We start from the raw sequence: 144,179 nt of genomic DNA, 5'->3' as shown, positions 1-144,179 counted from the left end.
CAGCCGTCCGAGTCTAGCGGAAGAACCCTGAGGAGAACAGGGCCCATCAAGAAACCGGTTCTTAAGGCTCTGAAAGTTGAAGACAAGGAGAACGAGAAACCGAAAGCGGAGCCGGAAGAGAAGCCAGTTCCGTATAGACTTGAAAAGGAGGTCCTTACTAATGTGTATGACTTGAAAAAGGACAACCAGCCTTTAGCCAATAGGCATCCAGCTTCCACTCCAGTTCTGTTAACGGCTTCGTTTGAGGAGAAGCAACCAGCTCCACCTAAAGTTGAGAAGGTAAGCATCCCGAGTGAGGATCCCATTAAGGAAAACAGCTGGGAGAGCAGTAAATCCCAGCCTAAAGAAAGCTTGGAAAACCGAGACCCCCCGACTCCTCCGCGGCGAAACAACTGGATCTTCATCGACGAGGAGCAGGCGTTCGCCGGCGCCAGAGGAGCAGGGCGGGGCCGAGGCCGAAGCTTCAGAGAGTTCAACTCGCGCGGTGGTGCTCGCGGAGGTCGTACCGACACCTCCAGAGGAACCTACAGCTCTGGGAACAACAACCGCGCAGCTAGGGGCCGGGGAACACGGGAATTCGTCAAAGCCGAGGATTTGCAGCGAGGCAAACCACGCAGGCGCAACGTGAGCGAGACATTGAGCGAAACATCCGAATACGAGGAGCTGCCGAAGCGCCGCCGCCAGAAGGGCTCTGAAAACGGTGAGGCGGCTTATACCGTAAGTGGAGACCCCAAAAGGGCGGACAAGGACTCCTGGAGGTCTAATAAGGTTTATAACAACGATCAGAACAGCGGTGAAGCAAGGGACAAGTCCAAAATGAGAGGTTTCGGCCGGTCTCTTCCACCACGCCTAAACACCGGCTACAATCGAGGGTTCGGATCGAGGGAGATTTCAACGTGGAGGGGTAGAGGAAGCCAGTTCGGAGGCGGTTCCTCACAGGAGAATGGATACAACTTCGGGAACGACTCGTACTCGAGAAAACCAGCAGAAGGGGAGTCCCTGAAGTACCCACAGAAGTTTTCCACATCGTTTGTGGAGAACGGTGTAGAAGATCGAGAAGGAGACTATTACATAGATAACGATAATCCCGATAACCGCCCTCTAAGGAGGAGGCGTCCACCACGGCAGGATAAACCCCCACGGTTCAGAAGACTGCGCCAAGAACGAGAGCCCGGAGGTCAGTGGAACAGCGAAGAATATGTCAACGGAGATTTCACCAATCCTTGGCCCGGCCGTTCGAAGGGTGGAGAAGACCACTGGCCGGGTCAGTATTCCGGAAGCCGGCAGCAGGATTTCGGCCATCAGGGCGAAGACTGGGAAACAGGTTCGGAGAACAGCGATTTTAATGACTGGAGAGAAAAGCGCGGAGGCCCCCAGCATGGCGATGCAGCCGTGGATTCGGGCCATGGCGAACCAGGCTCTGAAAAGCGAGAGCTCTCGAAGAGGAGTTTCTCCAGCCAGCGGCCCCTGGTGGAGCGGCAGAACCGTAAGAGCGACATGACTGTTTTAGAAGGCAACAAAATGAACCGCTCCACGGACACTCCCTCCAGCGGCAGCTCGTCAAACCGAAACGATGGTTGGCAGAATGGAATGTCGCCCAACTGCAGAAGGTAAAAACAAACACGGCGGCTTAATTTAATGACCGTAGAGATCATTTCCAGTCAGGGGCGTGAGCTAGCTGAGGATGTGAGGCTTGTAAAAATGATAAACCACTAGGGTTGAATGCATCTATGGATAAATTCTGTATATGCACTAGAAGGACAAAAGTATTGGGACACCTGTTTAGTCATTGTTTCTTTTGAAATCAAGGGCATTAAAGAGCTGATCTTGCTTTTCTTGGAGTAATTATCTCTACTGTCCAGACAAGAAGGCTTTCTACTAGATTTTGAAGGAGCATTGCTGTGCGGATTTGATTGATTACATTTAGCAACAAGTGCATTAGTGAGGTCAAAATGTTGGGTAGAAGATCACTACCCCACCTTATCATCCCCAACTCCTCCCAGAAGTACTGAATGGAGCTTCACCATCCATCATTCCAGAGAACACAGTTCTTCCACTGCTCCACAGCTCAATGCTGGGGGGCTTTATATACCTCTCTACTAGCCCACGTCTGGCATTAGGCTCCAGAGTCCTATTCTATTGGAAGTACTTCTCTACAGGAGCTAGACAAGCTGTGGTGTCCACAAACATTTGGACATGGTATTTATAGATGTAGGTGTGAAAGATGATTGTACAGGTAGTTTTATGAAGAACTACAGCCTTGCAGAACTGTCTTTGTACTAAAACCTGTGTGTTTGTTCAGGAGTCCGGAGGACGCAGCTCCAGGTTTGAACACGGGGTCTGTCTACAGTGTGGAGCAGCCTGAGGAAAACCTCCCCACCAGCACTTCTGAATCTTCAGGGAAGAAAATGGAGAAGGAGCTCAAACCCAGAGCCATGAAGCCGGACATGGCAGAGTCTCTTTCTCAGTATGAGCTGAACAGTTACCCAAGTAAGAGCACATGCACACACCTGTAACACACAGTTAAGTGATCACAGGTGTATAAAATCCAGCCTCTAGTCCTGCAGTCGCCTTTCTTCCACACATCAGTGAAAGAACGGGAGGTTCTGAGGAGCTCACTGAACTCCAGCGTGGTTCTGTATGTAATAGGAGACACCGCTGCACCAACAACAAGAAGTCAGCTGGTGAAATTTCCACCCTCCTAGATCTTCCTCCATCAGCTGTGAGTGGTGTTCTTATTGAACAGTGGAAGAGTTTAGGAGGAACAGCTCACAGAGAGCAGCTCAGCCACCGAGTGTCTGTCAGACCACGTAAAGCTACAGAGCGGGGTCAGGGCCGAGTGCTGAGCAGAGAGCAGAAAAGTCTCTGATAACTGCAGAGCTGCTGTAAGAGCTTAGAGCAAAGGAGGACCAGCTACATATTAATGCCTATAGGTTTAGAATGGGACGTCCTATAAAAGCTCCTGTAGGTGGAACGTGCAGTGCGGTCGTGTAAATAAAGCCTGCTTTATGTATTTTGCTTGATTTTCTCTTTCTGACGCAGTTGAAAGTGATTCAGGAGCTTCTATTCAGAGTCCGGAAGGATTCCAAGACGCCCTTTCGAAAAAACAAAGGCGTCCACAGGAGGAGGACCGAAGGAGGAAGGAGCAAAGCGCACCGGTAAGTTATGGTTCATCCTTACGAAGAATATCCACATCATTTAATACAAATAAATAAAGCAGTCTAATGTTCACATGTACAGTTAATTCAATGCATATGCCTCTAGGTGGCAGTAAAGAACAGGCAAATCACTTCAAAAATGCCTCCCCGCTTTGCTAAGAAGCAAGGCAGCATGTCCATCGAGCAGCCGGAGGAGCCGCTTTCAGCCAGCAACCTGGGCACAGAGATATGGGAGACCAACAGCTCGGGTAAGACTGCTCCCAGCTCTGGGGAGAACTTTAACAGGATAAATAAGAGCCCTTTATTCACTTTAATCCAGTGCTGTGGAAAAAGATATACTTTTATTTTTGCCTGTTTGTCACATTTAAAATGTTTCAGATGATCCACTTAACCCATAAGACCATGTTTTGCATATTGAGGGGCAGGGCTGCTCAATCCTGGTCCTGGAGATCTACCGCCCTGCAGAGTTTAGCTCCACCCTGAATCTACCACACCTGATCCAGATAATGAAGTTTAATGAACATTAGTGTCAGCTGTGTTTGATCTGAACTCTTCTGGGTGGTAGATCTTCAGGACCAGGATTGAGCAGCCCTGGGTTAAATTAATTGAGCAGCTCATTAGTGCTTTTCTTTTATTGTGATCTAAATCACATGACTTGTTACATCTGGATGTTTTCTAACAATTTTATAACTTGTATTTCTTAATTTTTGCAGGAAATGGGCTCAGAACTGGTAATATAATGTGATGTATTTATGAAGGCATTTGAATGGTTAAATGTGTTGGAACAGAACTTCAGAGCTTCCAAAAAAAAGCAGGATGTTCTTATTTATTTGTGTATATATATATATATACATATAAATAAATAAAATGTGTATATGTATGAAGGATAGCGTGCCATAAGGAACTTGGCATGTCTTTTAAAGGCTGTGAAAAATGCATGTCACCATTTGGCTCTAAGGAGGTCGATTTAATAATCTTCATGCTGGTGTCGTCTTTATCGTTTAGGATTTGCTCAAAACGGATCACCCAGATCGCCACAAAATAACCCAAAATTCATATTTCTCATTTTTATATGAATGTTTTTTTTCAGCCTCTCTGTCTGTGAGAATCAGGCAGTCCTAAAGGCTCAGTAACACAGTAAGCTGCATCATATGTGAATCACATCGCAGCTCAGTTCTCATTCAAAAAGTAATCAAAATTGGTCACTTCTCAGAAATGTAATGGGTGGAGCCAAACTGCGGCAAGTCAAGTCGAGTGGGTTTTATTGTCATTTCAACTACATACAGAGGACACAGTGAAACGAAACAACCTTCCTCCAGGACCATGGTGCAACATAGACAGTGCATACAGAACACAAGTGCAACACAATACAAGTGCGGACAGAGAATAATAAATAATGACGGTAGTGTGCAAATTGTGCAATGTGTAATAAATAGAGTCCAGTGAGGTAGTAAAGTTATTAGTGCAAAATGCTTCCCTTATTGTCTGGGGTAAATGGTTGGAGAGAGAGGGAGAGAGTGTGCATGTAACAGAAAAGACAGATAGGTCAGATAGGCTGAAAATGTTTTGAAATGAAGCTGCAGGTCTTGCAGGTTAGTTTCTGTATGTACTGTTCTGAGACTTCTAGTGTTTACATACTTCATAAAACTCTAATAAAGAAACTCAGTTTTGTCATATGGACCCTAGAACAGCGTGGACAGTTAAATTATTTATCTTATGTCTGTTGAGTGTTTTTTCTAATTTCAGTTTTTCTACCCTAAAGCTCTTACAGTTCAGTCCTCCGGTGGAGACTCCTGGACGAAGCAAGTGTCGTACACTGGGAGTGAACCAAATTCAGAGGTAGAGGGTTTTTTATGTATTTTACACTAAAATCCTAATATAAGGAGCTACTTATAAAATGCATGTTGTCCCATTCTCCAAAATATCAACTTTAGTTTTATTTATCGCACTTTTATTTTGGAGCATTTCTGTTGGTCCAGTCATCATGAAATTCTGACCAATAATAAAGAACCTCTTCCGGATTCACATTCACGTCAAAATGTTTCTGGGTTTCTGTGTGACGACAATATGGATATTTCTTCTCCTCCTCCAGGACTCGGACGCCGGTCCAGAGCAGAGCAAAGAGCACAAACCCGGCCCTATCGGCAACGAGCGTTCGCTGAAGAACCGAAAGGGTTCCGAAGGAGTGGAGCGCCTGGAGGGACCGATCACCCCAGTGAATGGCGTGGACATCCACGTGGACAACGTCATCCCCGTTCCTCCTATCGAGTTTGGGGTCAGCGCGAAGGACTCCGACTTCAGCCTTCCCCCTGGCTCTGCGCCAGTAGCCGTCTCCAACCCGGTCACCAAGCTGCAGGACGCTCTTGTCGGCAACGTAGGTGTTGGGGTGTGTGTGTGTGTGTGTAAGATACAGTACAGTTTCTGTTTGAACGTGAATGTGATTGATCACTGGCCCCTGATACAGTCGATCGGTCCCGCCGTTTTTGCACAGGTGTGCTGCTTTAGTTTATAGTAGGGGGGTGCTAGGCTAATGTTGCTAACAACCCGTGAAGGTGTCATTTCTGTGTGTGAGAGAGAGAGAGAATCGGGCAGTCCTAAAGGCACAGTAACACAAGCTGCATCGTATCAGAGTTACCTCGGAGCTCAGTTCTCATTCAAAAAGCAATCCACCCTCAGTCACTGCTCAGAAATTCAATGTGTGGGTGGAGCCAAACTGCAGCAGGTTGGATAGGCTGAAAAAAAAATGAAATGAAGCTGCAGGTTAGTTTCAGTATGTACTGTTTTTGACATTTCTAGTGTTTACGGTCTTAATCAAACTCTAAAATTTAACTTGAGTCAGGAGAACTCAGTTTTTTTCGTCATATGAACCCTAGAACAACGTAGACCAGTTAAATTATGTATCTCGTCTCTGTGAGCTCTGTAGCCCCCCCACCCCCAAAAAAAAAAGGTCTCGGCACACCCAGAACTCATCCAGGTATTCATTTGTTTTATACAGACAAATCTGGCTGGTTTAGGTTTCCTTACTTTTGGCCTTTCCACCATTAAAGTGTGTGTGATCACTGCACACTCTTCAGATATTGTTGAAGTGAAGCTCTACTGAATTAACTGCAGTGATTATTGATTATTGGTTTATTGGTATGTTTGTCTGTTTTAGGCTGGCCTTGCTCAGGGCATTCCAATGCTACGCAGAGATCACCTGCAGCCTGGCATCAACCTCAACCCTATATCCTTCCCCACCACAGACCTCACTCTCAAGGTAACATCCACCCCAACTTTTTTTTTTTTTTAAACCTTGCAGGATAACAGAAAGAACACGTACCGCTAGTTTAGATGGTGACAGACGGTTTTTGTAGGATTTTAAGGTATCAGATTTCATTGCCCATATCGTCTGAAGAGTTCAACTAATACCATAAACTCCAACTTTTATACATAGCAATAAACTCCGCTCCTGAATTGCCACAGAATTGGCACACACGCATCCACGTTTTGACCCTACAGTGGTTTAGCTCTCGATGCAGGGCTGATGATGGGGTGAGATGGAGGTGTATGTCAAAAACAATGAATTCCCTAAAAGGGAAGCAGCTTCACCTCCTTTTTGAGCTCCAAAAGTGCTCTTTCCAATCCTCTTTCTGCGGGAGACCCCTCTCCAGAGCTGCGTGACCAGAGTCCTATTAGTGCAGTAGCTTGTCAGCAAATGCGCATGTACAGCTGTCCATGAGGGGGCGCTCCAAGCATGATTTGCATTTGTGGATTGCACTGCATCTGTAGAGGGAGCCCTGGAACGATAAACACCTCACAAAGCTGGTTTAACCATCAAGTGAAACACAGGCGGTTGCCTTTCACAATGCCCAGATCAACCAAACCACTGTACAAACCACAGATGAACCGTACTGAGAGCCACTTCCAGAGGTGTAGAAACACCCTGGTTATGTGATCAGTGCTGTTGTAATGCTTTGTTGTTTGGTCGTGATTAAACCCACCCTTGCTTACGTCTCTTTCTTACCTCTGCAGATGGAATCTGCGCGTAAAGCCTGGGAAAACTCCCAGTCCCTCCCTGAGCAGGGCTCTCCCGGGGCAGCAGGTTCAGGCTCTCAGCCCCCCTGCAGCGTCGGCTCCTCCAGCGGGGTCAGCTACAGCTCCTTTGGTGGGGTCTCCATGCCTCCCATGCCTGTGGCCTCTGTTGCTCCCTCAGTTTCCATGCAAGGTGATGGAAGATGTCCTTACTGTTGTTGCTTACTGTGCTTCCACATGTTTTTTTTTTTTTTTTTTAACGGGATGGTGGTTTGTGTGGCGCACTACCTGCCAGTGAGCCACCGCAGCCCAGGGTTCAATTCCTGGTCTGGGTGACTAACGCTAATGCGCTACACCGATAAGAGTCCTTGGGCAGGACTCCTAACACTACACTTGCCCATATCTGTAATACGAGTTACCTTGTATGTTGCTCCGCATAACGGCGTCAGCTTAATGCAGTAAATGTTATTAAATGTAAATTATTAATTTGAGCAACCAATACGCCCAAATTCATGCAGCACACTAATTTTTTCTATTTTTCTATGGATGTCATAATTGGTGTGTGTGTGTGGTGTCTGTTTTCAAACTACATCGTAAGTGGCAATCATCGGGGTCCAATCACAGTGCGTCATTATAGAGCTAGTAGAGCAAATGATTGGCAATTGGTCTTTTTAGACTGTCCTCATTTCTTGATATTTTAATAGGCATGTGGACTGTTTTTGGGCATGACATGGATTTGCATTGTTAAATTCAGTAAACGAAGTAATTCCACTGTAATTACCTCAGTATTTTATACCTGGGTGTATCAGGACTAGTTTTGTAATACAGGGGTAATTAAGTGCTGAATAAGGTGTGTGTGTGTGTGTGTGTGTGTGTGTGTGTGTGTGTGTGTGTGTGTGTGTGTGTGTGTGTGTACACTCATTCTGAAACCTTCTCTTTCTCCTTAGGTAATCATATACCCCCTCTTTACCTTGATGGGCACGTTTTTCCAAGTCAGCCTCGGTTGGTGCCGCCAACAATGACTCAGCAGCAAAGCTACCAACAGGTACGGGTCCACCAGCCCTTAATGCTGCAGCAAGTGTGTTTACCTGCTGCTCCAGCAAAGCCTACAATAACTATCTAATACAGTGGTGTTCATTACAAGTAACATTGAGTATTTTTCAATTTCATGAAGTTTCCAGTCACTACTCTGTGGTTAATGGAGTCGTTAGTATTTTGTACTTTGTCTGAGCAAAGAGAATTCACCCCATCCACTTGTTGGATCAGACCTGAATCAGGTACAGGCAGGAAACTGTGCCTGGGTGTAACGCCTAAATGACCCAGTGTTTCTCTTTTTGTTGTTGTGTATGTCCGTGTGTGATCAGGCTGCAGCAGCTCAGCAGATCCCCATCTCCCTGCACACATCTTTGCAGGCCCAGGCTCAGCTGGGGCTCAGGGGAGGCCTGCCTGTCTCCCAGTCACAGGAGATGTTCAACTCCATTCCCCCGTTCAGGTACGAGAGGATGCTAGGTTTCCTCATCGTCGCACCTTGTTCACAATATCCAGATATTCCTTGAGACTCAAGTGCACATTATCACAGTAACCCAACATGCAGCTGTGCAGAGTAACAGATTTTGTCAATCTCTGCTAATTCATACTGGAGTCACTCCACATCCGTTACGGTCAGAGCTGTAAGAGCTACACACACTGCAGTATACCTGTAACTGGACCGGGTTTACAACTGCACACTGCAGATTCATACTGGATTAAAATCGTGCCACAGTTACTATCGAACTGTAAAAGCTACACACTGCAGATTCATACTGGATTAAAATCGTGCCACAGTTACTATCGAACTGTAAAAGCTACACACTGCAGATTCATACTGGATTAAAATCGTGCCACAGTTACTATCGGACTGTAAAAGCTATGCTCTGCAGATTCATACTGGATTAACATTACTCTACAATTACTGTCTGACTGTAAATCACACTGCAGATTCATACTGGATTAACATGACTCTACAATTACTGTCTGGCTGTAAATCACACTGCAGATTCATACTGGATTAAAATCGTGCCACACTTACTATCTGACTGTAAAAGCTACATGCTGCAGATTTGTACTGGATTAAAATTACACCTACAGTTATTGTCTAACTGTAAATCACACTGTGGATTCATACTGGATTAAAATTCTGTCACAGTTACTGTCGGACTGTAAAAGCGACTTGCTTTAGATTCATACTGGATTATCATGGTCTAATTACTAATGTCAGTGGTTTGTTTTTTAAACTAAACACTCTGCAGATTCATACTGGATTAAAATCACTTCACAATTATTACTATTATTATAACAACTCTTAACCACATTGTAAATTCAGACCGAATTAAAAGTACCCCAGTTATTACTCAGACTGTAAAAGCTCCACACTGCAGATTCATACTGGATTAGAATTAATCCAGTTATTGCCATCAGACTGTAGAAACTACACTATGTAGAGTCAAATAGAATTAAAATTACTCCAGTTATTACGGTCAGACTGTAATAGCTATGTGCTGTAGATTCATACTGGATTAAAATGACTCAGTTTTTCTGTCAGGCTGTAGAAACTACACAGTAATTGTGGCATGATGTTTTTTTTAATGCAGTTAAAGAACTTCCACAGGCAAAAAGAAGTCCCTTCCAGTAGGATTCTAGGAACGTTGAAACTCTTAATGGCTGTTAATCTCCAGAGTAATGAAGTGTTTGCTTCTGCTTTCAGGTCCCAGGTGTACATGCACCCCAACCTGTCCCAGCCAAGTCCGATGGTGCTGTCAGGTGGAGCTCCCCTAAAAGGACCTTACTCTGCCTTCCCAGGCATGCAGCCTTCAGAGATGGTGAAGCCCCAGTCAGGCTCCCACTACCAGCCCATCAACGGCAACCAGCCACTGGTCTATGATAGTCCCATGAACCAGGGTCCAGGCATGAGCACCTCACAGCTCATGGACTCCCAGCTCATCCAGGTGATCATACTACACCGGTCTGTAGTTTAGTTAAGGCTGCCAGGCTAATGTAGCTCAAAGAAACACACAAGTCACTTCCATTGACTGCTATATGGACAAAAGTATTGGGACATCTGCTCATTCATTAGTACTTCTGAAGTCAAGGGTATTAAAGAGTTTCGACTGTCCCGGGAAGAAGACCTTTTAGATTTTGAACAAGCTTTGCTGTGTTGATTTGATTGCATTTAGCAACGAGAGTCAGTGAGGTCAGGACACAGTTCCTCCAGCCCACGCCTGGCATTAGGCAACATGGTGCCAGTAGGTTCACGTTAAGCAGATGCTGTAAGAATGTCTCCGTCAGGAGATCAGTGTTGATTTGATATCTCCTGAATAATAAAATATAAATTTGTGTTTCTGCAGGTGACCATGCCCCTGCCTGGTTCCCAGCTGCGCTACGGTTCAGCCCAGCAGCATCTGATCCTGCCCCAGTCCATCCAGCTCCAGCAGGGCCAGAACCTGTCCGTAAACGCTCCGCGCCGCATGATGCCTCCTGGCTCACAGCCGCCAGTCATGCCTACCAGCAGGGAGGTGAGCTGGGTAAATTCTGAGCTTTAAGATACTTTTTATGGTGGTGAACAGAAGTTTTCCAGAGCTTAACCTAATGAACTCTGTAGAGCTGGTTTCCAGCACAGGGATTAAGCCCAACTTCCTTTAAAGGACACATTGTCCCATTCTGGACTAGTTGTAGGTCTGTCTGTCTATAGATAAAGTATATGTGTGTATATATACACTTTTTTAAATGTATTTATATATATATATATGTATGTATATGTATGTATGTATTTATATATATATATATGTATGTATATGTATGTATGTATGTATGTATATATATATATATATATATATATATATATATATATATATATGTATGTGTGTGCGTGCGTGCGTGTGTATGTATGTGTGTGTATATATATATATATATATATATATATATATATATATATATATATATATATATATATATATATATATACGTGTGTGTGTATATGTGTGTGTGTGTGTATGTGTGTGTGTATATATATATATATATATATATATATATATATATATATATATATATATATATATATATTGTGTGTGTGTGTGTGTGTGTGTGTTTATGTATTAATTACTTTAACCTAAACTGATTTTTTTTTTTTTTTTTTCCCCCCCAACAGCCGTCTCAGATGGAGATGAAAGGCTTCCAGTTTTCTGACAAAGCCAACCACTCACCTGGAATACCTGCTGGCTCCTACAGGTGAGCATAAATGAGTCATAGGTGAAGCCGATAAACAAAATTAGACGTGGTACTTGAACTGGGCAATATGACACTTTTATTATATTTTATTTTACTTTTATTTTATACTTTTTATTACACTTTTTATTACACTTTTATTTATATTATTGTGGTGCACTGTGCTTTTGAGTGTGTTGTGGATATCGCCAGTGATTATCTGCATGTTTCATTACAAAGAGTGCAGCCTATTATGAGTAAAAAATCATAATGGGAGAGGCGGCATTATTTGGACAGCAGTTTTTAAAACGTTTATACTGTTGGTGCATTTTGTCTACATGACAAATTCCAATAAATATGCAGCATGTCTTTAAATATCAAAAGTTTTTTGTTTATTTATGTCTCTCAAACAAAAGAACCCCACAACACTTTCCACTAATAAATAAACATAGATCTATTTTAATTACTCCTGTATTGGACAAGTTCCTGCTCGGGTAGTGACGTTTTATCCTACATTTAAACCTTTCTCTGATTTATTTGTATGTCACAAGCGCATGCTTCTTAACAATAACACACAACCCTGCCGCCAGCTATTAATTGTTATGTTGGCCTGATTTAATGTGAAGTGACTCAATTCAAATGATATTTTGCCGTCTCTAAGCGTAGTTTGGGTTCGGGCTGTTTTGTATTTGATGGGTTGTCTATTGTGTTTTTGCTTCTAGGCCTGGATCTGCTAGCCCCAGTGGAAAACCCTCTGGTCCTGGCGGCCCCCAGGCTGTAGGCCCCCTGCCTGGACATTACACCCAGCAGGTATTTACACCACAGCGTTGGTGCCGTGTACTGAGGACGTTTTGGATATTTTTCAGTTTAGGAACTGTGGAGGAACTTTCAAGGAAAGGGTTTCTTGATGTATCCTCAAATCACTTTAAGAGGTTCCTCCACAGTTTCAAAATGAAGAACCTCCAAAAGTCCCATAACAGTAGTTTATGGCCTAGTGAGATACCTTCTTTTGTTTGTTAGGTTTTTTTATTGTATTTGTATATCTCAAACACACCTTCCACACATATATAATTTTTTTTTTTTTTTTTTTCAGTGAAAACAAATTGTATAAAATATTTCACTTTTTCAGTTAGTATGTGAGATTTGTTCTGTAGGAGCTGTTAAACTGTAGGTCTACATTGTGGCTGTTTGGACACTTCTATATTAAATCCTGTTTGAGGTTTTCAGTGACTCATATTTGTTCTGGTAGCTACATTTTGTCCTACAATTAAAAAAAAAAATCTAAATTTCTCTGAATTATGCCAAAAGAAATATAACTGATATTTTACCAATGAAAGTAAACAAACATTTAATATTCTAAAGTTTATGCAACACTGTTATTCTACAATTTAGAAAAGCTACAGTTCTCTTTTGCCCATAAAAGAACTGAATGTGGTGTTTTACCAGTGAAAGATTTGAATTCTTAAATTTGAGCCTTAAAAAAAAAGAACAAACTTATTTGTCTCAGATTTTTTTATTAACATATAAAAAGAAACATTGGCTCTGTTTATTTTTTCCTCTCTTCAGGTGCCCCCTCCACAGGGCAGCATGATGATGCACATGCGGCCCCCCACCGCCGGCCCCTTCCCCAACCCCATCCAGCGGCCTGTAATGCAGGTAAACAAGACTGTCATCATCCGCTCCCCTCCCTACCCCAGCCCAGGCCGTGAGCCGCCCCACTCCACTCCCCCTTCCAACCCAGAGACCGCATCCAAAGGGGCTGAGGAGGGCACGAAGGTGAGCCACCCACTGTAAATATAGGTAATTTTCATTTAATCCACTTCTTTCTTCTTCTTCTGCTCTTCTAATGTGTAATTTGGGTTTTCTGTGAAAGTACAGGCAGGTCGGTTTAGGTAGACGTGTTGAATGTCTAGGAATGTTCTCTGTATTTTAGTTGGTGAGTTTTTATTCAGAGAAAATCACCCGTATTTGTAATGTCAATTTTTCACTTGCTGTATTGAGTCTTGTTCAAAGTCAAAATTCATAGAGGATAAGACTTTTGTGTAGTGTTGAATTTTTAGATTTAATATAGATATTTTAGTATGGGGGGTTCGTGTATAAGTTTTTTTTGTTTGTTTTTTTTTTCTTTGTATCTGTGAATGATGTCATTTATTGGTGGTAATTTAAACATTTTGCTGTTTTATTTCAAAGATGTTTAGCGAGATTTAAATTAGGATTTTATTTAATTTGTTAATTTTTATATATATTTTTTTTCTAAAGTAATTTTTCACTTTTCTGTGTGAAAAAGGCTTTAGTCAGAGTAGAATTCAAAATTTTTTGTAACAGTCTAGTATTTTCGTCAAGAGTGCGTACTTTTAAGAATACATTTTATATTTATATATTTATTATATTATTTATATATTATATTTTTTTACTGCTGCTTTTTTATTGGTACTTTACAAAATTGCAACAAATTTAAAAACAATTTATTCATTGTAATATTTTTCAAATTGACGTAATTTATTAGACTTGCTGTCCCACTGTGGGACTAATAAAGGATTCTTATTTTGTGTAATAGGTTGAATTATTTTAGGTATAATTATTTAGCTTTTGTTTAACATTTGATTACATTTTGTTTATCATTTAAAACCTGTGTGTGTGTGTGTGTGTGTGTGTGTGTGTGTGTGTGTGTGTGTGTGTGTGTGTGTGTGTGTGTGTGTGTGTGTGTGCACTTTCTACAGGTCAGTAATTTACTGCTTCTCTTGTGTATCTGATCCTCTGTGCAGGCGAAGGCCCTCCGCGAGGCCCGGCCAGGCATGGGTGACCTGAAGGCTTCACCAGCGGTGATTTCCAACAAGCTGCAGGAGCCGCTGCCCCCAGGCCAGATGAAACCGGCCCGAACCGGAGCCATCAAGCCTCAGTCTGTTAAAGTGGAGGAGAGCAAGGCTTAACGCTGGACCTCGCGTCTCGACTCCATCCTGCTGCCCTCTCATCCACTCTGCTCAGACCTCGGCGTCTCCAGGCAACTTTAAGGACCTCTCTCCATTTTCCTGTTTTTGTTTCTTTGTTTCTTTTTGTTTTATTTTCTTTTATTTGTTTGTTGTTTTTTTCCTCCCCTTCAACCTTCATCCCTCACTTCCCTCCCGGACAAACTGAAACCACAGGAGCACGGAAATCGGACACTTACCGTTTAAAACGCAGCATATAGAGATATATAAATATATATCTATATATAAATGTATACTATATTAAATCTATACATAGACACGATAGCTTGGGACTCTTCTAAGCAGACTCTCTTCAAGATCATCTTTATTTATTAACATTTATTTTCCGTTTCGAGAGAAGAATAATGTTGAAAAAGGCAAATCTTGCGTTTTCTGGTTCACGCCATCAAAGTGCGAAGAGAAAATCTTGACACGTAAGGACTCATCATCATTACCACCATCCTCCTCCTCCTCCTTTGCTTATGCATTGCCCCGCCCATTGCCAAACTGTACCCACCTGGTTGGACTGTAGTTTTGATTGACATGACTGAGAATCGATGAACATGTCAGAAGCTTAAACTGTAAGCCTCTTTAAAAAAAACTGCAGTGTGGCATCCCTTGTCATTTTTACTGGGTACCATGGAATTTTTAACTTTACTTTCTTTCTTTTTTTTAAATAAATATATAAATCATAATCCACGCCTATTTGCTCTATTATTAAAGAGCCTTTTACTCAATAAAACAAAAACTTCCAACCCTAATTTGAGGACATTGCCCTGGTTTTTCCACCAAACAGCTTGAATGAGAGCGTGAGGGACTGCTTACCGAAAAGCTCTTCATTTTAAAAGCTGTTTCATTTCCCGTCTTTATGGAAATTCATGTTTTCTTTTTATTTTGCCAGAAATTTTGCCTCACTTTTATCGGTGCAGTTTCACAACTCTGCAGAGTTAGCGTATGAGTGGGTGGGGTTTTGGGGCAGGGTGTTCAGTTCTGTAGATCATGTGTGTTTTGGAGAACCGCGCTCTGAATCCGAACTCTTGCTGTATAAAACGTAAACGCAGTCTGGGTTTGGATGTATGGATTAAATGCTTTTGTTCGAGTTGGGTTTTTGATTTTTGATCAGGAGGTTTACCTAAGCTTTAACCCCCCCACCCCCAATCTTTGTGTAGGGCACTACTGCAGCTCTCCACACCTTCACTTTAAACCCCCTAATATACAATACACACACTACAAACCACACACCTGCTTTAAGCTCGTCCCAGAGTCTTTCTTCTACAGTGTGTTCCTCTGGGTGTCGGATCTTCTCGCCCACTTTTCCCATCCAGATCATTTCTTCTTTTTATTTGCCCCAATGCAGGATCTCCTCACTCCAGCTCTCTGCTTTTTGTCCCAGATGTTTTCTTTTAAAGCATGTATCCTAATTGATGGCATGTATCCTGGCATGGGACATCCTCATTATCACCCCAGCTCAAAAACACCCATCCACACTTTGTCCAAGGCCTTCTGTTAAAGCATTTCTCTTAGCATGGGCTGTGTGCTGTTAGTCCTCAAATTCTTCATTTTACTGAATGTCATTAATTTTATTTAATTGTTAATTTGCTCAAATGCAAGATCTCACACTTCATCATTGCTTCTCCTTTTTAAAACATTTATCTGGGTGTGGGATGTCACTAACACCTCCCGGTCACAAACCCAACCTGCTGTTACCCAAACTTTTGAGATTTCACTCGTCCCTTTTTTTTTTTTTGGGGGGGGGGGGGGTGTCCCTTATCTTTTCCCCCTTTATTTTCCTGGCCTGCTGTTAAAGTAGTTCTGCTAACATGGGAAATGCGCCACAGGGGGCGCAGTTTTACGGCCTTTATTTAAAATTTCACAGAATTTCCTCTATTATTTTTTTTTTTTTTTTTTTTTTTTTTTTTTTTTTTGGCCAAATTGCTTTTCTCCTTTCCCTGAACTTGACCCCCCCCCCCCCCCCTTTTTTTTTTTTTTTTTTTTTCCCCTCCCCTCTTCAAGTACTTCCTTTTATAGCACTCCTACAGATCTCCTCAGTCTGCTGTGGTTGTGTTGCGGTTGTTTTTGTGGCTCGCAGATCGTTACAGGGTGGTAGAAGGATTACAGCACATACAGCCTTTCTGAGGTGAGGGTTCTAGTTGGGGTTTAACTGGTCACTGTTGAGAAGGTCAGAAGGTTCTGGTGTTTTACTTTCTTGTTCTGTTACACTGTGTGTGTGTACACACACTTTCTCACGCACTGACACACTCTCACACACACACACACGGAGGACAGGCGCGTTCATTCATGTTGCGTCTGGAAATGTGAGCAGGACTTCAAGCTGCACATCTCCTCCACGGCCCAGCCGGATTAAAAAAATAAGAAAAAAGAGGCCTGGTCACCCCCGACGCTGGTGCTGATCTGATCGTCCCCGGTGAACCAAAACCGAACTCTGTGCCGGTTCCGCTCCGTTACGCTGCAGTTGTACAGAACTATAGCCATCCATGTGTGTTCTTGTCTTCGCAACAAACAAAAAAAAGAATAGAGAGCAGGTCTGGGATTCTGTTATTGACGTGTTCCTGAAGAAGCCGTCTGAAAGGACACCTTACAGTCCCACCTTACGGACTTGCGGTCCCTGGGCTTGGTTTTGCAGGACGTTTCTTTTATTTTGGACCTTATTTTGGTAGGTGTACATCTGGCACTGCTTTACACACTTGAACTTGAAATGCTAGTGATGTCCTCTGATCACACAGTAATAACTGTACAGGCACACACTGCTGCCCTTCTTCTGCTTCTCTTTGTAGACCTGTGTTTAAGGGCGGGATGGGGTGGTGTGGGCGGGGGGTTTGGGGGCGTGACAACGGTGGATATTTTACTGTTGCAAGTTCTTTTACGTATTTAATTTTGTGGAAGGGTCTGCGGCTCTCGACCTCTGACCCTTCGGTCTATTTATCCCCTCAATGTTGTTTATCCTTTCAGAGATGTGGTCATTATTTGCTCTTTTTTTCTTGTTAAATGATCTCATTGAGAGAAAAATCAATAAAGCAGACTGCTTTTTCAACCTGCCTCTTCCTTCAGAGTCCCTTACTCTACTGATTCTTCTTCAGTCACCGGTGTTAAGAGTTGTAACGGTCTCTACTCTCCAGAGAAGACGACTTTCTACTAGACTTTAGCGTGAGCTCCATCCATCATTCCAGAGAACACAGCTCCTCCACTGCTCCACAGCTCCTCAATGCTGGGGGGCTTTATATACCCCTCTAGCCCACGCCTGGCATTATTAGGCAGCATGGAGCCAATAGGGTCATGATGTTGATCTGCTCCAGAGGGTCCTATTCTATTGGCAGTAAAGAAAGAAGTTTTCTTTAAAAAATGTTTTTTAATGTGTTAACGTTACGATGGTCTCAGGGTCAAAGGGTCTGTAATGAAGGTAATACATGTAAAGAAGGTAATGGGGGGAATGCAGGTAATAAAGGTAATACATGTAATAAAGGTAATGAAGGTAATACATGTAATGAAACTAATTAAGGTAATTGAGGTAATAAAGGTAATGAAAGAAATTAAGGTAATGAAAGTAATTGAGGACATGAAGGTAATGGAGGTAATGAAGGTAATACATGTAATGCAGGTAATGGGGAATGGAGGAAATACTATGTAATGAAGTTAATAAAGGTAATGAAGGAAATGAAGGTAACGAAAGTTATGGAGGTAACGAAAGTTATGGAGGTAATGAAGGTTATGGAGATAATGAAAGTTATGAAGGTAATGGAGGGAATGCAGGTAATAAAGGTAAAGAAGGTATTATATGTAAAGAAGGTAATGGAGGGAATGCAGGTAATAAAGGTAATACATGTAATGAAACTAATAATGGTAATTGAGGTAATAGAGGTAATGAAAGAAATTAAGGTAATGAAAGTAATGGAGGAAATTAAGGTAATGCAGGTAATAAAGGTAATACATGTAATAAAGGTAATGAAGGTTATACATGTAATGAAACTAATAAAGGTAATTAAGGTAATTGAGGTAATAAAGGTAATGAAAGAAATTAAGGTAATGAAAGTAATTGAGGAAATGAAGGTAATGGAGGTTATGAAGGTAATGGAGGTAATGAAGGTTATGAAGGTAATGGAGGTAATGAAGGTTATGAAGGTAATGGAGGTAATGAAGGTAATGGAGGTTATGAAGCTTATGGAGGTAATAGAGGTAATGAAGGTTAGGAAGGTAATGGAGGTAATGAAGGTTATGGAGGTAATTGAGGTAATGGAGGTTATGAAGGTAATGAAGGTAATGGAAGTTATGGAGGTTATGAAGGTAATGGAGGTTATAAAGGTAATGAAGGTTATGAAGGTTATGAAGGTAATGAAGGTAATGGAGGTTATGGAGGTTATGAAGGTTATTGAGGTTATGAAAGTAATGAAAGTTATGAAGGTAATGATGGTAATGGAGGTTATGGAGGTTATAAAGGTTATGAAGGTAATGGAGGTTATGAAGGTAATGGAGATTATGGAGGTTATGAAGGTAATGAAGGTAATGGAGGTTATGGAGGTTATGAAGGTAATGAAGGTAATGGAGGTTATGGAGGTTATGAAGGTAATGGAGATTATGGAGGTTATGAAGGTAATGGAGGTAATGAAGGTTATGAAGGTAATGGAGATTATGGAGGTTATGAAGGTAATGAAGGTAATGGAGGTTATGAAGGTAATGGAGGTAATGGAGGTTATGAAGGTAATGGAGGTTATGGAGGTTATGAAGGTAATGGAGATTATGGAGGTTATGAAGGTAATGGAGGTTATGGAGGTTATGAAGGTAATGAAGGTAATGGAGGTTATGGAGGTTATGAAGGTAATGGAGATTATGGAGGTTATGAAGGTAATGGAGATTATGGAGGTTATGAAGGTAATGAAGGTAATGAAGGTTATGAAGGTAATGAAGGTAATGGAGGTTATGAAGGTTATGAAGGTAATGGAGATTATGGAGGTTATGAAGGTAATGGAGGTTATGAAGGTTATGAAGGTAATGGAGGTTATGAAGGTTATGAAGGTAATGGAGATTATGGAGGTTATGAAGGTAATGGAGGTTATGAAGGTTATGAAGGTAATGGAGATTATGGAGGTTATGAAGGTAATGAAGGTAATGAAGGTAATGGAGGTTATGAAGGTAATGGAGGTAATGGAGGAAATTCAGCTGAAGTTGGAGCTTATGAAAGGGAGCTCCCTCAAGCCCCTCCGTCGTGACGTCAGCATTCCTAGCATTTCTGCGAGTTTTCGCCCCGGGGTAACAGAGCGCGAGCAGAGGGCATTTCTCCGGTTTTACCCGCTTACAGTAAGTGATCTGTGTGTTCTTCACGCGTCTGTCCTCCTACACACACACACACACACACACACACACACACCCCGCTGCTGCTGCGTTGGAGGAAAGTTGGAGGTTAGTCGCGGTTTCCGGTTTGTTCTCTTTCACTTATCGCCACGTCTGAGAGCTGAGCTCCGAGCCCGCGAGACATTCAAAACATATTTAAGGGTCTTAAACCCCAAACTGCACCAAAACCTCTGAATCTACACTCCTGCTCGCCTCAGGTGCGGTCATGCTCTTCTTCTCCACTTGTAGGTCAGCTACTACCGTTTATCCTATGTATACACACGGTGTCCATATATTTATGGACACCCCTTCAAATGAATAGTCCCTAAATAGTCCCAAATTGTCTAGACCCTGTGGAGAAGAAGTACCGCCGATAGATTAGGACCCTCTGGAGCAGATCCGGACCATCGTGAACCCCAGCATTGAGCTGTGGAGCGGTGGAGGGACCGTGCTCTCTGGAGTGATGGTGGTGGAGCTCCATCCGGTACTTCTGGGACACTGAGTTAGGGATGATGGGTGGGGTGGTGATCAGTGGACTTTTGCGCTGGACAGTGGAGCAGTGACTCCAGCAGAAGGTTCTGAGGATGTGTGAGGATGTAGCTCTTCAGTGATGTGTGTGTTGTGTGTTTTCGGCGCTGGGGTCAGGACTGCTCTGCAGGATGGTGGGCAGACGGGGTGCGAGGGTGGATGAAGGGCTGATGATGATGCAGGAGCTGGAGGATCGGCTGAAGGAGCAGACGGATAGACTGGAGCACGTCCGCATGGCTGCTGCAGACCTCCGAGAGAGCCTGTCCGGGGTGAGCCGCCCGCAATGTCCCGCAGTGTCAATTCAGAAGAACAGTCTAGAACAGTGTAAACAAAAGAGAACATAAAGGAGAACATTCTAGAACAGTGTAAACAAAAGAGAACATATAAAGGAGAACATTCTAGAACAGTGTAAACAAAAGAGAACATAAAGGAGAACATTCTAGAACAGTGTAAACAAAAGAGAACGTATTGTGGAGAACATTCTAGAACACTGTGAACAGAGGGAACGTGTTCTAGAACAGGGGAGAAAACATTCTAGAACAGTGTCAATTCAGAAGAACATTCTAGAACAGTGTAAACAAAAGAGAACGTATTGGGGAGAACATTTTAGAACTCATTCTAGAACATTCTAGAACAGTGTCAATTCAGAAGAACATTCTAGAACAGTGTAAACAAAATAATGTATTGAGGAGAACATTCTAGAACAGTGTAAACAAAAGAGAACATATAAAGGAGAACATTCTAGAACAGTGTAAACAAAAGAGAACATATAAAGGAGAACATTCTAGAACAGTGTCAATTCAGAATTCAGAAGAACAACAGTGTGAACAAAAGAGAATGTATAGGGGAGAACATTCTAGTTGAGAAAAGCATTCTAGAACAGGGTAAACAGAGGGAAAGTGTTCTAGAACAGTGTAAACAAAAGAGAACATATTGGGGAGAACATTCTAGAACAGTGTGAACAGAGGGAAAGTGTTCTAGAACAGGGGAGAAAACATTCTAGAACAGTGTCAATTCAGAAGAACATTCTAGAACAGTGTAAACAAAAGAGAACATATTGGGGAGAACATTCTAGAACAGTGTGAACAGAGGGAAAGTGTTCTAGAACAGGGGAGAAAACATTCTAGAACAGTGTCAATTCAGAAGAACATTCTAGAACAGTGTAAACAAAATAATGTATTGAGGAGAACATTCTAGAACAGTGTAAACAAAAGAGAACATATAAAGGAGAACATTCTAGAACAGTGTAAACAAAAGAGAACATATAAAGGAGAACATTCTAGAACAGTGTAAACAAAAGAGAACATATAAAGGAGAATGTTCTAGACAGGGAAACAGCTTAAGCAGAGAGCAACGTTCTGCAGTAGGGTAAACACAGGACAAAACAGTGGGGATTCGAGAAGGAGAACATCGTAGAACTGAAATGGCATCAGAACCAGGATGGACTGAGAACCGGCTGTTCTGTGGGTCAGGGTGTGTGGAGGGGCTGAATGAAGTGAGGATCAGACAGTGGAAGAACCGCTGTGTTCTAATTAAGGTGGTGTTCTGGTGTGGACCCTTCATCTCTGCAGAACAGTGGAGACCTGAGGCAGGCCATTGCTGAGCACATGGACTGGCTGGGTCAGCTGACGGAGCGCGTGGAGACGCTGCAGATGAACACGTCCGTCTTCGTCCAGGTACGCTTTACCTTTGAAGTTGAAGATCAAAGGACAGTAAGGCACTTAATGCACAGGATGTTCACTAAATAGTCAAAAGTATGTGGACAGCCCTCCTAATGATGCATTCAGGTGTTTCAGCCTCATCCATTACTCACAGGTGTGGAACATCGAGCACATAGCCTCGCCGTCTCTATAGACAGGCACTGGCATTTGCTAAATCTCGGTTTTCTGCCCTGCTAGAGCTGCCCCTGCCGACTGTAAGTCAACTGTAGAGAAAGTCCACCTAATGCTGAAGCTTGTAAAAATCACTGCACAGTGATGGTTTCCTTAGCTGAGCATCTGCTCGGACATCTAAGGTCATTCTAAACAATGCCAAGCCCTCCAAAAATTTGTGGACACCCCTTATAATGGAGGATGGTGGATGATTCAATACAAATGGGATGAGTTGGGGAGTTGGGGTTGAGGTGGGGTGGTGATCATCCAACATCCTGACCTTACTATTGCTCTTGTTGCTGAATGCAATCAAATCCCCACAGCAATGCTCCCAAAGCTCCGCTAAAATCTAGTAGAAAGTTCTCTGGAGTGATGAATCACGTTTCACTATGATGATGATGACTTAACGAGCTTACACAGGTGTGATGATCAGGTGTCCACATACTTTTGACAATGTAGTGTATAGTGGAGCATGTTCTGATGCTAATATATCATAGTGTTGTTCCTGCAGATGAACTCCAAGCCTCGCACGTGGAAAGGGAAACAGCAAGGCTTCCGTAGCTCCGCCCGCTGGGGGCGGGGTCATGTGGCAAACGATGCCCAGTCAGAGTTCGGATGGAGTCCGGTCCGTACAAGGCGTAACAGTGATGCTGCTTCTGAGATGTCATGTGCCTGGTAACCAGCCAAGAACCGAACCCACGGTCGACCAAAGCATGTTCACATCGAGATCAGTGACTCACTGGCCACTTTATTAGAAACACCTACCTTATCTTTCTGCTCACTGGCCACTTTATTAGAAACACCTACCTTATCTTTCTGCTCACTGGCCACTTTATTAGAAACACCTACCTTATCTTTCTGCTCACTGGCCACTTTATTAGAAACACCTACCTTATCTTTCTGCTCACTGGCCACTTTATTAGAAACACCTACCTTTTTATTCTGCTCATTGGCCACTTTATTAGAAACACCTACCTTATCTTTCTGCTCACTGGCCACTTTATTAGAAACACCTACCTTATCTTTCTGCTCACTGGCCACTTTATTAGAAACACCTACCTTATCTTTCTGCTCACTGGCCACTTTATTAGAAACACCTACCTTTTTATTCTGCTCATTGGCCACTTTATTAGAAACACCTACCTTGTCTTTCCACTCCCTGGCCACTTTATTAGAAACACCTTGTGATTCCAGTCACTGGCCACTTTATTAGAAACAGCTGGCTTCTACACTATATGTCCAAAAGTTTGTGGACACCCATTCTGATAGATGATGGTGCTCCATCCAATACTTTTGGGGTGAGGTGGGATGGCGATCATCATCCAGCATCCTGACCTCACTAATACTCTTGTTGCTGAATACAATCAAATCCTCACAGCAATGCTCCTCCTCCAAAATCTAGTAGAAAGTCTTCTTCTCTGGACAGTAGAGACAGTTACTCCAACAGAAGCAGGATCCAATTTTTTTGGAATCCCCTTGATTTCAGAAGAAATAATGAACAAGCAGGTGTCCCAATACTTTTGTCCATATAGTGTACATCCCGTCACTGGCCACTTTATTGGAAACACAGTGCATTGTGTTGCAGTGTTGCTTCTTGTCAGGCTGAGAGGGGGTCCACCAGCAAGGAGGTGGAGGTGGGTTTCTAATAAAGTGTCCGGGAGTGGTCAGACTTGCTTTGTGCTCTGTATCGCCGTGAGAACTGCTGGTCTTTGTACTGTTAGACTGTGTGAGTACTTCCACTGGTTACACACGCTGGACAATAAATAAACATAATAAATAAAATAAATCTGGTGTTTTATTTCCCGTTTATTTTAAATGAAGCTCAATTTAATTAAAGATAATTAATTAATGAATCTTTATAGTAGATTCTGTTTGATTACTGAGTGAAAGGTCAGGCTGTAAATGTGTGTAAGTTATTATTATTAGTCATAACTCGAGTTCAGTTCTATCAGCTGTTCTTCAGCAGGGGGCGCCACTGCAGCACCTGACTGTATTGCGGCCTGACCGCTACTGTATGAAGAAGATGCTGCTGGATTTGAAGGCAGGACTGTTCGAATCCATACTGAGTCGACTCCGATTCTGATTCCTAGTGATGGGAGTTTGATTCTAAGAGTCGATTCCGATTCCTAGTGATGGGAGTTGATTCTAAGAGTCGACTCCGATTCCTAGTGATGGGAGTTGATTCTAAGAGTCGACTCCGATTCCTAGTGATGGGAGTTGATTCTAAGAGTCGACTCCGATTCTGATTCCTAGTGATGGGAGTTGATTCTAAGAGTCGACTCCGATTCTGATTCCTAGTGATGGGAGTTTGACTCTAAGAGTCGATTTCGATTCCTAGTGATGGGAGTTGATTCTAAGAGTCGATTCTGTTCAATTTCTTAACATTAAAAGCATTATGTTGTGTGTGTTTGGAGCCTGGGGAGTTGTAGGGCCGTGGCGGTGTGTTAGTTGGTGTGTGTGTGTGTGTGTGTGTGTGTGTGTGTGTGTGTGAGTTTAATGCCTTTAAAAGCAGAAGCAGCTACCATGTTTCAAACCCTGGAGAAAACTGCAAATGGAGATACATGGTTTTCATTGGACAGCAAGCGATATTAATATTTTACTTTTTTAATATAATATATATATTTTTTGTTTATTTAAATTTGTGTTCAGGCATTGTTGGGCTGTGGTCAGCCTCCTGTCTCTTTCTCTGAGAAGCAGTTTGACCAGTGTCTGTTCTTCAGACAAGAACCGAACCTACAGTCGACCAAAGCATGTTCACATCAAGATCAGTGACTCACTGGCCACTTTATTAGAAACACCTACCTTGCACTTCCACTCACTGGCCACTTTATTAGAAACACCTACCTTGCACTTCCACTCACTGGCCACTTTATTAGAAACCAGTACCCTGTGCTTCCACTCACTGGACACTTTATTAGAAACACCTACTACCTTGTGCTTCCACTCACTGGCCACTTTATTAGAAACCAGTACCCTGTGCTTCCACTCACTGGACACTTTATTAGAAACACCTACTACCTTGTGCTTCCACTCACTGGCCACTTTATTAGAAACACCTACTACCTTGTGCTTCCACTCACTGGCCACTTTATTAGAAACACCTACTACCTTGTGCTTCCACTCACTGGCCACTTTATTAGAAACACCTACTACCTTGTGCTTCCACTCACTGGCCACTTTATTAGAAACACCTACCTTGTCTTTCTACCTTGCCTTCCTCTGTTCTTCAGTGGTCAGGTCTCCACAGGACCACCACGCTTTACGCCCTCTCTCCTGCACCTTTTAAGATGATCCTTATTTTTGACCTGGGCCCTGAACTTTCACGTGAACCTCATGGGGGAACGGTGTTAGGGGAGTTTCCCACTGGTTTCAGGCTCAGTTAGTAGACTGGCTCATCCAGGTTTGCTAGCTTTCCCTTTTACTTGAACTTAGCATGTCGCTAAACTCACCTCTCTGTGAGCTCCCCCACCGTTCAGAGCCTGGAGTCCATCAGTTCCTCTTCTCTTGAGCTTCCAGCAGGCTGCAGGAGCAGAGCTCTGAACTCCTGCTGAGTCTGTGACAACAGTGACTCCCGTAAACTGTGAAGTCATGTGCATACCCTCTATTGACCTGGCTCTCTCAGGGGTGGGCTGACGGCACTTCCTACCCACATCAGAGCCGGGGAGCCATGCTTTCCTCTGAGCGATCAGTCTACCTAGCGATGCTGTTGGGTGGCTTTGCGCGTGTCGGCATTGCTAGAGATGGGGGGAGTTCACATGAACGGGGGTTGGGTTATCAGCCCTCTAAATTGGGTGGAAAAAACGGGGTAAAATTAATAATTTATAAATAGTTCTGATCAGAGGAGGATGAGTCGGGTCCCCCTTGTGAGTCTTGGTATCTTCCTTGCCCCTGTGGTCTTTGGCTGCTCACTGGGGGTCTTAGGTCTTCATGTCCTCTTGCTGACAATTACCAGAGCATGAAGCCCAAACTCTGACAGTGTGACTGCACTGGAATAAACGCTGCGAGTGAACGTAGTGTTTCGTGTTACGGCCCTCGTGTGAGCCCTCAGTGTTGTTTAGAAGCTGAAAGTTGGTGGTTCGGAGTGAACATAGTTAAATACAAGGCTGCTTTCAATCAAACATCCCCAGAGTGGAGTTGGAGCTTTGTAAATCTGCCCGGTGGTCAGCTTGCATTCTCTAGTGTGATTTTATGTTAGTAGATTAATATAAATAAATAAATAAATGGGCCCTGAGTGGTCCAGCAGACTAAGGCTCAGAGGGTCACCGGTTTGAATCCCGGTCATGCTGCTAGCCATCGGCAGCCGAGGCCCAGAGAGAGCACAACTGGCCCTGCTCTCTCTCCCACACATCGTTTCGCTGCGGTCCTGCTCGTCACTGGCGTTTGCCGGCTGGTGCATTGGAGCCGGGTATGCACCGCTTCCCTCCATGCGCGTTGGTTGGTTGGTTGCCCGCCCGGCGATGTTGCATCGATGGCAGTTTGAAAATTGAGCAGCTTGAGGAGGGGGAGTGTGCTAGTTTGCCCTTACTGGAGGGGGTAGGGGGTTGGTCCAAATCGTGGAGAAAAATGGATAAAAAACAGATAAAAAAAATTCACTTTTATACAATTAAAATGATTTTTTTGTTTAAATGCACTATTTTCCATCACAAGCATTGACAATTTACCACTTAATAGCATTTTAGGTTATTAACGGGACCTGAGGTGCTTAAACATCAATAATAAAATAAAATTTTATATATAAACATCTGTAGTCTATTTTGAGCCAACAGGTTGATCAGACTGCTGGATTTACTAGAAACAGGTTGTTAAAGTACAGATAAGCAGTGAGAACAGTGTAGGTTATTGCTATAAACGGAGTTTTGGAGTATATTAACTGCCAATTTATCTCCTTTTTTCGTAACAGTGTCTTCTTATCCCGTTGCTGTTGCGACACTGTACATTTCCCCCCACTGTGGGACTAATAAAGGATTATCTTATCTGATCACAGTAACCACCCTAATCCACAGATAAACATGATAAATGACTTCGGGGGGGGGTAAACGAACCGGTGCAGAAGAAAATAACAGAGTCTGTTTAATCAAACAGGCTTTTGTTTATTTTATAAGAAGCTACAGTGACTGTACACTTCTAGTCTGCACACACCTGACCACATAAAACACCTGGAACAACACCATGAGCTCTCGCTCTCTCGTCCCCCCTTTTCCTTCTCTCTCCCTCTAGCGGACCCATTCCTCTCTCTCCTGGGATGATTTGGAAACAAAGCAGGTCATCAATGAAGACGGAAACACGGAGGCTGGAATGTTTTTTTTTTTTTGTCTTTAAAAATAAAAAAAATAAAAAGAGGAAAAAAAAAAATGTGAATCAGGGACTGCAGTGAAGTTCATCCTCTTGGCACCAGGCTGGACATCTGTCAAACGTTCATCAATCCACGATCTCTGACTCATTCATTCATTCAACCGGCGTCGGTTCTTCTGTCTGCTCCTCCTCCACCTCCTCTCCACGCTTCCTCTGCAGATCAGAGCAGAGGTTGGATCGTTAAAGGCTACCAATCAGCTTCCACAACTCAGGGTTTCTCTGACCCCCTCAATCCAAACCCAGAACCGGAACACTGAGTACTGGCTGACACTTATCTGAGACGACCTCTAGATTTTTGTAAATAATACGGCCACATCGTTTAGGCAAGATATCATCAATTACAAAAACCTTGCATCTCCAAAACTGCAGCTTACAGGAGGAGGAACAAACCTCCTAAAATTTCAAGTCATTTCAGAGCATTTCTATTGGTCCACACATCACTGTGGAGCATTTTCTATTGGTCCATTCATCGTTAATAATCAATGTGGAGCATTTCTATTGGTCCATTCATCGTTAATAATCAATGTGGAACATTTCTATTGGTCCATAAATCATAATTTTGGAGAATTTCTATTGGTCTATCATGATATTGTAACACAATGTAAAAACAACTGCCAGGTTCACATTCTGTTAAAAAGTAAAAAAGACTGGAGTGAAAAACTGCAAAAATGGATAAAAGGTTTTGTATGACTAACAGTGTGACAAGAAATTTTATTAAGCCCTGTTCACCTACTAATTTTAAAACCACTGATTCCACAAGAAACAATGAACGAATAGGTGTCTCAATACTTTTGTCCAGATGGTGTATAACACTGTAAATACTGCATGCTGTAAGGTTTCTGCCCCTACACTGCTAGAGGTTTTGCTCTTGACCCAGGGGTCCAGTGTGAAAGGTGTCACTGACTAATATAGAAGTGTACTGCTCTCTATTCCTCCTCCAGGACCCACCTTCAGCATTTTGTAGTGTTCCAGACTCCTGCAGTGTTCCGATTTGGCCCTTTTCTCATCTGTGTAGAACATGTTGCACAGCTTGCAGAAGAAACCGCTCCTGGCAACGACGTAGTCAACACCTGCAGGAGCAAGAAGAACCAACAATCATTAGAACATCTCCAAAGTGTTATTTAGAGTTCTCCTCAGATCAACACCTGGTTTGGTGGTAAATCAGGGCTTAATGATGGTGAATCAGGTGAGCTGCTGCTGCTGCTGCTGATGGAGTTGAACACATCCTCCACGCTGTGCTGGCTGGACTGGGGGGTGTCCAGGAGAACCCTGGAGGAACCGAGCTCTGTTCTTCAGACTAGCTCACCGACAAGATCTCACTACTTTCTTTCTTCAGAATGAGAAGCTCTTGTTTCTCCTTTTTACTGGATTTATCTTCACCTGCTTTATCTGTTCTGATGAGATCTGGAGCTTCTGCAGTAGAAACTCTCTCACTGCTGAGAGATGTGGTTTAGAGGAAAGGAGTCTAAAACCTCTGCATGATACTGTACACTATGAGGCCTCTCTGGAGACACCTTATCACCCAGTGCTCCATCAGTGTTAAAAGGTACCTACCCACAGGGTTATCGGGTTGGTATGGGCCGAGCGGACTCTGGGATTTCTCCTCCTCATCGGAGTCTCCACCCTCTCGCACTGGATCCCCACCTACACCCTCGTAGTTCGACACAGGGCTGTGGCGGTCCTACACACACACACACACACACACACACACACACACACACACACACACACACACACACACACACACATACGACAGTCATTCACTGCTGCAGTTCCACCTCACCATCCAGAGGGACTCTACTTAAGGCAGTACTAGGTGGTTTAGAAGGTTGTGGTGGAAATACTGAAAACAAATGGCATAGGAATATTTCTCTAACTCCAGTTGAGCTAAAGGTGCGTTACTCCAGGATTTTTCCAACTAAGACGGTATAATTCTAGCCAGAAATGCTGGAAGACCAAGTCGCATCCCATTAACGTGAATGTGAGCCATTTGAAAATAAATAAATAAATAAGTAAGTAAGTAAGTAAGTAAGTAAGTGGCAATACTAAAAAAGTGTGACAGAACTAATTGAAAGGCTCATCTAAAACAGCCATCCCATCCAGTTTACCAAGCTGGGCAGCCTTCCTGAAAGCTGGTTATTACGGATGCTTTTGCTCGACAGTGTAAATATGAACACGACAGCACAAAGTGGCACGTGCTCACAGAACTGCGCAAAACTCACTATACAGCCTAAGAGATGCAGCCATCAACCCTCTGGGGTCTAAAGGTAATTTCTCAATTTCACCTTGAGCTGCACAATATTGTAAAAAAGGACATTGCAATATTTTTTTTTCTGTGATTTAAATTTTGCTATAAAAAAATAATAAATAAAAAAGAAATCACCACAAGTCAATGATCCAACATGTCATGGTATTAATAACGCACATGGTGAATCCAAGATTGGTGCAGTGGTCTAAATGCTACCACTATGACCCAGAGGTTGAGAGTTCGCATCCCGAGGCATGCCGCTTTGCCATCAGTAGCTGGAGTCAGAGTGAGCACAATTGGCCATAAAGCGCTGTTGGCTGGCCTTGGCGTCCAGTTAGGTGGTGCGGTGGAGCTGGGGATCAGAGTGTGTCAGCTGCCATACTTGAGGCAGTTTGAAAAGAGGCGGTGGCTGACATTACGTGTATCAGAGGAGCTATCCTAGTGTCGGGAAAATTGCTAGTGCTCGGTGGGGCTAGAAAGGGGTGGGTTAATTGGCAGAACCAAACGAGGGGGGGGGGGGGGGGGGGAGATACGACAAACATATCATTTTTAAAAAATGAAATAAAATTGGACAGATATAATGGAAAAATGTGCTGATTTTCCCTTTCAGATAAACAGTAAAAGTGATGTGTTTGATATGATTTGACATTGCATCTGGATAAAAAACATATTTTATGTTTCAAAATGTTCAGAACAGTCTCAGCTCTCTCTATAATGAGACCCCATTAGACCTAGAGCACTGAATGAAGAGATAATCGGACCATGAACCTGGAAATGATATAAAAACAGAGTCAGATGAAGGACCACTGAGAAGATTAGTTTACCTCTCCGGCGTAGTTTCTGGACGACTGTCCGTTCTGTCCCCTCTCCTCTCCGTCTCTGGGCGATCTTATTCCCATCGTGTCGCACCCCCGCTCAAATTTATCTACAGGTGTCCTGAGCAGAAAAACAGTGGAGTCTACTAACGAACACATCGCAGTAAAGACCAAGTCCAAACACATACCAACACTCAATTATTAAATCTGAGTTAACTGTAAAATGGTAGTTTAGCCCCACCCATCCATTCGGCCTACAGCAGTTTAAGCCCATCCATTCGGCCTACAGCAAGTTTGACCCACCCAGCCATCAGCATACAGCAGTTTAGCCCACCCACCCATTCGGCCTATGGCAAGTTTGACCTACCCAGCCATTCGGCCTACAGCAGTTTAACCCCACCCACCCACTCAGTCTACAGCCATTTAGCCCCACCCACCCTTTCAGCCGCAGCAGTTTAGCCCCACCCATTCAGCCCCATGCTGCCAAGACCTCTCTCCAGGTCTTACATAATGCTGCTTTATTAATGTACAGAAATGGGGAACACACCATGGTATCAGCGAATCTCCTTTCCTGCACATGGTGATCTTTAGCACAGAGCCATAAAATGTGGGAGGCCTGCGGGAGTACTTGTGGTACATTTTCTCAGTTGCTTCCTTTGTCTCCATTTGGACATAGCACTGAAAAAGAGAGAGAGGGAGAGATTATGGGTTATTTATTGTTTTATAAACATATTTAATAAAATACATATATATATATACACACACACACACACACACATATACATATACATATACACACACACACACACACACAATACAAACACTATTTAACCACACAGAGTTCTCAAAAATTCTAATATGTGTAAAATGTAATATCCGAAGCTTTATGAACTGTCAATCTGGCGCTGATGAACATGACCCTATTGGCTCCATGCTGCCTAATGCCAGGCGTGGGCTAGAGGGGTATATAAACCCCCCCAGCATTGAGAAGCTGTGGAGCAGTGGAGGAACTGTGTTCTCTGGAATGATGATGGTGGAGCAATCAAATTCTCACAGCAATGCTCCTCCAAAATCTAGTGGAAAGTCCCCTTCTTCTCTGGACAGTAGAGACAGTTACTCCAACAAAAGCAGGATCAACTCTTTATAATACCCTTGATTTCTGAAGAACCGATGACTGAGCAGATGTCCCAATACTTTTGTCCATATTCTATTAGCAGTACAAAGACATTTATGTACCCCTTTTTCTATCCAACAAGACCAACTGGGGGGTGGATGGCAGGGGAGGGGGTGGGGGTGGTTGTGTAGTACTCACCGTTCTGTACATCCTGTTGGAGCAGTAAGCTGTGATTTTCCCAAAAGGCTGAGCGAGTCTAAGGAGGGACATGATCGAGTATTTGAAGGAAGGGAGCATCTTGATAAACAACGATCTCCCACTAGGACCCTACGCACAAACACACAGATACACACAATATAAAAAAATACACACAAACACACACTGACATCATGACGATAACTTGCGCATGTTTGTAAAATGGTAGTTTAGCCCACCCACCCATTCGGCCTACAACAGCTTAGCCCCACCCACCCATTCTAAGAAAAGTTGGAAAAGTAGAGAAACTAAAAATAAAACAAGAACAATCCCTAAAGTTTGACCATAACAGTGTGGAGTTCAGTTTTACTGCTGCTGCTGCTGTTCAGTCTAGACGCAGAGCTGCAGTGAGCTTCCAATCCCAGTCTGGGTGACTGGGTGCTGTGCTACACCAATAAGAGTCCATGGGCCAGACTCCTAACACTACATACACTGGCCCACCTCTGTAATACGACTACTGTAATATGTAAGTTGCTCTGGATAAAAGCGTCCGCTAAATGCCAGAAGTGTAAATGTAAATAAACGTAACACACAGACTGAGCAGCTGTCCGTCACGCAAACAGAGCGTGTGGAGAAATCCAGTACGGAGGGAGGCTCAGAGTGGCTCAGCACCCGGAAATTAAAAGTCTGTTATACAAACGAACCAATAACACAAAATATTTTCAGAAGGATAAATTAAATTAGTGTCTCACATTTGTCTCCTTGTTTTTTGCTTTTGCTTATCAGAAAAATAATAAATATAATAAGAAATAATAACTGATTCATATTGACTGGAAAAATATCATTTTTTTGTTCCTGATCTTTTATATTAGTAGATAAAGATGAATAACAGTAAAAAATTACTATGTTATTCATCTTTATTGTCTTTAATATTAGTTAGCAAATATATAAACAACCTCGAGCTAAACTTAAAAGCTGATAACTACAGAAGAGTTATTTGGTCATTAAGCGATTCAAAATCAGAACTGAATGATCAATTATTTGTTTCAATATCTGACATATTATTCAACCATCAAAAAAGTCATTTGTTGCAGCCTTATTAGAGAACACTGTCTGCTGGACTAGGATGGGCTAGTATGACTACAGTGCAAAAAAACAAAACAAAAACAATAGTACCTAAGAAGGTAAAATCCTCTTAAATGTAGCCTGAATATTTCTCTTTACTTAATTTACATTTTTTTTACAAGTTTAAAAATTATTTGACATATTTTTGACTAGTTTTAAGTGATTTTATCTACTAAAAGTGTTTTTTTTCCACTGGCAGATGGTTTTGTATAGTTTGAGAAATAACAGATAATACAGTTTGTCAATAAATTATGTGCATTATGAAATGTCAGTAGAATAAAACACTTACAGTAGATGAAATTATTATTATTATTATTATTAAAGTAAAATGTTATATAATTAGAAATAATATAATACAAATAATAATATCTAATTAATAATATTAACAATTTGTAATTAGTTATTTTATTAGTCATAAAATTAGGATCATTTTACATTATTTGATCAATGTAGGAGGATATAGGAGGATATCATCTGCTAAGATATTCTTTAATTCTTTAGGGTCACTTCTGCTTCCTGTGCGGACGGAGAGATTTCTGAGACCAAAAATGTATGTTTTCAAAAATATCCGAGTTCATGTGGGTGAGGCCGGAGCCGAACTTCTCACGCTCCCTCTCTGTAATGTGTGAATGGGGTTTAGATTAGAAAGTGAACTGATCTCCTTACCTCGATCGTGTTGAAGGCCGGGCTAATAGAGACGGTCACTGGTCTTCCAATCAGTTCAGACTTCTTGCTGTTTTTGTAGAAATTCACCATCTCATGAGCGTTCTCCACCGTTTCCAGTTCAATCAGAGCCTGAAGAAGCACAGACAGGATAACACAAACATATACAGGTCAGGAGCGTAAAAATAAGTTATTAATATAGGAAAGTATCGTGACATGTTCTGCTACACAGTACTGACATTTTCTATGAACAGGTTACATGTAAAAATTGGTGGCAGTATCATCATATACCCCTGTATCATGATACACATCAAATCACCCTGCCAAAACGTAAAGGGTAAGGGAATAAGTTAAGAAAAGCACTTTGCAAGGATATCTATCTTTTCCTGAGGAATCTGCACGCTGCGCTATCCAGTATTTTCTATTTGCAGATGGCGATATGTAAACAACTGGGATGAATCTATCTGATTCGGCATTTGGTACGTAGGAAAATTAGGTAGAATTTAGTCCAGCATCACAAACACTCAGACTTTCTGAAGGTCAATAAAAACACACCACATATTTAACCCTATTAAATCCTGGACTTACTTATTTTTTTATATTAATAATTAACCATTGAAAATGATTCAGCTGTTACAGAGAATTATTTACTATCCACTATGAATTATCCAGTGCTGTCTATGTTTTGTTTAGTATCCACTATGGATTATTATAGTGGCTATTGTCCAGTATTCACTGTGTATTATTCAAAATCCACTATAAGTTATTCCGTATCCACCATGAATTATTGTAGTGGCTATTAGCCAGTATTTTACTACAAATGATTAAGTATCCACTATAAATGATTCAAAATACACTATTAATTACTATTAATTACTATTACTATATATACACTACACTAAGGTGTAATACCTATGAGTGTAAGGAGTTAATGTACAGGCCACACACAGGCGGGCAGGGTTTAAAAATCTGTCTGTCGGCATCTGATACTTTCAAGAATTTTTATGAAATTTTTATTTTAGAAAAATATTTATTTTCTCAAAAAATGTAACATTATTAAACACTATTTTAAAACATCATTCACACCCACGTCTACCTCATGTCTGTAGAAGGATATGACAAAGTTGACCACGTTTCCAAAAGGGGCGGCCATCTTGTGCAGGGCCTTCCTCACTGCTTTCTTGCGGGCCTCTCTGAACTCTTTTCTGATAGGCCTCACCACCACCACCTTGCCTTCCTGCAGAGAGAGACACACACACACACACACACACACACACACACACACACACACACACACACACACACACACACCTTTCAGCTTACTCAGTCCTCCTCATGCAGACTGAACACACACACTTAACCCAGAACTAGGCTGGATGGATTTTTCTTAGAGAACATCGACAAAGTGAGGACATCTGATTTACTTCTCTGCGTAAAATCTTTCAGGTGGATGCAGGTTATATATATATATATATATATATATATATATATATATATAAATAAAAGTCCTGTTTTTGGTTGTTATGGCAGCTAAATCTAATGTAATTGCCTTAATTCTTTCGACTGAGTGGCTTCTGGATTACAGCAGCAGTAGAAATGTGATGACCAGACCTGTAGCCCACCGTACAGCCTGCCTTATAGTGTGTATATATATATATATATATATATATGGGCTACAGGTCTGGTCATCAGGCTGGCTACATGGCAGGCTTAAAGGCAGGCTGTATTGCTGGCTGTGTGTGGCAGGATGCATGGCTTAGTTCTGGATATCAGACTGGCTACAAGGCAGGCTGGCTATTAAGCCAAAAGGTAAGAGAAAGGTACTAACCAGTGGCTCAGACGTTTCTGTAAATAATAAAAGAAAGACACACAAGACAAGTCTGTTAATTACACAAGCAAATATACTCGCTCTCTCTGTGACACAAACACACACAACTGCTTTGCATGAAGATTGAGGTCAGCCTAAATAAACTGTGAAACATTTCCATAACTGCAGAGCTTTCGTTTTACTGTGAGCAGTCTGTACCTAATGTGTCCAGCTCATCCAAGGTGACGAAGTCATCCATGTTTTCTGGGAAATCCATATCTTCCAGGTCATCCTAGAAAAAGGAATTCACAGTCATGTTTTGTTCACACCTTCTAATTAAGAAGAATATGGATGAATTAAAAAAAAAAAAAAAACTATATTCTACAATTAGATTTCCCCCCTAGACAACAGGCAGACGTCTGGATCTGAGGGACTCTGGCTGGCTTTTGGACCTAAATGAAAGGCTGTTATGAGCACCTGAGCGTCCTCCATGTCCTCCTCGGATGCTTTGTCTCCTTTATTCTCCTCTTTTTCTGCTGGCACTCGCTCGTCCTCCCCCTGCTTCTCTTCTTTAGAATCCGCCCCCTCTCCCTCTCCCTCTCCCTCTCCTCCTCCTCCTCCTTCTTCTCGTTCCTTCTGCTCTTCCTCTTCCATCGGAACATCAACGCCATCCGCAGCTTCTGCATCCACTGGGTCCGATTCATCCTTCAGCTCTTCCTCTGTCTTCTCCACCTCCTCGCTCTCCTTCATCTCCTTCTCCGCCTCTTTCTCCTCCTTCTCCGCCTCTTTCTCCTCCTTCTCAGTCTCTTTTTCCTCCTTCTCCGTCTCTTTCTCCTCCTTCTCCGCCTCCTTCACCTCATTTTCATTCTCCACCACCTTCTCCTCTTTCTCCTTCTCTCCATCCTCTCCCTCCTTCTCCTTTTCCTGCTGGGGCTCAGCAGCTGAAGGCTCTTTGCTGGAGCTTTTGCTCTTGTCCTTGCTGCTGGACTGATATGTGCTCTTGGAGGAAGTGGACTCATTTTTCTGTCTGCTGCTGCTGCTGCTGTGGCTTTTGCTGGCGTCCGACTTCTTGGATGAAGAATGATCAGGGCTGCCATCACTGTAGAGCACAGTTTAACATCCAATCAATTATCAAAATACACTGATATCACACTGAAGGACACACACATACAACAGTCCTGGGACTTTTTATTGAGGTGTTAAGAGGCAAGTGGGTCAAACTGACTGAGTTTAAAAATATGGGATTATATCTTTGGAGCATGAAACCTTTTATAATGGGATTTTTTTAGTGCAATAAACATGCCCAAAGACTAAGAAAATGTTTGTAACCTGCAAAAAGGGGTAAAATATAACATTAAGACCAAAATCTGCCTGCACTTTCTGTTGGAAACATGCAAGCAAAGTCAACCATTATTCCACCCAAGACACAAATCTTGTATTTCCCAACAGGAAGCCTCACGTAAAATGGACACCAGATATAAAAGGGCCTGTGCATGTAGTTCTACTGACACTACGCATCTGTACTCTTGGAGGTTAAAAAGCCCAGGAGGTTCTGGAACAAGCAGAGACTGAAAGATTGAAAACCTACCCCTTCACACAAGCTACACTACTTTCATTATAATATGCTGTAACTTCCTTGTTGGAAACTAGTTTGTGGGTGTTTGCGGCTGGGTGCTGTTTCAAGCCTGGCCTCTGGACAGGTTTTCCCCCTGTGTGAATTTGTCGGTTTGCCACGACCCTCAAAACCCCTGTGTTTTCCCCTCTCCCTGTCTCTCACCCATGCATTGGGATGAAGTATTGCTGCTTTTCCTGGCCTTTATTCTTTCACAGCAGGATGTGTGCAAGGGACTGTTTAGCCTGAATGAACTGAATGGCTAGTTTAATCCCCACTTCACAGTAACACAGAGCATGTGCCCTGCACTCACTCACATATTAATAACTCTGTTTTGCCTTATATTAACTATAGTTCTTTATTATTTCTATCTGACCAGTTGGGTTGCTCTCAAGGTTTCATCCTCTCGATTTGAGGGAGTTTTTGTCTTGCCACTGTCGCCTCTGGCTTGATCACAACAACATCCGTTGTGAAAAGCACTTTATAACTAAATTTTAACTGAACTGCATTGAGAGAGGGAGGATCTATGAGTGAAGATGATCATGAAATCAACTCTGGTCATAAGGATACATTGTTAAATGATGGGGGTAAGGTGTCACATGAGACCCAAATGCCAGATTATTCCATAGCCATCAACTCCAAGAGTGACATTCATTAAAGAAATAAATTTTATATTAAATTCTAAATACAAACGTCTAAACAAATAAAATAAATATATAATAAATAAAATAAAGAACACAAATGTGTTGAATTTCTACTTTTTGCCAACATGCAGAAAAAACATTTTGTGAAAAGTGAATTCATTTCCATTTCACCAGGTAAACCATGAACTGTTATGGGTTAAAATTATGATTACAGCAAATATTGACTAAATTAATATAACAAATATAAATTTATAATATTAAAGTGGAGAAAATATTCTATATTCAACCAAAAATATTCCATAGTCTATAATATATCTTCAATATTGACAAGATTACCAGGTCAATTTGACCAGGGAACATCATTTCTGTTCCGTACAGCTGGACACAACAGGAGGGTTAACAAGAATGAGTGATTTTGCAACGGCTGAAGTGTGTGTGTGTGTGTGTGTAACGACATACCAGTGGGAATCACTGTTTGAGAGAACTTTCAGAAATACTAAAAAATCTTACCGTAAGCTGGACAGAGAGGACAGAGACACCTTGATGCTCTTGTCCTGAATCCTCAGAGGATTACTGTGGTAGTATTTCACCATGATGTCTGCATCCCGCCAATCCACCATCTCTATCAGAGCCTGTACACACACACACACACACACACACACACACACACACACACACACACACACACACACACACACACACACACACACACTGAAATGACTGCTCTCTACATGTAGTCGTGCCTAATATTAAACATGACTGTTCATGCGATGTGTTTAAAATATAAAGTCTCACCCGGTCTTCAGTAAACTTTGATTGACGCACATCCCCAAACATGGCAGCTATGTCCAAAACCTCCTCTTCTGTCTCCTTTCCCACAGGCAGCCGGGATAAACACACCACTGACGGAGACGATGGTTTCATGCGCTTTGCTCCGGGCTCGTAAACCTCAGGCGGCTGTAAACACCACATATTCTTGCCTTTATTTATTTATTTGTTTATTTATTTCCCCCTACTTTGGCTTGTTTAAATAATTCTGTAAAGTACAAGGTACAAAATTCAAAATTATTTTTAATGTAGTATTGTATAATTGTATTAAATAAATTATAAATAAACTTGGTCTATTTAAAAATAATGTCTATTAATGTATGATATTATTCAAAACCAGTGCTGTCATGTTCTACAAAGTAAACTAATGAATTAGCATTTTTCTTTTTGTAAAGAAAAGTGTTATGGTTCAGAGCAAGAGCATTTCTTCCCCAAGCATGACCAGACAGGTGGGGCTTTAGCTTACGTGTATGACCTCCACAGTTGGGGATAAGCAGAGGCTGATTCTGTGGCCCTTGATGAAGGCAGGTTTAGTGTGGTAGTGACTGACCATGTTCTTCGCTTCTCCATGAGAGCTGAACTCCAGGAATCCCTGTAACACATTGTAATTGATAACTCACTGAGGATTACTGAAATATTTTATTTACACTACAAGTCAAATATTTTAGAACAGCCTCACTTTTTCTAGTTTTTTGGACATTTTTAAGATCTTCAAGTCCAGTTAATAACCTGATGGTAATAAGTCCACTGGCCTCAAATGCTACAAAGGTAAGCAGTAAACTGACTGCAGGGTGAAAATTGTGTGAAAAATCTAAAAAATACTGAAAGCGGCATTAAAAACAAACAAACAAAAAACACATTGATTAACAACTTACAGCTGCTCTGTAGCAATGGAAGTAAATTAAGCTTTAAGAATTAATAAAAATATTTAATCATTTCGAAAATCAGTGTTGAGCAGACTGTGTTACTGCAGTTTTCTACTCTACTGCAGCATTTACCAAACACTGCACGTTCAATCATGCTGACGCTCTTATCCAGAGCGACTTACAGGGTTACTTGTATTACAGAGGAGGGCCAATGTAGTGTTAGGAGTCTTGCCCAGGGACTCTTATTGGTGTAGCACAGCACAGTCACCCAGACCGGGAATCAGTACTCTGGATCAAAGTCAGATCACCACAAACATTTCATTTGGGACCGGACCAAGACCACCCCCTTTCAAGGGTCTCGGTGCAGCCAACATAGTTAACGTCGCCCTGGTATCAGCTATCATCCATTTGTGCTGAAAGGCGATCATCAATATCAGCCCAAAAACACTCCAATATCAGACTGATACAATTTCAATGTTCCAATCTCTTATTAATATATCGCCCATGACACGACACACATCCCCAAAGTTATTCTAATACATAACCACCATTCCGTATTATTACCTTGAAGGGAAATATCAGATGCTTCACGATTGTTCCAAACGGCTTCCCAAGCGCCAGCATGTCAGCCACGGCGACACAGCCCATGGGGAATTTGGCAACCACCACTCTTGTGAAGGGCTAACAGAAATACAACACAAAAATAAATAAAGAAAAACAAAAAGAAAGAAAGACTTAAATAAGAAAAAACAGAGTTTAAAGACAACAGTTATAATCGTATTAATTTTTTATAAAATCTAGCATATCAAACCTTACCATATAAGGAGGGAAATGGCGGTCGGAAGGTGAGGGCAGGTCTCCTAATAGTAGGATTTAACAAACAGGATTCACAGAATGACCAGAACAACATTAGAGACAGTTGATTCAACCCCCCCCCCCCAGTGTTTGCATGACCATTCACTGTAATGACTTTTAGTGAGGGAGTTAACTGGAGTTAATTTAGAGAGGAATCAAACTCTTCAGACCAAAATCAAAATCAGTGCGAGTGCCTTTGTTTACATCTTTGTATTGTGATCCAAGGTGGCGCTGAGGACGGCCGCCACAATGAAGAGCTCCTCTGTGCGGTGCTGTTTTCGTTTGTTAATGTTGTTTAATCTATTTTCTCTCTCGGTTTAATACTCGTTAACAGTCTGTTAGTTTGTTACATGTCACATAACATGTAAATTATTTATCTAAATTTTTGTAACTGAGTGTCCTGCTATCCCTTTCTGCTGTTACACTGTGAATTTCCCCACTGCGGGACTAATAAAGGACTATCTTATCTTATCTTATTGTGTTGCTCTCAGCTAGTAAAATTCCTTATATGTGTAACATACTGGCGAAATAAAGAGATTCTGATTCTGATCTTGAGGATCTACTGCGGAGGTGCTCCATACCTGTGCTCCTTTCAAAACTGTAGGACCTTTTACTGGGTAAAGAAGAGCGAGAACTTCGCCGAGACGAGTGGGAGTCGTCTTCTGAGTAGGAGCTGAGGACAGAAACAGAAAATGTAGAGGTTTAACGGTGCATAAAAGTCATGGCTCCCAAAACATCACGATACAGGGGTTATGATTCAGCATATTGCCATATAGTTAGAGCTGGGCAATATGATGATATTCTATTGTAACGTGATAAATGTTGTTATTGTGATACGCATATGGAGGAGACTGCTAGTGCTTAATAAACACTGATCAGCAGGTCAGGTTTCATTACCAACAGTGTAATTAGACTGGGTTAATTAGATGAGCAGCAGATGTTATAGAGTATAAATCACTGTTTTCAGTACGGGAGATGATCTGAATAGTAGTTTATAAGAATCTGTCGCTGCTGAATTACATTTACATTTATGGCATTTAGCAGACGCTCTTATCCAGAGTGACTTACAAAAGTGCTTTGCTATTTACCCAAGAAAAGCCTTAGCTAGTTAGAATAGACTAATAGTTCAAAGATACCTCTAAGCTTTAGACTTTACTAAACACAAGACAATAAGGTGACCATAGTACTCTAATCGTCCAAGTACTCTCTGAAGGGGTGGGTCTTCAGTTTGCGTTTGAAGACAGCGAGCGACTCGGCCGTTCGGACACCCAGGGGAAGCTTGTTCCACCATTTTTGGTGCAGGACAGAAAAGAGCCTGGACGCTCGTCTTATGCTGATGTTTTTAGTCTGTGATTTACATGTACTGTGATAAATATCGTGCATCACGAAAAGAGCCTTTAAATATCGTGATATGGTATTTTTACCATATCGGCCAGCCCTACATATAGTGTGATGACGCAAGCAAAATAATATATTGTGATTTTTGTTTTTTTATATAAAATTTTAGGAAAACTAAAACGGTCAAAACTTCTTACTTAACGGTCTTACTTAAAGTCTTGGTAAAAGAAAAGCTGATTTTTAATCCAATCAGAACAGTGGGATCTGAAGACAGAGCACTACACTGCCAACTAGTGTTCAGGGTTTTAACACAACACTATAAGGGGGGGGGATAACATATATGTAAAAAAAAAAAAAAATTATGTATATGTATATATACATATACATAATTTTTTATTGTTTTTATTTTTTACCCCCCCCCTTTTAGTGTTGTGTTAAAACCCCAAACACTAAACATACACACACAAATATATATTTTATATATATACATATACACATACATACATACACACGCGTGTGTATATGTTTATATATCATATCTCACAACATCTACTAGATATATATATATATATATATATATGTATATATGTATGTATATATACACACACACACACACACACACACGTGTATATATATATATATATATATATATATATATATATATATATATATATATATATATATATATATATATATATATATATATACACACACACACAGTCATGCCCGAAAGTATTCATACCCCTGTCAAAGTTTGACTTAAATTTACTTTTATTTAACCAGAAATTATATTTTTGCCTGGAAATGACACAGGCATCTCCCAGGAGATAACACGATGATGTACAAGAGGCAAGTGGGAAAAAATATTTCTCAGCTTTTATACACATTTGAACAAAAAGTGTCCAAAATTATTCATACCCTTCTCAATAATTAATAGAAAAGCCTTTATTGGCTATTACAGCAATCAAACGCTTCCTGTAATTGCTGACCAGCTTTTTGCATGTCTCCACTGGTATTTTTGCCCATTCATCTTTAGTGATGAGCTCCAACTCTTTGAGGTTCGAGGGTCTCCTTGCCATCACCCTGATCTTTAGCTCCCTCCACAGATTCTCAATTGGATTCAAGTCAGGACTCTGGCTGGGCCACTGCAAAACATTAATGTTTTTGTCTGCTAACCATTTCTTCACCACTTTGGCTGTGTGTTTTGGGTCGTTGTCGTGCTGAAATGTCCACCGGTTCCCAAGGCCAAGTTTCTCTGCAGACTGCCTGATGTTGTTGTTGAGAATCTTGATGTATTGCTCTTTTTTCATGGTGCCATTTACTGCGATCAAGTTCCCTGGTCCATTGGCTGAAAAACACCCCCAAAACATTAGGTTCTCACCACCATGTTTGACAGTGGGGATGGTGTTCTTAGGGTTGAAGGCTTCTCCTTTTTCACGCCAAATGGTGCACACATCATTGTGGCCAAACAATTCAATTTTTGTTTTATCTGACCATAAAACAGAACACCAGAAGTCTTCTTCTTTGTCCAGATGAGCATTTGCAAAGGTCAAGCGGGCTTTTGTGTGCCTTTTCTGGAGAAGTGGTGTCCTCCTTGGCCTGCGTCCGTGGAACCCAGCAGTGTGCAGTGTCCGTTGAACTGTCTGCCTTGAGATGTCGCCACCAGCAGAGTCCAGATTCACCAGGATGGCCTTGGTGGTGACCCTTGGATTTTTCTTCACCTCTCTCACTATTCTCCTGGCCAGCACAGGTGTCACTTTTGGCTTCCGACCACATCTTCTGAGATTTTCCACAGTGCGGAACTTCTTGTATTTTTTAATAATACTTTGCACTGTAGCCACTGGAACTTGAAAACATTTTGATATGGCTTTATAGCCCTTTCCTGACTTGTGAGCGGCCACAATGCACAGCCGCAGGTCCTTAGTGAGCTCCTTTGTCTTAGCCATGACTGTCCACAAACCAACTGCAGAGAGCTGCTGTTTTTCTCCTGTTGAGTTGATTAAAACAGCTGTTCCCAATGAATCAGGGTAATTAGGATGCTTTAAAACAGCTTGGACTATTTGGAATGGTATAGAACTTTGGATTTTCCCAAATACTGTAACAGTTTTCAAAGGGTATGAATAATTTTGGACATGCCACTTTTTGTTCAAATGTGTATAAAAGCTGAGAAATACTTTTTCCCACAATGATGCCTCTTGTACATCATCGTGTTATCTCCTGGGAGATGCCTGTGTCGTTTCAAGGCAAAAATATAACTTCTGGTTAAATAAAAGTAAATTTAAGTCAAACTTTGCCAGGGGTATGAATACTTTCGGGCATGACTGTATATACACACACACACACACACACACACACACACACACACACACACACACACACACACACGCAAATGTAATCCTTTCTAAACAGGGCTATATAAGGTCCTAGCCTTTGTTTAGGCCAGTCCGGATTAATACTGGCAAGACTTTTTGAAATATATTTTGGACGGCAACAATTTCAGCAGCCACTGAACTTCACCCCAAACCAAGCGCTTTACAGAAAAGGAAGAACTGCCACCTTTAAAAGTTAAACATTGAATTAAAAATAACACATTAGATATTTATACTGAGGGAAAAACTATTAACATTTCTTATACAGTTCTTCTAGCTCTGGGTCAGTTCCGACCAGACAGCTCAGTCAGGCTACTGTGTGCATGTAATTGTAGTTATGTCCCATTTACCTCTTCTACCTCTTCTAGAACAGCATAGAACAGATCACTGCAGCTGTAAACTTACAAACGCATGTACTCTCTTCGTGCTTCCATGTGCCGGACACCCCGAAGATGACCACTCCATGCCTGTTAATATGAGAATACAAAACACATTTTTCCCCTCCATAGTGGATACTGTGTAATTGTAACTGTGTAACTGTATAATTTAAGTTAAGAGGGTTAAGGCAGACACATGTCTATTTGGGTCTACCTTGGCTTCGCTGACTTTGATCTTGCAGATGGAACAGACGTGAGGAAAAACGGTGGGGTTGTCATCAAGCTCCATTTCCAAAGCTGAACTGTCCCCAGTCTGCCGCTCTCTGGACGACTTCCTGTGTCTGGAATCCCTCCTTCCTGCTGGACCCGGCCTCTCCGTCCGCCGATAACCGTCTCCCTTCCCGTGATGCTCGTGGTCATGGTTAGAGGAGTGGCCTTCCGAGCGCCGGGACAAACTGGAGGAGGGCGGGCTTCCACGTTTCTCTTTACCTTTCTCTGGAGTCTCCGGTTCTGCCCGTTTAGGCTGGTCCGCCTCCGGCTCCTTGGGTGCAGTCGGCGTCTTGTCTCTGTGGTCTGTGTCAGTGGAGGCGGCCCCCTTTTCGGCCCGCTTGGCTTTGAGCTGCATGATGAGATAAGGCAAGGTCTCCACGCTGATCTCGTTCTCTGGGATCTGAGCTAGCGTCTCCACGTCCTCTGGAGAGAGGCCCAGAGCAGCGTACAAACTGTGGGCCGCCGTGCCGTCCCCCGAACCTCCTTCCATCTTCAACCAGCGCCTACAGGACACCGCCGTGGAGAAGAAGTCCTCCCACTGCTGCTGTCAGGCTGCAGGGAAAGACAGAGGCAATTGCTGCATGTTGCTATGGTATTCCTGGTGGTTTCTGTGATGTTGCTATGGTATTCCTGGTGGTTTCTGTGATGTTGCTAAGTGAGTATGCTAGACAGTTGCTGCATGTTGCTATGGTATTCCCGGTGGTTTCTGTGATGTTGCTAAGTGAATATGCTAGACAGTTGCTGCATGTTGCTATGGTATTCCTGGTGGTTTCTGTGATGTTGCTAAGTGAATATGCTAGACAGTTGCTGCATGTTGCTATGGTATTCCTGGTGGTTTCTGTGATGTTGCTAAGTGAATATGCTAGACAGTTGCTGCATGTTGCTATGGTATTCCTGGTGGTTTCTGTGATGTTGCTAAGTGAATATGCTAGACAGTTGCTGCATGTTGCTATGGTGTTCCTGGTGGTTTCTGTGATGTTGCTAAGTGAGTATGCTAGACAGTTGCTGCATGTTGCTATGGTATTCCTGGTGGTTTCTATGATGTTGCTAAGTGAGTATGCTAGACAGTTGCTGCATGTTGCTATGGTATTCCTGGTGGTTTCTGTGATGTTGCTAAGTGAGTATGCTAGACAGTTGCTGCATGTTGCTATGGTATTCCTGGTGGTTTCTATGATGTTGCTAAGTGAGTATGCTAGACAGTTGCTGCATGTTGCTATGGTATTCCTGGTGGTTTCTGTGATGTTGCTAAGTGAGTATGCTAGACAGTTGCTGCATGTTGCTATGGTATTCCTGGTGGTTTCTATGATGTTGCTAAGTGAGTATGCTAGACAGTTGCTGCATGTTGCTATGGTATTCCTGGTGGTTTCTGTGATGTTGCTAAGTGAATATGCTAGACAGTTGCTGCATGTTGCTATGGTATTCCTGGTGGTTTCTATGATGTTGCTAAGTGAGTATGCTAGACAGTTGCTGCATGTTGCTATGGTATTCCTGGTGGTTCCTATCATGTTGCAAAGTCAGCGTGCTAGACAGTTGCTGCATGTTGCTATGGTATTCCTGGTGGTTTCTGTGATGTTGCTAAGTGAATATGCTAGACAGTTGCTGCATGTTACTATGGTACTCCTGGTGGTTTCTGTGATGTTGCTAAGTGAGTATGCTAGACAGTTGCTGCATGTTACTATGGTACTCCTGGTGGTTTCTGTGATGTTGCTAAGTGAATATGCTAGACAATTGCTGCATGTTGCTATGGTATTCCTGGTGGTTTCTAGGATGTTGCTAAGTGAATATGCTAGACAATTGCTGCATGTTGCTATGGTATTCCTGGTGGTTTCTGTGATGTTGCTAAGTGAATATGCTAGACAATTGCTGCATGTTGCTATGGTATTCCTGGTGGTTTCTGTGATGTTGCTAAGTGAACATGCTAGGCAATTGCTGCATGTTGCTATGGTATTCCTGGTGGTTTCTGTGATGTTGCTAAGTGAATATGCTAGGCAATTGCTGCATGTTGCTATGGTATTCCTGGTGGTTTCTGTGATGTTGCTAAGTGAGTATGCTAGACAGTTGCTGCATGTTGCTATGGTATTCCTGGTGGTTTCTGTGATGTTGCTAAGTGAGTATGCTAGACAGTTTCTGCATGTTGCTATGGTACTCCTGGTGGTTTCTGTGATGTTGCTAAGTGAGTGTGCTAGACAGTTGCTGCATGTTGCTATGGTATTCCTGGTGGTTTCTGTGATGTTGCTAAGTGAGTATGCTAGACAGTTGCTGCATGTTGCTATGGTATTCCTGGTAGTTTCTGTGATGTTGCTAAGTGAATATGCTAGACAGTTGCTGCATGTTGCTATGGTATTCCCGGTGGTTTCTGTGATGTTGCTAAGTGAGTATGCTAGACAGTTGCTGCATGTTGCTATGGTATTCCCGGTGGTTTCTGTGATGTTGCTAAGTGAATATGCTAGACAATTGCTGCATGTTGCTATGGTATTCCTGGTAGTTTCTGTGATGTTGCTAAGTGAGTATGCTAGACAGTTGCTGCATGTTGCTATGGTATTCCTGGTGGTTTCTGTGTTGTTGATAAGTGAATATGCTAGACAATTGCTGCATGTTGCCATGGTAGCTCCACCACCATCATTCCAGAGAACACAGCTCCTCAATGCTGGGGGGCTTTATACCCCTCTAGCCCACGCCTGGCATTATTAGGCAGCATGGAGCCAATAGGGTCATGATGTTGATCTGCTCCAGAGAGTCCTATTCTATTGGCAGTACTTCTTCTCTACAGGGACTAGACAAGCTGTGTGTGTGCATTTGCACATCTGTGTCAGCAATGGGTGCAGCTTAAAGTAGCTGAGTGCTTTTATTAGAAGGGGTGTCCACAAACTTTTTGAAATATTGTGTATGCTATGGATTTGTAGCTGCTGTTGTAAACATACACAGAACGGCTCAACTCTGAACTCATGCTAACAGACACGCTAAACACAGCACTGCTCAAAAGCCAGAGCAGCTTTCTGACATTAGTAGTTTTCTAATATTAGTCTCCATGTGCGAGTCTTCCACAGCAACAGTGAAGTTATTGGTGGTGCTCCATTACACAAAGCTCGTTTTCCACATTTGACAGACTGTAGAATTCAGTATGTCAGAAGGCTAACCTGATACACTCTGCTGCCGTCAGACAGTCCAGTACATCTACAGGCCTGTGCAAAACCTTTAGGCAGTCAGTGAGAGTGTCTACCTGTAATTAACTCTATATAACATTAGAATAAACCCAAATAAACATAAAGTCAGTGGTCAGTGAGAGTGTCTACCTGTAATTAACTCTATATAACATTAGAATAAACCCAAATAAACATAAAGTCAGTGGTCAGTGAGAGTGTCTACCTGTAATTAACTCTATATAACATTAGAATAAACCCAAATAAACATAAAGTCAGTGGTCAGTGAGAGTGTCTACCTGTAATTAACTCTATATAACATTAGAATAAACCCAAATAAACATAAAGTCAGTGTTCAGTGAGAGTGTCTACCTGTAATTAACTCTATATAACATTAGAATAACCCCAAATAAACATAGTCAGTGGTCAGTGGGAGTGTCTACCTGTAATTAACTCTATATAACATTAGAATAACCCCAAATAAACATAAAGTCAGTGGTCAGTGAGAGTGTCTACCTGTAATTAACTCTATATAACACTAGAATAAACCTAAATAAACATAAAGTCAGTGGTCAGTGAGAGTGCCTACCTGTAATTAACTCTATATAACAGCAGAATAAACCCAAATAAACATAAAGTCAGTGGTCAGTGGGAGTGTCTAACTGTAATTAACTCTATATAACATTAAAATAAACCCAAATAAACATAAAGTCAGTGGTCAGTGGGAGTGTCTAACTGTAATTAACTCTATATATAACATTAGAATGAACAGTCAGTGGTCAGTGAGCAGCTCACCTGATTTACTTCAATGAAGGACTGATTAGATCAACGTAGTGTTCTAGACTGTCCAGATAAACAGCTTTACAGATCAGGTTCTCAAATCGTTAAAGGGATTCTCACACTTCAGGCACCGATCACGCCCCTGCTGAATCACTGATAATGACAGCTATACCCTGTGCAGGCCGAGCTGCATCACCTTCAGAAAGTCCTACAAACCTGATAGAGCTTGTTTAGACTGGAATGTAAAATTACACTAAATGGGGGGGAATCTTAAACTAGACGGTGAACATTAACAGAAAGCACATTCTCAAAACCCTCTGGAGCTCCCGGCCAATGACAAACGATGCCGTTAACGAGTAAACTGCACCAAACCGTAAACGACCCAGCGGTGGCAGCTTAGCAAACCCAGGTCTCAAGCCCAGGTTTACTGCACAGAAAACAGGAATGTTCTGTTTACAAGAATTAGGTAGTTGATAGCGTCTGGGCTAGCATCTCGAAACTGCAGAATTCAGTCAAATCCACCACCTGCAGCTCACCTGCTTTAATTTAATGAAATATTGGGTAGATAAATTAGCATATCAACCGCATATTAACTTTTATTTTTTTAGTTACTTCTTATTTAAATATCATGATCGCCCAGCCCTAATCACATTATTTTAAAGACATTTTACACAATACACAATATTTATCATGATGCATGCAATCACACATTAAATACATCAGTATCCACAGACTCTTAAACATTACTATTTAAATACAGTGGTTTATACTGAACATCTGCTGCTCTTCGTCTAATTAACCCAGTCTAATTGCACTGTTAGTAATGAAACCTGCAGCTGTTTATTAAGCACTAACAGTCTCCTCCATATGCTTAGAAACACGTACTGCCTATCACGATAACTAAATTCATCACGATACAATAAAACATCGTCATATTGACCAGCACTAAGTATAGAAGAGACGAGCAGACTCTTTTACAGACTCTTTGGCTGTTGATGCGTTTGGTCTGGGTGTCTGGATATTGCAATGAGCATCATGTATTGTGAAAATGTCTTTCAACATAATCGGAATATTTTTCCTATGTTGCTCAGCTCTAGTTTTTATATATATATATATATATATATATATATATATATATATATATATATATATATATATATATACACACACTGAAACAAAGAGAAAACATAAAATAAAAAATAAAACAAACAAAATGCTAAAATACTTAATGTGGCAACAAGCAACTGAACCGAGTTTATTCAACTAAATAAAAATCCTGAATTAAACAATTCAGCTCATTTAAAGTATTGATTTGAGTAGAAAAGAGAGATTGAACAGACAGGCTACTTTTTACAGAGCAGGTTTACTGTATGGATTGTATAGATTACTTTTATTTTAGCTTAAAAATACAGAGAAAAAGAGTTCAAATAATTTGTGGTGTAAGGAATCGTTCCTACGCCGTGTAATGAACATGCAACGTAATAATATTGTTATTGCTTTTTACTTATATTATTTATATTGTGTCTATATTGATAACTTATCCCAGAATTGATAGAATTTCCCCACTGGGACTAATAAAGTATTATCTTATCTTATAAATTAAGAAATAAGTAATTTAACTTAATATAAATATTCTATTATATTCAATTCAAACACTAAATATTCAATTAAATTAATATAAATTTCTCATATTTATATATACATACATACATACATACATATTGCTTTTTACTTATATTATTTATATTGTGTCTATATTGATAACTTATCCCAGAATTGATAGAATTTCCCCACTGGGACTAATAAAGTATTATCTAATCTTATAAATTAAGAAATAAGTAATTTAACTTAATATAAATATTCTATTATATTCAATTCAAACACTAAATATTCAATTAAATTAATATAAATTTCTCATATTTATATATACATACATACATACATACATATTGCTTTTTACTTATATTATTTATATTGTGTCTATATTGATAACTTATCCCAGAATTGATAGAATTTCCCCACTGGGACTAATAAAGTATTATCTTATCTTATAAATTAAGAAATAAGTAATTTAACTTAATATAAATATTCTATTATATTCAATTCAAACACTAAATATTCAATTAAATTAATATAAATTTCTCATATTTATATATACATACATACATACATACACACAGCTCTGAAAAAAGGCTACCCCACATGATGAGTTTCTCTGGTTTTACTATTTATAGGCAGTGTGTTTAAAGAAATTAACATTTGCGTTGTATTTTATAAACCACAGACATTTCCTCTACATTTTAAATAAAAATATTACTATTTAAGCATTTATTTATTTGCAGAAATGACAGCTGCTCAAATAATGTAAATAAATGATGATAATAACTATAATGTAAAGAAGTTATTATTCAGATTTAATCACAGTACTAATATCTGAACTCTGAGAGCATTCAGAAATCACTATTGTGAAATAATAACGTTGACGGCCAATCACAGCTCTCATGTCTCGGCCGGCTCTCCACTAGTCTTTCACATTGCTGTTGGGACTTTATGCCGTTCATAGTCTGTAGGTTCAGCTAACTCAGCTCTGTTTGATGAAACGCCTGGAATTAAACAGCTGCCTTACAGGTAGAGATAATACCGTACAGGTAGAGATGCAGATTTAAGGTGGAAAATAATAATATTATTAATAATCTTAGTAATATTTTTTCCCAGAGTTGTATATGAAGCATATAATGGTTTAAAGGTTTACTGCTCACATAAACTGCAGTTTAACTTCAGTGCTGAAACCCAGACTGAGTGTAGGAGTTGGGAGCACGCCATGAAAGCAGTAACACTGTCTGTAGCGTTTATTAACTAGCTGCAGTTAAACCCTGGATAATCAAGCTGCACTCATAAAAACAGCTCTCTTGAACCCGGGTATCAAACCCACAACCCTGTGATCAATGATCCAGGGCTCAAACCACTAAAAGCCACCGCTGTACAAAGAAACACGGCTGTTCTGTGGTCAGGAAACAGCAGTGGACATCTTTCAAAGGGGCTTATGTTCTTCACACTACCCGTCCAAATGTTTGTGGACACCCCTTCTAATGAATGCATTCAGCTACTTTAAGTTGAATTCATTGCTGACAGCTTGTGCAGCCCTGTAGAGAAGTACTGCCAATAGAATAGGACTCTCTGCAGGACCATGCTGCCTTATAATGCCAGGCGTGGGCTAGAGGGGTATATAAAGCCCCCCCAATTGAGGAGCTGTGGAGCAGTGGAGGAGCTGTGCTCTCTGCAGGGATGATGGTGGTGGAGCTCCATCCAGGACGGATACTTTTAGGATGAGCTGGGGATGATGATGATGATGATGATGAGGTGGGGTGGTGATCATCATCATCATCATCATCATCCAACATCCTGATCCGCCAATTGCAATCTAATCCTCACAGCAATGCTCCTCCAAACTTTAGTAGAGCCGCCTTCTTCCCTGGACAGTAGAGACAGTTACTCCAACAACAAAAGCAGGATCATCTTTTTTTAATACCCTTAATTTCAGAAGAATAACAGGAATGAATGAGCAGGTGTCCCAATAGTTGCATCACACCTGGACTAATTTTAAGAAGTAGTGGGCAGGTAAGCTAGCTGCTAAAACACTGGTATGCATTAAATCACCACTTTTACACCTTTAAATAATTATACTGCTGTGCATTTATAAAGGTCTGCTGCACAGATGGATAGCACTTTAAATACTGGGTGAGACTCAGGCTGTGTGAAGGGGCTGGGAGCACAACACACAGCGGAGGCTAGCCTGCTGCTAGCCTGCTGTTAGCCTGCTGCTAGCCTGCTGTAGCTAAACCCAGGCTAAGCACAGTTCCACCAAAGCTGCTGTCTAGTCTCGTTTAACTCTTAGGAGCATTTATACAGCGAATATTAATAATATTTATGCTCATAATCAGCTCATAAACATCACAATTCTCCACTTAACATGTTTAGGCCCAAACTTGCTAGCATTAGCATTAGCACTAGCTAGCTAACAAGCTCAGTGACGCGCTAGCTGCAAATGCCTGTCCGATTACCTGGATAAACACTGCCTTAACAAGCCGAACACATGCCTTTATCCCCAAACACCTTCACTTACGGGCAGCAGCCTCCAAAAGTAAGTTAAGAGAAGTTTCCTGCAGCGGCTGTGTGGCATCCTGTTAGCTAGTGATGCTAACTAGCTAGCGCTAACTTCAGCAACACGGATGTTGCTGCTCGCGCCACATAGAAACAAAACTCTAAGCTATTTTTTTATGAGATTGCAAAATGCATATAAGACTGCAGATATTTTTGATTAGTTATAATTACCCAAATATAACCGATGAATTCCGTTTTTCGATGTAGGAAAGTAAAATCACCAGCAAATCCTTACTTCGACATTTTTTGTCACTGGGCCGAAGCGCCTCAAACGGGGACATCTGATTGGCTGTTAGAGTCGGCAATAGGCGGGATCTCCTGCAGGAGCGCTATCTGGTTGGATACTAGGGGCAGCAGAGGGCGGGATCCTCTCCCTACGACCGCTGTGATTGGTCATTCGGGTTGTGTGTGTGTCTCCATCGTTAATAATGATGAATAATTAAACTATTATGGGATCTGTTCAGCGTTCAGGCTGCGCCTTACTGTAGTCCTCTTTATTTACCTACAGGAGCTTATGGTGGAAAACTACACCCCCCAGTAACACCGCTGCAGTGTGTAAACGGTGTTCACGAGCTTTAGCCGATTTCCCTCTTCCTGTCAAGCCTAAAGACTGTTTTTGCTAGGTGGTTGCTATGGTTTTGCTTAATGCTTGCTATGGTATCCCAGGTGGTTGCTGTGGTATTCTTAATGGTTGCCATGGTGTTGCAAAGAGATTGATATGGTATCCCAGGTGGTTGCTGTGATCTCAGGTCTCAGGGTGCTGCTTCTTAGTAGTTCCCAAAATTCAGAAAACCTCAGCAGGGGAAGAGCTACAGATTTCTGTGAGAACAAGCACACAGCAGATGTGAAACCGAGGGCAGACAGGTCAAGGTAGGGCTACAGGTAGGGCTACAGGTAGGGCTACAGGTAGGGCTGGAGGTAGGGCTACAGGTAGGGCTGGAGGTAGGGCTACAGGTAGGGCTGGAGGTAGGGCTACAGGTAGGGCTACAGGCAGGGCTACAGGCAGGGCTACAGGTAGGGCTACAGGCAGGGCTACAGGTAGGGCTGGAGGTAACGTTACAGGTAGGGCTACAGGTAGGGCTACAGGTAGGGCTACAGGCAGGGCTACAGGTAGGGCTGGAGGCAGGGCTACAGGTAGGGCTACAGGTAGGGCTGGAGGTAACGTTACAGGTAGGGCTACAGGTAGGGCTACAGGTAGGGCTACAGGCAGGGCTACAGGTAGGGCTGGAGGTAACGCTACAGGTAGGGCTACAGGTAGGGCTACAGGTAGGGCTGGAGGCAGGGCTACAGGTAGGGCTACAGGTAGGGCTGGAGGTAACGTTACAGGTAGGGCTACAGGCAGGGCTACAGGTAGGGCTACAGGTAGGGCTACAGGTAGGGCTACAGGCAGGGCTACAGGTAGGGCTGGAGGCAGGGCTACAGGTAGGGCTACAGGTAGGGCTGGAGGTAACGTTACAGGTAGGGCTACAGGCAGGGCTGCAGGTAGGGCTGGAGGTAGGGCTACAGGTTACAGTTATATACTGTAAATAACAGCGGTGTTTTCGTATACCCTGCTCTCACTGTGTGTACATGTCCATATGTTCATTCACATCCAGGAGGATTCGTTTGTAAATTGACTCTCTGCTCTAATATTAATTTTACTGTTTTATTTTTCCCTAGTTAATATTCATTCACCCGATCCGGACCCAGAACTCACCCGATTCGAACCCAGAACTCACCCGATTCGAACCCAGAACTCACCCGATTCGAACCCAGAACTCACCCGATTCGAACCCAGAATTCACTCGAGCTGAACCTAGAATTCACCTGTAGAATTCAGCCGATCCGAACCTGGTTGCTATAGTATCCAATGTGGTTGGTATGGGTTTACAAAGTGACTGCTATGATGTTGCAAAGTAGTTGCGATGGTATTCCAGGTGGTTGCTATGGGTTTGCAAAGTGGTTGCCATGGTAACCCAGCTGGTTTCTATAATATCCAATGTGTTTTTTATGGGTTTACAAAGTGACAGCTATAGTGTTGCAAAGTAATTGCTATGGTATTCCAGGTGGTTGCTACAAGTTTAGAAAGTGGTTGCTATGGTGCTGTACAGTGTTTGCTAAGTAGATGCTATGTTATCCCTTGTGGTGTGGTGGTGGCTATGGTGTTGCTGGTGGTTGTTATGGTAAAATATGTTAAACTATCCAGTAAATATCCATGAACTCTAGACACAAATCCCCTCAAATAAAAGACTACATTTCAAACTCACAGGTGTTGTTGCTATGGGGTTGCAAAGTAGTTGCTATGGTGTCCCAGGTGGTTGCTATAGTATCCCAGTGGTGGCTATGGTGCTGGAAAGTGTTTGCAAAATGGTTGCTATGGTGTTATTGGGTGGTTGTTAAGGTAAAATATGTTTAGATATCCAGTTACCCTGAAATCTAGACAGAAATACTCTCAAATTAAAGCCTGCATTTTAAACTCATAGTTGTTGTTAAAACAAATACAATTACGATTAATTTCTCTGTTTGTTTATTCAAAATAGAATTTAGTTAATTTTGATTTATAAATTATGACATTATTATTATTATTATTATTATTATTAATAAACATTATAATTTAAAATGTTTTAATTATTAAATGTTATTAGTAGTAATAGTGGTATAGTAATAATAGTAGTAGTAGTAGTAATATATTTAGTAAATAGTAGTATGTAGTATATGAATACTAAGTATTATGTAATACTATAATTATGTAATTATATAGCATTTAAATGACCTGGGGTATTTTACAAGTTTAGTGAGTTTAGTACTTACAGTAAGAGATAGTTTTTTGAGAGATAATGAGGCCTTATACACCTTATAAATCACAGTGAACAGCTGCATTTTATTGCAAGTCGGAAATTAACTTGTTAATATTTACACCATGTGATAAATGATAACAGTTCCAACATATTAAACCTTTATTATCCTTCCTGAAAATGATAAAACCTAAATAAAACAAAACACCTGTGCCAGACACGACTGCAGATTATACTCAAAACGGATACAAAAACTGTGTTTAAATATGTGATGTAAATAAGTGCTTATATAATTCTTCCTTTTAAAAATGAGTTTTCCGTGAAGTAATAAAACCCAAAATGAGGGAAAATATTTACACTTCAAACTTTGTTCTCCTAAATTGAACTTTTAAAAAAAGAGACGTTATGTAACCAAACCACTGACAACATTACACAGAAGTAAATGTGGTTGAGGAGAGATGCTGAAACCCACACGTATAGCGATTTTCAGCAAGACTTTTAACCCACCTTACTGTGGCTCAGAACTTACTTTACAAATCCTCCATGCTCAGTCTCAGAACTTTACAAACCCTCATTACTGTGGCTCAGAATTTTACAAACCCTCTTTGTTGTGGTCTAGAAGTTTACAAATCCTCCTTACTCAGTCTCAGAACTTTACAAACCCTCTTTGTTGTGGTCTAGAAGTTTACAAACCCTCCTTACTCAGTCTTAGAACTTTACAAACCCTCCTTACTGTGGCTCAGAACTTTACAAACCCTCCTTACTCAGTCTTAGAACTTTACAAACCCTCCTTACTGTGGCTCAGAACTTTACAAACCCTCCTTACTGTGGTTCAGAAATTTACAAACCCCTTTTTGTTGTGGTCTAGAAGTTTACAAACCCTCTTTGTTGTGGTCTAGAAGTTTACAAACCCTCTTTGTTGTGGTCTAGCAGTTTACAAACCCACCTTACTGTGGCTCAGAACTTTACAAACTCTCTTTGTTGTGGTCTAGAAGTTTACAAATGCTCCTTACTGTGGTTAAGAACTTTACAAACCCTCTTTGTTCTGGTCTATAAGTTTATAAACCCTCCTTACTGTGGTTAAGAACTTTACAAACCCTCTTTGTTCTGGTCTATAAGTTTACAAACCCTCCTTAGTGTGATTCAGAACTTTACAAACCCTCTTTGTTTTGGTCTAGACCCTCCTTACTGTGGTTCAGAACTTTACAAGCCTTCTTTGTTGTGGTCTATAAGTTTACAAATGCTCCTTACTGTGGTTAAGAACTTTACAAACCCTCTTTGTTCTGGTCTATAAGTTTACAAACCCTCCTTACTGTGGTTAAGAACTTTACAAACCCTCTTTGTTCTGGTCTATAAGTTTACAAACCCTCCTTAGTGTGATTCAGAACTTTACAAACCCTCTTTGTTGTGGTCTAGACCCTCCTTACTGTGGTTCAGAACTTTACAAACCTTCTTTGGTGTGGTCTATAAGTTTACAAACCCTTCTTAGTGTGGTTCAGAACTTTACAAACCCTCTTTGTTGTGGTCTAGAAGTTTACACACCCTCCTTACTGTGGCTCAGCACTTTACAAACCCAGGAATAGATGTGATCATAAATGTAATTCTCAGCAAGACCACCATGAGATCACATCAGTCACACTTACATACTTAACTATAGCTGAAGCATTACCTCATTACACAGACTACATATTACATATTATTACATAGCATACACCGATCAGCCATAACATTAGTACCACTGGCCCAATATTCAGTATGTCCCCATTGTGCCGCCACAACAGATCTGACCATTCGAGACACAGACTTACAAGACGTCTAAAGAAGTGATATCTGGCACCATATTGTTCGCAGCAGATCCTTTAAATACTGTAAGGTGTAAGGTGGGCGGGGCCTCCATGAGCGTCAGTGAGACCCCTGAACCATGATCCCATCCCTAGACAGGAGCCACTGTAGACTGTTAATCAATGTTTTTCAATGTTTTTCACTTCACCTGCCAGCGGTGCTAATGTTATGGCTGATCGTGTATAATAGTATATACAGTAGATATGTACTAACTCTATACTAACTCTATACATCTTTACATTTCAAACGAAAAACACAGTGTCAGAGTTTGAACCCCGCTGAAGAGCAAACAGTTTACAACTTGGTTTGAGGCAGCGGTGTTAAGAAGCCATTTTTGTCAGCCTTCTCCAGCGCAGCATCGATAGTTTCAACCTGGACGCGGTCACCAGCTTCCTCTCGTTTCTTCTGGACGCTGTGCCACACTCCATATCCAAAATAGATCAGCAGGCCTGTGTTCAGATGAAGAGGAAGCAGCTCAGATTTCAGTGGCTCTGCAATTTGCTTAGTAATGAATCTCCAACGCATTGTGAGGACAGCTGAGAGGATCATCGGAGTCTCTCTCCCCTCCATCATGGACATTTACACCACCCGCTGCATCCGCAAAGCAACCAGCATTGTGGATGACTCCACCCACCCTTCACACAGACTGTTCTCCCTCCTGCCATCAGGAAGAAGGTACCGCAGCATCCGGTCCAACACGACCAGACTCTGCAATAGCTTCTTCCCCCAAGCCATCAGACTCCTCAACTCCAGAGACTCTCTCTCTCATTCACCAACCATTTACCCCTGGACTCAATATTTATTGCACACTGCATAATTTGCACACTACCCCTAATTGTTTATTATTAATAAATAATTAATGTAAGCACAATCCAAGTTCGTGGTCGAAAAATAAGCCAAGGTCAGATCCAAAATCCACAGAAACATCACACGGTGCAAACAGTTCAAAAAGGTAAAGGCAAATACGTCGTCCAAAATACAAGCAAGAGTCGGGACCCAGAAACCAAAACCGAATCCGGATGTAATGAGGCACTCTGCGGATGCGTGACACCTAGGTTTATGCCGATATCTTGTGGAGTCCCACAGGGTTCTATTTTAGGGCCCATGAAACTGATGTCAATCATGAATATAGTTATTGAAGTGAGGGTTGAAGTGCAGGCTTACAGACAGGGTCCAAGAGGTTAAGGTGCACCCATTGCTGACACTGACATTTAGTTTGCAATAGAACGAACTGGATGTCCTGGAGGAGCCATGAGCGCATGAGCCTAAGGTCATGGTTCCCAAAGCCGAGCCTGGCCTGTGGGGTTTGCTGAAATGATGACGCTCCATCTAATAGATTTGGGAGTTGGGAGTTGAAGACGCAGAACAACTAAATCATCCAACATACCTGACCGACTAACGCTCTTGTGTGGCTGAATACAACCAAATCCTCACAGCACTGTTCTGGCATCTGTGCAAAGGGGATCAGACTCCCTATTAATATCCTTGATTTGAGAGGAAGCGCTGAAGGAGATAAGGTCACACCAGTATCTACTGAAGGATGTGTAATTACACAAACCTAAATACAACAAATGGACAAAAGTATTGGGACACCTGCGCATTCATTATTTTTAAAATCAAGGGTATTAAAAAGAGTTGATCCTGCTTTTGTTGGAGTAACTGTCTCTACTGTCCAGAGAAGAAAACTTCCATTCAATTCCATTGCTGTGAGGATTTGATTGCATTTAGCAAGAGCATTAGTGAGCTCAGTATGTTTGATGTTTACCACCCACCTCATTATCATCCCCAACTCATCCCAAAAGTCCTGGATGGAGCTCCACCACCATTCCAGAGAACACAGATCTTCTTCCACTGCTCCAAAACTCAATGCTGGGGGCTTTACACCCTTTTTAGCCCACGCCTGGCATTAGGCAGCAGATGTTTATCTGCTCCAGAGAGTCCTATTCTATTGGCAATACAATACTCTACAGGGTCTAGACAAGCTGTGAGTGTGCACTTGCACATATGTGTCAGCAACGGGTGCAACTTAAAGTCGCCGAATGCATTTGTTTTAAGGGGTGTCCACAAATATTTGGACATGTAGTGCACCAGCTTCACATGCTCATCTTACCTACTGCCATCCAGACTGCATAGCGGATCCATGTATCTTCTCCCAGCTGAACCATGAGGTAGACATTGACGAAAGTGCTAACAATAGGAAGCACGGGCAGAAGAGGAACCTGAGGGCAAGAGATTTAGACGTTTAGCATGGACAGCGGTCAGTTAGCACAGCACAGCTAGCTAGCTAGAACATTGGCTCATTAGCTCCAACAAGGAAAGTTCTTACTGTAAGATAAGGTTTAGCTCAGGGCTACCTAAAGCATACCCCAACACCAGCAGGCTAATGGATGAGCATAGTCCATCTACTCCTTATATACTGGGCTACTTATTCACTATCTGGGCTATCAGGGCCACTATTGGTCTATTGGTCCTACACACCTGTCTCCAAGACAGGTAGTTCACCAATCTCTGGGATATCTTAACCACATCCCAAATTAGCCTGCTAATCCAGAAGTGTTACTTGATGCACTATTGCCCAAAAGTTTTAGAACGCCCTCAGCATTTTCAGGAGTCCGCAGGCAGTGCTGATCGGCCCAGGCAGGCCTGCTTTTCTTACAGTACCGTCTCAACACTGCCGCTCCACCTGCAGTCAAACCTGCAGCTTCAGCTGAAACTGAGACCTGCTCCAGTGTTGAGCTGCTGAGCTCAAGCTGTAGTCATGTGAGCCGCCCATCACACAAGCAGCTGTCAACTCTCAGAAACTGGTCCTCTGATGCGGGTGTGGGTTTGAGTGGGTCAGAACTCTTCCTGAACCGGACCTCTTCAGTTTCCTCCAGTTTCCAGACTGTCCTTACCACACTCTGGCTTTATCTGGAGGTTCTCTAAAGGGAACAGCTCCACTGTTAGGAGTTAGAAAGCTCCATCTGTGGTTCTCTAGTCGAGCAGTCTGAAGGTGCAGTGTTGGGTAAATATTGGTTTTGCATGAATTTTTTAATCTTAATTTATTAATTTTAAGCTGAATTACATTTTTAAACAATTTACACGATGTATTTCCTCAGAAGCCCAGACAGTTTACTGCTTACTGTTGTACTATCTGAGGTCACATAGGAATTTCAGGTCACCATTTCAGGTCATTCACTGGGGAAAGTGGTGGCTCAGCAGTTAGAGCACCGGGTATTGGCAACTGGGGCTGTGGGTTCGATACCTAGGCTAGGCAAGCTGCCACTGTCGGGCGCCACAGCGATGGCTGCCCACTGCTCTGGACATGTGCGCTCACTGTCACTAGTGTGTGTGTGTGTGTTTTTATTGCATGAATGGGTTAAAAGCAAATTTCTGAGAACTAAACTAAACTTCTTAAATATCAACACGAACTAGAAAAATGGGGTGTTCTAAAACTTTTGACTGGTAATGTAGAATGCATATGCTCTGATATCTCCATACTCTAAGGTCCTGGACTACACAGCAGAGATTTATACACTCCATGTTTAGGCTTATTCCCTGGCCTGGAACCCGAGCCGTGGACTCTCACCATGAAGGCCGCTTTGACGCCGCTCTGTGGCTGCCTCCAGATGATGATGATAGCGATAAGCAAACACAGCAGAGCTACGGTGATGATGAGAATCATCCACCACTCGCTCACCGACTCAATTCCCTTGGTCAGAATCACGCTCAGAATCACCGCCAGAGCAACTGGAAAACAAAGCAGCAAGCAGTGTGATTTTCTCAATGAGGACCAACAGTAGCACTGGAGGTAGATGTAGACCTGCAGCCTGTAGGACACCTTAAAACTGCTGAGCATCAGCTGCAGATGATCAGAACATGGTTGGAGAGGATTCTTCTGGAGGAGTCTCAGTGTCTTATTTAAACCTCAGACGTTTAGTCTGGTCTCCTCTTGATTGATGGTTGAAGTGAGTGAGGGGTGAAGAAGATCACCATGGCCAGATCCAGAGAGCTCTCTGAGGCCTTCAGAAAGAAGGGTGGAGATGTTGTAGAGGAGTCTGCAGATGGAAGGAGGTTAAAAAGATCTCAGAACTGTTAGAAATCAGCCGCTGTTCCACCGTCCACTAAATCATCTACAAGAGGAACAGCTGACCAACATGGGCAGATCAGACCGTCCTAGCAAGATCAGACCAAGTGCAGAACCTCAGTCCTAAAGGTCGTCATGGTAGCAGGTCTCTCCAAAGCACACTGTCCCAGACGTCCTGAGCTGTGCCCTATTCACTATCCCCTATATGTGAGAATTCAGAAGGGGGCAGGGTGGAAGATCAGAGAGCCTGGGATTGGGGATTTGGGAGCCTCGGGTTGGGATGGGTCCTGTTGGTTCCGGGGATTGAACCGATGACCTTCTGATCACAAGGCTGCTCCTCTAACCTTCAGGCTCTCTGGTCTTTCACGGCTGCATTGCATAAACAATCTGAAGGTCGGTCTTCCTCAGAGAAGCCAAACAACACAATAGGGTGCATTGTCTGTACACTATATATATATATATATATATATATATATATATATATATATATATATATATATATGGCAGTGCATTGTGGGATTGAGGGATTCATTGTAAACTGTAAATTCAGCCGAACCCCAAAGTAGGGCACTATATAGTGAACAGGACATGGTTTTGGACATGGCTCTAGTGTTTGTCTATCAGAATCCTCTCTAACCATGCTTTAAGCAGATCTGCAGCTGATGTTCTCCAGATGTTTGTACTGGTTTTCAAAGGGTGTCCTCATTTTTACACGACTGCACTACTACAAAGCTAGTGTAATAAGGACACTTTAACGAAAAAGGTGCTGTTGCACAAGACCTACTGATGAAAATGGTCAGGTAGGACACCACGCTTGAGCTTGTTGCAGTAGGCGAGGAAGGTGGTCGTAGAAGATTCCACTTCTGCTTGTGGTCCATCTCATTCGGATCTGCTTGGTACCTGCATTAGCACAAAGAAGGTCCTGCATGTCCATGTTGGGCTTTAAGAAATGTGGATGAAGTGCTACATTGGGATCTTTGAGCAATGCTATCTGATAGATATAAATAAAATAGAGTAGTAAAGTATTGGGACACCTCCACATTCCACCTACAGGAGCTTTTATAGGACGTCCCATTCTAAACCCATGCTCTGAGCTCAGCACTCGGCCCTGACCCCATGTAGTCCAAGACTATAAGCTGATTCATGTCTGGGAAACTGGCCCAAAGAAACTGGTTCTAAAAGGAGAACTTCAAACTTTTAATACCAGACACTGATATCTTTGTCCGCGAGTGTGAGACGTACCTGAGGATGAGGATACAGATGGCCACCAGAGTGTAAGCAAACAGGGTGCCGATGGACATCATATCCACTAGGGCCTTCAGGTCAAACACAAGGGCCATGATGGCTGGAAAACAACACACCATTCCTTCACCGAGGAAATACACTGATTCTTCACACTCTGTTCAACAACCCTGTGGCCCTTACTGTTGATACACTATATGGACAAAAGTATTGGGACACCTGCTTATTCCATTTTGTTCTTCTGAAACCAAGGGTATTCAATTTTGTTCATCCTGCTTTTGTTGGAGTAAAGGTCCAGGGAAGAAGAATGAATGCTTTCTACTAGATATTGGAGGAGCATTGCTGTGAGGATTTGATTACATTCAGTGACAAGACCGTTAGTGAGGTCAGGATGTTGGATGATGATCACCACCCCACCTCAGCCCAAAAGTACTGGATGGAGCTCCACCACCATCATTCCAGAGAACACAGCTCTTCCACTGCTCCACAGCTCAATACTGGGGGGCTTTATATACCCCTGTAGCCCACGCCTGGCATTAGGCAGCATGGTGCCAACAGGTTCATGATGTTTATCTGCTCCTGCAGAGGGTCCTATTCTATTGGCAGTACTTCTTTCTCTACAGGGACTAGACAAGCTGTCTGCTGACAAGTGTCAGCAACGGGTACAGCTTAAAGTAGCTGAATGCATTCATTAAAAGAGATGTCCACAAACTTTTGGCGATGTAGTGTATTTAATCTGAGGCCGTTTGCTTCTGACTCCTGGATATGCTGTATAGGTTGGACATGGTGATGCAGGTGTGTTTCTCAGGCGCATTACCTGCCACTACTCCTGAAGAGAGGGTGGCTATGACAGGACTTTGCCGGGAGCTGATGTTACTGAGCGGTTTGAAGAGCAGTCCATCTCTGGCCATGGCAAACAGGACTCGGGGCATGGGAAACATAGACCCCAGCAGACTGCCACAAAACACACACTGTTAGATCACTGAGGTTCGAGCTACAGAACAGCACAGCACATTCAGTTCAGTCTCGAACCCTCCACCTTTCAAACGCTCTCAAAAGGATGTATGCGCACATTTATGTGTATGCATTAGGTGTCTGTCTGTCTGTCTGTCTGTCTATATTTCTGTCTATCTATCTGTCTGCCTATCTATCTGTCTGTCTGTCTATATTTCTGTCTATCTATCTGTCTGCCTATCTATCTGTCTGCCTATCTATATATCTATCTGTCTGTCTGTCTGTCTGTCTGACTATCTATCTGTCTGACTATCTATCTGTCTGACTATCTATCTGTCTGTCTGTCTATATTTCTGTCTGTCTGTCTGTCTGTCTGTCTTTCTATATATCTATATATCTGTCTGTCTGTCTATCTATCTGTCTATTTATCTGTCTGTCTGTCTATATATCTATATATCTTTCTGTCTGTCTATCAATCTATCAATCTATCTATCTGTCTATATATCTGTCTGTCTGTCTGTCTATATATCTGTCTATCTGTCTGTCTGTCTATCTATCTATCTGTCTGTCTATCTATCTGTCTATATATCTGTCTGCCTTTCTATATATCTATATATCTGTCTGTCTGTCTATCTATTTATCTATCTGTCTGTCTATCTGTCTGTCTGTCTATCTATCTGTCTATATATCTATCTGTCTGTCTGTCTATCTATCTGTCTATATATCTATCTGTCTGTCTGTCTATCTATCTGTCTATATATCTGTCTGCCTTTCTATATATCTATATATCTGTCTGTCTATCTATCTGTCTATATATCTGTCTGCCTTTCTATATATCTGTCTGTCTGTCTATATATCTATATATCTTTCTGTCTGTCTATCAATCTATCTATCTGTCTATATATCTGTCTATCTGTCTATATATATATCTGTCTATATATCTGTCTATCTATCTGTCTGTCTGTCTGTCTGTCTGTATGCCCTCCCTATTGTTTGGGACAGAGACACATTTGTCTTTGAGGATTTCCTCCCTCTGCTTCACAGTTCAAATCAAACCAGTCAGACGTGATTAAAGTCCACATTCTAGACTTTAATTTAAGGACATTTGCAGACATTCCAGCTTCACCATGTTAACATTACAACACTGCTACACCCCCCCCCCTCATTTCAGGGCACCATAGCGTTTGGGACATGGATAGCAGCAATAGGTACGTTAAAGCAGGACCCTGTTTCCTTAGGTTCAGTATCCATGGGTTTACTGGAACTGGAACTTGGCCTACCAGTGAATGTGCTCAGCAGTGTGTTCTTTCTTCTTAATGATATTCCACACAGTTAAAGGAATATATTGGTGATCCTAGACTCCAAAGGTGCTTAAAGCAAGCCTAGGTATCTTATGGTGGATTCCCAAGCCATGAACGGCAAATTGGTACTGGTGTACTTGGCTGTACTGACTCTGTATGATGGATTCTGGGATATTCAGCTGTACCAAATCCATACAAGTCACGTCCAGATGCATCCTCCATAACATGGGCGGAGCGAGAACACATCTGGGCGTTTGGGCGACTGCACCTGGCCAGATGTGAGCTTTTAAATGGAGCAGAACTTGAGCTGTAACTGGTGACGTTTAGCGTTCAGCACACCTGAGTACTCATAAACACCTGAAATGAAGGGGGCTGTGCAAAACAGGGTTACAGTTTCTACATGGTGAAACTGAAATCTATGCAAATATCCTTAAATTACCCACGTCTGATTGGTTTGATTTGTAATTTTAGTGAAGGGGTGGGGGTGGGGGGGGGGTATCAAGGAAAATGTGGCTTTATGGAGGCAATTAGAAGGTCATTTCCATTCAGTAAAGGCTGCCCAGTAACGACCCTTTTAAAAAGAAATCCCATTTATTTTAACTGCTGTATTTGCAGGTCGACCCAAACTGGAAGAACCTGTTCCAGATCCATCTGGAGTGGACAGGACTGCATTAGCCGCCCCAGAATTCTCTTCATTTGCCAGCATGAACCGTCCTGTAAATACTGACTAGTGAATGTTTAACCATTCTCAGCATTACATTTTCCATGTGGTTCAACATCCTGTTTTTTATGACTGTCTGTACATCCCATAGCGTTCAGCATGTAGATGTTATCTTATGGAGTTTGCCCTCATTACCAAGCAAATCAGACCCCATTTGGATTCACGAGTTTCCGCTTGCGAGACCATGCTGCCTCGTGTCGCGTCCTTAAAGATGCTCTAGTATCTGAGATTTGTGTCTTATCATGGTTGAGTGATGAGAGTTCAGTAGATGGACCTCAAACACCGCGGTTCCTCCTTCAAAACTACATCCAGCAGAACCCAAACTGACCTATAAAACGGGCCAATTCCAAAACCCCAAAACTGTTACATCACAGTCCTCACTCATTATATTCGGACCCCCAAAATATACATAAATCCCGCCCACCAACAGTGCTGTTGTGCCAGCTCAGCGGTTAGAGCTCCGGGCAATTGATGACAGGGTTGTGGGTTCGATACCCGGGCTCGGCAAGCTGCCACTGGCCACTGTTGGGCCCCTGAGCAAGGCCCTTCAGTGACTAATACGTGCACCTTTACCTGTTGGAGCTTGACTCAACCTGTGGAAAGGGGTCTAATATGTCAGTGTTAAGTGCACTCCTACCTTGTGGAGAGGGCACACAGAGATCCTACAGCCACAGCATACTTCGCTGGATCCCATCCCACGTAAGTGAAGGCCTCTGGGAGGGGGCTTTGTACACTCAGCTGGTAGTACGGCATCATAAGGGTGAGGGCGGCGGACACGCCGAAATAAGCCAGGAAACAAATGAGGAGTGAAGCCACGATACCCACAGGGATGGACTTCTGGGGGTTCTGAACCTCCTCACCTTGGGGACGGAGGTGGAGAGATCCAGAGTGAGTTCCAGCACATCCAGCACAACAGAAATAGCAGCAGAGGTCAATTTCAGGACTGCCTGAAACCTTTTACCACTTTTTACTACTAATTTTACCAATTTTTAGTCACATTTTGATTCAGGTCTGGATGTTTGTAGACATCATTTGTAATATTTTCCAGCAGTTATGAAGAATAAAATGGGCCAATTCCAAAACCCCAAAACTGTTACATCACAGTCTTTACTCATTTTATTTAGACTCTCAAAAAATACAGAAAAACAAGTTAAAAACAATGTAAATATTAAAAAAGATAAAAAGGTGTGTATGTGTAATAATACAAGCAGTATGGATTGTTGTTATTTATTAGTTATCTATCATATTCAGTGTGTGGCAAATATTATCCATATTATCCATAAATATTATCCATATTTATCAGGTTTAATTATCATAAATAGTGATAGATTTTCTATCCAACACGCTAACAAACTACTCCAATATTGAACTGAAAGCCTAGCTAACAACAAACAAGACCCTTTAGGGTCAATAGGCTGATCTTGTTTGGATATCTTGGTCTAGCTTAGCCTAGCTTGGACTTAGAAACCACACTTTACACACATTTAGGGACAGTTTTCAGAAAGGGCATTAAAAATATGTAAATAATTCAACTAAGAACGCTAAAATAGCTAACGATGAATTAAGGCTAGTTAGTTAGCATTAAACAAGTGATATCTTGGCCACACTTTTTGTACTAGTTTTAATTATTACTGTTATTATTGGTGTTACTATTAGTACTATAATTATTAACAACTGTTCCATGATTGAACTAAATAATAAACACATATCTGGCTTTTTTGTAGGAGAAGCTTTAAAGAGCATGTCTAGCTAATATCAAATAATACAAATAATATCTTGATAATAAGAAGCAAAACGTTAATGTAGCTAGTCTAGCTAATAGCAAATTAACTGTGCAGTTCTTAATTTCTTAAACACAAAATGGCAAAATACACAGCTAATAGTTTCTTATCAGTTTTCATTCATTTTTAGCCACATAGGGAAAGCTTTCAGAAAGATAAGATAAGAAAGATATAGATTTATAGATTATATCTATTTAAAAATAAGAACAAATAGACATATAATAGATATAATCTATAAATATATATTATTTATTTTTATATAGATTTTTATTCAGTATACATATATAATTCAGTATACACTATAAATTATTCAGGATCCATTATAAAGTATTATAAATTATTCAGTATTCACTGTAAAGATAATTAGTTAAGAGTCAGCTAATAACAAATTAACTGGAAAATTCAATAATTTCAACTAAGAATGCAAAGAAATATGTAATAACACCAATAACAAAGGCTCGATATTTAGCAGTATAATAGTGACATTTTGCTAATGTTTTTGTATGAGTTTATATATTTGTTATTAGCCATATAGACAAGACTAGACTGATCTCATACTGGTTCATACTTCTGCTACAAATGCTAACATTGCTTATAATGGGGGAAGATTCGTAGGGGTGAGTTACGGATGTTAAAAACTTGCTAATTGTAACAAATTACAGCTTCTTAATAGTTTTTATTCATTATAAGCAAGGTTTCTGCAAGGAAATGGTTCACTGGTTGTTCCTAAATTGAACTGAATTGACTTTTTAAAGAATTTGTGGCTTTATTATAGAGATTTTAGTGAATTTCTGAGGTCATATGTTTTTAAGTAGCTAAAAACATCCCTCAGACATTTAGATTTTAGAATCAGTTCAATAATATTGTTTCTAACAGTTAAATGTTCTTTACTTCACAGCTTCTCGTGTCCTTCGTTAGTTAGTTATACGCTAAGATTGAGATTGCTGTTTTTGGAAAGCTCATCTTTGATAATGAAAATGTTAATTTCAGCATATTTAGTGTATTTACAAAAAAAAGAAGAAGTGTTAAATCTAACAAATTGTATGTTGTGAATTACTATGAGTGGTTCTAGATATATTACAGTCATTTATTCAGCCTAAATAAACCAGGGTAGACTCACCTGTGGTGGCAATACAGTCAAATCCCACGAATGCATAGAAGCAGGTGGCTGCTCCAGCTAAAGTTCCTTCAAATCCGAACGGGAAAAACCCTCCGACTCCATAATTGAATGGATTTGTGGTGTTTATAACTGAGCTGTTTCTATAGAGAGACGAGGTATTAATCACAACAAACACAGAGAACTACATCATACGAATGATCAGAGATACCAGAGACAACTTACACTGATACTGAGGCATTAATGATGTCCTCCTCTGTTAGGTGCCAGTTTCCAATGTCACCTGAATCAATCAAATCTTCCATCAATTATTCATTATCTTAATCATATTTACCATAGATTACTCATTATCTACAATACATTATTCAGTATATACTATGACATATTCGGTGTCTACAGTTTACTATGTAGTATCCACTAGGAATTATTCAGAATCTAGTATAAGTTGTTCAGTACCCACTATTAATTTATCAGTAACTACTTTTAGTTATTTAGTAAATACTATGAATTATTTAGTATCTAGGATGAGTTGTTTGGTATCCATAATGATTTATTCAGTAAATACTATGATTCATTCAGTATTTAGTGTGGGTTTTTCAGTATGCCCTATGAATTATTCAATATCTACTATAAATTATTTAGTATTTACTATGAATTATTCAATATCCACTATGAATTATGTATTGCCTACTCTGATTTATTCAGTATCTACTATAAATTATTCAGTATCTACTATGAATTATTTAGTATCTACTATGAATTATTCAGTATCCACTATGAATTATTCAGTATCCACTATGAATTATTCAGTATCCACTATGAATTATTCAGTATCTACTATGAAGTATTCAGTATCCACTATGAATCATTCAGTATCCACTATGAATTATTCAGTATCTACTATGAATTATTCAGTATCCACTATGAATTATTCAGTATCTACTATGAAGTATTCAGTATCCACTATGAATTATTCAGTATCCACTATGAATTATTCAGTATCTACTATGAAGTATTCAGTATCCACTATGAATTATTCAGTATCCACTATGAATTATTCAGTATCCACTGTGAATTATCCAGGATCTACTATGAATTATTCAGTATTTATATTGCCAGTATCACCTTTTATGAATCCTGCAATAATGACAAATAACAGCACGATCACGTTTACAGCCGTGAAAATCTTGTTGACTGTAGCAGACTCTTTCACTCCAAACGCAAGGATACCTGAGGAATCCCAATAAACAAATAAATAAACAAATAAACAAACTCTACTATGAATGTAAATCAATTGCTTAGCAAATATTATGTGATATATGATCTAATAAATATAATATAGGATGTCACTTGCCTGCTAAAAGCATAATAAGAGCAGCTGCAAAGAAGTCTGGGTAAGGGGCGAGACCAGGTAAGTTCATGGCTGCCTTCTCACTCAAATACTTAGCAATAACATTCCCGATCAGGTCATCAAAGGTGCCACTCCAGGCCCTGGCGACGCTGGATGTTCCTGCAGGATTACAGCAAGTCATAAAACCATTCCAACTAATCAGCTCTGCTTAATTGTTACACTGATAACGACTTTTATTTCTGCACATTGATGGAGTATCATGTAGGTGTACAATAACATTAGTTAATGATTCAGCCTGATTCCTTAGGAAACAACTGAGCTTTGGTCCTGAGCTCATTTAGCTGAGCAAGAACTCCACAACTGCAAATAATTACTATCAGGGAAAAGACTCAAGACTGACAGGACTAGAGTAGATCAGACGGAATAAGACAGAATAGGTTCTGATCTAATACGGATCTGATCTGATCTTTCTGTAATGCGGTACATTGCCTTAAACAGGATATCTGTTACCTTATCTTTTACATTACTCTGATAATCACCAGCAACACACAGCAAACAACAGAAAACTATGTGAGCATCTGCAGATTTACTCGTACTGTAGAAATACTAGAGTTCATGTAATAATTTCTTAGTACATATAGACTTATTAACAGGGTTAGACAATATAAGAACATTCAAATTACTGACCAAATCATTCAGTAGTTCTACTATTAATTGTTCAGTATCAACCTGTGAATTATTCAGTATCTTCTAAGAAATATTCAGTATCTACTATATATTATTCAGTATTCATTATTAATTATTCAGTATCTACTATGAATTATTCAGTATCTACTATGGATTATTCAGTATCCACAATGAATTAATCAGTATCTATTAAGAATTATTCAGTATCCATTATGAATTATCCAGTATCTACTGTGGATTATTCAGTATCTACTATGAATTATTCAGTATCTACTATGGATTATTCAGTATCCACAATGAATTAATCAGTATCCACAATGAATTATTCAGTATCTACTATGAATTATTCAGTATCTACTATGAATTATTCAGTATATACTATGAATTATTCAGTATCCACAATGAATTAATCAGTATCTATTAAGAATTATTCAGTATCCATTCTGAATTATTCAGTATCTACTATGGATTATTCAGTATCCACAATGAATTATTCAGTATCTACTATGGATTATTCAGTATCCACAATGAATTATTCAGTATCCACAATGAATTATTCAGTATCTACTATGGATTATTCAGTATCTACTATGAATTATTCAGTATCCACTATGAATTATTCAGTATATACTATGAATTATTCAGTATCTATTAAGAATTATTCAGTATCCATTATGAATTATCCAGTATCCACTGTGGATTATTCAGTATCTACTATGGATTATTCAGTATCTACTATGAATTATTCAGTATCTACTATGAATTATTCAGTATATACTATGAATTATTCAGTATCTATTAAGAATTATTCAGTATCCATTATGAATTATCCAGTATCCACTATGAATTATTCAGTATCTACTAAGAATTATTCAGTATCTACTATGATTTTTTCAGTACCCACTATGATGTATCCAATATCTACTATGCATTGTAATTTAAGTTATTTATTAATGTGTAATTTTGATATTAAGCAGAGATTCTTTAGTAATAAGTTTAAATAACTATCAACTACAATATCTGAGATTTACAGAGTGGATGAATCCAGTGTGTTCTCATGCTTGCCTATGACGTAGGACAGCAGGAGGTTCCATCCCGTTATGAAAGCCCATATCTCCCCCACAGTGACGTAGCTGTAGAGATAGGCCGAACCCGTCTTCGGGACTCGGGCGCCAAACTCTGCGTAACACAGCCCAGCGAACACGGAGGCCACGGCCGCGATGAAGAAAGAAATAATAATGCTGGGGCCTGCCACAGTTCGGGCCACTTCACCGGACAGGACATACACACCGGCCCCGAGCGTACTGCCCACTCCCAGAGCCACCAGGTCCAGGGTGGTTAAACAGCGTTTGAAGTCAGACTGTTCACCATCTGGCTCCAGGGGCTTCCGCCTGGACAGGTTCTTCACAAAGGTCACAAACACACTGCCACTGGACATCCTGCAACCCATACAGAGAGCAATGAATCAAAACAGTAGAAACCAATAGAAATACCAACAGATATTAGGATCACTGCAAGGTTTTTGCATATTTTTGAAATAATAGAAAGGAATATGTTGTACCATACGCTATTTGGACAAAAGTATTGGGACACCTGCTCATTTATTCTTTAGAATCAAGGGTATAAAAGCGTTTATCCTGCTTTTGTTGGAGTAACTGTCTCTTCTGTTTCTACTAGATTTTGGAGGAGCATTGCTGTGAAGAACGTTACTGAGGTCAGGATATTAAATGATCACCACCCCACCTCATCATCCCCAACTCAGTATCCCAAAAGTACTGGATGGAGCTCCACCACCATCATTTCAGAGAACACAAACAGTTCTTTCACTGCTCCACAGCTCAATGCTGGGGGGCTTTATACCCCTCTATTAGCCCACGCCTGACATTATTAGGCAGCATGGTGCCAATAGGTTCCTAGTGAATAGGTTATGATGTTGATCTGCTCCTGCAGAGAGTCCTATTCTATTGGCAGTACTTCTGTGTGCAAGCTGTGTGTGTGCATTTGCACATCTGTGTCAGCAATGGGTGCAGCTTAAAGTAGCTGAATGCATTTAAACAGAAGTGGTGTCCACATACTTTTGGACACATAGTGCACGTCGCAATAACCCAACCAAAACATATCCTCGTCCTATCACATGCAATGCTCCCGACACTGGGAGGCTGAGGGCCGACACACGCCTCCTTCGACATGTGTGCAGCCAGCCAGCGCTTCTTTTTCCAAACTGCTGCTGATGCAACGCCACCAGGCAGCCAACTCGCTCTGAGGAAAGCGCCATGTACCCGGCTCTGATGCATCGGCCAGTAGATGCCAACCCTGAACTGGAGCGAAGTGGGAAGAAAGCACCATCTACCACCTACCATGGCTAGCAGCATGACCTCTGATCCACTTGGGACCGTAATAACATTTATATTTAATATAAAATTGACTGTTTGTTCTGTTGTCTGTAGCTACACAGTGTAATCCAGCCATCAATACTTTTTATAATCTCCACTGTCTTAGCGTCATTATCTAAGTCTAAAGACTTCTGAACTGTTTATGACTCCAGGTGTTTAACGGTTATCTATTTATGATTTCAGTCAAGTCCCACCTAATCATAATCAAGGCCAAGGCCTTTAGATGATCTGAAGCTCAAAACCTGATATAGCAGAGATTTCATCACATTACACCTGTGGCCAGCCATGTCATCCTACAATGCCACCTGCGATACCAGCAGTAACTCAATTTACTATTACAAATACTAGTGAAAACTATGAAATGTAATGTAGTAATAATATCTACAGAGCTATAAAGCCACTCTGACTAGTCATATAGTCAGGATTAGTCATATGTTCCCAGAGATTTACATGTAGTCCTCTTCCTTGTACACTTCTTTTAATTGTCTTTGTAACAACAGTTTCTATTCTAATGTAATTTTGTTTAATTTTTTGTCTTTTAAATATTTTGTTTATTTTGTTGTTTATTCGTCTGCATTTTCATTTGTATTATATTTGCAAATGTTTCATTTATAAAGCACTTTGAAAAACTGCAGTGTGGGAAAGAAGCTAAATAAATACATTTGCCTTACAAGCAAGAAGTCCAATTTAACATGTATGCAGTTATTTTTATAGTAGGTAAAATTGTAACTCCAGATATCATCACTGTATGTCTGGCTAGTAAATAGTAAAACCTCCAGGCCCATGAGAAACACAGATGAATCCTGATTACTACAAATGCCAAATTAGGATATCTGTAATTTATTATTATTAGTTTTGACTAGTTGTAATATGCATTATGTGTTTTCATTCAGTCTGTATTTTAAAAAGTATAGAAATCTGCCTAAAATTATTATATAGATATTTTAAAATAAAAAATATATAGATTTCTATATTTTATATTTTTACCAAAAATATATAATTATACATAAATCTAAAAAAATAAAATTCTTAAAAGGGTTAAAATTACACCAAGGATGTGTTGTCTTGCAAATATGGCCAGTCAGAATGGATTATATATAGATCTGTGGATCTGACATTATTACTAATAAAAATGCTGATCTCTGAAATTAGAATTTCTTCTAGGAAAATTGGGAGACAGAAACCTTTAATTTGAATTTTTACTAATAGAAATTGAGTTATGACTTGTGTCATTTTAGACTCAAATAAAAGATTATAAATACATGCACTGATACTGAAGCTAAAATGAAGCTAAAATCTAAAAATATTATTTGCTAATAGTAGCAAAATTTATCATTATACGGCACTGAAATATTAACCTATGCAAGTCCACTTCCTTTTAAACTATAGAAAAACAAACATGAAATTAATGCATTTTGCACTAAAATTCCTTATAAAATAAAATAAAAGTTGATGCATTCAAACATAAAATGTAAATTCAACATAGTTTTATGTTTAAGTTGCTATTTTTCTTAAGACTTAACAGTTGATGTAACAGTTTATTTGTGTGCGACCATTTTTTTAATGAAAGTAATTTGATTTTGTTGAGTGTATCTAAACCATGCAGCAGTCTAGCAACTCTAAATCTGTCCAAGGACTGACATCCCATCTTCATACTCTTCTACAGCTCTTCCAGATGTTTACACTAACTTCAAATCCTAATCTGCATGTTTGACAAACACATTTAAGTTACATTTAAAATCTTCAATGTAAATGGATGTGATGTAGATATGTGAAAATGCAGCAGTCTAATGTAAACTGAACAGGAGAAGTGATGCACTGCAGAAGGTAAGTTAACATACAGCCAAAACTGTGGTGAAGGAAATCATGCACACATATGAATCAGGTTCATTCAGTAAAATTTACATTTATAGCATAAGAATTCATCAATACATTGATTATTCAGATTGAAATATGTTTAAATAACAAATATGTCAGACTACAAACACAAAAGCTGCATGAAAATATGATAAATATATACACACACATATTTAAATATCTAAAAGAGTTATAAAATATGAAAGTATACAAGCAATAAAAATGTAAAGTATTGTGTAAAGTCAAACAGTAAAAAAAATACAACAGTAAATATGGAATTAATCTAAAATTGAAAAGTAATAAAATGTGGAAATGAAAGTAAAATAAATATAAATAATGATAATTACTGAATACTTAGAGCATACATTTTTTTATACACCACTCAATAAATGCAAGGCTGAACAGATACTTGCATACAAATAAAATATGTAACATAATGCCTATTTTTAAGTTTGATATTTCTTTAAAACAAAGAGCACAGCCTGTACAAACGAACCCTGTACTAACCCTGTAACTACACCCTGCATTAAGACTCTACTGTGTTCTCAGTGAGGCTGAGATCTCTTACCTGAGCTGTTGGAGAGCAGAGTGGACAGTGTGTGAAGGTGTGGCAGGAAAAGACTTTCTGACCACAGTCCACATCGCTGGGCCCCTCCTGGCTGAGCTCACGTGTCTCCAGCCTTCACGTGTGATTTTTGACAGATTCTGTTACATTTCGGAGAGCCGTGTGATTTCTAGAAAGACGGCGTACGGTCAGGAGGTGTAAACGCACACACATGCCGCTCATGACTAGCCTGTGTTACATGTGCAGTCCGCACAGAGCAGTCAGAGGTCATGAGACAGACTGAGACTGTGTGCTGAATCGTGTAGGAATCACAATCACACCATCACAGCCAAGTCAGACCAGCCTGCCAGATAGAGCTCTCTGTGCTGTAGAGACTCAATTCATAGTGGATGTGAACTAATTCCTAATGATGTTGAGTAATTCACAGTGGTTACTGAATCATTTTCAGTAGATACTAAATAATCCTTACATTTCATTGTGGATACTGAACAATGTACAGTGGATACGGAATCATTCATAGTGGATCCTGAATCATTCATAGTGAATACTGAATCATTCATAGTATATACTGCATAATTCATAGTGGATACTGAATAATTCATAGTGGATACTGAATAATTCATAGTGAATACTGAATCATTTATAGTATATACTGCATAATTCATAGAATATACTGAATCATTCAAAGTTGATACTGAATCATTCATAGTAGATATTGAATCATTCATAGTAGATACTGAATAATTCATAGTGAATACTGAATAATTTATAGTGGATACTGAATAATTCATAGTGGATACTAAATTATTCATAGTAGATACTGAATAATGTATAGTAGATACTAGTTAATTAATAGTTGATATAAAATAATCCATAGTAGAGACTGAAGAATGCATACAATTCATAAATACCGTAAATACTGAATAATTCATAGTGAATACTGAATCGATACTAAATAATTCATAGTAGATACAGAATCATTTTAGTGGACCCTGAGTAATATATTGTAGACAATGAATAATTAATGTTGGATACTGAATAATTCATAGTGAATACTAACTAATTCATAGTAGATTCAGAATAGTTCACAGAATACTGAAAAATTCACAGTGGATATAATTTGACTTTGAATTGTTGTCACGCAAAGATCTCAAATCTCCAAAATGTCAACTCTACAGGAGGATGAAGAAACTATTTCTATTGGTCCGTTCATCATGAAACTCCAAAAGAATCCATTGTTTTGAAGGTTTTAGCTTAACCACTTTTATACAGTGTTTTCCTGCTGATCAGTAGTGTAACCGCACACTGTGTATATGCTGTATTACTTCATGTGCTAATGTATATGTTGATTAAATATGTACTACAATCATTCCTGCTTTTAATTCAGACTAGTGACCACACAGTGACCACACATAACAACGTACTTCACTTCCATAAGCACTGCCAGATCCCACCTCAGTGTGTGTGATCACACCACCAAGTGCACACACAGAGAAGAATGCCAGAGGTGAAGCAGTGGTGTCCACATGAAGACATTCAGAGACCCGAACGCATGGCTTTTTTACCCTCTTACGCTCAGCTGTTTATTTACAGTACACTATTTACCCCCCACTGATCTGAAAGCACGGTGGTAGAAGGTTCAGTGGGTTCATCTGATTTGTGATGGTTCCACCTGATAAGTGTTTACCTTAAATTCAACACATAACACAACTATTTGTACTCAGCTTTGCAGCGCTGTGTTTATTTTCACAGTCACAGGATAAATGAGTTCAGCTGATAAATGAGGGATATTATTGTCAAAGCAGTGACAGTCATGCCTGGTCAGAGAGCAGTTTCACAGCAATATAAGAAGCAGAGGGGAAGAACACGGTACAAGTCTCTTCTTGTAAGTATATATATAGATAGATAGATCTTTTTAAGAAACTAAAAATAATATAAATATCATTCAAATTATATATATATATATATATATATATATATATATATATATACCTATCTCTCTGTCTCTCTCTCTCTCTCTCTCTCTCTATATATATATATATATATATATATATATATTTTTTTTTTTTAATAATATAAAATAACCTATAAGTTAAGGAGTTGTAAATGCCCCCACACTTCAGTTCTTCACACAGAGCTCATGTTTCCTTCAAAATAGATATTGAAAGGTTCAAGATAATTTCAAATAATTTACATTAAATACTGAATCATTCGTAGAATTGACTGAATATTTTATATTAGATAGCATGAACTAATCAATAAATACCATGAATTATGATTATTATTCAGTGTACTGAACAATTCACAGTATTTACTAAATAATACTACTGTAGATACTAATGACCTAAAAGCAGATACTAAATAATTCATAGTGGGCGCTAAATAATTATTTGAATTTACTACATGTTTTATATTAGACAGTATGAATTATCAAGTAAATACTAAGAAATATTCAGTATATTGAACAATTCATAATATTTACTGAATAATTCTAACTGGACACTGAATTAATGGTGGACATTGAAATTTTACAGTAAATCATGAATAATTCAATGCAGAGAGTAAATGATTCATGGTAGATACTGAATGATCCACATTGGATACTTAATCTATAGTAAATAGTAGATAATTTATAGTGGATACAAAATAATTCATAGTGGATAATGAATACTTCATAGTGGATACTGAATAATTCATACTGGAAACTGAATAAGTCATAGTCTAAACTACATAATTCATAGTGGAGACTGACGAATTTGTACTTACTAAATAGTTCTACTATAAATATAGTAGATATTGAATAATTCACAGTGGATACTGAATCATTCATACTGGATAGTGGATACTAAATTTAAATAAAACTAAAATTTAACTAAAATACTAAATAAGTCATAGTCTAAACTACATAATTCATAGTGGAGACTGAATAATTTATAGTAGTTACTAAATAGTTCTAATTTATAGTAGACATTGAATAATTCATAGTAGATGCTGAATAATTTATAGTGGATACTGAATAATTTATAGTGGATACTGAATAATTCATAGTGGATACTGAATAATTCATAGTGTAAACTGGATATCAGGTTGTAAAGTAGTCACAATAAAGTAGTTGTAGTGAAATAAGTCAATAGTCAATACTAAATCATTCATAGTGGATAGTGAAAGATTCATAGTCTAAACTACATCATTCATAGTGGACAATGAAGAATGTACTGTAGTTACTCATTAGCTCATTAGCAGTACACCATGGACATCATGGTAAATACTGAATAATGGTAGCGTGTGTGGTCAGGCTATTTACAATATTCTTCATTTTAATAATAATCTGCACTATTTTACTGAGCTTTCCCAGGCTGCGCTCTTTCCATTACTCACAGTCACTGAAATGAGTTCAGCTGATAAATGAGGAGTATTATTGATAAGGCAATGATGGTGAAGATAGTTGGAATTGCAGTTTCAGAGGAAGATAAAGACTGTGATCTTATGCTGACGCTAAATCTCTTATCATCTCTGCTGACTCCATATCTGGCTTAGAAATGCCTTCAGTCCACAGGGAAACACGTAGGATCAAATGGGAAACAGTCATTGTCGTCACTGTCATTTCCCAACCTGAGCTTTCTGGTGAGGAGGACAGATTACACTTACGCTTGTGAATATATTAACAGTGGTCCAATCACATTACAGTAACATATATTAAATATAAGATGCATACATTAAGATTACATACATACATATATACAGTACAGTCTTTATACTTGTAACATGTCTATATTTATGTTTGTGTATATATATATATATATATATATATATATATATATATATATATATATATATGTGTGTGTGTGTGTGTGTGTGTGTGTTTGTTTATGTATGTATACTGTTTATGTGACCTGCATTACTTTATGTCTACAGATGTACAATATTCCTACTTATATATTTCCCAGCTGCTATATACCATATATATTAATATATATATATATATCAATCAATCACATACAGTCATACAGTATATCATATCTATTTATAATATCTATCTTTACACACACATACATATATGTATATATAAACGGTCAAATATATATATATATATATATATATATATATATATATATATATATATATATATATATATATATATATATATATATAGTATTTCATATCTATCTATCTATCTCTATCTCTCTCTCTCTCTATGTATATATATGTGTGTGTGGATAGATAGATATATAGATAGATATTATACATAGTATGTGTGTGTGTGTGTGTACTGTTTATGTAACCTGCATTACTTTATTTCTATACAATACAGTACATTACATGGACAAAAGTATTGAGGCACCTGCTTATTCAGTGTTTCCTGCTAAATCAAGGGTACTGGTTAGGATGTTGGATGAATGCCACCCCAACTCATCCCAAAAGTATTGAATGGAGCACCAAACATCATTCCACTGCTCCACAGCTCAATGCTGGGGGGCTTCCTACCCCTTCGAGCCCACGCCTGGCAATAGGCAGCATGGTGCCAATAATAGGTTCATGATGTTGATCTGCTCCAGAGAGTCCTATTCTATTGGCAGTATTTCTTCTCTACAGGGACTAGACAAGCTGTGTGTGTGCATTTGTACCTCTGTGTCAGCAATGGGTGCAGCTTAAAGTAGCTGAATAATGCATTCATTAGAAGGGGTGTCCACAAACTTTGGACATATAGTGTATTATTCAGCTGTGCGGTGAGCGTCCAAGCACACAGTGTAATGACCACACCCCAATCGCATATCAGACCTCAGATGAACACACAGTCATTCAGTTCTGAACATGTGACGAGTGAGTTCCTCTTATTAATCATTAGTCGTTAATCCGCTTCAGTCACAATAAGGAAGCTGACTTCACCCTTTCTACAGCCCGGGGTGATCAGAGACCTTCTCTTCCTCAGAGTAAATATAGAGCTGCTCAGCTCAGACATGTCGGGCCTGAAGTTTGCTTATTAACTTCCGCACTGAAGCTACAAGGCTAATGAACAATTTATGGACAAAAGTATTTGGACACCTGCTCGTTCACAGGGCATCAAGGGCATTAAATGAGTTGATCCTACTTTTGTTGGAGTAACTAAGTATCTACTGTCCAGAGAAGAAGGAAGGCTTTCTACTAGGTTTTGGAGGAGGAGCATAGCTGTGAGGATTTGATTGCATTCAGCAACAAGAACATTAGTGAAGTTAGGATGTTAGATCAACACCCATCCACCACCATCCATCATTCCAGAGAACACAGTTCTTCCACTGCTCCACAGCTCAATGCTGGGGGGCTTTATACCCCTCTACTTGCCCACGCCTGGCATCATTAGGCAGCATGGTGCCAAAAGCTTCAAGAGGTTTAACAGCTCCTGCAGAGAGTCCTAGTCTATTGGCAGTACTTCAAAATTATCATTCATAAGAAGGGGTGTCCACAAACATCTGGCACACGCCTGAGGCCCCTCCTCCCAAATCTAACAGCCTACAAATTCCACTTTACGTGTCTATGACAAGCCTGTGCAACCCTCTACCACCCAGTCACATCCCCTTTTAACCCTGTCATCTATCATTCCTGGCTCCCCTGAGTCCACCTGAACTCCAGCCCAAACGTCCTCAGAGTTCTCCCGTCTTTCCGTCTACAGTCGCCTCCCAAATAACCACAAGCTGAAGGCACGGTCCTACCAGGATCTCTAAAACGTGCCGTTACTTGTGTTTGTCTTAATAGGAGGATTTGCCTGGACTATCACTTCTACATCAGGTTCTCCAGGTTCTCCGTTATTAGCTTACAGTCGTAGCCCTATTAGAGTGTGTTTCTGTGCGAGTGAGTGTGTGTGAGCATGTACATGCTGATTATTTGCTGAATGAGACAGATCTAATGCTCAAAAAGTGCAGAACTGCAGAGCAAAGGTCAGACCACTCATCGGATCAACGGGTGCCCTTTTTAATAACGCTCCTTAACCTCTTTCCACACAAGGGCCGTGGATTTTACAGCGGTGAGCAGTTTTGCTACCTGCTAGTTTTCCTACAAACATCTGGGCTGATCATTACCTGGGAGGTTCTACCTGCTCTCTGTCTGCTCATGTCCAGGTTATTTGTGCTTGCTGGTTATTCACAGCTTCCATAGAACCAGTATTTCATTCATCAGGAGGTTCAATTTCAATCTGCTTTATTAGAAACCCAACCTTTCTGCTGTCCAATCAGAGACTGTTGAGAGGTTCTTCTCGCTCTGTGAGGTTCTGTGAGGTTCTTGGGCTGTCTTGCTGCTCTGAGCTTTGGAGGTCTATCCACAAACTTCTTGATGTTTAGGTTGGGGGACTTTGAGGAGTCCGTTGTGGATTGTTTGGATCATTGTCCTGCTGTAAAATCTCCTCCTCTTATCATCTTCAGCTTTGCAGAATTTGCTGGATTTCAATGGGACAAATTTTCCCATCTACTAGCAGAATGTTCTTCATGCCACTGGCTGCAACACGATCCGTCCATCCCACATGCTTAACAGTTGGAAATTGCTTCTTTACATGAACTGCTTCACCCTTTTGTCTTCAAGCACACCTTCACTCATTGCCGACCACAGGTTCTACCTTAACTCCCTCAGTCCACAGGACAGTGGTTCCCGAAATGTATCAGGCTTGTTTGGATGTCGCTTTGAGAACCTTTGCCGCTGAAATTTGTGGTGAGGATGCTGATGAGTCTTCCATTAGTGCAGGAGTCGCTGCACAGTTGAACAGTGCTCCACCGCTCCAGGTCTTTTACAGTCAAACAATGCTGATTCTGATTAGACCTTCTATCCATCCTACTAGCAGTTCTCTACGAAGGGTCTCTGGGTCTTCCAGACCTCAGCTTGACCTCCACCGTTCCTGTTATAGCTGCCAGTCCTTAACTCCATTAAGAACTGAGGAACCGGCTCCTGAGAACGCTCTGCTATCTTCTTACAGTCTCCTCCTGCTCTGTGGAGCATCAGTTCTGCTAACGTTCAGAGAGCTTAAGAGGAGCCCATGGCTGCTGATTGTTGGGACGAGGTTTGAGGAGTCCTTGAAATGTCCTGCATCTCCTGGTCATCTTCAATGATCTCCTTTGAGAACTCTCTGGTCACTCCACCTACAGAAGCGTGAAGCCTTGGTGTTGTCATGGATGATCAGTTATCGTTCTCAGCTCTCAGATCTGACACTCTAGAGAGTCGTCCAGGTGCTCAGATGTTCAGTCTCTCATTATCTCAAGACTTGACCATTGCAGCTCCCTCCTGGCTGGTCTTCCTCTTTGCACCATCAGGCCCCTGCAACTCATCCAGAACGCAGCAGCACGGGTCGGGTTGTTTTCAACGTTTCTAAGTTCAGCCATGTTCAGCTCCTCCTCCACTGCTGCGTTCTCTCTTCACTGTGGCTTCCTGTAGCTGCTGACCAGGTCATCAGATTCAGACCCCTGACTCTGGTCTACAAAGCCAAGACTGGACCAGCCAGCCCCTCCGTACTTGATGGCGATGGTCAATCAAAAGCCGATCTGCACCAAGAGCCCTTCCAGCTTCAAGTACGGCTCGGCTCGACCCGCCATCCTTTAAGATCCACGGAAGACGAGCGTCCAGACTTTTTACTGTCCTGCACCGAAGTGGAGGAACGAGCTTCCCCTGGGTGTCCGAACAGCAGAGTCCAACACTCACTGTCCTCAAACCCAGACTGAAGACAATCCTCTTCTAAAAGGACTTGGGTGAAGAGTAGAGTATTATGGTCTCCATATTGACTTTAGTGTCTAAGATTAGAGGATCTCTGAATTTTCAGTCTATTTAAACTAGCTGAGGTTCTTCTTGAGTAAACAGTGAAGCTCTTGGAGAAGAGCGTCTGCTAAATGCTGTAAATGTAAATGCAACAAGCTATTTTAGGTCCGAGATCTTGGTAGAAGTGATGAGAGCTCAAATCTCTTGGGGTGCCCAAACTTTTGCATGGTGCTCCTTTGCTCTTTTCACTCTAAAAATGATTTTAAAGATCAGGTTTAGGAGATCAGCTCATCTTCTGCTCACTGTTCACACTAACGGACATTGCAATAGGGGTGCCCAAACTTTTGCATAGTCCTGCTCATCATTCTGTGCTATCTATGCAGCCTAATAACGAAGTAAAGACACTGACCCATTTGTGTAGGAGTAGAACTGCTGACCTGGCGTCAGTTAAGGCCTTTTACATTAGACTGAGTTCAAGTAGACAGCTAATAATAAAGCTGATCCTAGATCAGTCCCTTTACTGTGAGATGTGTGATAAATGAGGCCCATTGTTTGCTGCCCTATCAGCAGTCGTATCACAATAGGGGGGCGGCAATTCACAGGAAACTGGAGCTGATCAAAGTCCGTAAATGCTGGGAAGTTTCTAAGAAGTTTCGTACTGCAAACAGCTGACATACGGAGCTGCTTCTCTACAGCTGTAAATGACTGAGCACAGGCGGCGGCAAGAGCCTGACTTCACGTACGTGCCCTTTGTGCTAAAAACGTGAAGGAGTAGAGCGCCCCCTGCAGAGGAGGGTTCGCCTGGAGGAGATCAGTATCTCATGTTGTGGATGGAGCTGTAAACTGTATGTTTGTGCTGATATGGAGGGTGGAGGTAAAGGGCAGGGTTGAATGATGAGGATGTAGAACAGGGGTCTCCAAGGAGGGACCTTAAACGACTATATCAGCAGAGACAAGGTGAGTAAGCTTGACACAGAGTCTCGCAATCCAAGACTTTGCTATATGGACAAAAGTATTGGGACACCTGCTTATTCATTGTTTCTTCTGAAACCTAGGGTGTTAAAAAGAGTTCTGGGGGGCTTGATAAGCCCCTGGTCCACGCCCGACATAAGGCAGCATGGTGCCGATAGGTTCATCTAGTCAGCCCTCCATGGTGCTGAAGAACTGGCAGAACACCTGCACCCTCGAAAGCAACCTCACGGGGAACGTCAGGACCATGGGGGTCCACCAGTATGACCAGACTGGTCAACCACCTTTTACCCAACTAGTAAACGAGAATGACCAGATTACTTAAGTTGGTCATGCTGATACACCAGCTACCCCATTAACCTCCAATAAAAACCATACGCTATACCATTAACCAGCTGGTTTACCATCATAGGGTGTTTGTCACTTGGATGACCAGCTTTTTTAACCACTCTGACCATCAAAAACCAGCTTAGACCATCAAACACCAGTTTCTTCACTCTGGTATCGAACTCCTGTGTTACTGTATATAATTCACACATTTGTAAACCAGCTTGGCCATCAAAAGCCAGCTTTGACCTTCTGAAACCAGATTAGACCATCACAAACCACCTTGACCGTCAACAATAAGCTTAGACCATCACAAACCAACTTAGACCATCACAAACCAGCTTAGACCATCACAAACCAGCTTAGACCATCACAAACCAGCTTAGACCTTCTGAAACCAGCTTAGACCACCACAAACCACCTTGACCATCACAAACCAGCTTAGACCACCACAAACCAGCTTAGACCACCACAAACCAGCTTAGACCTTCTGAAACCAGATTAGACCACCACAAACCACCTTGACAATCAAAAACAACCTTAACCATCACAAACCAGCTTAGACCTTCTGAAACCAGCTTAGACCTTCTGAAACCAGCTTAGACCACCACAAACCACCTTGACCATCACAAACCAGCTTAGACCACCACAAACCAGCTTAGACCTTCTGAAACTAGCTTAGACCACCACAAACCAGCGTAGACCTTCTGAAAGCAGCTACAGAAGCTGTTATTATCAGCAGGGCCTTCTTCTTTTCTCCTCATTTGAATCCTCTTCACTCTGGTCTCTAACTCCTGTGTTCTGGTAGATAATTCACACATTTGTACCTCTTTTTTTTAAACTGTGTGAAGGTGCACGTGACCAGCAAACTTTGATTTGATTGGTTTGGTTTTCATGCGATTCATTAAAAAAAGCGTCAAACACTGCCACCCTGTGGACGGTTATGGAAGTTGCTCAAAGTTGAACCCATAAGGACCCATAAGGAGTCTTTTTAAAAATGTAGGAGATTCCTTACAGCTCTTTGTCCTGATGAAGATCTGATGAAGACCCTCAGTGACATATAATGAACATCCTGGATGCACCACAGGACTGTATGTGAATGTGTGATCATGTGACCTGACCTTTTTTTAAGTGTATTTTTGGCTTCTAAAGGTCTGCTCCTATTCAAAAATATTTATAATATTTAATACAAATAATAATATTCCATATATATTTAATAAAATGTTACATCATTGTTGAGATGTACTGAGATACCCAGTTCTAACTGTTCCATCCCAGTACTGCCAGACCTGGCTCTCCACCACCCTGCTGTCCGCTGTCCTGCTCTGGGGCCCTGCATTGACCCATCCTCATCTCACTGCAGGACTGTGCTTCCGTCTGCTTATCTCACTTCATCATCTCACTCACCTTTTCATCTTTTATGGCTGGGCGGCACATTTACCATTTTTCTCTTAATCATCCGGAGTCGGGTTCCTTTTTTGAGTCTTGGTTCCTCTCGAGGTTTCTTCCTCTCGACCTGAGGGAGTTTCTCCTTGACACTGTCGCCACCGGCTTGCTCAAAAGATGCTCGGACCCGTATCGCTGTAAAGCTGCTCTGTGACAACATTTGTTGTGAAAAGCCTATTAAATTAAATTAAATTAAATTATTTACAGAAGAGGTCATGTGACCTTTTTATCACAATCAGTAAAAACACTAAATAGCTGCTCAGTTAATTTAACTGATTCAATTAGTCTGAATCAGTATTTAATAACTAGGTCTGGGCTCTTATGGGTTAATTATAATGGATTTTTGTATCATTTATAAACATAATTTATTACCCAATAAGTGACTCAGTGACTCAATATTTAGTCGAATGTTGAAAATGATTTATTTAGCCGCTGAATCCGATAAATATTGGAGATATGAATTATATAAATTCACAAATTTATTCACTTTATGATTTAAATACCCCAACTTAACCCCCCTCCCCAACACACACACACACACACACACACACACAAAGGTAAATAAATTAACCATGTAATTTGTTTAGGCTTTAAAGTGTTTCTCAAAAAGCCGCGTCAAACGGCGACATCGTGTGGCCGGTTGTGGAAGTTACTTAAAGTTTAATCAGAAAATTCAAAATTATTTAATAAACGTAATTTATTTTAGCCCAAAAGCCGCCACGCATTTAGCAATAACGTATTTACATATTTATAGATATAATTATGAATTATAAATATTTATAAATAATTATATTAATTTAGTAACCAGCCTAATGTTTGATTAACGATTCATTTACAATCTGAAATGAGCCACTACAGGTAAACATTAAATCCAATGATATCAATTCGCTAATTTATTTGCTTTCTAAAAAATAAACCCAACTCAAATGCCCCCTAAAAAATAAATACGTAAATTAAAAATTATTATTATTTATTTTTAAGCTTTGAGGCGTTTCATAAATACGCAGCGTCAAACGGCGACACCGTGTGGCCGGTTATGGAAGTTCCTCCAATTTTAATTGTTGTGATTTTATAAACGTAATTTATTTGAGCCCAAATCCGCCAATAATGTAAGGATTACGTGTGTAAAATATATAAACTAAATAATATTAACTCAGCAACCAGTTTTATGTTGAAAATGAGATGTTTACCATCTCAAACGAACCAGTATAGAAGGTAAATATTGGCTACAAACATAGTTTTTCATATATTCATAAATTTTACTGCTTTCTAAAAACAGACCCAACTTTAATATGATTAATGGGTCAGTAAATGAATGTATGAATGTGGGCGTGTTGGGGGGATAAATTGAAGTGACCGGGCGTTTCCTCGAGATGCTCCACAAGCTTCAGGTTCGACATGGCGGCGTGTGCAGTGCAGCTGGTGAGCAACAACGACCCTCACACCCCTCCAAACCCCTCCTCACCCCTCCACACCCCTCCAAACCCCTCCACACCCCTCCAAACCCCTCCACACACAACTACCAGCCCTGTATCTTTCATACACCCTGATCTGCAGTCTGGTTCTGACTCGGTTCTGCTCGCCAGGCTCTTCAGGCAGTTGAGGTGTGTGTGTGTGTGTGTGTGTGTGTGTGTGTGTGTGTTGGTTTATATAACAGATCGATAAACGGCCCAGGAAGAAGTTTGAGAGGAAGGAAGCTCCAGTTGGGCCGGTTCTGAAGGAACCCCAGGCTAAACACCCACTACAGAACCGGTTTGTTCAGCCCACCTTTACAGCAGACAGCCCACCTGAGCAGCACCCCTGCAGCACTGGTGTCATACTGGGGTTAATGGTCCTGCATGGTTTCGTTTGGGATGATTTGGGTTAAGAACTTCTCGAACTGGTTTAATTGGGGTTATGGCCCGTGTAGCCGGTGGTGACCAGCAGATGGTCAGAGCTGGTGAAGCTGGTTGACCAGCGTAGGGTGGGTTTTCATTCCAGTTGCATGGCCTGGCTGGTCTATGTGGTCCAGGCTGGTCTTGGTGGTTGGGTAGTTAGATGGACATGCTGGTCAACAAGCTTGGTCAAGTAGGTTATACTGGTGGACCAGTTAAACCTTCAAGCTCTAATGGAAATGCCCTGTGTTGGTCAGGAGCTGAACGGGTCAGCTGTTCCTCTGTAGGTGCTCTTTGTCTGTGATCCCAAAAATCACAAATGTGTAGATTCTAAAAATGTAAATATTGTTATTAATTGTAATGATATTTTTATGCTGTTGCCCAGCACTACCCACAGGGCACTACCCACAGGGCACTACCCACAGGGCACTACCCACTCTCTCATTTATATTTATATATATATATATATATATATATATATATATATATATATATATATATATATATATATATATATATAAATAAATAAATAAATAAATAAATAAATAGATAGATAGATAGATAGATAGATAGATAGATAGATAGATAGATATCAAGAGAGAGGTGTGTACTGTAGGTAGTGATGGGCAACTTGTGGGCGTGTGTGTGTGTGTATATATGGTGTGTGTATCTCTCTCTCTCTCTCTCTCTCTCTCTCTCTCTCTCTGTCATTCAGATATTATGCATACACACATACATAATATGTATAATTACACACACACGTGTATATACACCTACACGCATGCATACATGTTTTATTTTTTTATATATATATAAATAATATGCGTGCACGTGTGTGTATATGTATGTATGTGTATATATGTGTATGTATGTATGTGTGTATATATATATATATATATATATATATATATATATATATAAATAAAATAATCAATTGATAGATGGATTAGAGAGGTGTGTACTGTAGGTAGTGGTGGGCAACTTGTGTGTGTGTGTATATATAGTGTGTGTCTATCTCTCGCTCTCTCTCTCTCTCTCTCTCTCTCTCTCTCTCTCTCTCTCTCTGTCTACAGATATAATATAAATTACATTTACTGCACTTGTCTGATGCTCTTACACGTGATTTAAATAATAATAATAATGATAATGATGATGATGATAATGATGATGATAACGCTACATGTTTATGGTTATGGTGGTTAGGTGGGCTCTGTGGTTCTACAAGAATGATAAGAGTAAAATGTGGCAAGATAATCTTCGACTCATCACCAAGTTTGACACTGCTGAAGACTTCTGGGCGTAAGTTGAACATCTCAGATTCCTGATAATGCTTAAATATGCTGTTCACCAGATTTCTGTTTTATACGAAATATTTAGTATGATCAGCCATAACATTAGCACCATCTCCCTAACAGAGCAGGTCCAGTCCAGTCCTCTGGAGGCGTCCTTTGGTATCTGGACACCTTCAGATCTTAGCAGCAGAGCCTTCTTTAGGTCCTGTAAGTTGTGCGGGTCCTCCGTGAGCCTTTTGTACACCCTAAAAGACCTGCCTGATGTTTTGGAGATGTCCTGACCCTCCATTTTTCTGGACATTGCAGTTTGGTTCTTGTGTGACCGGTGTTAATATTATGGCTGATTTATTAATAAATTAAATTAAAACATGTATGTAAATATAGATCATCCGTGTGAGGCTGACTCCAGGGCCTGTGGGCTCCAGCAGGTGTAGGTGCTGCATAGTCTCCCTGGTTTGTATAACTGGTCCGAAATCCACCAGACCCCTGAGTGTCCCCTTCTTTAAGGGTCAGTGGCTAGTAACGCCTTGACCGCCCTCCACTGTGTGATCACCGTGCAGCGTCCTCGATTGAGGAAATGGGGCCCGGTAGTTGCTGAAGGCTTCATGGGTGACCACTCCTCCTGAGATCCTGCTGCGGTTGACATGCTCTGGTGCACTACAGCGACACCCTGACACCCTGTAGGGCCTTTCTTTATGGAGGTGCTGCGCCCAACTTGGTCCTTCATAGCAGCTGTGGGCTTCACAGCACTGGAAGAGCGGCTCTGCAGTCCACCGCTGACTCCAGCCTTCTGGGTGAAGCCGTATCTGGCTAGTGGCTGGGCTAGTAACTGCATTCATTTGCACCTTGTATTAGCTGCTAGGCTAATATGCTAAATGCTATCATGGGGCCCACCTGGCAGTAACGTTAACGCTACATTAACAAGCTAACTAATGGATAAAGGTGATACCTGTGGCTGATGCACTAGAGAGACTAGATGCCTCATCTTGATTGATTGATTGATTGATTGGTTGATTAATTAATTATCAGTGTGCCAATGCCCCTCCTCCAGCGGGAATGATGTAAGATCTGACCCGTCGCATGTCAATGCCAGGTGTGAGTGTGACCGCTAGTTTGCTAGCATGCCTGTTTCCCCCAAGCCTCTTTTATTTTTGGGGGGCTCTCCAGCGCCATCTTGAGGGCTGTTCTGTTAATTCATTAGAGAAGTGAAGAACGTAGGAATGAAGGAGAATGTTAAATATCAAAGTATTTATACTATTGATTCTCAAACAGTATTGATTGCTAATTAATCATTAACATGTAAAGATTGGGGTCACAGTGAGTCATTTGGTGATGTGATTTCCTGAAACTTCTCTCCAGAGTGGTCCTACCCCTGCAAGTAGTGAGAAAATGGGTCAAAATCATAAAGATAAACATAATCACAATCTGAGATTATGAGGTGTTTGTACATTTTTGCATGTCTCTGCACCCAGACTGAAGTGCATGTCCTACCTATTCTGCACCCAAGACACTTGGCCTAACAGTGTTTGGTGGTCCTGTACAAGCCTGTATTAATATAAGGTCATGTATTGGGATAATTAATATAAGAATTTAATTGAATAAACTGAGACCTCGTGTTTTGTGTCGATATCCAGAAGTGACTCACCTGCCTTTTCACTTCCTCCAGGTTATACAACAACATTCAGGCGGCCAGCAAGCTCTCCTCTGGATGTGACTATTCAGTGTTCAAGGTAAAGCCTTCTTTTTTCCACTGACGCTCAATCCGCTGGTAAATGGTGCACTTACACAAGCCCATTGATGGCAACACCAGTCCTCTTCACTTCTCTGTGCTGTGAAGTGTGTCAGTGTTGCTGCTCTGTTACCTTGAATTTGGTTTCATTAGACCACTTGTGGAGCTCCCGCGGCAGCTTTGCTGTGTTTTGTTCCCTTTGTGGATGGCTTTTGCGCTCTCAGACCTCCGCATTATTACCTCTGCTGTTGCTCTCAGAGTTGGGAGTTGGATCCGGGTGCAATAGACAATCCTGAGGCCTGTAGTGTACGGACAAAAGCTCGCGCCATCTCCATATCAAGAAGCACCCGCCCACTTAACTTTCATAGCAACCATCCACATCCACCTATATCTCAATCCTTCCCCATACTGTGCCCTCAATCCATCCCCACATGCAAAGCCACCCACCGATCCTAACTTCTGTACCCCCCTCCCCACCCCCAACCCAATGTTATCTATACATTGCAGGTTCCAGCCATACCATCACCATCCAATCAACCCCAAAGTCTATGTCTTATCCAAAAACATGTATATCCCCATATCCAGCAATCAGTGAATCTTCATAGCCATATTTAGCCATCCATGCCCAGTATCCATGACCCTGTCCCCAAATCGTCCACCCATCACCATCCCAGTCATCCCTATGGGCATCCACCCATCCAGTATGATTCATTCATTTATGGCATTTAGCTGACACGCTTATCCAGAGCGACTTACAAGGTAACTCGTATTACAGAGGAGGGCCAATGTAGTGTTGGGAGTCTTGCCCAAGGACTCTTATTGGTGTAGCGCAGCATAGTCACCCAAACTGGGAATCGAACCCCAGTCTCCAACATGGTGAGGTAGCTCAGGGGCAGGTAGTGGTGTTATCACAGTGTTGCCCCACACCAACCACGTATGTGTATGCAGTGTCTTTTCTTACTTGCAGGATGGCATTGAGCCCATGTGGGAGGACAGGAGTAATAAGTGCGGTGGCCGCTGGCTTATCACCCTCTCCAAGCAGCAGAGACACACTGAGCTGGACCGCTTCTGGCTGGAAACGGTCTGAAAACTCACACTGACACTGCTATATATATATATATATATATCACACACACACACACACACACGCAATGATGTTTGCTCACAGGTTTAGATGTGTTAGGTGTGTTTGTTTATTAAGCAGAAAGTTTTGAGACGCTGGACTCCTGCATTCCTCATTTATTTATTTATTTGTAAACATTTGGCATGTTAATAATTGGAGATGCTCTAGCAGATGGTTTGTTCTGGAACAGTCTAAGTTGGGCCTGATGTTACTTTTAAATCATTCATATCACTAGAAGAAAAAAAAAACAAAAAACGATGGTCCCCAAGTAGAGGAGATGGAGTTCTCCCACACCCCTGGTTGGTTGTTGTACAGAAGATTTCACACTACTGTTGAGCTCTTTTGCTTTCTCTCCTGCAGCTGCTGTGTCTGATCGGGGAAGGCTTCGGCTCCTACAGTAGAGACGTCTGTGGAGCGGTCATTAATGTCCGTGCCAAAGGCGATAAAATCGCCATCTGGACCACCAACACGGAGAACGCTGAGGCTGTAACTTACATTGGGTGAGTGGACGCCAGCTTTAGGGGTTAATACGTGTGAGGGGAGATAATTGGCTGATTTTAAAATATTGTGGGTTTACTATTTAAATGAGAACATTTTAGGCCTATATTAAAAATGAAGAGTCATTCTTTCATATGTTGAGGAGGCTTGATTCGGCAGTGCTAAAGGTGCCATAGAATGCATTTATATTATGTATTTGAGTAATTTGGTGTATAAATGTGGCTTTGGTTGGGGTGAAAAATACTCAGATGTGGTTTTACCACCCTGTTATTCTTTCATTTTATTATGTTTTCCACCTGGCTTGTAGATGCAAATATGTAGCTTGTATTGGCTCACAGGAACCTTGTAGCATTGCTTAGCACTGTAACTTTATTATTATTTGTATTTATTTATGTAATAATTCCTCAGTCTTTCCCGAGAGTGTTGCTGTTCTCTCAGAAATGTTTGCTGTTGGCTAGCTAAAAAAGATCAGTCGACTGGTTGGGTCAGCTCTGCTGCAGTTTACAACACTCCTCCAGCTCTCCCAATATTTAGTGGTGCTTCCTTTCCCTTCCTTGTTCGGCCATTAGTCATCGTTTGCGCTGGTGTCGGCAAGACGTGCACTGAACCCTGAACATGTGGAGGAACGTTATGTTCAGCAGTGAGTCCAGATTCTGCCTGCGGAATAGACTAACATCTGTGGGTGGAGGCAGTGTGTGACTGTGTGGGGCAGCATCTCCATCCCTGGAAAAACAAGGCTCGTCATTGGAGGCTCAATCTCAAAGCAGAGAGATATCCAGATGAAATTCTGCAACCAGTGGCAATCCCGTATCTCTACAGTCTGGGACCGAACTGGTTTATCAGAGACCACCTAAAGAATTTGGGAGTGGAGGCCATGAAATAACCTGACCTCAACCCCACTGAACACTTGTGGGATCAGCTAGGGTGTGCTGTTCGTGCCAGAGTGACCAACACAACCACGTTGGCTGACTTGCGACAAATGCTGGTTGGAGAATGGGATGCCATCTCACAGCAGTGTGTGACCTGGCTGGTGACCAGCGCGAGGAGGAGGAGGAGGAAATTGCCAATATGTCTTGTTTGGGTTTTGGTGGACTGGATGATTGAAGTTTGAAGAAACGAGTCAATGGCAGAATAAGCTGCTTGGCAATGGCAGTGAGGATTTGGCAAACATTTCATGGACGCAACCCACATACACTTAGCTCTGCTGCTCATCCCACAAATGCATGTTCCTTACAAATGTGGCTCCATTAAAAGGGAGATAATCAGGCTTTCCAACAGTATTTATTTAGTAATCCAAGATTTATTGCAAGACTCATTGTTCCAACAAAGGTAGTCTACCAAACTTTCCCTACTTTTTGTGATTAAAAAAAATATATATTAATTACACAGACAAGGATTTTGTTACTTATGACCCCCTACTGGACTGGATTTGGATGATTCCAGTCTTGGCCAGATGTGGGCAGTTAACTGTCCAGTCTGCTGTAAACAATAATGATCATGGAAAAGGGATTCGTGCCTAGCAACCTAATGAAACTAATTGCCCATCTCACCAAATAGTGTAGGATGCTTTCTGCACCTCGCCGCTGCCTGGATATACTGCGGCGTATACAACATGGTGTCCGACTCCTTCAGACACCATTAAAACCTACTGTAGAATTCATTAGACATGACTCCGAACTAAAATCGGCTTGTTTTGAGATTTAAAAAAAATTTTTTTTGAGAAAAAACACATTGAACCGAAGTCCGAGGTCTCCTTTAGTTTTGATTATTTTCGAACTGGTTTTATGATTTATTCCTTTATGGACATGTACATGTTCCCATATCACTAACTTGAACCATATGAGATTATAGGTCATGATGCCAGAAATTTGGTATTCAATTATTTTTGTATACATTTTTTTTTTTTTCCCTTTTCTATCCCCGCCTCCCTGGTGGGCTGTTTGGACACTGGCTCTCGGTAAACTGTTGGTGGTGGTCTCCCATTTCTATCTGATGTAAGCTTATTATGCTGCTCCCCTCAGTTCTGGAGAAATTTTCACAAACGTGACTTAACTGAATGTACCAAAACTACAGTCATGTTTTTAAAATGTCAGAATCAGAATCTCTTTATTTCACCAAGTATGTTACACATACAAGGAATTTGTCTTGGTGAGAGCAGTTAGATGCAGGCGTCACCACCTTGTGGACCCCCCTCTTGTCTAACTATTGTGGAAACTGAAGGATTATTTTTAGCACTAGTTTGTGCGTCTGGTCATATGAAATTCAGTTCGTAAGGACGTATAATTGGAAAGATTTTCCCATGGAAAACCAGGCTGACACAGTGCAGTTTTGGAAATATTTGGCGTGAACTCACACTTGTTTGGACAAAGCATGCTATAGAAATATATAGCTGTACAAGCTGTATGTTCGAACAAAACGTCTGTACTCACAAGGACCCATAGGCAGAGCTCTGTGGCGCCCTGTATATCAAAATTGCTATGCCAACTTGTGACATGCTGTATGCTGAAATTATCTGTTAAAGGAGGAAGGTAAATGGACACGGGTGGTTGGGAAAACGTGGACAATACGGTGTCTGTAACCAATACAAGCCGCAATGAAAATGGCTTCTACAATGGCTTCTTGGAAATTGATTCATGAGACTGCTCAGACTGTGAGAAGAGTGACCAAAAATTCTGATGTCAGAAATCCATCCAGTCATGCAACTGGGTTCATTTGTGTAAGTCTAAAGGCTCAGTAACCAAACCAGACTGTTTCTAAGAAATGCAGAGAGCTCAGAAAATGGTCAATGGGTGGGCCTGCTGGTCGGACTGGTAGGTGGCAGCTGGTCTGACGCAGGTAGGGGGGACCCCAGCGGGCAGTCTTCCAGAGGTCGGGCTGGGCGACCATTTACTGGGAGAAGGTAAAAAGACAGAGTTGGTTCTGAATGGATTTTATAGAGAGCAGAGAATGTTAAGCAGTATCAGAGTGTGTCTGACGACTCCGGCGACTATGACTACTATAACAGCCTCATTAAAAGGAGAGAGCCAGAAGGTAACACAGACATGGGAGCACCCTGAAAACGCCTGCATCTAACTGCTCCACCATCCACAAACCTGAGGGATCGCGTGAAAGCAGCAAGACGACAGCTCCAGCATCTCAGTGTACTACAATTCCCTGGGTCCGCGAACCCCTGCACCTGCAACCTTTATCTAAGGGGAAACATTAATTACCAAAAGCTAAACTAAACAAATGAGTTTCAGCCTAGATTTAAAGATTGAGACTGTGTCTGAGTCCCCAACATTATCTGGAAGGTTATTCCAGAGTTGGAGGGCTTTATAAGAAAAGGCTCTTCCCCCTGCTGAGGTTTTCTGAATTATGGGAACGAGTAAGAGGCCAGCACCCTGAGATCTAAGAATTCTTGATGGCTCATGATCACTAATAAGATCTGGCAGGTACTCAGGAGCGAGGCCATGTAGGGCTTTATATGTTAATAGAAGAATTTTATAATCCGTGCTGAACTGAACTGGGAGCAGTGCAGTGCGGATAGAACTGGACTGATATGGTCAGATGTTCTAGGTTTAGTAAGAACCCTGACTGCAGTGTTCTGAACCAGCTGAAGTTTATTGAGGGTCCTGCTGGAACAACCTGACAGTAGTGCATTACAGTAATCTAGTCTCTAATGTACTCTAATCTCTAATGTACTAGCTTTACTGCGTCCTGTAGAGATAAGAAGTTCCTTAGTTTGGAGATGTTCCTAAGCTGCATAAAGGCTGTTCTACTAATATTAGCTATATGTTGCTCAAATTATAAATCTGAGTCGAATGTGACGCCAAGATTTTTAGCTGCTAAACCAGGAATAATGGAAGTATCAGCCAAGTCTAACAATAGGTCAGATGGTTTATTTCTAGTCTTTTGGACCTTAATGGAGAACCTGGGTTTTGTCACTGTTAAGAAGAAGGAAGTTGTGACATCCAGAGTTTTATATCCTTTACACAGTCCTCCATTTTCTGTAGTCTAAATTTATCGTCAGGTTTGGCTGAAATATAGAGCTGTGTGTCATCTGCATAACAATGGAAATTAAGCCCTAAAATTGAGCCTTGCAGAACTCCATATCTTCTGTGTAATTTAAAGATAAATCTTTTATCTTTATGAACTGATAGCATTCAGTTAGATATGATCTGAACCACGATAGAACTGTTCTCGTGATTCCAGCCCTGTTCTCAAATCTTTCTAGTAGAATAGTGTGATCTATTGTATCAGAGGCTGCACTGAGGTTGAGTAGAGCTAATAAAGATACATAGCCTTGATCAGAGGCAAGAAGATCGTTCAGATTGGAATTTCTCATAGTATCAAGAGGGTTCCAGTCCCAGTGATGCCGCCACAGCCATCTGTGGCTAAGGAGGTGTAAACGTCCTTGCTCTCTGGGTTGGTGCTAGCTAGCGTGGGTATCTGTTGTGGGTACGTGTTGAGCTCCAGTGCTTTTGGTTTAAGGTGCAGTTTGAATAGATGTGGTGGAGCTTCACGGTAACTGAGGAAGACTGTGCTAGCCTTCAACCTCCCAGCACTGGAAGCTTGTGGTGTTCTGTAATCTAGTCTTAAGTATTTGGAAATATCTAAAATTAGGTTAAGTCATTTATTGTTAATAAAAGGTAATTTGATGCAACCAATCTGCCACAGCGAGTCTTTTTAAATGGAAGTGCTCTGAAATGGAGAATGCTCTCAAACACCCTCTCAACCACTCTGCTCTTTCTTTCTTTTCAGCCGGAAGTATAAAGAAACCCTAGGCCTCCCTGCTAAGCTGGCGATCGGCTATCAGGCTCACGCGGACACGGCCACCAAGAGCAACTCCATTACCAAGAACAAGTTTGTGGTCTGAATGGAAGCCATGGCTTGTGGCTCCCGGTGTTTGTCCTTGCCTCTCTTTGTTCCCAGTGAATGCTGGAAGAACCTTCAGTCTCCTTTTTAGAGGTTTTGAGGCAGTTGTGAAAATGATTGTCAAAAGATTTGATGAATGGAGGAGAAAAATGCACTTGGCGTCGGAGACCTTGAGGTCCTTTGTTGTTATTTTCTGTTGGTCTTGGAACCGTATTGTCTTTGTTGTGTCGAGATGAGTGCTATGCAAGAAGCTGTTTGCTGGATTTTCTGTTTCTTTCAAATAAAAATGTTGGACCTTCTCTTCTCCGGCTGATCCTTTGTTACAGAAGAGTGTGGTGACCTTACAGGGAATAATGGGAAGTGTTCAGAAGGGTTGTATAGGGCTGCGTATTGGCAAGAACCTGCAGTACAATTCATATTACAATACAGGGGTTATCGGAACAGTTGGCTGTGAATACGCTGCTACATAATGTCCAAATGTTTGTGGACACCCCTTCTAATGATCCATTCAGCTACTTTAAGCTGCTTCCATTGCTAACACAGATGCATGCACACGGGACAGGTGTGGGCTAGTGTTGCATAATGCTCCCTCCCCTCAACGTTGAGCTGTGGAGCAGTGGTACTGTGTTCTCTGGAATGATGGCTGGTGCTCCATCTAATATTTTAGGGGGGAGTTGGGGATGAGGAGATGGAGTGGTGGTCATATGACATCCAGACCTCACTAATGCTCGTGTAGCTGAATGCAACCAAATTCTGTAGAGACTGTTACTCCAACAAAAGCTGGATGTACTCTTGATTTTAGAAGAAACAATGAATGAGCATGTGTCCCAATACTTTTGTCTATTTAGTGTATGGTTTAGAACCTTTGGTCTTAAACCGGGGGCAGAAAGTTTTGCATTGTAGCTGGATAATATTGCTAAATTGATCCTGAGGCAGTTTAAGGTTAAGTTTACTTGAGGTCTAAGTAATAAAAATAAATAAATAAAGCTAACTGGTTGAGGTGGTTGATCGGTTTAGTTATTGTCCAGAATAGTGTTTATCTATACTATTCAACTCCAATATTTTGAATAAACAATTATTTGACTCAGTATTTACGTTATACCACTCAGTGAATGAACCATTATTTGATTCATATATATATGTGAGTTGAATAAACTCAGTTCAGTTGCTTGTTCCCAATTAAGGGAATTTATTTAAGGTGAAACGAACAGACCACTTTGAACAGTGTGGGAGATTCCAGCTCTGCTATTGGGGTGCACCCTTTCTCTAGTATCACCAGTGCTCTGGTGCTCATGGGGAGGTGAAATAGGAGTGACCACAGGCTGGTTTTATGTGTCCAGAGGAAATGGACTGGCCTGCTTTGGTTAATGTTTGACCGTGCCCTGAGGAGCCGAGCGCTGCACTGACTCCGACTGCCCACAATGAATTAAAGACAATAGAAATTTCTCCACAAGCCGACGTGTAGAGAAGCGAGGCTTTCCTCAATCAGAAGGAACCTCGTGTTGATGCCTGAAGTTTTGCCTGTTCCTTTGTCCTGAAGCGATGGATTCTAGAAAAAGAACTGGGGTGAGTCTTATTTTGCTTGGTCAGTGAATTTCACTCTGTGTAATTATTTGTAATTTATTTATTAATTAATTTCAAATCTTAGTTGTCTAGTCTGACAAGTGTTGGATTGAGCTTATTGGAGGACACTTTTAGGTGTTATCCCATTAAATTCCAAATATTTCCCAGCTGTGGCGAGAACACATCGGAAAGCTCATTGACAGGCTGTCTTCTTGAATATTTTGGTAAAGGTGGTAAAAGTACAGGCCTTATTCTGGGTCTCTTTGACTCTGTGGTTGGGGCACTACAGGGGCTACAATGAAAGCTGGGATTACCAGCAGGGATCCGAGCTGAGGCAGTATACTGCTGCATGTAGACCCTGATGGCTTTTAGCTGCTCTAAGTTGCACCCATGGATAATAAACCATAAACATGAACCTATTGGCACCATTCTGCCTACTAATGCCAGGCATGGGCTTTAGAGGGGTATTTATAAAGCCCCCCAGCATTGAGGAGCTGTGGAGCAGTGGAAGAGCTGTGTTCTCTGGAATGATGGTGGTGGTGGAGCTCCATCCAGTACCAATTATGGAGTTGGGGATGGTAAGGTGGGGTGGTGATCATCATCATCATCCAACATCCTGCAAAATCTAGCAGAAAACCTTCCTTCTTCTTCCCTGGACAGTAGAGACAGTTACTCAACTCAACAAAAGCAGACCCCCAGGCAGCCGTCTGGACCGAACTGGTGGCGGTGGGGAGGACGTGATATAAATAGAGGTCTTTTAACACAGATGGAGGCTGGTGATTGGCTGAAGAAAGGTGACGCTGCATTACAGTTTTTCCTTTTTTAAATTTTTCTTCGTTAAAGTTTTACAGAAGGTAAACCCACCGTTTATTTAGCATAGATCGCTAACATTGAACAGTAGTATCGACATACACCCAAGCCAAGCACCCTTTTATTAGGAACACCTGTTCACCTGTGTTGTGTGATTGTTGGTGTCAGAAGGGCTGGTTAAGTATTTCTGTCTGATCTGCTGATCTCCTGAGATTTTCAGCACAACCGTCTCTAAAATTTAAGTCTCAGAATGGAGTAATAAAGAAAACACATCCAGTGAGCTTCAGTTCTGCACTTCTGCAGACGGAAACGTCTCAGTCAGGCTGGTTAGAGCTGACAGAAAGGCTACAGTAGCTCAGATAACCACTCTGTACGACTGCGAAGAGCAGGAAATCACCTCGGAATAAGCGACAACACCTCCAACGTTGAGGAGGATGAGCTACAACAGCAGAAGATCCACGTCAAGACCACTGCTTTCAGCCAAGAACAGAAAGCTGAGGCTGCAGCGGCTGCACAGTTGAAGACTGGAGAAACGTTGGCCTGGTCTGATGAATCTAGATTTCTGCTGAGGAACCTGACCACACTGATGGTAGGGTCAGGGTTTGTCACCAACATCATGCGTCCATGGACCCAACCTGCCTGACTGTGTGAACAGTCCAGGCTGGTGGAGGTGGTGGTGTAGTGCTGTCAGTCATCAGTCATCACTTAAGGGCCACAGACTGACCATGTCTCAAAGCCCAGGTCTTTCAGAACCTCTCAGTTTCAGGAACATGAGGATGAGTTCAGTGTTCTTCAGTGCTGGTTCTTCTCAGATCTGAATCCAGTAGAACCCCTTTGGGATGAGCTTGGATGGGAGACTCGATCATGTCAACATGGAGAATCTCAGGATCTCAAAGAAATGTCGTCCACATCCTACTGAGGCTGTTCTGAGAGTAAATGGAGGGTCTACACAGGGCCAGGTGTTCCTAATAAAGTGTCTCATGAAGAAAAACATACTTAGATCTCTGCAGCATGAATGGGTGGGGCTTAACTCTGGTAAGAGTTTGATTGGACAGAATTTATAGGTCACTTTAAGGCCCATCATCCCCCCACATTACTCTAAATGTAATAACTGTGTCCAGTGCTCGAAGCCATTGCTCAAACCTAACCTGGCTATCTGTTTTACAGCCAATTTTACAGCTGCTTTACATCTCTCACCGTCATTCTACAGCACTGTTAGCAATCTGCAGACCATGCAATCTTGTCCCTTGTACAATCAGTCCTCTATCTTTTTCCAGGGACTTTACCGGCGCAGTTCTGTTGAATAGCTGAGTCCTGCTGCTGCATATTTCCAGAGTTAATTAGCGCCATGCTGGGCCGTTATTGCACCTTTTCTGGTTACGCTGACCACAGCGTCACACCCAGCGGCCGCACTGAGGAGGTTAGTGATGCGAAACAGTTCACATCTTTTTTTTTTGTGTTGTTGCTTCCTGATGGGCGTGGACAGATTTGGACTAGTATGACCATAAGTCCACTTTATGGCCTATGTGGCCAAATCATGCCCTTTCAGTTCAACTCATGAGTCTCATAAGTACACTATATGCACTATATGTCCTTTAGAAGCTATTTTAAGTTGCACCCATTGCTGACACAGATGTGCAAATGCACACACACAGACACACACACAGCTTGTCTAGGCCCTGTAGAGAGGTATTGCCCAAACATAGGACCATATTCTATATGGGCTATGTGAGGGCTACCAGCATTGAGCTGTGGAGCAGTGGAAGAATGGAATGGAATGATGGTAGTTGGGAAGTTGGGGATGAGGAGGGGTGGTGATCAATACAATCAAATCCTCACAGCAATGTCCTTCAAAATCTAGTAGAAAGCCTTCTTCTCTGGACAGTGGAAACAGCTACTCCAACAAAAGCAGGAGAGACTCTTTTTAATACTCTTGATTTTAGAAGAAACAATGAATGAGCAGGCGTCCCAATACTTTTGCCCCTTTTTGAAAGTCTGTAATGAATTTGATTAATTAATTTTGAGAATAAGACGACTCTTATTCTTTTCCAGGAACGCTCTGATGCTCACACACTCCTGTAGCAGATACCTTATGGACCACCCTATCCTGAGTGCTTTGCATCCATCAGAAACCACATCGGAGATGAAGGCAAGACTGGTCAGTTCCCCACCAGAAGAACAGTCAAAGAGATCGACGGCCCCTCAGATAGACCCTCAATCAGGCACCTGGTGACCAGCAGCATGGGCTTTTCCTTCCACCATCTTCACCAGTCACCTCTAATGCAGAAGTAATTGGACTTTGTTGCTGCACTCTCCTGGAGTTCACGAATCTGATGCTCCTGTTGGGAAGGAGTCTCAATATTATCTGACTGGTGAATTCAATGGAGAGACTCCAGGCAGCGAACCTTTCTCCTGAATGAGCGCCGCGACCGAACTGCACTCAGAGCTGAGACCATGAGGTTCTACCTGAAGTTCTACCTGCACTATCTAGTGCTGCTCGGCTCCAACTCCGGCATTTCTACGTATGGTCCCCATCAGAGGGCCCAGAAGACTGGGGACATCCTGCTGGGGGGTCTCTTCCCCATACACTTTGGAGTTGCCTCCAAAGATCAGGACCTAGCAGCCAGACCAGAGTCCACTGAGTGTGTGAGGTAGGTCCTCATTTTTTTATGTGAAGTAAAAGGTGTAGAGGGTTGCAGAGACCCCCTTTATTTAATGAATTTCCATAATTCAACAGGAAATGACCAAAGCTTCATCAGCAAACTCTAATATCAGGTGTTTGAGGGTTTAGGGCATCACCTTTTACTGTTACTGTTCAGTGTTTCTACAGCAACCTGCAGGTAGATCTTTCCCCACCTTTCCCCACCGCCGCTTTTCACCATCCAAGTCCTCCTAACACATTCAGTGATGTTGAGGTCTGGAGGCTCTGGGGTGGTCAGGCCATTGTTCTGAGAGCAGCAGCAGCAGCTTCAGCAGTTTGATTGGTCTGTTTGCTTTTCTCAGTAAGATCTTCGTGATCAGCTTCACATGCTTTCAGACCCGGTGTTGAGTTGTCTTCTCACAGTGGAGGGATGGACACCAACACCTGTAGATATTTTATATATGTTTTCAAATGAGGAGAAAGAGGAAAGCTTTAGGTGCTGTTCATCCGATGGGTGGGAGTGTTGGTGGTCTGCCAGGTCTTGCAGGGGGTCGTTATGGTCCCCATTTCCCTTCTCTGAATGATCTCCTGAAAATAAAGAAGAACTTGTAATTACAACATAAAACATTCTGAGATACTAAGTCAAAATTAAATTAAATATAATTATTTTGAGATATTAGGTAAAAATATTAAGTCAAAAGCTGCAAATTATTTAAAAACATCACAAAACAACAGCCGATATTTAAGATACTGTTCAAAACTTTAGAAAATACTTCATTTTTGTAAGACACTAATTCAAATTTCCATTGAATAGTAATTTCTTCAGATTTTTTACATACTTTTTTTAAAAAAAGGACATTATTTTGAGATATTAAGTCAACATTTCAAATAAACGGCATTCGTTTAAGATTTTAGGTCAAAATGTTTGGTAAAAATATACTAAGTCAAAAATGTAAGAAATAATTCATTTTTCTGAGAGGCTGCATATTTGTTTTTAGGGATTCAAAGAAAATAAGATATTTTGAGATACTAAGTAAATAATTTATATAAGACATTATTTTAAAATTCTAAATCAAACATTTATGTATATATATATATATACATATATATATACATATATATATTTAGATTTTAGGTCAAAATATTAAAATACTATGTTAAAAACAGCAAAATTATTTTGAGATTCTACATCAATATTTTGAAAACATCAGATGTTGTTTTAAAATTGTAGGCCAACATTGTAGATACTGTCAAACACTATCAAAAAACACTAGAAAATACATCATTATTGTTAGATACTAATTCTATCTAAGTAAATAATATTTTTTATATCTTTAGATTTTGTCACTGTGCACCAGCAGGCCAGACTAAACAAACAACATTAGCTAATAGTATCATGTTCCTCCTCCCTTTCAGACCACCACCTCCATGCTCAGCTAGAGACACTTTTCTCTCTTTTAAGATTCAAGGTCTAAATTTTAAGATACCAAGTCAAGTTCTTGAGAAAAAAAGTAATTATTTTAAGATACTAAGTCAAACCTTTGAAAATAAGGATACTATTTTGAGATATTAAGTCAACAGTTCAAATAGTTTCTTGGTCAAAAATAAATAAACAACGTGAGAAATCAGTCATTTTTTGAGAGGCTGCATATTTGTTTTTAGAGATTTAGAGATACTAAGTAAATATTAAAAAAATCTTTATTTTTAAAATGCTGAGTCAACATTTCTTGGAAATATAATTTTTTTTTTTAGGTCAAAATATTAAGATACTAATTCAAAATCGGTTATTATTTTTATTGTTATAATTGGTTCTATGTTAATATTTTGAAAACATTAAACATTATTTTAAGATTGTAAGCCAAAATTTTAAGATGTTGTCAAAACTTTAGAAAATACATCATTATTGTGAGAAACTAAGCCACATTTCTGTCATTTGTTTTATTTCTTCAGATTTTTTTTAAATACTTTTGAAAAAAAGGATATTATTTTGATGTACAAAATTTGTTTGAGATTCTAGGTAAAACTTTTAGGTCAATGAAAAAACTGGGAAATAAGTCTTTAATTTGAGATTTAGAGAAAATAAGACATTATTTTGAAATGCTAAGTCAAAAGTTTTTTTTTAGATTTTAAGTCAAAATATTAAGATATTAAGGAAAATTATTTTGAGATTCTATGTTGATATATTGAAAACATTAGACATTATTTTAAGATTTTAGGCCAAAATACATAATTACTTGGACATATATCTATATCAAGTCTTTTTTTTCTTAGTAATGATTTTGAGCTGCTTATGTCAGATTTAAAAATAAATTTTGCTTTACAGAGTAAACCATTTTTGAGCTACTAAGTTAAAATTCAAGTGAATAAGTTTCTAATCTTCTGAGATTCTAGATCAGATGTTCAAGATACTGATATACAATACTATACACTAACCTGTCTTCACCATTAAGATATTTCCTCTTCCTGTGATCTAAATCTAAATGATCTAATATGTGATTTTGCCGTCTCTGAACCGCATCCTGATGTACTGATGAGATCACTGTGCCCCAGCAGACGAGGCTGAACAATATTAACCAATAAGTATTATGTTCCCCCACCTCTCAGACCACCTCCTTCACCTTCCTCCCTGAGACTGAGCTGTACAGCTCCCAAACACATCTCCGTACAGCACCCGAGAAGCATTTGCACTTCACTCTGACTTTAAGCTCTTTCACTTGACTTTTCACTCTGACTTTCACTCCTTCACTCAGGCCTTCACTCAGGCCTTTACTCAGGCCTTCAAACAGGCTTTCAAACAGGCCTCACTCAGGCCTTCACTCAAGCCTTTACTCAGGCCTTCACACAGGCCATCACTCAGGCCTTCACTCAGGCCTTCACACAGGCCTCACTCAGGCCTCACTCAGGCCTCACTCAGGCCTTCACACAGGCCTCACTCAGGCCTTCACACAGGCCTCACACAGGCCTCACACAGGCCTCACTTAGACCTCACTCAGGCCTCACTCAGGCCTTCACTCAGGCCTTCACACAGGCCTCACTTAGACCTCACTCAGGCCTCACTCAGGCCTTCACACAGGCCTCACTCAGGCCTTCACACAGGCCTCACTCAGACCTCACTCAGGCCTCACACAGGCCTCACTCAGGCCTCACACAGGCCTCACTCAGACCTCACTCAGGCCTCACTCAGGCCTCACTCAGGCCTCACACAGGCCTCACTTAGACCTCACTCAGGCCTCACTCAGACCTCACTCAGGCCTCACTCAGGCCTCACTCAGGCCTCACACAGGCCTCACTTAGACCTCACTCAGGCCTCACTCAGGCCTTCACACAGGCCTCACTCAGGCCTTCACACAGGCCTCACACAGGCCTCACTCAGGCCTCACTCAGGCCTCACACGGGCCTTCACACAGGCCACACTCAGGCCTCACACAGGCCTCACTCAGACCTCACTCAGGCCTCAGGCCTTCACATAGGCCTTCAAACAGGCCTTCACTCAGACCTCACTCAGGCCTCACACAGGGCATACTCAGGCCTCACTCAGGCCTCACACAGGCCTCACACAGGCCTTCACTCAGGCCTCACTCAGGCCCTCACTCAGGCCTTCACTCAGGCCTCACTCAGGCCTCACACAGGCCTCACACGGGCCTTCACTCAGGCCTCACTCAGACCTCACTCAGGCCCTCACACAGGCCTCACTCAGGCCTCACACAGGCCTCACTCAGGCCTCACACAGGCCTCACACAGGCCTCACTCAGACCTCACTCAGGCCTCACTCAGGCCTCACACAGGCCATACTCAGGCCTCACTCAGGCCTCACTCAGGCCTCACTCAGGCCTTCAAACAGGCCTTCACTCAGGCCTCACTCAGGCCTCACACAGGCCTCACTCAGACCTCACACAGGCCTCACTCAGGCCTCACTCAGACCTCACTCAGACCTCACTCAGGCCATACTCAGGCCTCACTCAGGCCTCACACAGGCCTCACTCAGACCTCACACAGGCCTCACTCAGGCCTCACACAGGCCTCACTCAGACCTCACTCAGACCTCACTCAGGCCTCACTCAGGCCTCACTCAGGCCTCACACAGGCCTCACACGGGCCTCACACAGGCCTCACACGGGCCTTCACACAGGCCACACTCAGGCCTTCACACAGGCCTCACTCTGCCCTCACACAGGCCTTCACACAGGCCATACTTAGGCCTCACTCAGGCCTCACACAGGCCTTCACTCAGGCCTTCACTCAGGCATCACTCAGGCCTCACACAGGCCTCACACAGGCCTCACACAGGCCTCACACAGGCCTCACACGGGCCTTCACTCAGGCCTCACACAGGCCTCACACAGGCCTTCACTCAGGCCTCACACAGGCCTCACTCAGGCCTCACTCAGGCCTCACACAGGCCTCACTCAGGCCTTCACTCAGGCCTCACACAGGCCTTCACTCAGGCCTTCACTCAGGCATCACTCAGGCCTCACACAGGCCTCACACGGGCCTTCACTCAGGCCTCACACAGGCCTTCACTCAGGCCTTCACTCAGGCCTCACTCAGGCCTCACACAGGCCTCACAGGGGCCTTCACTCAGGCCTCACACAGGCCTCACACAGGCCTTCACACAGGCCTCACTCAGGCCTCACTCAGGCCTCACACGGGCCTTCACACAGGCCACACTCAGGCCTCACACAGGCCTCACACAGGCCTCACTCAGGCCTCACTCAGGCCTCACACGGGCCTTCACACAGGCCACACTCAGGCCTCACACAGGCCTCACTCAGGCCTCACACAGGCCTTCACACAGGCCTCACACAGGCCTCACTCAGGCCTCACTCAGGCCTCACACAGGCCTCACTCAGGCCTTCACTCAGGCCTCACTCAGGCCTCACACAGGCCTCACACAGGCCTCACACAGGCCTTCACTCAGGCCTCACACAGGCCTCACTCAGGCCTCACTCAGGCCTCACACGGGCCTTCACACAGGCCACACTCAGGCCTCACACAGGCCTCACTCAGGCCTCACACAGGCCTCACTCAGGCCTTCACTCAGGCCTCACTCAGGCCTCACTCAGGCCTCACTCGGCCTCACTCAGGCCTCACTCAGGCCTTCAAACAGGCCTCACTCAGGCCTCACACAGGCCTCACACAGGCCTCACTCAGGCCTTCACTCAGGCCTCACTCAGGCCTCACTCAGGCCATCAAACAGGCCTCACTCAGGCCTCACTCAGGCCTCACACAGGCCTTCACTCAGGCCTTCACTCAGGCCTCACTCAGGCCTCACTCAGGCCTCACTCGGCCTCACTCAGGCCTTCACTCAGGCCTCACTCAGGCCTCACTCAGGCCTCACTCAGGCCTTCAAACAGGCCTCACTCAGGCCTCACTCAGGCCTCACTCAGGCCTCACTCAGGCCTTACTCAGGCCTCACTCAGGCCTCACTCAGGCCTCACTCAGGCCTTACTCAGGCCTCACTCAGGCCTCACTCAGGCCTCACTCAGACCTCACTCAGGCCTTACTCAGGCCTCACTCAGACCTCACTCAGGCCTTCACTCAGGCCTCACTCAGACCTCACTCAGGCCTTCACTCAGGCCTCACTCAGGCCTCACACAGGCCTTCACTCAGGCCTCACTCAGGCCTCACACAGGCCTCTCTCTGGGATTAGGCTGATGTGTGTGTCCTGTGCTCTCTCTGCACTGTTCAGGTATAACTTCCGTGGGTTCCGCTGGCTACAGGCCATGATCTTCGCCATCGAGGAGATCAACAACAGCTCCACTCTTTTACCCAACATCACCCTGGGCTACCGCATATTCGACACCTGTAATACCGTTTCCAAAGCTCTGGAAGCTTCTCTGAGCTTCGTGGCACAGAATAAGATCGACTCCCTGAATCTGGATGAGTTTTGTAACTGCACTGGGAATATCCCATCAACCATTGCTGTAGTCGGGGCTTCTGGATCGGCCGTCTCTACAGCTGTGGCCGACCTTGTGGGCCTCTTCTACATCCCGCAGGTGAGGAAGGACCTTTGGCTTTTTATTTATGTATTAATTTATTTTAATTATTTTTTATGTATATATTTATTGTATACATGTATATATTTTATTATTATTTATGGGGTAAAATGGAGTATTATCCTGATTGTATTATATTGCCAAAAAGATGAACGTTTACGTTTAAGTAACTGATGTAACATATAAACGCCATTCACCCCAAGTAGAGGAGAAAAGACAAACAGAAATTAAACAAAATAAACATAATAAAATTAATAATAATATAATCATTTTTAGGTGCAGTCGAGCAGAGCTAGTTTTTATATGCTTTATTTTTGTAAAATAATGATGAAAGTAATTCCAAGTAAGTGGTAGAAGATATTTCAAGAAAGTAAGTAAATGTTTCAGGATAAAAAATTATAATTTCACAACTAAACAACTGAAACATTTCAAGGCAACAAGTCATTATTTTGAAATAATATTGAGGATGGTTAAAATTGTGAGTTAAAAAGTAATTTCAAACTTTTCAGTTAATAATCTAGTATCCAGAATAAAAAAAAATAAAATAAAAGTCAAAATTGTGAGAGAAAAAAAAATCATTATTTTAAGATCCTCAGTCATAATTCTGTGAAAACAAGTCGTTTTGAGATACCAGGTGTGTAGAACAAAAGTCATTAAACATTTGAGAAAATAAGTAATTATGGGAGACTTAAGTCACAATAAAAACGTAATTAATCTGAGATAATAAATCATTTTGAAAATATAAAATATTAAGACTTTAACATTTTTAAATATTTTGAATTTTAGGAAAATAAATTATTTTAAGATATTAAGTCACAAAAACTGTGATTATTTAATAATTATGAGAAAACAGATATTAAGATATTAAATTAAATATATGGAAAAACAACTAATGTTCAGATATAAGTCACAATCTCTGAGAAAAGTAGTCATTATTCTGAGATTAAAAATAAGTAATTCTGAGATACTCAGTCAAACCATTGAGAAGACAACAATTATTGTGGGATATTATGTTAAATATTTAAGAAAATAAGTATTAAGTGTTAAGATACTAAGTCACAATTTCTGAGAAAATTAGTCATTATTCTGAGATACAAAATAAGAAAAATAAGTCAATTTGAGATACTTTGAAAAAATAAGATGTCATTCTGAGATACTCTACTCTAAAACACGAATTATTATATGATATTAAATTAAATATTTGATAATAATAATAATAATAATAATAATATTAGAAATAAAATAAAATTGAGATACATCACAATTTAGTCATGATTTTCTTAAAATGTCTTTACATTGAGATACTCAACAAGTCAATATTGTGAGATAGGGCTACTTTCTGCCTTTTTCCCCCTCTACCTGTTAAGAATGGGCTTCCGTGTAAAAACTGACCCCCACTAAACCAAACTTAGATGACCGCTGCCGTAATTCCTCTGATATAGTTTAAGAAATATCGAGTCGTTTTTGTCATTTTTAAATTTGCTCTTAAAAATTCGTCTTTCAGCTTCTCTCCATGTTGTCCTGATTTCAAACTCTGCTTTCTGTCCTCCATCAGATCAGCTATGCTTCGTCCAGTCGCCTTCTGAGTAACAAGAACCAGTACAAGTCCTTCATGAGGACCATCCCGACTGACGAGTACCAGGCCATCGCCATGGCGGCCATCATCGACCACTTCCAGTGGAACTGGGTCATTGCCATCGCCTCAGACGATGAGTACGGTCGGCCGGGCATTGAGAAGTTTGAGAACGAGATGCTTCAGAGGGACATCTGCATTGACCTGAACGTGCTGATCTCACAGTATCTCGATGAGGCGGAGATCGTCCGTCTGGCAGACCGCATCGAGAACTCCACCGCCAAGGTCATCGTCGTGTTCGCCAGTGGGCCTGACGTGGAGCCCCTGGTTAAGGAGATGGTCAGACGCAATGTCACTGACCGAGTGTGGTTAGCAAGCGAGGCTTGGGCTATCTCCAGCCTGGTGGCCAGGCCCGAATACCTGGACGTGATGGGCGGGACAATTGGCTTTGCCTTGCGTGCAGGCCAGATCCCCGGCTTCAAGGAGTTCCTGCAGCAAGTCCATCCAAAGAAGTGCAGCTTCAATGAGTTTGTACGAGAGTTTTGGGAGGAGACGTTCAACTGTTACCTGGAGGACAGTCCCCGGAAGGAGGACAACGAGAATGGCAGCACTAGCTTTAGGCCGCTGTGCACAGGTGAGGAGGACATCACGAGTGTGGAGACACCTTACCTGGATTACACTCACCTGAGGATCTCCTATAACGTTTACGTGGCCGTTTACGCCATTGCCGAAGCACTGCAGGACATTCTCACCTGTACCCCTGGACGAGGACTCTTCGCCAACGGTTCCTGTGCAGATATTAGGAAGGTGGAGGCATGGCAGGTGAAGTAATACTTGTGATGAGAGGCTTTATTCAACCGCATTTATTAGAAAAAGCTAGAGAATCCAACATACACTATGTGGGCAAAAGTATGTGGACACCTGCTCATTCATTCACAGTTTCTTCTGAAATCAAGGGTATTAAAAAGAGCTGATCCTGCTTTTGTTGGAGCAACTACACTAAACTATCCAGGGATGAAGGCTTTCTAATAGATTTTGGAGGAGCATTGGTGTGAGGATTTGATTGTATTCAGAAATAAGACCGTTAGTGAGGTCAGGATGTTGGATGATGATCACCACCCCACCTCACCATCCCCAGGTCATCCCAAAAGTACTGGATGGAGCTCCACCACCATCATTCCAGAGAACACAGTTCTTCCACTGCTCCACAGCTCCTCAATGCTGGGGGGCTTTATAAATACCCCTCTAGTCCACGCCTGGGATTAGGCAGCATGGAGCCAACAGGGACTAGACAAGCAGTGTGTGCATCTTTGTCAGCAATGGGTGCAACTTGAAGTATTTGGGGTAGATAAAGTAGAAGGAGTGTCCACAAACATTTGGACATAAAGTCTCCAGTAAAACCTGCACATGTTGTGTTGCTGGGTGACCAGCTAAACCACCACCAGACCGGCATAAACCAGCATGAACCATTCTTGTCAGAATACACTTTGTGTCCAAATGTTTGTGGACACCCCTTCTAATGAATGCATTCAGCTACTTTAAGCTGCACCCATTGCTGACACAGATGTGCAAATGCACACACAGCTTGTCTAGTCCCTGTAGAGAAGAAGTACTGCCAATAGAATAGGACTCCCTGCAGGAGCAGATCAACATCATGACCCTGTTGATACCATGCTGCCTAATGCCAAGTGTAGGCCAGGGGGGTATATAAAGCCCCCAGCATTGAGCTGTGGAGCAGTGGAAGAACTCCATCCAGTGTTCTCCATCCAATACTTTTGGGATGAGCTGGGGAATAATGAATAAGCAAGGTGTCCCAATACTTTTGTCCATATAGTGTGTACATAATTTTGGACCAAATACGTGAAATGTGAACTGAGGCAAATAAATATCAATGAAAGAAAGCTTAATGCCTTAAATGCCTTAAAACTTGGTGCTGTAACACATATAGAGGTAGAGGTTGGTTAGCTATGTAGCTAATGCTAATGTTTTTAGCATGTATGCTAACAGAATGAGTGTTTTTTGCTCATATTTTCAAATATTCAGCAGATGAATGTAAGCTTTACTCGATAATGTACTGTAAACATATATGTGAGAGCTTATGTGCATATAATAAATAATAATAAATAATTCTGAGCAAGGTTAAGTAGCGTAGCTAGGAAGGAAGGTAGCTAGGGCTAGCTAATCTGCCTGTTTGGCTGCTTGAGGCTTGGAGTTAAAGAACAAAAAAAGACAATTAAATTATTAATAGTAATTATCTTTCTGACAATTAATCACTTGAATCAATGAATCAATTCATTTCTATTCTGATTCATCTGCCACAGGATCTTCCCTGTGTATCCTTACATTTGCTGAATGTATTTGGAGGATGATGCAGTACAATCTTGACCTAAATCTGGAACTGAATCACGAAGCTTCTCCAGATTCTTATTATTGAGCTCTATGCTTAATTCCACAGGTCCTGAAACAGCTGAGGCATCGGAAGATCCAGAACAGCATGGGGGAGAGAGTGCGTTTCGATGAAGCCAGTGAACTCTCTGCCAATTACACCATCATAAACTGGCAGCGGTCGCCCGAGGACGGCTCTGTGGTGTTCAAGGAAGTTGGTTACTACAGCATACATGGCAAAAAGGGGGCCAGACTCTCTATCGACAAAACCAAAATACTGTGGAACGGCTATTTGACTGAGGTAGGTCACATGAAGGCATCGGTTAAGCTGGTTGCCCTGCTTAGTTCTTGACCTGCACAGGGTCTATCAGCAAGATTTGTTGGCCACCATGACCAGCATGATCATTATGACCAGGCTAGTCAACCAGCATGACCATCATAATCAGCATGACCACGCTTTTCCAGCACGGCCAAGCTGGTCCACCAACATAGTTGACACGCTAGTTGACCAGCATGACCATGGCGGCAAACCAGCATGACGAGCATGTTCGGCATGACAAGTATTACCATGTTAGTCAAGCAGCTTAACCAGTATGACCACACTGATCGACCACATGACAAGCATGCCCAGTATAACCAGGTTAGTTGACCAGCATGACCAGTATGACCAGGCTAGTCGACCAACATGACCATCAAGACAACACTAGTCGACCAGCATGACGAGCATGTTGAGCATGACCAGTATTACCACGTGTGTTGAGCAGCTTGACCATTATGACTAAACTGATGGACCACATGACGAGCTTGACAATCAGCATGACCAGTATGACCAGGCTAGTCAACCAGCATGACCAGTATAACCAGGTTAGTTCACCAGCATGACCAGTATAGCCAGGCTAGTCGACCAACATGACCATCAAGACAACGCTAGTCAACCAATATGACCATCATGACGCGAACCAGCATGACAAGCATGACCAGTAGGACCACTGTGGTCGACCACATGACAAGCATGCCCAGTATAACCAGGCTAGTCGACCAGCATGACCAGTATAACCAGACTAGTCAACCAGGATGACCATCATAATCAGCATGACCTCGCTTTTCCAGCTTGTCCAGCATGACCCTGCTAGTCCACCAACATGACCAGCATGACCCTGCTGGTCCACCAACATGACTATCATGACCACGCTAGTCGACCAGCATGACCAAGACGGTAAACCAGCATGACAAACATGTTGAGCATGACCAGTATTGCCACGTGTGTCGAACAGCTTGACAATCATGACACACATGACAAGCATGCCAACCAACATGACCAGTATGCCCAGGCTAGTTGACCAGCATGACCAGTATAGCCAGGCTAGTCGACCAACATGACCATCGCGAACCAGCATGACAAGCATGACCAGTAGGACCACTTTGGTCGACCACATGACAAGCATGCCCAGTATAACCAGGCTAGTCGACCAGCATGACCAGTATGACCAGGCTAGTTGACCAGCTTGACCAGTGTGACCACTTTGGTGGACCAGCATGACAAGCATGTTTAGCAGTTCTGCTCTTCTGAAGACCATTAATTATATTTTTACATTAATTATATTAATTATATTAACAATAATTAATCAGCAGGTATCAGCAACATGAATCAACATTGTTATGCATCCCTACCTATGTCCACGGTTATACACCATATGGACAAAAGTATTGGGACACCTCCACATTCCACCTACAGGAGCTTTTATGACATTCCCTTATAAACCCATAGGCAGTAATATGGAGCCGGTCGCCCTTTGCAGCTCTAGCAGCAGCTCTGCAGGAGGATCTAGGAGGGAGGAAATTTCACCAGCTGACTTCTTGTTGTTGGTGCAGCGGTGTCTCCTATTACATACAGAATCACGCTGGAGTTCAGTGAGCTCTTCAGAACCTCCCGTTCTTTCACTGATGTGTGGAAGAAAGGCCGACTGCAGGACTAGAGGCTGGATTTTACACACCTGTGACAATGTGACTGAATCAGACACCTGAATTCAGTGATTAGCAGGGGTGTCCCAATACTTTTGTCTGTATAGTGTACCTGTCCATAAAGTAAAGTATCACATATTAACATTACTGGCATGTCCATCCGTTCACTTTAACTAGGTGCCATTTTCAAACTGCAGTGAAGACTGCGAGCCTGGGACCAGGAAGGGGATTATTGATGGGATGCCCACCTGCTGCTTCGAGTGTACCGAGTGCTCAGATGGAGAATACAGCGACCATAAAGGTGGGCTTAATGCTGAGGCATCGCCTTTTTCATTCCTAGTCTGGAACTTTTTGATTTATTAATGAAATTAACTTCAATTAAATTTTGCGTTCGTCCACAGATGCCAGTGTTTGTACGAAGTGCCCCAACAATTCCTGGTCCAATGGAAATCACACATCCTGTTTCCTAAAGGAGATCGAGTTTCTGTCCTGGTCAGAGCCGTTTGGGATTGCGCTGGCGTTGTTCGCTGTGCTCGGAGTCCTCCTGACGTCCTTTGTGATGGGTGTTTTTGTGCGGTTTCGGAACACGCCCATAGTGAAGGCCTCAAACAGAGAGCTGTCCTACCTGCTGCTCTTCTCCCTCATCTGCTGCTTCTCCAGCTCCCTGATCTTCATCGGCGAGCCTCAGGACTGGACATGCCGTCTAAGGCAACCAGCCTTTGGCATCAGCTTTGTTCTGTGCATCTCCTGCATTCTGGTGAAGACCAATCGAGTTCTGCTGGTGTTCGAGGCCAAGATACCCACCAGTCTGCATCGCAAGTGGTGGGGGCTGAACCTGCAGTTCCTGTTGGTGTTCCTGTTTACATTTGTGCAAGCGATGATCTGCGTGGTCTGGCTCTACAACGCCCCACCGGCAAGCTACCGGAACTACGACATTGACGAGATCATCTTCATAACCTGTAACGAGGGCTCTATGATGGCCCTGGGCTTTCTGATCGGCTACACCTGTCTGCTGGCAGCCGTCTGCTTCTTCTTTGCCTTCAAGTCTCGGAAGCTCCCGGAAAACTTCACCGAGGCCAAGTTCATCACCTTCAGCATGCTGATCTTCTTCATCGTCTGGATCTCATTCGTCCCGGCCTACTTCAGCACCTACGGCAAGTTTGTGTCCGCGGTGGAGGTCATCGCCATTCTGGCCTCCAGCTTTAGCCTGCTGGCCTGCATCTTCTTCAACAAGGTCTACATCATCCTCTTCAAGCCGTCCAGGAACACTATAGAGGAGGTTCGCTCTAGCACAGCGGCTCATTCTTTCAAAGCGGCGGCCAAAGCGACACTAAGGCGAAGCTCTGCCTCCAGGAAGAGGTCCAGCAGCGTAGGCGGTTCCTCGGGTTCCTCGCCCTCCTCGTCCATCAGCCTGAAGACCAACGGGAATGAGGCGGCCACCCCCTCTGAGCAGAGGCGGGGCCAAAGGCCTAGAGTAAGCTTTGAGAGCGGGACAGTCACTCTGTCGCTCAGCTTTGAGGAGGCGAGAAAGAACTCAATGAAACTGTGACCCTGCGAACCTTGATATGAGGTCGATGGTGATGGTTTGGACGGACGCAACTTCTGCTCACCCTACGTACAGTATGGCTGATCAGGCAATAGTTATGCATGAAGACAAGAAGAGACCTTGGTCAACTGGAGGCCTAAATCGTCACACACCTCTCTCAAAAGTTCAGTAACCTCTAATAGACTTGCTTAGGTGTTTCTTTGACACTGGTACACAAAAAGGACAAAAGTATTGGGACACCTTTTCATTTAGTATTGTTTCTTCTGAAATCAAGGGTATTGAAAGAGTTGAACCTGCTTTTGTTGGAGTAACTGTCTCTACTGTCCAGGAAAGATTTAAATTCTCTAACATTGCTGCGAGGATTTGATGGCATTTAATGACAAGAGCAATAGTAAGGTCAAGATGTTGGATTATCACCAACTCTCCAGCTCATCCCAAAAGTACTGGATGGAGCACCAAGCATTATTCTAGAGAACACAGTTCCAGGGCTTTATACCCCTCTAGCCCACGCCTGGCATTAGGCAGCATGGTGCCAAGAGGTTCATGATGTTTATGCTCTCCAGAGAGTCCTATTCTATTGGCAGTACTTTTCTACCGGGATCTAGACAATCTGTATGTGTGCATTTGCACGTTAAGGTACTTAAAGTGTAGCCAATTAACCCAGCCATTACTTGCAATGCACATGCCTCCTCTGCTACATATGAAGTCTTATGAAGCCTCCTTTCGAACTGCCGCCAATGCGTTCGGAGGAAAGCGGCAGATCCCCAGCTTTGCCAGATCGCCATCTACCCACCACCACCACAGCAGGCCGTGCTCTCTCAGGCTCCGGCTGCCGATGGCGAAGCAGCATAACCCGGGAATCGAACACTCTCTGTATGGGTAGCCCAGCTGGGAACTCATTTGGATATATATATGGATGCCCACCAGGGTCAATGATGGACCAGGAGGGGATAAACATGGCCCTTATCTGAGTTGTACACTGAATACGGGGGCCTAGATGGCACCGGTAGGGAGGTAAAGATAAGGCCCATTTGGGAGGCCGAATTGGGTCCCAGTAAAAATCCATGTGAGCCACACATGAGCTTGTTGGCTGGGTACTTATTTTTTAGGGTCCTTATGCTCTTTAAAGCCAAAATTAGGGGGTTGGGAGGGATTTTGTGTAAAGTTGCATATCGAAAGACTAGAAATCCACCTGCCTGTATTTGCGTTGTTTGTAAACTGTGTAAACAATGGGAACATCATCTCCTGAGACATTGACTATTGTACTGAATGTTGTTCGATGTTGAAACACCATGACAGAGCAGTATTTGAATAACAGGATAACTCCAAAGAGACTGATATTGCTTAGCTATTAGGATTTGACCATTCCAGCATCTCCAGCTGTGTGCATGTCGTGTAGTCCTGCTCGTTTGTACGTGGTTTGAAATTTGTATTAAAACATCTTTAAAATTCCAAACATGCAGTCCAAATAACTTCTGAAACGTTCACCTGTGAGTACACTAAATGGACAAAAGTATTGGGACACCTGCTCATGCATCAGGGTTTCTTCTGAAATCAAGGGAATTATAAAGAATCGATCCTGCTTTTGCTGGAGTGACTGTCTCTACTGTCCAGGGAGCATAATTTCTGTGAGGATTTGATTGCATCCAGGGACAAGAGAGCATTAGTGATGTCAGGATGTTGGATGATGAGGATGATCAGCACCACCTCATCCCCTACTCAGTATCCCAAAGGTACTGGATGGAGCTCCACCACCATCATCCCAGAGAATTCCACAGTTCCTCCACAGCTCCTCAATGCTGGGGGGCTTTATATACCCCTCTAGCCCACGCCTGGCATTATTAGGCAGCATGGTGCCCATAGAGGTTCATGATGTTCTGCATCTGCTCCTGCAGAGGGTCCTATTCTATTGGCAGTACTTCTCTGCAGGGTCTAGACAATGGGTTAGCTTGAAGCAGCTTTCAATTGCATTCATTAGAAGAGATGTCCACAAACATTTGGACACGTAGTGTACGCAAACTACTCTTCTCGACTTCGTTTAGTGCTGTTGCCACGGTGATGTGAGCGATCTCTCCGGTGCCCAATCCGCAGCCGGTGAACGAGAACCGCTTGCCAATCGTAGTACAGCGTCCGAGAGCCTCCAGCCAATCGCAGCGCAGGAGGCGGGACCTACGCCTCCCAAACGCCAGTGTTTGCGGAAGTAACGCCCACTCTGAGAGATGTGGCTGTAACGGGAGCCGCCGAGGTGGGAATTTACGAGCAAAGTCGGAGTCTGAGATGAAATCCTGGTAAGAAATCTGTTAAATTGGGTTGTATCTCAGCCTCAGTCAGCTGCCTGTCTGAATATGTAGCATTATTATGATTTACAGGGATTATATTGATGTATTAGTCACCGTTAGCTCCGTTAGCCTGCTGCTTTACTCTCCATCTATTGGCTGCAGCTCCTGTTCCGGACCCCCTCCCTTTAAACACACACGTGTGTGTTTATGTGTTTATATATCTGTATTTTTACATTTATCAACATAATTCTGCTTCTGTCGACTAATCTGCGTTCATTACACTATCTAACCATGTGCTTTATGAGGTGAAATAGTCCCAGATTGACTTTATTTACCTTTAAAAACCTTCTTACATTAAAAACTGCTTTATTTTTCAGGACCAAACTGATCAAGTTGTGTCATTAGACATCTTCCCTGTTATTTGGGGGGTTTGGTAAAATTCTGGTTAGGTATCTGGGTTTATTTGTATATATATAGTATATTATAATATATATATATTATATTATATAATATATAGTATATTATAATATATTGTATATATTGTATTTTTATTTATTTACTCTCAATTTAGTACCATTACAGATCTCCCCTTTAAACACACATGTATATACTTATAGAAATCTTATATTATGTTAATTATAACATAAGATTAGATATTAGATAAGATATTAGACTATATAACCAAGTATTTATGAGGTGAAATAGTCCCAGATTGACTTTATTTACCTTTAAAAACCTTCTTACATTAAAAACTGCTTTATTTTCAGGACCAAACTGATCAAGATGTGTCATTAGACATCTTCCCTGTTATTTGGGTTTATTTTTATTTATTTATTTTATTTATTTACTCTCAATTTAGTACCATTACAGTAAACACACACACATGTATATGCTTATAGAAATCTTATATTATGTTAATTATAATATAAGATTAGATATTAGATAAGATATTAGACTATATAACCAAGTATTTATGAGGTGAAATAGTCCCAGATTGACTTTATTTACCTTTAAAAACCTTCTTACATTAAAAACTGCTTTATTTTCAGGACCAAACTGATCAAGACGTGTCATTAGACATTTTCCCTGTTATTTGGGTTTATTTTTATTTATTTATTTTATTTATTTACTCTCAATTTAGTACCATTACAGTAAACACACACATATATGCTTATATGCTTATAGAAATCTTTTCCTATCCTATTATCTTATCCTATATTAATTAGACTATCAAGAATTAGTCCCAGATTGACCAAGATGTGTCATTAGACATCTTCCCTGTTATTTGGGTTTATTTTTATTTATTTATTTTATTTATTTACTCTCAATTTAGTACCATTACAGTAAACACACACATGTATATGCTTATAGAAATCTTATATTATGTTAATTATAACATAAGATTAGATATTAGATAAGATATTAGACTATATAACCAAGTAATTATGAGGTAAAATAGTCCCAGATTGACTTTATTTACCTTTATAAACCTTCTTACATTAAAAACTGCTTTATTTTTCAGGACCAAACTGATCAAGGTGTATCATTAGACATCTTCCCTGTTCCTGAATCACCAAAGAAAACACTGAAGTAATAATATATTAGTTATTATGAAGTTACAGCTAGGTTGATTCATTTTACTGACCTGGTTTCCCTTAATGCCTTTTGAAACTTTGTGAAACTTTCCTTATTAGAGAAACGTACCAGGTCAGAACCCAGCTGGCCAACAATAAGTTCAGCCATGTTCAGCTTCTCTGCTGCGTTCCTTCACTGGCCTCCTGACTCTGGTCTACAAAGCCAAGACTGGACCAGCCAGCCCCTCCGTACTTGATGGCGATGGTCAATCAAAAGCAGATCTGCACCAAGAGCCCTTCCAGCTTCAAGTACGGCTCGGCTCGACCCGCCATCCTTTAAGATCCACGGAAGACGAGCGTCCAGACTTTTTACTGTCCTGCACCGAAGTGGTGGAACGAGCTTCCCCTGGGTGTCCGAACAGCAGAGTCCAACGCTCACTGTCTTCAAACCCAGACTGAAGACCCTCCTCTTCTGAGAGTACTGAGTGTGTGGAGTATTGGGGTCTCCAGACTGACTTCTAGGATATCTTCTGGATTCTAGCTGATATAAACTAGCTAAGGTTAATTTCTGAGTAACAGTGAAGCTCTGTTAAAAAATTCAGAACGTCAGAAAAACGTCTGTTGCCAGCATCGGTCTGATTGGCTGTTGATTTTTTTGTTGGCTGTAAGTTGTACTGATGTCAGAATCCACCGTCTTCCACACGTTACAAACCATCAACATATTGATGTAAAATACCAACATTAGCTGTGAGGTATGCTGACCAAAACCCAACATCTGCCAAACTTCACACCGTTAACATCCACAACGACGTGAAATTCTAGCGCTGTAAGATGTTGTTATGTTGTTGGTTTAGAGCCAAGGTGTTAGCTAACCAAAATTCAACATCTGTCCAACGTTGGAGCTTCATCAGTAGAGAGAGAGAGAGAGAGTAGAAGCTTTAGGAGCAGCTAAATCAACAGTTTGGTCTCTTTTAAAGGAAGGAATTCGCTGGTGAGCTCAGCAACACCAAAACTAATCACAGATTTCCTTCATAACATCTGGTCAAGTCAAGAACACTCTCGAAGAGGTAGGCGTGCCGTTGTCAGACAGTCTACACCCTAGTGACGCCTTTGTGAATGTAAATACAGAGGTTTTACCTCAAGATCCAAACCACTCATAACCCTCAAGAACAGAAAAGACTAGATTAGACTGGTAGAAAACGTCTAAAAAGCCTGATCAGATCTTTTGATAAAACCATGACTTACTTGACTACAGAGCAGAAAAGGAAAGCTTCATGATCCACAGCACACTCCATCATCTGTCAAACATGGCGGAGGCACTGTTATGGCATGGGCATGTGTTGCTGCCAGTGCAAATGGGTCACTGGTGGTTATCGATGATGTGCTGCCGATAGAAGCAGCAGGATGAATTCTGAAGTGCCTAAAACTAGAGAAATCTGCTCAGATTCAATCAAATTCTCCAGTATAATAATAATGACCCGTAAAGCATGGAAACATGCAGACCTTAATCTAGCTGAGCAGTTTTTTTTACTTACTGAAGACTCACAAACCAGCAGGAGCTGAAGCCAGTATGGAGGAGGAAAGAAGTGGCTCATGATTCAGAGCATACCACATTATCTGTCAAACGTGGTGGAGGTAGTGTTCTGCCATAGGCTGTAGTAAAGGCAGAGGAAAGAAAACTCTATGTGGTGGGTACCTGGCTGGAAACTCCCTAATGAAATGCTAATGTCCAAACGTTTGTGGACACAGCTATTTAAAGCTGCACCCATTGCTGACACAGGTGTACAAATGCACATACAGGCTCACACAGCTTGTCTAGTCCCTGTAGAGAAGAAGTACTGCCAATAGAATAGGACCCTGTGGAGCGGATAAGCATAAACCTGTTGGCACCATGCTGCCTAATAATGCCAGACGAGGGCTAGAGGGTTATAAAGTCCCCCACCATCTGGGACGAGTTCTTCTGGAATGAGTTGGTATGTTGATCCTCCAACAACACTCAAATCACAACAATCCTCCTCTTCAAAAACCTAGTAGAAAGTCTTCTTCTCTGGACAGTAGAGACAGTTACTCCAACCAGAGCAGGATCAGCTCTTTTTAATACCCTTGATTTCAGAAAAAGCAGTGATCGAGCAGTGTGTGTCCCAATACTTTTGTCCGTATAGTGTGATAAGCTGTAAGATGATATAAATGATCAGGGTAAACGTGCCTGGGGCTGCTCAGAGCAATAAAAAAAGATCCAGGCAGTGTGGGGAGGTATTCATTAACATAAAGGGCAAATCAAGGTCCTTTTCCAGGGTTGTGTTAAGGAAGTGGATGGAACAAAAAGTCCACGTGAAAGCCACAAGCCTCTGAAAACTGTCAGCGCGAAAGCAGAGAAGGCTCACACGCTGAAATGACAAGAGCATTTGGCCAGCGAACAAAAGGGGGAGTTTAAGGAAGTGTACGCTCAGTTTCTAGAGACTGCCTGGAGGGAAGAGTCAGACAAGTGTTTAAAAGAGGGCGAGAAGAGGGAGGGAGGGAGGGAGGGATTGGGACGGCAGGTGGAGGAGGAGGGGGGAAAAAAGTGCCATTGTCCGTGGAGGAGTGATCGGAGGAAGGTGAGCTCTGATAGGCTTGGATACACCTGTGGAACGTGGAGTGGCACCTGCCTCACCTGATCTTTCACTTTTTTGTCCCTTCTTTTCAGGTGCCGGCTTCAGTTGTCTGGATTTCTTGACGGAGATTGGACCCGGAGGATCATTTTCCTTTTTTCCAATCAGACCTGGAAGTAAGGATGGGACAAAAGCGATTCCCGACCTCGAGCTGATCCTCAGAAGACCTGACTGGCTGCCTCAGTGGTGTCCACCAGGCTTTTCTGGGTTCCTGCAGGAGACCGGGGCAGATGTCCACCCCCGGGACTCTGTGTTTGTGGTTTGTTTTGCGTGTGTGTTCTCACAGCGCCACCCACTGAGACGCAGCCATGGGTCTGTGTCCCGCCGTGTCCAGGTTCACAAGAAAGGCCAAGTATCTTCTCCTGCTGGGGCTGTGCCTGTGCGTGCTGGCGTGGATAGCGACGCTCTCGGACGGGCAGGTGAAGACCACAGAGCAGGTGCCTACGCCGCCTCTGGTGAGCGCTGACCAAGAGAGGAAGGAAGCGGAGCTGAAAGTGCTGAAAGGGCCGGAGAGCTCACACACCAGGCTGGACCAGCTGGACACTGAGAAGGAGGAGGAGGAGGAAGGAGAGGAGCAGGAACAGGGGACTGAAGACGATCAGACCACCAAAGCAGACTGCCCTGAGGAATCACCGCTGCTCCGTGAGTTTTAGCCAATCGCTTTTATAGTGTATATATATATATACATTGTATGACCAAAAGTTTGTGGACAGCTGTTCTGCTGAATGCATGCAGCTTCTTTACTCTCGGGAGTCCAGCACAGCTCATGCTCCACAGGTTCTCTGCTTCATTCACATCCTAGTATTCTTCACCACAGCCAAAATCCATGTTATAGTCTTCCAGAGTGGCGTTCAGAGAGGATAGATTAGCATAGATTGCAGTGGCTGTAGAAAACGCAGTAGTTCCGCTCCCATCCGTTCTGTAGAAATGCAGCCCAAACTGTCCGCCAAATTTGCAACCAGGGTAGAAACCAGATGTTGAGCCAGATTCAGACACTCCCCCTTCTCCCAGAGCAAGCCTCAGTGTCTCAGACCGTCTTCACTGAGCTTTCAGCGCAGAAGCTGAGCGGATTTCCCCCTGGACTCCCAGTTTGTCCGGTAAGTGGAACAGCGCTCCACCACTAAAAGTTCCTCTACACCTCAGCTCCACCATGTACTGAACAGAAAGGGGGCGCCATGCAGGTCCTGCTGCAGATGACCGGTCTCTTCCTGCCAAGGCTGTCTGTCAATCACTTCACACTTCCTAGGTGTAGCCCCGCCTTCTTACGATAGAGCAGAGTATGGGTTGAAGACTGATTTCTGAGGGAAACTCAAAATGGGCCAATATCAGCACAGGGAGAACCAGCTGCTAGAATTAGGAAAATGAGATGGAAAATGGGCGGGGCTGTTGTTTTTTCACTGAAACATATGGGGATGGGCGGAGCTACACATCATACTGCAACCAGCCAGCAGAGGAGCTAGAACTGCGGTTGCTTCACTTTTGCCCTGCTTTCTCCTGTTATTGATTTATTAATAATTAGCATAATATTAGCATTTAGTTTTAATATTGTTATATTCGATAATATCAATCATCAGCCAAGCCTAAACAACTAAAGCAGTGAACAGCTAATGAAGCCTCCACATCTCATTATAGTTATGGATCTTATTGATCACTTCACATCCAAACTTTCAACACTGATTGGTGATCAGTAGAGTCTGATTGGCCAGTAGCAGCACTGAAGTTGACATCCCCTAGCTTAATTGATACTGGCAAAAAAACATTGGCAGCATCCTTGGGATTCAAACCCACAATCTTCTGACCATGTGTAAAAAAACTACTATTTAGTAGGAACAGGAATATGAGCCACTACTGATTGTGTACAGCGATCAGCCATAACATTAAAACCACCTGCCTAATATTGTGTAGGCCCCCTCCTGGACCAAAACAGCTCTGACCGATCAAGGCATGCACTCCACAAGACCGTCTGAAGGTGTCCTGTGATATCTGGACACCTTCAGACCGTAGCAGCAGATCCTTTAGGTCCTGTAAGTTGTGAGGTGGGGCCTTCAGTCGCTGGTTCACTGGTTGTCCTTCCTTGGAGCACTTTTGGTAGGTACTGACCACTGCATACCGGGAGATTTTAATGCTGTGGCTGTGTAGTGTGTAGTTCTTTTTGGCTCGATTGCTGCATCCATTCATCAGGTTATGTCTCTGATCAAACAATAATGGGTGGATCCTTACACACCTTTGGTCCATATAACTAAAGTTAGTATTAAGAAAAGCATGCCACAGAGTTTGATGTGTCAGACTTGGTGCTGACGGGCAGTTAAACTGGTTTTATTTAACACCAGTGCCTGCTTTGATTAGGGCAGGAAAATAACTATAAAAATTTATAACTAATCTGTAACTTATCATTTGAAGTATGTGCCCTCGTACAGGCCTGCAGGGTTGACCGGGGTTTTCCCTGAAGGCCTGGATGTAGGCTTCTACTTCAGTCCCACACCTTCAAACAACTAGTAATTATTTAGTAATTCATTAATTAATTCATTAAATAGTATTAGTAGGTTTGCAAAATTCTGTGAATTTTCAAAGTTGGGAAATTTACCTTGGAAATTAACAGGAATTTATGGTATAAATAGGAGTAAAATGGAAATATTCAAAGATAAAATTACATATAGTTGCTAAAAATCTACTGAAGCAGAATCTAAATATCTAAAATAATTAGATATGAGACCAAAACAGCTGAATAGCAAAGCTGCTCCTCAATCCCAGACACGTGGCACATTACACACTGCCAGGCTATTGTGAAGACCACGCCCCCTGCATTCACTGTCCATCCCTCAATCACATGTCCAGCTCATGTCCAGATGATTTCTAGAAACCGGACACTCGCCACCACTGAAAGCACACATTTGGACTTTCACATTTGGATCGCCTAAAGTCAGGTCAGTTTTGACGAGGGTTGTGTTTTTATTGACAGTAACAGCATTCAGACATTTAAGCAGCTATTAAATCCAGGTGTAATCTCACAGCCGCTCGCTGTCCCCTAAATCTCCTTGTAAATTCTCCTTGTAAATAACTAATATATATATAAAATATATTATATAACTATTATTAGGCCAAAAAGGGTACATTGATAAAAGTGTATGATCTAGTTCCTTTAAATTATCCAATATTTCCTGTTAATTCCAATTAAGTTCCCAACATTTCCATGGAAAGTTTACATTTTGGAATATTTCTGAACTTTCCGAGCGCAAGTTTTACGAGACCCCAATAGTTTACTGGAAATGTAGTGTAAACTTTTCCACCCCATATTAGTTTCATAAGAAGTCCAGATTCAGGCATTAGCAGGTTCAGGACGCAGGCGGGAGGTGTAACTGTTCCCTCAGCGCTGAATCTCGCAGCACCTGCTGAGTGAATGTGGCTGTTTACACATTACAGGCTCTCTGCAGCTGTGTGTCGGGGTGGGATGCGTCTGGGCCTCAGCCTGCGCCGTGTTTAACCACAGCCAGTGAAGCACACCCTTCCAAACACTGCATTTCAGCTCACTGTGTGCTGAGATCCTGCACTCTAATACAAGGCAAACATTGGGGGTTGGCCTCGAATAGCCCTCCCTCTGCCATTGCTGTGTAATTGTTGGTGTGTTGGTTTGACTTTGCTCATTGTTACGTTCAGCAGCTCGTTACGAAACAGCAGCTTTAAAGAAGAAAGAAAAGACAGCGGGCCTCATTCACCTCATTCAGTATCGTCCTAATAATCATAGTTTGTGAAGTCACGATTTACAGCTCTGCTCTTCCCATTGGGTCCCACTGTCCTCCTAAACTGAACAAATCCCAATAAGAAAACACTGGAATGTCTGAATCTGTGGAAACTGTGGGAATAGGCTTTAAGGTAAAGTTTGGTAAATAAGCATCTGTGTTTTTAAGTTTTTATATTATATTTTTTAGGAAAATAATGACTTCTCAACGTCAGGCTGCAGTTCTCATGTTTTCCATGGTGGATTTTTATTAGTTTGGCTTGTTTCTGTTTTTTTCTCAATTTCGGCATCCAGCATAAATTTAACTGAATAAAGAAAATAGTAGATAATTTCAATAAAAATAGAAAATACAGAATAAAAGTCTTTACTACATTAGAAAACCACAAAAAGAAAATAATGACCACTTTTTAAGAGAATATTTAGAAGCTTTCTAATTATATTTATATATATTTTATATATATATTTATATATTTATTTTATTTTTATTTATATATATATGTTTATATATTTATATATATTTTTATATATATTTATTTTGTATATTTTATTTATAAAATTGTTTTCAGTTAAGTTGCACCCATTGCTGATGCCATGCCTAATGCCAGGTGTGGGCTAGAGGGGTGTATATAAAGCCCCCCAGCATTGAGCTGTGGAGCAGAGGAAGAACTGTGTTCTCTGGAATGATGATGGTGGAGCTCCATCCAGTACTTTTGGAATGACTTGGGGAGTTGAGGATGATAAGACGGGGTGGTTATCCAACATCCTGACCTAACTAACGCTCTCTCTTTGCCGGATGCTATCAAACCCTCACAGCAAAGCTATTAGAAAGCCTTTATTCCATGGAAGGCAGAGACAATTACTCCAACAAAAGCAGGATCAGCTCTTTTAAATATTCTTGGTTTCAAAGAAACGAATGTGAATGGTGCAGGTGTCCATATACTTTTGTCACAGTTTTTTTTTTTTTTTTTTTTTTTTTTTGCGGAATGACAACTGGTGATTTCAAACGTTGTAGAAACGCAACACAAATAACACCGGGTATTAAACTACGTACTGTTTTAATTGAAGGTGGAGAGATGAAGCTGTCGTTCGAGAGCACCCTGACCCTGCGGCAGGTGGAGGAACAGAACGGGGGTGTGGTGAAGGGTCAGTATGAACCTGCGGACTGCACAGCCAGGCAGAGCGTTGCCGTCCTCATCCCTCACCGGAACCGTGAGAAACATCTCCTCTATCTCCTGTACCACCTGCACCCGTTCCTGCAGAGGCAACAGCTCCACTACGGCATCTACGTCATCCACCAGGTGGGCTTTCTGCGCTGTAGAGCTCGGTCAGGAAACGCTAACGTAAGCTAAGCCGCCTCCCCCTACAGTTGGGCAGTGTAATTCACTTTTACTCCACTGCTGTAAATACAAATCACAAAGCTCAGAGAGCCCCCTCATGGACGGCTGTACACAGGCATTTCTGGACAAGCTGAGACAGCTTGTCTAGTCCCTGTAGAGAAATGCTGCCAATAGAATAGGACTCTCTGGAGCAGATAAACCTTGCCGGGGTGGGCTAGAGCGGGGTATAAAGCCCCCCCAGCATTAAGCTGTGTAACTGTGGTCTCTGGAATGATGGATTATGCTCCTCCAAAATCCAGTATAGTTACAGATAGTTCCTCCAACAAAAGCAGGATCAGCTCTTTTTAATACCCTTGATTTTAGAAGAAGCAGTGATAAACGAGCAGGTGTCCCAATACTTTTGTCAGTATATTGTATGCAGTTGTTTCTGCATGTGGCAAGCGATTTTAATAAAAATAATAGTAATAAAAGTAATAAAAACATAGACCTGACCCTGTTGGATTGGTGTCCAGGCTTTATGATGACTTGGCTAATGATTAGCAGGCTGTGTTTTATACATGAGAGATTCACGTCAGGTGTGTTTGTGTCTCACAGACCGGAGAAGCCACGTTTAACAGGGCCAAGTTGTTAAATGTCGGCTACCTAGAGGCTCTGAAAGACTACAGCTGGGACTGCTTCATCTTCCACGACGTTGATCTGGTCCCTGAAAACGATCGCAATTTGTATACATGTGAAGATCAACCCAAGCACTTGGTGGTGGGCAGGAATTCCACCGGCTACAGGTGCGTATGGGCGGGTTGGCTTTTGATTGCGTAAGGTGTCGGGCGTCCATTTCACAGGCTGGGAAATAGTGTGTGGTTATTTGAAATCCATAAAGTTTATTGTGAGACATTGTAAGATCTGTATCCTGTCAGTCTGTGTAAATAGCTCACATTTACAGAGTTCTGCAAACACCGTGTAGATCCTCATATGAAGACTCACAGTGTGACTAATGTTGACTCTCTGCAGGCTGAGATACAAAGGATACTTTGGGGGTGTGACGGCCATGACGAGGGAGCAGTTCTTCAAAGTCAACGGCTTCCCCAACACATACTGGGGCTGGGGAGGCGAGGACGACGACCTCCGGATACGGTACCGCCCACCATTCTCGTTAGGCTTACGGTGGCGGTTTAGCCCCACCTAGTCACTCTGAACTTACACTATAAGGACAAAAGTATTTGGACACCTCATCCATCATGTCGTATGAAATCAGGGGTATTAAAAAAGTTGTTGGAGTTAGTGTCGCTACTATGCAGGGAAGAAGAAGAAGGCTTTCTACCAGATTTTGGAAAAGCATTGTTGTTTGGATTTGATTGCATTCAGCGACAAGAGCATCATTAAAGTCAGGATGTTGGAAGATGATCACCACCCCACCTCATCATTCCCAACTCCATAAGTCATCCTCAAAATATGGGATGGTGCTTCACCATCCATCATTCCAGAGAACACAGAACAGTTCTTTCACTGCTCCACTGCTTAATACTGGGGGGCTTTATGCCCCTCTAGCCCCCACCTGGCGTAGGTGGCCTGATGTTTATCTGCTCCAGAGGTCCTATTGTATTAGCAACACCTCTTTACAGGGGCTAGACAAGCTGTTTCAGTAATGGGTGCATCACAAACAAGCTGAATGCCTGTATTAAAAGGGGTGTCCACAAACTTTTGGACATATGGTGAATACAGAGTGCTCCAGCTTTTGTAAAATTGAGGGAAAGGTTGGATATGTGCGCTTCAACCGTAGAACTCGAGCTCTGGCCTGTAGTTGGTGGGTAGCTAGTAGTAGCTAGTGGGTGAGAACTGGAAATGACTAAAATTGGGGAGAAAAACAATGGCACAAACCGAGCACTTTATTAGGAATAGCGTTGCTAACACTGGGTAGAGCCTAGTTTTGCTCTCTAAACAGATTCCTTTGAGGTTCTGGTCCACGTTGACCTGATTCCGTCACTCAGTCCGTGCAGATGTTCTGTAGTCTACCGTTTTACCACATCCCAAAGGTCCTCTACTGGATACCATGCACTAAAGAACACTGAGCTCATTGTCATGTTCATGAAACCAGTTGGTAAACTGGTCAGTAAGGGATGCACATGGTCAGCACTAATATTCAAACAGTCTGTGCCCTTCTAGTGACGATTTATTGGTGTTAACCTTCTCCACACCACTACACCACCACCTCCACCAGCCTGGCAGATTGGGTCCATGCATTCAAGCTGTTGGTGCCAAATTCTGACCCTGTGATGTTCCTCAGCAGAAATGTAGTCTTCAACCGCCCAGTGTTGGTGAGCCTGTGCTGAGCTGCTGCAGCCTCAGCTTTCTGTTCTTGGCGGACAGAGGTGGTCTTCTAAACCTGAAGTGGATCTTCTGCTGTTGTCGCTCATCCATCCTCCTCAAGGTTGGAGGTGTTGTCCTTGGTTATCTGAGCTACTGTAGCCTTTCTGTCAGCTCTAACCAGCCTGACTGAGACGTTTCCATCTGCAGAAGTGCAGAACTGAAGCTCACTGGATGTGTTTTCTTTATTACTCCATTCTGAGACTTCAACTCTAGAGACTGTTGTGCTGAACATCTCAGGAGATCCAGATCTTAGGAGTTCTGGAGATACTCAAACCAGCAATCCCAATCATTTCCACGCTTAGAATCACTGGGATCACGGTTTTCTTCGTTCTCACGGTTGGACCAGATCTGCCTGATCTATGTATTCACTGCACTGCTGCCACACATTTGGCTGAAGTGAACTGTGCAAATGAGAAGGTACTTTGTTCCCGTCTTCATTAAGGACCTTATATCCTCGTTCTTTGATCACAAGCAAGGATAAAATGGAGACGGTTTGCATGTTGATAATATGACCCAGTCAAGCCTGTTAAGAACCCTGCTCAGATAGTCAATAAATGAGAAGTCAGCTGGATAAAATGTGCACAGATGTTCAGGATGTTCAGATAAATCAGGAAGGAAGAGTGAGGGAATGCATTTGGAGCAGAAAGCTCATGCTAGCTTTAGGAGTTTTTGTTTTGTGTGTATTTGAGGACAGAGCCTTTGGATTGGAAGAGCGAACGTCTGTGCATTGACTTCAGTACAGTACATATTATAAATATTTTTTATTATTGATTATTATTATCAGATAATTTAGCCTAAATGATGAGTTCATCCTACTCCCGCACTGTTTTAACCTTAAAACTCTCGTTTTGTTTTTGTTTTTTTTCAGGGTGCAGCTACAGGGGATGAAGATCGTGCGGCCGTTGCCGAAGATCGCCCGCTATACCATGGTGTTCCACAAGAGGGACAGCGGCAACGAGGTCAACAAAGACAGGTTGGTTTAGAGGGTCCGGGCAAGGCAAAACTCACAAACAGCCAAGACGTGTTCGCTTCTTTACCCTGCGTTCACACTACACAACATGCCACCCGTCACTTCCTATGGGAGTAGGCGATTGGTAACCATGGCAACTTTATGCAAATGAATTACGGATTAGCGGTGTTGCGACATTCTGAACGATTGGCTCCAACAAATTCTTAGGACCTGGCGTAGACCTGGCCTTGAGCCAGAGAGAGCACAATTGGCCTTGGTGGATGGTGCACTCACTCCCTCCCCACATCACTTCAGTGTAAAAGCCTACACTATATGGACAAAAGTATTGGGACACCATCTCATTCGTCATTTCTTCTTAAATCAAGGGTATTAAATTTGAGTGTATGAAGCTTTTGTTGGAGTAACTGTCTTTATATAATCACAGATTTTGGAGGTGCATTGCTGTGAGGATTTGATTGCCTTTAGTGACAAGAACCTCCCCAGCTCATCCTAAAAGTATTGGATGAAGCACCAAGCATAATTCCAGAGAACACAGTTCCTCCAGTGCTTCACAGCTCCTCAATGCTGGGGGGCTTTATACCCCTCTAGGCCACGCCTGGCATTATTAGAACGCATGGAGCCAATAGGTTCATGATGTTTATCGGCTCCAGAGAGTCCTATTCTACTGGCAGTACTTCTTCTCTACAGGGTCTAGACAAGCTGTGTGTATTTGTATCAGTGATTAGTGCAACTTAAAGTAGCTGAATGCATTCATTGGAAGGGGTGTCCACAAACATTTGGACATAAAAATAGTTGGATGATCTGAAATCTGGATTAAGGAGCTGTTTGTTTAGTTCTTGTGCTCTTTTTTTCTACCACAGAATTTTATTACAGGGTAAAAACACCACAATAACACTGTTCCTCCGGTCCTGTTCCGCATGCCTTTCACTGCCCGAGTCATTTTTTATGCCTCCGTTCAAACAAACCCACTGGAATGTAAAACTCACAGAACAAGGAAGTCTGAAAAAGAAACCGACCGAAGCCCAGTCGGAGCCTAATCTCCTAACTCCGCACTGTGGGAGTGCTTTGTGATATTTCCCCATTAAAACCTGCAGTAGTCCATGCCTGGGTGCTGAGGTCATTGCTGTTGGTGGTCTTTGTGCTGTGGCTCAGCTGCCTTCCAGCACTTCTCCCACCTAACTGATAGATTCCTTTAGCATTAGGTCCACTCCCTCTCCCCCTGACCACAGGGCAGTTTGATTTAGAAAGGTAAACACTGCCTGTACTCTGAGTGCCAAAGGTTTGTGGACACCACAGATGTGCAAATCCACACACAAAGCTTGTCTAGTACTGCCCATAGAATAGGACTCTCTGCAGGAGCAGATCAACATCATGAACCTATTGGCACCATGCTGCTTAATAATGCCAGGCGTGGGCTAATAGAGGGGTATAAAGCCCCCCAGTGTTGAACTGTGGAGCTGTGTTCTCTGGAATGATGGTTGGTGGAGCTCCATCCAATACAATTGGGATAAGTTGGGGAGTTGGGGGTGAAGTTGGTTGGTGCACATTCCAACATCCTGACCTCATGCGTTCAATCCTCAGGTTTCTGAGGAAACAGAATGAATGAGCAGATGTCCAAATACTTTTATTTTATTATTTATGTAATTATTTTTGGTTATTTCATAATTATTTATGGGAATTAAATATTTACCCTGTATCTCCATTAAACTAGGCTGCCTAATCTATATGAAGGTCTAGGTTAAAGCGTTATTGGATGATTTAACAGCATTTCTTCTGTCCACAGGATGCGTCTGCTGGGCCGGACGCCGCAAATGTGGAAGAAGGACGGCCTGAACTCCTGCTCTTATAAAACTCTATCAGTGGAGCGACCCCCACTCTACATTAACGTCACAGTGGACATAGGCAAGCCCCTGTCCGTCCGCTGAGTCCAGCCCGAAGCTGCCTGGTCTGCCCTCAGAGTGGACTGAACTGGAATGGACAGCGTGCAGTTTACTGTAGCCTGGAAATCCAGTAGCGGTAGAACCAGCCCGTTCCAGCAGAACTCTTGACTGCTAACTACGGTTTCTACTTTCTACTGAGTGCCTATACACTAATACCTGACAGCCTCAAGAGTTATTCTGCCATTGGTGCAGACATTTTCACATGTATGTGCAAAAGTTTAGGCACCTGTTTCTCACTGAATCCCTAGTTTAAAAAAATAGAGAGTCACCAATTTTTTTAATTCCTGCTGTAATTTAGTGGTTCAAACGGTCATAAGAGCTGCTTTACACAGGAAGTTGTCCGAATCTGATCTTCTTCTTCATGTGTAGCACAGGTTCGATGGCAGTGTGAACAGCAGACCTCGCTCTGAATGGTGCTGAAATTCGATACGTATCCGATACCCGTGACCTCAGTGTGAACAGCCAGATCTGAATTCATATGGAAGTTACACCAATCCAGCTCAATTTTATCATAACTTTGTGCAACCTCGGGTAATGTCCGTTATTAAGATGCCGTTACTATGATTACATTTAGTGTTTTTCAGATGATTCGTTTTTATTATTATTTTTGTTTCAGATGACTAGCTGTAGTAACTCTTTTCGAGAGGGAGCTTGTAGAGGTCCAGGCTCTGGTTCTGTTCACCACCGCCGCTAAGTCCAGATCGCTTAGGGCAACCAAGTAATTATTCCTTCCCAAAATATATCACAATGATCTCAAAGGGCTCATATCAGGCAAAACAACTAAATTTGCATATTATATAAAGTTCAAAGTATGTAAACATTGGGAACTAAGCCGTGGAGAAAAGAAAAACACGTAGGTAATTCCCTGTGGTTGTGATGTCACAACCATGAATGTGTTCATAAATGACCGCCCATTCAGCCTACAGCAGTTTAGCTCCACCCACTCACTTTCGAGCAATAACAGACTAAGGCGCTGTCACTGTGATCAGAGGGTCGCTGGTTCGTATCCCGATCACGCTGCTAGCCCTCGGCAGCCGGGGCCTTCAGAGAGCGTGATTGGCCTGGCTCTCTCTAGGGTGGGTAGATGGCGCTCTCTCTCCCCCCCCCTCCCACATCAGTCTAGTGCGACGCTGGCCGTCACTGGCTTCTGCTAGCCGGTGCGTCAGAGCCGGGTATGCAGCGCGTTGGTTGGCTGCCTGGTGACGTGGCATTGGCGGCAGTGTGAGAAAGAGGTGTGGCTGGCTGGGCACGTGTCTGAGGGGGCATGTGTTGGTCTCACCCTCACTGGTGTTGGGGGCGTTGCGTGTGATGGGGGGAGGAGGGAGAGAACTGGGTAATTGGCGATCTAAATTGGGGAGAAAACAGGTAAAAAAAAATACCCGTCTGAAATGAATTTATATATATAAAAAATATATTAAAAAAGGATTATTACTGCTTTGGTGTGTAAAACCACACAGATATCATATGTGGACTACAGAAACCAAATATGTAAGTCAAATGTAGACTATTGTAGGACTCTGTAAAGAGTCACTCATTGCTGTGGGTGCCTAAACTTTTGCATCAGTTGGGAAATGTGTTGAAACGTCTCTGAGAGAGAGAGGGGAGGGAGTTAAGGAGGTGAGTGTTGACAGTGGGGTCTCTAATGATGTTCAGACTGCATCTCTGAGGGGTTTGAAGTTTTAGAGGCAGCGCAGGGTGCCTCAGGTCCGTGTCATTAACGAGGTTTATTTTGGACACTAATTAGTTTTGGGAACAGGTGTTGAAATGAGCCCCCTTTAAATGTGGGTCAGTGTTCAGGCAGAGAGCGTTTCAGACGAGTGTGTGTGTGTGTGTGTGTGTGTGTGTGTGTGTGTGTGTGTGTGTGTGTGTGTGTGTGCACGCGCTCTTATCACTCCGATCTTCACAACAGCCGTGATTTCCTATTACTTTTGTTCACTAGTGGTTCAGAAAACGTCCAGATGAGGCTCAGAGTCTCAAATCCTCACCAGTTTGTCTTTACCAGCTTCTACACACTCCTCATGGACGTGAAGGGCAAGGCAGTGCTGGGCCTTCTGGGTCAGAATATGCTACAACACACACATCGTGCATCCTTACCAGAAACGAACAAGAATTTGAACACCCCACCAATCAACACAGGAGGCCCTATTTTAGCAATGTTTTTTAGGTGAGCCGTCAGCCTCGCACCGTGTAGCTTGATTTAGGGGGCGTGTCGGTGTGTGTTTTTCAGGCGGGTTGCTATTTCAGTGGTGTAAAGCGGGGGTGTAGTGTATGCGCATGGGGGGCACACACCTGAAGAGGGCAGCCAATCAGAACATAACAGTCTGACAGAGCTTATTTACTTATTGTAATATTGTAAAAGAATTGGAGCATTTCTATTGGTCCATTCGTCATCACGTTGCGACCCTTCTGTGGTAGCGAACACACTCACACACACTAGTGAACTAGGGGCAGTGAGCACACACACCCACCCAGAGCCCGGGATAGCAGAGAGAGGTCGAAGGGTCTTGCTCAAGGCCCCCAACAGTGGCCACCACTGCTCAGCGGTGCTGCTCATAAATCTTGTATGTTGCTAATTACAGTACCAGTCAAAAGTTTGGGCACACCTGGTTGAATGTGTGCTGATCGTCATCTAGGGACACACGGGGTATCCACTGTAGTGGCTGGAGCGGTGGCTTCCAAGTAGGCCTAAGTCGTAGGTTGTACATTAGCATACTCCACCCTCACACACACACACACACATACACACACTGCCACGGGCCTACTTGAAGTATGGTGGGTGCCTGTGTTTCCCAGTGTCCTCCTAAAAAGTCACATATGGTCACCCACCCAAATGTTTTTAAGATGATAGTCAGCACACGTTCAACCAAGCGTGTCCAAACTCTTGACCAGTGCTGCAGATATTAATATATATTAAGCAAAAATACACTACAAAAAAATGCAATATTATTAATCTATTATAATAATAATTATAAATCTACATTTTATACAGATTTTAGCTGTTTTTATTACATGATGTAAATCTGGCTGTGGATCTTTATACTGTATCAGAATTTCTTGATGAACGGACCAATAGAAATGCTCCAAAATGACTCAGAATAAAATCTTTTCACAGTGACTTCCTTTTAGGGCTGGGCAATATGACGATATTTTATCGTATCGTGAGATCACGTGATATTTTATCACTTTTTAAGCATATGGAGGATATGGTCAGTGCTTGAAGAACACTGTCCAGCTGCACGTTTCATTACAAACAGTGTAATCAGTCTGGTTTAACTGGGCGAAGTTAATAAAGTTGTTGAATATCACTGTACTAAAGAGGGGAGAGTGTTCGGGTGGTAGGTTGAAAAAAATCTGGCGTCTGTCGTGATGAATATCGTGCATCGTGAAAATGTCTTTAAATATCGTGATACAATATTTTGACCAGATCGTCCAGCCCTGCGTCCATTGAAAGTTAGGAAGGTTTGTTTTTCTTCTGTAAAATCTGCCATTTCTGTAACAGAAGGTTTTTGTCAGTACCAAATGATGTTGGTCAGGTTTGTCATTCAGTTGCCAACACAAATCCCGTCCACCACAAAACCGGCGAGTGAACCGCAGAGAGTGTGGGTGGAGCAGGGGTGGAGTATTGTTTATTTTATTACATTTTTTTATTATTTTGCACAATTCTCTTAAACCCCAGCTGTCCTTTTACTTTCATTTTCTCACCATTTTGTAACAAATGGATCAACAAGTTTGATCCAAAATGAATTCAGCAATCAGCCAGAACATTAAAACCACCTGCCTTATGTTGCCGCCCAATCAGCTTTGGCTCTTTGAGTCCTGGACTCGAAGGACCTGTGCTATCTGGACATCTTCAGGCTTTAGCAGCAGATCCTTCAAAGCCTGTAGGTCCTGACCACTGCATACCGGACCTGCCTGTCTGGTGTTCTGGAGAAGTTCTGACCCAGTCAATGTCTAGAACCTCACAGCTTGGTTCTTCTTGTCAAAGTGTCTCAGATTCTTGCGCTTGTCCATTTTTCCTGCTTCAGGAACTGACCGTTTACTCTCTGCCTAGTATGTAGATCCACCCCTCGGCAGCCTCTGGGTGGTCTGGAGGGCTGTTAATCTGTGTTGGTGGTTTTAATGTTATGGCTGATATACAGGGTTTATACAGGGTGTGAACCTGCGCTGCTGGAGGACGTTCTGAAGGGAAACCCGTATGGCAGGAAGATGTTTACTGCCTTATTATTGTTTACAAACTGATCTTATTATAAATCTGATATTTTTGTTTGTTTACTTCCCTCTGTTTTGTGCTGAGTTGAGCCCAGTTGTCATTTTCATTATCTCTAAATGTTTAGCATGTACTGGGCAAATCCAGTGCAAGTCTCTTTGATCATGAGGCACATTGTGTTATTTGATTGTATTCGCACTCTCTGATTATTCTCAGATCATTCTGCTTTATTCTACTTTATTATGATATGCTTTTATATCTGTTTAGGCGCCGGGTGTGTTCAGCATACAGATCCATGAAGTGCCACTAAGACTGTCCCAATACTTTTGTCCAACCTATCACTTTCATGCCTGGTTTTGTAGTTCTGTGCTGAAACGAATAGCGGTTCTGGAGTAAAGCTCACAGTGTAGAACTGTGGACCCGCTGTCGGGTTCTGAAGCATTTCAATAAATTATTTCCTAAAGATCAAACGTTTTCAGCACAAGTACTGGTTGTGAATGACGTTCTGCCTCGTGTCTCTCTTATTAACACACAGTGCAGTGCTGTGAAAAAGTATCGACCCCCTGTTTTACATGCAGGTGCAGGCACAGTGTGCTCCCAGTGTGTTACTCCAGTGTGCTCCCATCTCCTAAAAACACACATGGTAGGTGAATTGGCCTTGAATGGTGTGTGTGTGTGGGACCCTGTGATTAACTGGTGCCCTGTTCAGGCTAGAGGGGTATATAAAGCCCCCCAGCAGCATTTAGCTGTGGAGCAGTGGAGGAACTGTGTTCTCTGGAATAATGGTGGTGGTGGAGCTCCATCCAGTACTTCTGGGATGAGTTGGGGATGATGAGGTGGGGTGGTGATCATCTATCCAATACCCTGACCTCACTAACACTCGATCAAATCCTCACAGCAATGCTTCTCCAAAGTCATTAGTAGAAAGCCTAGCTTCTTCTCTGGACAGTAGAGACAGTTACTCCAACAACAGCAGGATCAGCGTATTTTTTAATACCCTTGATTTCAGAAGAAATTATAACAAATAAGCAGGTGTCCCAATACTTTTGTCCATACAGTGTACAGCGGAAACAAACATAATGCTGGAACAAGCTACCCGGTAGCTAATGCAGAATCGGATCAGCATCGGCTGATACTCAGCATCATCTGAGACTCAGCTTTAAGGTGTTTGGATTGGAATGGTATTGACTGACACTCAGAATTACGTTACTCTAATTGGATCATTAAGGTACTTGGATCAGATCAGTATCGGCCGTGCTCAGCATTATGGTACTCTGATCAGTATCGGCCGAGACTCAGCATTATGGTACTCAGATTGGATTGGTCTTGGCCCATACTCAGCATTAAGGTATTTAAGTTGGAATGGGATCAGTCGACACTCAAATTGGATCATTTAGGTACTTGGGTTGGATCAGTATTGGCCGATACTTTACGGTACATGGATAGGTATCATCTGAGACTTAGCATTAAGGTACTCAGATTGGATTATTAAGGTTCTTGGATCAGATTTGGTATCGGCCGGTGCTCAGCAATAAGGTACTCGGATTGGATCTGTATCTGCCAGTACTCAGCATTAAGGTACTCGAATTGGATGATTAAGGTACTTTGATCGGATCGGTATCGGCCGGTACTCAGCAATAAGGTACTCGGATTGGATCTGTATCTGCCGATACTCAGCATTAAGGGACTCTGATTGGATTATTAAGGTTCTAGGATCAAATCGGTATCGGCCGGTACTCAGCAATAAGGTACTCGGATTGGATCTGTATCTGCCGGTACTCAGCAATAAGGTACTCGGATTGGATCTGTATCTGCCGGTACTCAGCAATAAGGTACTCGGATTGGATCTGTATCTGCCGGTACTCAGCATTAAGGGACTCTGATTGGACTATTAAGGTTCTAGGATCAGATCGGTATCGGCCGGTACTCAGCAATAAATTGGATGATTAAGGTTCTTGGATCAGATTTGGTATCGGCCGGTGCTCAGCAATAAGGTACTCGGATTGGATCTGTATCTGCCAGTACTCAGCATTAAGGGACTCTGATTGGATGATTAAGGTTCTAGGATCAAATCGGTATCGGCCGGTACTCAGCAATAAGGTACTCGGTTTGGATCTGTATCTGCCGGTACTCAGCAATAAGGTACTCGGATTGGATCTGTATCTGCCGGTACTCAGCAATAAGGTACTCGGATTGGATCTGTATCTGCCGGTACTCAGCATTAAGGATTGGATGATTAAGGTACTTTGATCAGATCGGTATTGGCTCATACACAGCATTAAGGTACTCTGACCGGCAGCGGCTGAGACTGTATCGGCCGGCACGCCACATTAATGTACTCGGATGTACTTGGTTTGGATCAATATTGGCCGATACTTTACGGTCCATGGATAGGTATCATCTGAGGATCAGCATTAAGGGACTAGAATTGGATTGTTAAGGTTCTTGTATTGGTTCTGTATTGGACGGTACTCAGCAGTAAGGTACTTTGATCTGTATTAACCGATACTCAGAATTAAGATACTTGGATTGGATCAGCATAGCCCAACATTCAGCATTAAGGTACTTGGACCAGATCAGTATCAGATGATACCTAGAATTAAGGTCTGGTCTGGGTTTTCCAGAAGATGGATTCTTCACAAAGATGATTCTTGAAGGGTCGAGTGAGACATGTGTTTTTTGGAAACTGGGCCTGGATATGTCTCGCCCGTCACTCAGCATTAATATAACTGGATCAGAATGGTAGCGGCCTATACTCAGCACTACGGTACTGATCAGGTGATCGGATCGGATCTGTATGAGGTGATACTTAGCATTAAGGTACCTGGATCAGACTGGATCGGTATCGGACAGTAAGGAGAGAAAAATGGAAGACTGTGTGTGTGTGTGGTGATTTGATGGGTAAATAAAACTGGTGGAAAGACCCTGCAGCCTGTCACAAAACCCGAAGAAGCTAAAGTAGTCGCTAATTGCTAATCGCTAATCAAACCCTAAGCCTTTACTTCAGAGATTTAATATGAGCTTTGGGAAAGTCCAGTTCCTCACAGGTCACAGAATCTTCTGCTAAATCAGTGACAAAGTGAACCAACCATAACATTTAATGAATGGTGAGCACATTTGGCCATGTATCTTCCTAACTGAACTGATTAGCAATTAGGAACGTGGGCGTAATGCTCTGTTTAGGTTGATCTGAGTGATGAGGGAATGTAGGTCAACTGATTCAGATGACTTGGATGCTTATTTCTCTATGAAATATGTGGATATGGAAATTTGCCCTAAATCTAATATAAACAGAAGAAGTTAAAGGGTCAATAGCATGAAAACCCCAAATTGCCTCACACTTCTTTAGGTGACAGTTTGAGTGGGTATGTAAATGTTGACACTGGTCAAGTAGATTCAGAAGAAATAATAAATACAGAAACAGTAAGAAATTGGTCCTTTAAAGGCCCTTCCTCCTGTTGCTTCACTCCAGCAGGTGGTGCTGGTCAGCAAGTGTAGCTCACAACCAGGAAACTGAGAGTAGTTTTCAAAAGCTCAGTTAAAGACTGGATGACAAAGAACGTCCGGCCCAAATGGAGAATTTGTTATGTGCACTCTAGTGGAGTTTACCAAAAGACTAAAGAAGCTCTAATTTCTAGCTAGAATATCCAGTATGAAGCTCTAATAGCATTAATATCCAGTATGAAGCTCCAATATCATTAATATCCAGTATGAAGCTCTAATAACATTAATATCCAGTATGAAGCTCTAATAACATTAATATCCAGTATGAAGCTCCAATAACATTAATATCCAGTATGAAGCTCTAATAGCATTAATATCCAGTATGAAGCTCCAATAACATTAATATCCAGTATGAAGTTCTAATAGCATTAATATCCAGTATGAAGCTCTAATAATATTAATATCCAGTATGACGCTCTAATAACATTAATATCCAGTATGAAGCTCTAAAATCATTAATATCCAGTATGAAGCTCTAATAATATTAATATCCAGTATGACGCTCTAATAACATTAATATCCAGTATGAAGTTCTAATATCATTAATATCCAATATGAAGCTCTAATAACATTAAGTCAAGTCAAGTCAAGTCAAGTGGGTTTATTGTCATTTCAACTACATACAGAGTACACAGTGAAATGAAACAACGTTCCTCCCGGACCATGGTGCAACATAGACAGTGCATACAAGACACAAGTGCAACACAAACAAACAAGTGCGGACAGACAACACAGTACAGACAGAGGATAATAAATAATGACTGTAGTGTGCAAGTTGTGCAATGTGCGATAAATAGAGTCCAGTGAGGTAGTAAAGTTATTAGTGCAAATGCTTGTGCAAAAAATGCTTCCCATGTTATCTGGGATAAATGGTTGGAAAGAGAGAGAGAGGGAGAGAGAGAGAGAGAGAGAGAGAGGGAGAGTGTAAGATATCAGTTCAGGAGTTGAGTTGTGTTGAGGAGTCTGATGGCTTGGGGGAAGAAGCTATTGCAGAGTCTGGTCGTGTTGGACCGGATGCTGCGGTACCTTCTTCCTGATGGCAGGAGGGAGAACAGACTGTGTGAAGGGTGGGTGGAGTCATCCACAATGCTGGTTGCTTTGCGGATGCAGCGGGTGGTGTAAATGTCCATGACGGAGGGGAGAGAGACTCCGATGATCTTCTCAGCTGTCCTCACAATGCGTTGGAGGGACTTGCGGTCAGGGGCTGTGCAGGTCCCAAACCAGGCAGTGATGCAGCTGCTTAGGATGCTCTCTATGGTTCCCCTATAGAAGAGGGTGAGGATGGGTGGAGGGAGACGGGCCTTTCTCAGCTTCCGGAGGAAGTAGAGACGCATTAATATCCAGTATGAAGTTCTAATAACATTAATATCCAGTATGAAGCTCTAATAGCATTCATATCCAGTATGAAGCTCTAATAACATTAATATCCAGTATGAAGCTCTAATAACATTAATATCCAGTATGAAGCTCCAATAACATTAATATCCAGTATGAAGCTCTAATAGCATTAATATCCAGTATGAAGCTCCAATAACATTAATATCCAGTATGAAGTTCTAATAGCATTAATATCCAGTATGAAGTTCCAATAACATTAATATCCAGTATGAAGTTCTAATAACATTATTTTCCAGTATGAAGCTCTAATATCATTAATATCCAGTATGAAGCTCTAATAACATTAATATCCAGTATGACGCTCTAATAACAATAATATCCAGTATGAAGCTCTAATAGCATTAATATCCAGTATGAAGTTCTAATAGCATTAATATCCAGTATGAAGCTCTAATAACATTAATATCCAATATGAAGCTCTAATAACATTAATATCCAGTATAAAGTTCTAATAACATTATTATCCAGTATGAAGCTCTAATAATATTAATATCCAGTATGAAGCTCTAATAGCATTAATATCCAGTATGAAGCTCTAATAACATTAATATCCAATATGAAGCTCTAATAACATTAATATCCAGTATAAAGTTCTAATAACATTATTATCCAGTATGAAGCTCTAATAACATTAATATCCAGTATGAAGCTCTAATAGCATTAATATCCAGTATGAAGTTCTAATATCATTAATATCCAGTATGAAGCTCTAATAGCATTAATATCCAGTATGAAGTTCTAATATCATTAATATCCAATATGAAGCTCTAATAACATTAAGTCAAGTCAAGTCAAGTCAAGTGGGTTTATTGTCATTTCAACTACATACAGAGTACACAGTGAAATGAAACAACGTTCCTCCCGGACCATGGTGCAACATAGACAGTGCATACAAGACACAAGTGCAACACAAACAAACAAGTGCGGACAGACAACACAGTACAGACAGAGGATAATAAATAATGACTGTAGTGTGCAAGTTGTGCAATGTGCGATAAATAGAGTCCAGTGAGGTAGTAAAGTTATCAGTGCAAATGCTTGTGCAAAAAATGCTTCCCATGTTATCTGGGATAAATGGTTGGAAAGAGAGAGAGAGGGAGAGAGAGAGAGAGAGAGAGAGAGGGAGAGTGTAAGATATCAGTTCAGGAGTTGAGTTGTGTTGAGGAGTCTGATGGCTTGGGGGAAGAAGCTGTTGCAGAGTCTGGTCGTGTTGGACCGGATGCTGCGGTACCTTCTTCCTGATGGCAGGAGGGAGAACAGACTGTGTGAAGGGTGGGTGGAGTCATCCACAATGCTGGTTGCTTTGCGGATGCAGCGGGTGGTGTAAATGTCCATGACGGAGGGGAGAGAGACTCCGATGATCTTCTCAGCTGTCCTCACAATGCGTTGGAGGGACTTGCGGTCAGAGGCTGTGCAGGTCCCAAACCAGGCAGTGATGCAGCTGCTTAGGATGCTCTCTATGGTTCCCCTATAGAAGAGGGTGAGGATGGGTGGAGGGAGACGGGCCTTTCTCAGCTTCCGGAGGAAGTAGAGACGCATTAATATCCAGTATGAAGTTCTAATAACATTAATATCCAGTATGAAGCTCTAATAGCATTCATATCCAGTATGAAGCTCTAATAGCATTAATATCCAGTATGAAGCTCTAATAACATTAATATCCAGTATGAAGCTCCAATAACATTAATATCCAGTATGAAGCTCTAATAGCATTAATATCCAGTATGAAGCTCCAATAACATTAATATCCAGTATGAAGTTCTAATAGCATTAATATCCAGTATGAAGTTCCAATAACATTAATATCCAGTATGAAGTTCTAATAACATTATTTTCCAGTATGAAGCTCTAATATCATTAATATCCAGTATGAAGCTCTAATAACATTAATATCCAGTATGACGCTCTAATAACATTAATATCCAGTATGAAGCTCTAATAGCATTAATATCCAGTATGAAGTTCTAATAGCATTAATATCCAGTATGAAGCTCTAATAACATTAATATCCAATATGAAGCTCTAATAACATTAATATCCAGTATGAAGCTCTAATAACATTAATATCCAGTATGAAGTTCTAATAACATTATTATCCAGTATGAAGCTCTAATATCATTAATATCCAGTATGAAGCTCTAATAACATTAATATCTAGTATGACGCTCTAATAACATTAATATCCAGTATGAAGTTCTAATAACATTAATATCCAGTATGAAGCTCTAATAATATTAATATCCAGTATGAAGCTCTAATATCATTAATATCCAGTATGAAGCTCTAATAGCATTTATATCCAGTATGAAGTTCTAATAACACTAATATCCAGTATGAAGCTCTAATAGCATTAATATCCAGTATGAAGTTCTAATATCATTAATATCCAGTATGAAGCTCTAATAGCATTAATATCCAGTATGAAGTTCTAATATCATTAATATCCAGTATGAAGCTCTAATAGCATTAATATCCAGTATGAAGTTCTAATAACATTAATATCCAGTATGAAGCTCTAATAGCATTAATGTCCAGTATGAAGCTCTAATAGCATTAATATCCAGTATGAAGTTCTAATATCATTAATATCCAGTA

General features: G+C 41.9%; 6 protein-coding genes across 9 annotated transcripts in view; 4 read left to right on the top strand and 2 right to left on the bottom strand.

Moving 5' to 3' along the window:
• The window catches only part of prrc2b (proline-rich coiled-coil 2B), a 35,385-nt gene extending 20,316 nt beyond the window's left edge, over nucleotides 1-15,069 (top strand). Inside the window, exons 16-31 of one of the 3 annotated variants that reach the window (XM_072692633.1) lie at nucleotides 1-1,610; nucleotides 2,303-2,490; nucleotides 3,043-3,158; nucleotides 3,265-3,406; nucleotides 4,921-4,997; nucleotides 5,251-5,532; nucleotides 6,313-6,414; nucleotides 7,170-7,362; nucleotides 8,117-8,214; nucleotides 8,534-8,661; nucleotides 9,913-10,153; nucleotides 10,553-10,720; nucleotides 11,353-11,432; nucleotides 12,131-12,218; nucleotides 12,975-13,184; nucleotides 14,174-15,069. The exon at nucleotides 1-1,610 is cut by the window's left edge and continues 406 nt beyond it. In XM_072692633.1, coding sequence (XP_072548734.1) covers nucleotides 1-1,610; nucleotides 2,303-2,490; nucleotides 3,043-3,158; nucleotides 3,265-3,406; nucleotides 4,921-4,997; nucleotides 5,251-5,532; nucleotides 6,313-6,414; nucleotides 7,170-7,362; nucleotides 8,117-8,214; nucleotides 8,534-8,661; nucleotides 9,913-10,153; nucleotides 10,553-10,720; nucleotides 11,353-11,432; nucleotides 12,131-12,218; nucleotides 12,975-13,184; nucleotides 14,174-14,338 — 3,888 coding nt within the window. In that variant the 3' untranslated portion in view covers nucleotides 14,339-15,069. Of the gene's footprint in view, nucleotides 1,611-2,302; nucleotides 2,491-3,042; nucleotides 3,159-3,264; nucleotides 3,407-4,920; nucleotides 4,998-5,250; nucleotides 5,533-6,312; nucleotides 6,415-7,169; nucleotides 7,363-8,116; nucleotides 8,215-8,533; nucleotides 8,662-9,912; nucleotides 10,154-10,552; nucleotides 10,730-11,352; nucleotides 11,433-12,130; nucleotides 12,219-12,974; nucleotides 13,209-14,173 lie in introns of all 3 variants that reach the window. The other 2 variants (XM_072692625.1, XM_072692638.1) reach the window with 2 other exon arrangements.
• A 12,116-nt stretch (nucleotides 15,070-27,185) lies between these two features.
• LOC140570362 (uncharacterized) lies at nucleotides 27,186-52,936 on the bottom strand. The gene is made up of 20 exons (XM_072692613.1): nucleotides 52,847-52,936; nucleotides 44,539-45,146; nucleotides 44,353-44,414; nucleotides 40,822-40,913; nucleotides 40,202-40,245; nucleotides 39,950-40,066; nucleotides 38,986-39,111; nucleotides 38,487-38,648; nucleotides 38,202-38,323; nucleotides 35,913-36,534; nucleotides 35,655-35,727; nucleotides 35,457-35,473; nucleotides 34,725-34,865; nucleotides 33,632-33,760; nucleotides 31,844-31,972; nucleotides 31,079-31,209; nucleotides 30,541-30,652; nucleotides 29,023-29,149; nucleotides 28,417-28,538; nucleotides 27,186-27,621 (listed from the first exon to the last, which is right to left on the bottom strand). The coding sequence occupies exons 2-20, from the start codon at nucleotides 45,082-45,084 to the stop codon at nucleotides 27,562-27,564; spliced, it is 2,934 nt and encodes a 977-aa protein (XP_072548714.1). The 5' UTR covers nucleotides 45,085-45,146; nucleotides 52,847-52,936; the 3' UTR covers nucleotides 27,186-27,561.
• Nucleotides 52,937-57,563: 4,627 nt separating this feature from the next.
• Nucleotides 57,564-71,949, bottom strand: LOC140571737 (cationic amino acid transporter 2). Its single transcript, XM_072692708.1, has 12 exons — nucleotides 71,577-71,949; nucleotides 69,828-69,983; nucleotides 69,599-69,703; nucleotides 68,699-68,756; nucleotides 68,477-68,616; nucleotides 66,213-66,435; nucleotides 63,417-63,553; nucleotides 62,600-62,702; nucleotides 62,142-62,257; nucleotides 60,860-61,020; nucleotides 59,402-59,510; nucleotides 57,564-57,740 (listed from the first exon to the last, which is right to left on the bottom strand). Exons 1-12 carry the CDS (start codon nucleotides 71,947-71,949, stop codon nucleotides 57,586-57,588), a joined length of 1,836 nt encoding a protein of 611 aa, XP_072548809.1. The 3' UTR covers nucleotides 57,564-57,585.
• A 15,227-nt stretch (nucleotides 71,950-87,176) lies between these two features.
• On the top strand, nucleotides 87,177-97,168 carry eif4e1b (eukaryotic translation initiation factor 4E family member 1B). Its single transcript, XM_072692707.1, has 7 exons — nucleotides 87,177-87,200; nucleotides 87,436-87,530; nucleotides 88,856-88,951; nucleotides 90,611-90,674; nucleotides 91,641-91,754; nucleotides 92,157-92,296; nucleotides 97,035-97,168. The coding sequence occupies exons 1-7, from the start codon at nucleotides 87,177-87,179 to the stop codon at nucleotides 97,147-97,149; spliced, it is 648 nt and encodes a 215-aa protein (XP_072548808.1). The 3' UTR covers nucleotides 97,150-97,168.
• Nucleotides 97,169-101,975: 4,807 nt separating this feature from the next.
• On the top strand, nucleotides 101,976-115,627 carry casr (calcium-sensing receptor). The gene is made up of 6 exons (XM_072659952.1): nucleotides 101,976-102,172; nucleotides 107,852-108,158; nucleotides 109,714-110,553; nucleotides 112,187-112,417; nucleotides 114,256-114,379; nucleotides 114,480-115,627. Exons 1-6 carry the CDS (start codon nucleotides 101,976-101,978, stop codon nucleotides 115,625-115,627), a joined length of 2,847 nt encoding a protein of 948 aa, XP_072516053.1.
• A 2,214-nt stretch (nucleotides 115,628-117,841) lies between these two features.
• b4galt4 (UDP-Gal:betaGlcNAc beta 1,4- galactosyltransferase, polypeptide 4) lies at nucleotides 117,842-137,141 on the top strand. Of its 2 annotated transcripts, none has more exons than XM_072692593.1 (7): nucleotides 117,842-117,912; nucleotides 122,164-122,770; nucleotides 126,930-127,162; nucleotides 127,796-127,983; nucleotides 128,210-128,332; nucleotides 130,434-130,538; nucleotides 132,319-137,141. In XM_072692593.1, exons 2-7 carry the CDS (start codon nucleotides 122,437-122,439, stop codon nucleotides 132,458-132,460), a joined length of 1,125 nt encoding a protein of 374 aa, XP_072548694.1. In that variant the 5' UTR covers nucleotides 117,842-117,912; nucleotides 122,164-122,436; the 3' UTR covers nucleotides 132,461-137,141. The 2 variants fall into 2 exon arrangements, with proteins under 2 accessions (XP_072548694.1, XP_072548702.1); XM_072692601.1 differs by lacking the exon at nucleotides 117,842-117,912 and adding an exon at nucleotides 122,033-122,074.
• The last annotated feature ends 7,038 nt before the right edge of the window (nucleotides 137,142-144,179 follow it).

Source organism: Salminus brasiliensis, chromosome 1 (genome assembly GCF_030463535.1).
Source record: "Salminus brasiliensis chromosome 1, fSalBra1.hap2, whole genome shotgun sequence".
NCBI lineage: Eukaryota > Metazoa > Chordata > Actinopteri > Characiformes > Bryconidae > Salminus > Salminus brasiliensis.
This window is presented reverse-complemented; position numbering and strand designations above follow the sequence as displayed.

Excerpts from the sequence above, each read along its gene's own strand:
- b4galt4 (XM_072692593.1), top strand. The coding sequence starts at position 122,437 with ATGGGTCTGTGTCCCGCCGTGTCCAGGTTCACAAGAAAGGCCAAGTAT. Across the intron at positions 122,771-126,929 it reads TGAGGAATCACCGCTGCTCC|GTGGAGAGATGAAGCTGTCG; the intron begins GTGAGTTTTAGC and ends TTTTAATTGAAG. Across the intron at positions 128,333-130,433 it reads GACGACGACCTCCGGATACG|GGTGCAGCTACAGGGGATGA; the intron begins GTACCGCCCACC and ends GTTTTTTTTCAG.
- LOC140571737 (XM_072692708.1), bottom strand. The coding sequence starts at position 71,949 with ATGTCCAGTGGCAGTGTGTTTGTGACCTTTGTGAAGAACCTGTCCAGG. Across the intron at positions 69,984-71,576 it reads CCTGCTGTCCTACGTCATAG|GAACATCCAGCGTCGCCAGG; the intron begins GCAAGCATGAGA and ends GTAATCCTGCAG. Across the intron at positions 62,258-62,599 it reads ATCTGTATCCTCATCCTCAG|GTACCAAGCAGATCCGAATG; the intron begins GTACGTCTCACA and ends GTGCTAATGCAG.
- LOC140570362 (XM_072692613.1), bottom strand. The coding sequence starts at position 45,084 with ATGGAAGGAGGTTCGGGGGACGGCACGGCGGCCCACAGTTTGTACGCT. Across the intron at positions 40,067-40,201 it reads GCCATTTCCCTCCTTATATG|CCCTTCACAAGAGTGGTGGT; the intron begins GTAAGGTTTGAT and ends TATTTCTGTTAG. Across the intron at positions 31,210-31,843 it reads CCAACAGGATGTACAGAACG|TGCTATGTCCAAATGGAGAC; the intron begins GTGAGTACTACA and ends TCTCTTTTTCAG.
- casr (XM_072659952.1), top strand. The coding sequence starts at position 101,976 with ATGAGGTTCTACCTGAAGTTCTACCTGCACTATCTAGTGCTGCTCGGC. Across the intron at positions 108,159-109,713 it reads GCCTCTTCTACATCCCGCAG|ATCAGCTATGCTTCGTCCAG; the intron begins GTGAGGAAGGAC and ends GTCCTCCATCAG. Across the intron at positions 114,380-114,479 it reads AGAATACAGCGACCATAAAG|ATGCCAGTGTTTGTACGAAG; the intron begins GTGGGCTTAATG and ends GTTCGTCCACAG.
- eif4e1b (XM_072692707.1), top strand. The coding sequence starts at position 87,177 with ATGGCGGCGTGTGCAGTGCAGCTG. Across the intron at positions 87,531-88,855 it reads AAACACCCACTACAGAACCG|GTGGGCTCTGTGGTTCTACA; the intron begins GTTTGTTCAGCC and ends TATGGTGGTTAG. Across the intron at positions 88,952-90,610 it reads ACTGCTGAAGACTTCTGGGC|GTTATACAACAACATTCAGG; the intron begins GTAAGTTGAACA and ends CACTTCCTCCAG.